Source organism: Perognathus longimembris, chromosome 9 (assembly GCF_023159225.1).
Source record: "Perognathus longimembris pacificus isolate PPM17 chromosome 9, ASM2315922v1, whole genome shotgun sequence".
Lineage (NCBI taxonomy): Eukaryota > Metazoa > Chordata > Mammalia > Rodentia > Heteromyidae > Perognathus > Perognathus longimembris.
In genome coordinates, this window is record NC_063169.1 from 73214448 (window position 1) to 73346015 (window position 131568).

At 45.0% G+C, this 131568-nt stretch overlaps 2 protein-coding genes, 1 long non-coding RNA gene and 1 pseudogene across 16 annotated transcripts; 1 reads left to right on the forward strand and 3 right to left on the reverse strand.

Moving 5' to 3' along the window:
• Positions 1 to 25907: 25907 nt before the first annotated feature.
• Dll1 (delta like canonical Notch ligand 1) lies at positions 25908 to 34191 on the reverse strand. The gene is given in 12 exon segments (XM_048354469.1): positions 25908 to 26575; positions 26672 to 26789; positions 26901 to 27696; positions 28881 to 29097; positions 29211 to 29380; positions 29526 to 29656; positions 30296 to 30356; positions 32091 to 32348; positions 32571 to 32631; positions 33310 to 33408; positions 33410 to 33604; positions 33786 to 34191. Coding segments are annotated over 12 exon segments (2166 nt in total). The 5' UTR covers positions 33840 to 34191; the 3' UTR covers positions 25908 to 26569.
• A 17976-nt stretch (positions 34192 to 52167) lies between these two features.
• Positions 52168 to 109251, forward strand: Fam120b (family with sequence similarity 120B). Of its 14 annotated transcripts, none has more exons than XM_048354472.1 (10): positions 52168 to 52255; positions 61218 to 62572; positions 67605 to 67785; positions 70500 to 70601; positions 80718 to 80890; positions 85099 to 85191; positions 88386 to 88592; positions 89639 to 89747; positions 93572 to 93658; positions 100610 to 101155. In XM_048354472.1, exons 2-10 carry the CDS (start codon positions 61238 to 61240, stop codon positions 100648 to 100650), a joined length of 2328 nt encoding a protein of 775 aa, XP_048210429.1. In that variant the 5' UTR covers positions 52168 to 52255; positions 61218 to 61237; the 3' UTR covers positions 100651 to 101155. The 14 variants fall into 14 exon arrangements, with proteins under 14 accessions (XP_048210429.1, XP_048210428.1, XP_048210439.1 ...); XM_048354471.1 differs by lacking the exon at positions 52168 to 52255 and adding an exon at positions 52262 to 52458; XM_048354482.1 differs by lacking the exon at positions 52168 to 52255 and adding an exon at positions 108844 to 109251 and having other exon boundaries at positions 60882 to 62572; positions 88386 to 88491; positions 100610 to 100661.
• On the reverse strand, positions 77948 to 78801 carry LOC125357506 (annotated as a pseudogene).
• On the reverse strand, positions 86927 to 104584 carry LOC125357507. The gene is made up of 3 exons (XR_007212174.1): positions 104572 to 104584; positions 88711 to 88716; positions 86927 to 87468 (listed from the first exon to the last, which is right to left on the reverse strand). It is a non-coding gene; the product is annotated as an uncharacterized LOC125357507 (long non-coding RNA).
• Positions 109252 to 131568: the final 22317 nt, after the last annotated feature.

Genomic DNA, 131568 nt, shown 5'->3' on the forward strand with positions numbered 1-131568 from the left:
CAAAGGTGGCCGGTCCAGAGCCTGCCGGAGGCCTGGGCTCTCAGCCTCTGGAGGAGGGTGATTAATGCCTACACCTAACCCTGACCTCATCAAACCCCACTGCCACCATCTGCTGTTTTAATTCCTCTGCAATATTTGTATTTGCTGCTTTCCTCCGACAAAGGATGGGGGTGGGGAGAAAATGCTCCCTGCTCAGTAGCATGCACGCTGGTTGGCTGGACGGGCCAGGCCAGAAGGCATCTGTTGCTCGTGGCTCACAGCATCTGCTACTATTTCTCACTTTCCCCAGCATGCTGTGAGATACGGTTTCTCCCAAAGGTGGCCTTTTCCTGAGCACTGTCAATCCTGTCATTGTCTGCCTGGCTGTTCCCACGGTGCCGGCCTCGCTGCCATGCTGCTGGGCTTTGCTGGCTGGCTGTCTGTAATCCAAGATATTGTGCCATTGAGTTGTGCCATTCGCCCTTCCCAGTGTACCAGAACATTCAATTAAGTGCACAGGAGAGGCAGGCATGGCCGCCCCAGCAGGGAGGATGCTGAGCTCAGGAAGCTGGGAGGTTTAAGATAGTCCAGTGGTGGGACACAAACAGAATGGATTTCCAGCAAGGGAGGCAGAAGCAGGCTTGAAGAGCTTCTTTCTCCTCTCTGGCTTTTCTTGTGTGTTATCTTAAAACTTTATAAAAGGATGTGCTGTTATTTTCCAGATTCTTGACCTGGCTATTAAGCACGGTAATAAGATTTTGTATGAGTGCTATTACTCATGTGTCTGATTTTCAAGCATCTGCTAATGGGGTGCGAGCTGGAGGTTGGCAGACACTTGCTAATGGGGTGCAGGGTGGATGCTGGTGCACGGCATCCCAGGCCCTCACCTTCCTGTCAGCCTGAGCAGGTCCAGAATTTCTGTGCTGTCTCTCAGGAGTGATAGCTTTTCTTCCTCCCAGAGTTGCTTCTGCCTGCAACATCATTCTTAGCTGCACCACTGATAAAGGAAGAGAAAGCAGCAGGCCCTTTCACCTAGGACATTCTGAGGGTTCAGGCAAAGCATGGGAAATGCTGTGTAGGAACAGCAGGAGCAAATGAACTCTGACAAATGTCCAGGTGTGAGGACCACCTCAGGGCTGCAGGCACCCTGATGGGACTTAGCACCCTGCTAGGACTCTCAGCTGCAGGCACCCTCCTGGGACTTGGCACCCTGCTGGGACTTGCACATCCCTTTGCTCTAGGGTGGGTCTGAGCCTCTCAGTGCCCAGAGATCCCCTGAGCTCCTCATGCTCATCACTGTACCACAAGAAAGGTTGCTGCCAGCCAAACATTGGCCTGCTTGTGTATGACAGCATTATCTTAGATTCCAAGACTCCAAGGCTCTCTGATCGCTTTGCCTACGATGGTGGGACTACATAGTATCTCAAAAAAGAAAAAAGTGATGAGAAAAAACAAACAAACAGATTTTCTTAAAAAGATTTTCATGTACATAAATAAGAATACCCCCAAGTAGCAATTTTGTGATATTTTAAATTTGCAAACAACTGGCAGTTTGTTAGCCAGAGTACTTATTAAGCACCTATTACACACCTGGCACCTTCCCTCCCACACCTCCAACAACCCCTGAGAGAAATATGACATTCTAGCACTTGCCAGGACAGTCACTACCCCCGCAACAGGCAGAACCCACACCTGGCCTAAGCTGGGGACTCAACATGTGCTGGAAAAGTACACACATGCACGACTTGGGGAGGACACTGTGCCTAGGCCTCATCCACAGGGGAGTGGAGAGTGTGGGCTTGTCCCCGACAAAGCACGGGATGTCTCACACCTCCATGGGAAGGGTACAAATGGAAGAGTTTGAAGCTGCCTTCGCAGGCCCAGCTTCACAGACAGGAACCCTTTCCCAAGGCCTCTCCAGCGCCTCCCTCTGGCTACGCTATCCCAGCAGGTCCATTCTCCAGCAGTGGTTTCTGTGAACATTTTTGAGACGTCCTCTGAACATGCACCCAAACAGATGCCAGCCAAGACCTCAAGGCACAAGGGCTTAGCAGGAGCAAGAGAGGCCATTTAGAGAACACAAAGCTTTTCCCTTTGCCACAAGCCCCATGGCAGAGCAGGGAGGAGTCTGCAGTGGTCTTTGTCCTGACCCTGCCACCTGGCCACCAAAGTCCCTCACAGCAGGGCAGGTGACCACAGCAGGTGACTTTGGTTTGGGGGGGTCCAGCCACCCCTGGGCTGGGGAAAGAGTATGTCTAGAAGATGCTCTGGGGCCTCAGAGATGGATTTCCTTCTCCAAGCGGCAATGAGAGGCCCAAGTGCAGGTGAACACACTTGGCCTCCGGTGGGGGGGGGGCGGGGGGGGGCAGCACATGCGCTGCTCCATGCACAGGCTCTGCGTCCACCTTCACTCGACAGATCATTGGGCATCCCTTGGCTTCATCTTGCCATGTCTTGAGGTATGGCCTATCACAGTCCTCTTCTTCCAGAGGCTCAGAGGAGGCAACTCCACAGCAGCCCCTCTATCTTGAGAGCACGTAGCATGGCAAACTCCATGTGGCCGCCCCAAGCCCAAAATAGCATCATGGGCTTGTGGCACCAGCAGGAGCAGCTGAAGGCACTGAGGCTGTCTGGTCCTGCACCTCAGGAGGACCCTAGCTCAGCAAGGCACTCTCCTGCAACCACAGCCATCCGCACGCACCGCACTGGAGATCAAGCAGCATCGTGAACCAGTCGGCTAACTTTCCCTTAGAGTTGTTAAAAATGTACCCTTTACATGTTTTTATTTATGTAACTTTTCAAATGTTTCTACTAGGTACATTTCTTTACTTGTTGGAAGAGTTGCAAGCTCAAGGTCTGAGATAGTTGCGGCTGTGATAACTTGAAGAGTGTAGGCCTCATTCCAAACATACACATTAGCCACTCACCTTTTTGGCCACACTTAAATGTACTTCAGTACTACTGTATTTGTAGAACTGTCCCACTTCTTCCTCGCTGCATTCTGCAGGGTAAGGGGGAAACAGCATCACAAAACTGCTGTTTGAGTAGAGAGCTGAGGCACAGGATGGATATTTCTGAAGACCTGATAACAAGTCACATAACAGTTTGGAAGAAAAACATGTTCAGTTCTGTGAGATCCTGCTTCTTCCACTTCCATGTGTGCTGTGTTTTCGTTAGAAAGCTTCCCCGTGCCTCTCCCAACAACGGGGGCCTCTGCTCCAGCACTCCGTGACAAGAGAGGACAAGTCCTACCAAATAGGGCTGTCATGCTCAGTCAACTGAGAAGCTTAAAAAGTCCCAGGTAAAAACGAAAAGGAAAAGAGAAAGTCACGCTCACTGACCAGTTCATCCTCCCACATGTAGACCTTCAGCAAAAGGCACATAGTGGTCCCTGAGAGCCACCCAAATCATTCTGAACCTCACGTGGGGACAGATGGACTGCCTCTACCTCACCATGCCCTACTGGGAGTGCTAAGGTGCCAGAAGTTCATAGTGCCCATTCAACAGTGACCGCCTTTTTGTTTCAAATGAGAAGGAACTGCAGCTGAGACCCCACCACAGAAGCTGAAGACCTGGTTCTTTGTGCAGCCTCTCCTTACCCACCATACCCAGGGCCTGTACCATGATTCCACAGCCCCACAGCAGACACTGCTAGCTTGGAAATGGGTGCCAGCGGAACAGGTAAAGATGATGTAAGTAAAGAGAACAGGAAGGATGTTCGCCACCTCTCTAAGCAGTCTCCCTGTCCAGCTGGTAGAACCAAGGCCACCTGTAAGGCTAGATTGTCTCTTCTTTACCAGGTAATGTACAAGTTCCCAAATCCCTACCCAGGGGATTCCAGGCTGACAGCCACACCCCACCCTACAAGCAGGATGTGCTCCCCCAAAGCCAGAACAAGTGCCCAACACCTGGACATCTATTCTCCAAAGTGCTGTTCCCCACATCCAAGGAATCCTGGGTTCTGGTCCTGCTAGTAAATACACAAAACATCTTGCTGGCTTCCAGTATACCCTCTTGAAAGGCCTTGACATCCAGGGTGGTTCCAGACTAAGAGTCCTGGAAACACCAGGGGTACTAGGGAATTTTATAGTGCCTACCTGAGGCCCTTATGGAACATCAGTCTCTCAGCCCACCCCTTTTATGCTCTTCCTGACACTGGTGCCATCAGCCCAAAGCCAACTGGCTCTGGCAGATCTCACAGCAATGGTACTGGGAATTAACTATCTCCAGAGATGACTGTGTGCCATGCCCCAACAGGACCAATAATGCTCAGCAGACCTGAGACCCAAAAGCACTGCACAAATCATCTCCCTTGTATATTTATTAAAATGATCTCTGAGTCCAGTGCATCTAGTTTTCCATTTGCAGACAGCTGACTTCAGAGGGCACAGTGGGCAGTACTCTCGAACAAGCTGCTACTCACTGGAAGCCCATGGGACCTGACCTGGGGCTCTCAGGATACAGAAATCATCTCCAAGTCAGATCCACAGACACAGAGGTGAGGACATTTTTACTGTGAGCAGGCATGGAACAAAGCTCCTCACCCCTTCTTCACTAGGCACAGGTTGGGCAGTTTGCACCTTTGTTCCCTTTGATCAAGAAGATATTTCAGACCCAATCAAAAAAAAAAAAGAGTGAGGTAGACTGACACTCGGCCTTCTGTCTGCAAAGCTGCTCTGTGTATACAAGGCTGCTCTGGGGTCCACAGGTGTCCTGAAACCATGTGAAGATGGTCTTGACACATCCACAGCAGCTCTGGCCTCTTAACTGAAGGCTGTAGAATATATAGCACATTTTCTCTTCACAAGAATATTATGTTTGACTACTGGCAAGAACATATCCTAAAATTTAAAATCTAGTCTCCTTCTTTAATGTATTTATACTCCATCTTTCAAGTATCTGCAGCAACACGTTCCTATCGTACATAAGCTAAGAAAATTTAGTTGGATTTTAAATTCTATGATTGTTATTATAAGAAAATAGAAATAAAATAACACTCCACCCTGGGGGGAAAAAAAGAACATACAGCACAATTTTTATGGAAATGATCTCCTGAGTAACATTGCCTTACCTAAAGCCCGGATTTACAGCCCATATCCAATTGTATGAGCAAAAAGAAGTTCTAGTTGCAAGAAAGCACAGAAAGTTTGGTGGCTCTGGGGGGGGGGGGGGGTCACACCAGGGGGTTGATTCACAGGAAGTCCAGAATAAAGCTCTAAAGATGCTCAGCCAAAGAGCAAGTTTCAAGACTGGACAGCCTCCTTCCCAGAGTTCAGCTGAGGGACACCACTGAATCTTCCTGCCTGCCCCTGTTTTCCAGCATCTCTGTAATTTTCAGGATGTCTGAGGACTGCTCAGAATCTCCATACTGAATTTTAGGTCAAACGTGAAGCCCTATTTCAAGTTTGAAATAAATTGGTTTTCAGTACCACACTACTTTCCTTGAGGATTCTCCAGGTGTTTCTGTATCCAGGCTTGGTGCAGAAACTCAGCGTGGTGAGATCTTGCTGAAGCTCACTATCTAGAGGACTCCTGGGTCCTCTCCAGCCAGGATAGAGATGCAGACATTTACCTGCATTGCAACCTCAACTATACAGTCTGTGCAAGTGAGGTAGAGGTGAGGCTCTGTTTCAGTGAGACAAGCTAAGTCAGGGGGGCGGGGCGGGGGGTAAGACGGGCTCAGGCTCTGTGTGGTGAGACAGGCTCAGCCTCTGTGTTTGAGACAGGCTCAGGCTCTGTGGGTGAGACAGGCTCAGGCTCTGTGGGTGAGACAGGCTCAGGCTCTGTGTTTGAGACAGGCTCAGGCTCTGTGGGTGAGACAGGCTCAGGCTCTGTGTGGGTGAGACAGGCTCAGGCTCTGTGGGTGAGACAGGCTCAGGCTCTGTGGGTGAGACAGGCTCAGGCGCTGTGGGTGAGACAGGCTCAGCCTCTGTGTTTGAGACAGGCTCAGGCTCTGTGGGTGAGACAGGCTCAGGCTCTGTGGGTGAGACAGGCTCAGGCTCTGTGTTTGAGACAGGCTCAGGCTCTGTGGGTGAGACAGGCTCAGGCTCTGTGTGGGTGAGACAGGCTCAGGCTCTGTGTTTGAGACAGGCTCAGGCTCTGTGTTTGAGACAGGCTCAGGCTCTGTGGGTGAGACAGGCTCAGGCTCTGTGTTTGAGACAGGCTCAGGCTCTGTGGGTGAGACAGGCTCAGGCTCTGTGGGTGAGACAGGCTCAGGCTCTGTGTGGTGAGACAGGCTCAGGCTCTGTGGGTGAGACAGGCTCAGGCTCTGTGTGGGTGAGACAGGCTCAGGCTCTGTGGGTGAGACAGGCTCAGGCTCTGTGTGGGTGAGACAGGCTCAGGCTCTGTGTGGGTGAGACAGGCTCAGGCTCTGTGTCAGTGAGACAGGCTCAGGCTCTGTGGGTGAGACAGGCTCAGGCTCTGTGGGTGAGACAGGCTCAGGCTCTGTGTTTGAGACAGGCTCAGGCGCTGTGGGTGAGACAGGCTCAGGCTCTGTGTTTGAGACAGGCTCAGGCTCTGTGTGGTGAGACAGGCTCAGGCTCTGTGTCAGTGAGACAGGCTCAGGCTCTGTGGGTGAGACAGGCTCAGGCTCTGTGGGTGAGACAGGCTCAGGCGCTGTGGGTGAGACAGGCTCAGGCTCTGTGTTTGAGACAGGCTCAGGCTCTGTGTTTGAGACAGGCTCAGGCTCTGTGGGTGAGACAGGCTCAGGCTCTGTGTCAGTGAGGCAGGCTCAGGCTCTGTGTGGGTGAGACAGGCTCAGGCTCTGTGGGTGAGACAGGCTCAGGCTCTGTGGGTGAGACAGGCTCAGGCTCTGTGGGTGAGACAGGCTCAGGCTCTGTGTCAGTGAGACAGGCTCAGGCTCTGTGTGGTGAGACAGGCTCAGGCGCTGTGGGTGAGACAGGCTCAGGCTCTGTGGGTGAGACAGGCTCAGGCTCTGTGTCAGTGAGACAGGCTCAGGCTCTGTGGGTGAGACAGGCTCAGGCTCTGTGGGTGAGACAGGCTCAGGCTCTGTGGGTGAGACAGGCTCAGGCTCTGTGGGTGAGACAGGCTCAGGCTCTGTGTTTGAGACAGGCTCAGGCTCTGTGGGTGAGACAGGCTCAGGCTCTGTGGGTGAGACAGGCTCAGGCTCTGTGTCAGTGAGACAGGCTCAGGCTCTGTGTCAGTGAGACAGGCTCAGGCTCTGTGTCAGTGAGACAGGCTCAGGCTCTGTGTGGTGAGACAGGCTCAGGCTCTGTGTCAGTGAGGCAGGCTCAGGCTCTGTGTGGGTGAGACAGGCTCAGGCTCTGTGGGTGAGACAGGCTCAGGCTCTGTGTGGGTGAGACAGGCTCAGGCTCTGTGTGGTGAGACAGGCTCAGGTGCTGTGGGTGAGACAGGCTCAGGCTCTGTGGGTGAGACAGGCTCAGGCTCTGTGTCAGTGAGACAGGCTCAGGCTCTGTGGGTGAGACAGGCTCAGGCTCTGTGTGGGTGAGACGGGCTCAGGCTCTGTGTCAGTGAGACAGGCTCAGGCTCTGTGGGTGAGACAGGCTCAGGCTCTGTGGGTGAGACAGGCTCAGGCGCTGTGGGTGAGACAGGCTCAGGCTCTGTGTGGGTGAGGCAGGCTCAGGCTCTGTGTGGGTGAGACAGGCTCAGGATCTGTGTTTGAGATAGGCTCAGGCTCTGTGTCGGTGAGACAGGCTGAGGCTCTGTGGGTGAGGCAGGCTCAGGCTCTGTGTCAGTGAGACAGGCTCAGGCTCTGTGGGTGAGGCAGGCTCAGGCTCTGTGTGGGTGAGACAGGCTCAGGCTCTGTGTGGTGAGACAGGCTCAGGCTCTGTGTCAGTGAGGCAGGCTCAGGCGCTGTGGGTGAGACAGGCTCAGGCTCTGTGTTTGAGACAGGCTCAGGCTCTGTGTCAGTGAGACAGGCTCAGGCTCTGTGGGTGAGGCAGGCTCAGGCTCTGTGTGGGTGAGACAGGCTCAGGCTCTGTGTGGTGAGACAGGCTCAGGTGCTGTGGGTGAGGCAGGCTCAGGCTCTGTGGGTGAGGCAGGCTCAGGCTCTGTGGGTGAGGCAGGCTCAGGCGCTGTGGGTGAGACAGGCTCAGGCTCTGTGTCAGTGAGACAGGCTCAGGCTCTGTGTTTGAGACAGGCTCAGGCTCTGTGTTTGAGACAGGCTCAGGCTCTGTGGGTGAGACAGGCTCAGGCTCTGTGTTTGAGACAGGCTCAGGCTCTGTGTCAGTGAGACAGGCTCAGGCTCTGTGGGTGAGACAGGCTCAGGCTCTGTGGGTGAGACAGGCTCAGGCTCTGTGTTTGAGACAGGCTCAGGCTCTGTGTTTGAGACAGGCTGAGGCTCTGTGGGTGAGGCATGCTCAGGCTCTGTGTCAGTGAGACAGGCTCAGGCTCTGTGGGTGAGACAGGCTCAGGCTCTGTGTCAGTGAGACAGGCTCAGGCTCTGTGGGTGAGACAGGCTCAGGCTCTGTGTGGGTGAGACAGGCTCAGGCTCTGTGGGTGAGACAGGCTCAGGCTCTTTGTAGTAAGACAGGCTCATGCCTTGTGTGGGTGATATAGGTTCATTCTATGTGTCTGTGAGACAGGCTCAGGCTTTGTGGGGTGAGACAGCTTAGGCTTTGTGCAGGCAAGATGGAAGGACAGGCCAGGTCATCACTTTGACACAAAACAAGGATTTAAATTGAACCAGCATATTCTTTGTCAAACAATTCCATATTCTTAGCTTAAATCTCTAAGAGAACCAAAGTATCATGTCTACTACATCTAAAATAGTGGGTAAGTTAAAACACAGCCATGAACCTTGTGGAGACCCAGTGCCCTTGATCCCCAAGCATGAGCTTTACTGGCAAGGGATAGCAAGCCAACATCCCTGTAATTATCCTTGCAAAGCAGTGGGAATCAGCCTGTCATTTGTCTTGGGGCAGGAAGGGTACCACTGAGAACCAGGTGGACCCACATTTAGCTGAGCTGCCAGGATAATAACTCATGGCAAGAAAGTGTGGGCTGGCAGCATGTGTGCTGAGGCTGTAGAAGCAGGGACCTGAGGAGGGTGGCATGCATGTCTTATTAAGTCAGCTGGGTTTGCACATGATAAAAGAGGTAGCTATTGTAACTCCAATACAGAAAATACCTAAAAGAAAACATACCTATATAAGTTCAGTATTTGTCATCTTTCAAACTGGCTAACTGCAGACCCAGTAAGTGTCAGGTGCATGCACTAAAGTCAGGAAAGATGAAATGTTTAGTGGGCCATAAAGAACACAGTACGAGACAGACAGGTAAGGCTGGGTAGGCAGTGAGTTAGCACAGATCCTCTGCTGGATCATAGTATCAAGGCTTCCTCATGGTGGCCTCCTAAAGGATGATGGTGTCTAGGAACACAGTTCCTAGCACCAGTCCTCACCCCGTGCCGCGAGTCTCTCCATGCAGCAAGGCAATGGCATGGCCAAAGGGGTGAAAGCCCTAGGATGCAGATGCACTAAGAAGGCAGTAGACTGCACAGAGATGCCATGCTACATCAAAGGCTAGGTCACACTGGGTGTGACAGACTCACCAGCACCTGAGCTTCCTCAGAATAGCAGTTGTGCTTACTGAAGCCCATTCTTTTGAAATTCATTCATTTCTTTAAAATTGTCTCCTTTGTCTTGGTTCTGTTATGCTTGAAAGAGCAACTGCATTTCCTTGAAAATATATTGCCACTTTCTAGTTTTTCACTGGTTTATCACATCCTTATTCCATGAGTCGTCAAGGTCTGACTCTCCTCCCTCATGTGCAAGAAGCACAGCTGCTGCTCAGGCCTTGACAGGGCTGGAGCCACACGTCAACCTGAGGGGTTGATGAAGCTGCAGGATTCAGAAAGTGTCTGAGGACTGTAACTGCAGAGGAATGTTCTTCAAAAGCAGAGCGTGAAGAAAGTTTCTTCAATGTTGGCAGATGAAGAGCCATTAGGCACTATCTGTATCTTCTTTCTTAATCCCCAAGACCCTAAGTGAGACTAGCATCTCTTCTAGATTTGGACCATACTGAAGCTTTTTTCCCAAGAGACCTCATCTCCCACCAGGAGAACCAGGTCTGCAAAGTCACAAGACAAGCCATTGCGAATTGCACTACGACAGAGCATACTTACATGTGAGATTATACATTCCATTGAAAAAAGGAAGAAAATTGCACTGTGCCACTCCATAGATATCAATCAATCCATCAGCATTAATTAAATATCTACTATACTGAAGATTAGACAGCATTATACTGAAGAGTGGAGGATAAAAATGTAGAGAATTTTTGTAAAAGTCTCCCCAAGGGAGGCACGCTAAGACACACAACTCAGACCAACAGGTATCCACTCCCTTCTGTGCACAGAGACAACAAAGTTTCTTATCCATTCACTGATCGGCTTGTCACCTAAAACCCCACTGATAGTAAGACTGAAGTGTTCTGGTGGGTCTTGAACCAGGTGCTGTGGAAAAATTTTGAGCCCCAAGGAACATTTCTCGAGATTTTTCCCAGAATGGCTGCATCAGAACTACTCTAACAGATCCTGGGTGAAACAGAGATAAAACACTGGGCACAGAAAAGTAGGGAAATAAATGCAATTCTGGTTGGTGAGCACCCAGCAGCTTCAAGATGAGACAGGCTGTGGAAGTATGCAGACCCAGAGCCTAGATGGTGGGGAGAGGGGCGGAAGGAGGGACAAGCACAATGCTGGCTGTGCAGACCCAGAGCCTGGACATGGAGGGACAAGTGCAGAGCTGGCTGAGGAGAGGAGACAGGCCTAGTAAGACACAAAGCCTAGAGCCCGTCTAGGCAGAGAGCGAGAGCTGCTGGACCCAGTACTGGCCCAGGGAGCTGGAGCTGAGATACATAGACCACCTAATCTAGAAAGAAGGTCTACCAGGAGCAAGAGAAGACACTGGCTAGAGGAGGAGTCCTGCATACTTTTAGCTTTCTAGATTAGTGTCTGTCTCTTGTTTTCAATTCTGTATTTGTCTCCATCTCTCGGTCAGTATGCCCTTGTGTCCCTATAGCTTCATGTCTGTCTTCCAGCTGCCCCAGGCTTGGGTACCACATGGTGTGGTTTTGTCAGGTGCAGATCCCAGTGCTTATTCTGTGAAGAGATCTATGTCTTCTCTTTCTGTAGAACCTACCCTGTGGAGGTAAAGCCTCCCTTGGACTACTCCATATACTCAAGCAAGAGGAAGATTTTACTCATCCACATCCACTCATCCACACAGAAGATGAGCACAGAATCTCACCTGATGTTGCATTGTTTTGTTTGTGCTGGGGAGAAAGCCATAGACATGAGTAGGTTACTGCCTGGGAGCTGGTCACTTCTCACCAGCTAAGCCTCTGAAGAAGGTCTGGTCCAACCACACTCCAAGGGAAAACAAACCTCAGATAAAATGCCTCTTTGTGCTGGATTTAACCATTCCCAAAGGTACAACCTGACCAAGCATCTTAAAGGACCCCTACTTTCATTCTTTCTGGAAAGTTAGGAAAGGACCTCTAATCCAGGGCCAGCTCTGACAGCTGGAAAGATCAGAGCCAGGCTTTGGCAGGCCCTTCCCAGTGCTTCCCAGCCTGACTGTGAAAGACCACCTAGGTCTCACTGAAATACAGGTTTGCCAGGACTGAAGCCTAGCCAGTAGGGCCACTGCTGCAGGTTGCCTTGTATTTCTCAGCATGTGTTCCTCTCAAATTTAGATGATGGTAATCAGGTCACCTGAGTGTCTTGGAGGAAACTGTGGTGTCTCTTACAGATGGTGAGCATGTGGGAATGCTGTGACATCTGATATATACCCTATTCTAAAATTGCTGGTCAATTCACCAAAATTCTGGTGCTCAGGTGAGAAGAGAAAGAAGACAAGGAGTCACTCTTCATTCTTAATTCCTGTATCTTTTTCCCCCATTATTTCTGCCTTTTCTTAACTTCTCTTCACGTAAAAGCATGTTCATGATACGATTGAACCCAACCAGGCACTTGCTGGCGACACAGTTTTTTCTTTATATGACCATCAGATGATGTGACAATGCTAGCTGTATAGCCTCTATGTAGGAGCAAATTCCTCCACTACAGTTGAGATCCTATCTATGAAGCCAGGGCAGAAGGCATAGTCAAAGCCTCCCCAGGGATCTAGTTGGCACAAATCACATGGGACAAAAAATGAAACTTCATGTCAAGAAATGACCAAATAAGAACAGAATTGCTTCTTTTTGGTTCATAATAACTGCACAGAGACCAACGTGGTGATTGGCCAAAGCACACAGAACACTTGATTCCACTCTCACCCAGCTTCTGAGAAGCTGGAAGGGTCTATGGAAGCCAGCACATTCTGCACTGTGTCACAGATTTGTGACAGGGGAGCTGCTGGCCATACCACAGCTCCCTCATGAGTCCGTTAGAGGCTGGCCCATACATACAATACATACATACAATACAACAGCTCCTCCCACGTATGTAACATACAACTCCTGCCCTGACCCAAGCAGACACAAACACAACACGCACATCACAGTGCTGGGAGCCATAGGAGCCCATCCTGTGAAAAGTTCAGAAAACTTCAAAAAACTGTGTCCATCCACATTGTCTTGGATGTAAACACTCAAAGATCTCAAGCAGAATAGGAGTGATTTCTGCCTAACACCACTAAACTCTCTTATAAACCTGTTTACATCTAGGTTGTTCTGAGCTGTGAAAATTTGACTCCATAGATAGCACTTTTTTTCTGGGCAGAACAAATGTGATTGCTGAGAATTCATGAAGAGGGTCTTTAACCACCTTATAGCTACATATCCCATTGAATCTCACTACGCCCTGTTTTCAAGTTAGGAAACAACCTGAGGAGAGAATGATAGAGGCTGGCCAGAACACATCCCAGCCTAACACAGCGTCACTGACAGGGCCTCATCTCAACTATCCTCTGTTACCTTGGCCATTAGGAGTCTGGTTACATGTGTGTTCAGGTCTAAGAGTTAAGAGGCATCCCACCATTTACTGCTGTGGACGGGGCCCTGGGTGACTGTTGCAGAACCAAATGGGCTTGGTGCTGCCTAGGCATCTTGCCCTGCTCTCTAAAACTTGCCACCACCAAGGACAGTGGTGTGTGATTTCCCTTCTTATCCTTAGTGTTGGACTTGGCTAACCCCTAGAGGAAGGGGGAAAGTAATTTCTTCTGTCCTGAGTCCTGTAACCATTACTGCTTTGATAAGCAGGTAATCTGCTTATAAACATGTTTGCTATGTTTTGCTGATGGCTGTTGCTAAATACCTCCTTACTATAGAAAAAGTACAAAGAGGGGCTGGGGATATGGCCTAGTGGCAAGAGTGCCTACCTCATATACATGAGGCCCTGGGTTCGATTCCCCAGCACCACATATACAGAAAATGGCCAGAAGTGGCGCTGTGGCTCAAGTGGCAGAGTGCTAACCTTGAGCAAAAAGAAGCCAGGGACAGTGCTCAGGCCCTGAGTCCAAGCCCTAGGACTGGCCAAAAAAGAAAAAAAGAAAAAGTAAAAAGAAGAAAATAGGGTCCAACAACTTATTTAAGCCATGCAAAGCCCAAACCTAGCCCAGCATTGTAGAACAACCACCAGCCTAGGACTCTCAGGGATGCATGCATGCGTCTCCAGGGCCAGGGGCCAGAAAAGAGCATGAGGTTATGAGACAGATGTGGACCTAGACCTCTCCAACCACACTGCCAGGAATACACCCTCACCTCCATGAGGCCCTGATCCCTTTCCCTGCTGGTCTGCAACAATGAAGGACCCTGTGGTCATGAATTGCCCCAAGGGAAAAATACCGTATGTATAAGATGCCTCCATGCTTGTCACCAGCACACAGTGACTTACAGTGCCCAGCTGTGATTCCTTCCTTGTACAACTTTGGAAATAGAGAGGTTTCCTAGGAATTTTCATGAGTTTCCAAAGTTCAGTGTTATGTGATTTTGTAAAACTGAATGAATTCCTGACATGCAAAGCTCTTCCTCCCCATGTTAGGCACAGATAGAAGGACAAAACTGAACTTGTCTCTCACTGCCCACAACCTCCCCAAGATATGGAACCAAGGCCCAAGTGGACCTAGCACAGGCTGGCTCAGTACAGGGCTCAGCTTCTAGCTGAAAAACAGAAACTGTTCCTAGGAGTCTGGGAACCCTCTTCACCTCCACCACAGGGATGAGCAAATCAGGACCTTGGGATAAGTAGAATAATAAATTTCTGGTCCTATTTGAGTCCTAGCCAGTCAATATTCAACAGTAGCCTCCTTTGGAAGCTAAATTTACACACATAACAAAGTAGATATAAACAGAGTTATGAAGAAAATAACTAAAAAGGGCCCCTAATGCTCTTGGCACATTCTGATAATGAGGGTTAATAATTGGTGTAGAAGCACTGAAAAATGATTTTTAATGTAACAGTATTGAACAAATTGATAAGAAAACCATTAATATACTTTTCGATAATCTGGAATTAAAAAAATTTAAATCTTAACAAGGATTGTCCAAACTCACTCCCAGAAAACATTATAATTAAAGTAATTCCTTTTTCTATTATGTTACAAATGCTCAAGGTAAATTGTAGTAAAATAGATATCCTTATACACTGATGGTACTGAATTGGTTCAAACTGGAGGGAAAAGATTTGATAATGTGTGTTAAGAAGCAAAGTTATGTTTATGAAATAAGACCTAGTAATTAATGTATGGTAGAGTAATTAAAACCCAGTAATTAACACATAGGAGCCCTGGGATATTGTTAGTCATAATGTCCTTCATAGTGATGAGAATTTTCAAAGGTACATTAGGTGAGCAAGAGTGTTCAGCGGTCTTTAGAAATGATGTTTTAAAGACCATGTGGCAAAACAAATTGTATATAAATAATGTTGTGTATAAAAAAAAGAATTGAGGGGCTGGGGATATGGCCTAGTGGCAAGAGTGCTTGCCTCGCATACAGGAGGTCCTGGGTTCGATTCCCCAGCACCACATATACAGAAAATGGCCAGAAGTGGCGCTGTGGCTCAAGTGGCAGGGTGCTAGCCTTGAGCAGAAGGAAGCATAGGGACAGTGCTCAGGCCCTGAGTCCAAAGCCCAGGGCTGGCCCAAAAAAAAAAAATTGAAAAAGTGCACAATATTGCAACTTTGTAAAAAGCATACACAGGAAAAAGAAACGCAAGACACACAATAGATGACAGTAGTTAAGAATGTTAAGATTGGGGGGGCGGGTAAAATGTGGGACTAGAGGCCCTCTCCGTTAATTTCTGAACAAGAAGAGTCAGAGTGACTAAGGGAGACTACTCTGTAGAGGAAAAACATCTGCAGTCACAAAAGAGATGACAGAACTACTGAAAACCACAAAAAAAAAAAAAACAGAAAATCAACAGAGAAGCAAAACATAATCCGCAGCTCCAATCCCAGCTCCCCAAGATGGAAAGTGGAAAAAGCAAAACCCTAACAATAAAGGTAAGCAAGGTGCTTTTGGCAAAAAAAAACTAGAAGGCCTAGCCATAGAATGAACCACACTTTCAACAAGCCTTAAAATCAGCATAGCAATTTGGTGTGGTAGTGACTACACATTCATGGTAGCCTATCTTCAGAGAAAAGGTCATTTTGTGGCTCCCTATATCTTGGGGAGCCATGGGAAACCATATCTAGAGGAAAGTTCTGTTGTTTGAGACCAAGATACAATGACAACTTGAAAATAATCAATAATTGTGGCTCATGGAGTCCTTCTATATCTTGCCACTGTGTTCAGGTGAAAGATAGCCCCAGATGTGGCCGGGGAAAGGGACAGAGTAGGACATGGGCCCCTCTGAGAAGCTTAAGCAGTAGAGAGCTTGGGCTGTGAAGGATGTGGTGAAGGGGCCCCACCCTCCCTGGTGAAGAGTGAATTCCACTGCTTGGAGACCATTGGAAAACCAGATCATCGCCAGGTGCTGGTGGCTCACACCTGTTATCCTAGCTACTCAGGAGGCTGAGATCTGAGGATCGTGGTTCAAAACCAGCCAGGGCAGGAAAGCCCATAAGACTCTTGTCTCCAAATAACCACCAGAAAACCGGAAGTGGAGCTGTGGCTCAAGTGGTAGAGTGCTAGCCTTAATCTCAAGAGCTTAAGGACAGCGCCAGGTCCAGAGTGCAAGCCCCATGACCAACTAAAGAGAAAAACAAAACAAAACAGATTACCAGTCACATGGCTGGCAGAGTGCTCAGGCTCTGGGCATTACTGCTAGGCAGAAGTATGGGCTCTCAGCATAGGTCCAGAGAGCCACAAGATTTCCCCAGCCTCTTTCCAGCAACAGGGTGGGTGACTAGGGGGTGGAGTCCAAAAGAACTGAGACTTGTCTCCAGGGGATGCCTCCCAACTACACGTGTTTACTACCAGGTGGGACTCTGATGATCACGTGATTTCCCCAGGCACTGCCCTTCCACCAGATAGTTAACTGTCAGGCAGAGTCTGAAATCACGGAGCCTGGCAGCTGGAGTGACTAAGTCCCACAGTTCTCCCCACCAGTTGAGAACTGCAACTTCTACTTTCTGATGCACTCAGGAGACTCTACTGGGTCTGGATGTTTGCTGACTGGCCCTCAAGGCACAGGTAGGAGCTTTCACAGTCCATAAACTACAAAACTCATTGTAAAACAAAAAATTGTTCCTCAGAAACTACCATATGATCCTGTATAGCACTCATGGGTGTAGATCAGAAGAATGTAAGTCAGTATACAGTACAGGAATCTGCAAACTCATGTTTTTAACAGTGCTGTTCTGAATTGCTAAACTACATAATCAATATAGGTGCATAGGCATCTGATGGAATGGACACAGCCTCAGTTTCCCCACCTGTGGAATCTACCCAAGATCCTCCATCTTTGTGTGGCAGAGCTTCTCAGTTTGAACAAGTGCACACTGCTATGTGTTCCACAGAAAATAGTCCCAGATGGGTCACCCACAGCCCACCAATGTCTCCAAGAAAGGCCTCCATAAGTGAAGCAAGAGACACAGGTACCTCTGAATGGTCTCAGCCACCCAGAAGGGGCTCTGGAAAGGATCTATCACCTCAACTTTCTTCTTAAAACTGGAAATGATACATCACTTCCACTTCACTAGCAACCTCCACCACAAAAAAAAAATGAAAAAGATGACAATACAAAAGAAAATATTCATAATATTGGGTCAGTTGACATTATTTATTCTTTTAAAATTTAAAACCTAGCTAGGCACCAGTGACTCATGACTATCATCCTAACTACTCAGGAGACTGAGACCTAAAAATTGAGGTTTGAAGCCAGCCTAGGTAGGAAAGTCTGTGAAATTCTTATCTCCAACTGACCAACAAAAATCTGGAAATAGAACAGTGGCCTAAGCTGCAGAGTACTAGCCTTGAGCAAAGAAGCTCAAGAGTAATGCCCAGGCCCTAAATTCAAGCACCAGGACTAGGACATACACACACACACACACACACACACACACACACACACACACACACACACACACAACACACACACTGTATATGGTGAGGAAGGAAGGTAGGGTGGGTCGTGGGGTGATACCAAAAAGGGGCTTACATCTCTTGGGCTCAGCATGTATGTCTATTGTACATGTTGTGGGGAGACACAGAATTCAGTGTTAGGGTGTGAGTGGTTTACTGTCATTTGATCTACGCTAAGGAATGCCAGCATGCCAGCCACACTGTGACTCGGGCTTCCATAACTCTGGATAATGCACTAGCTTCCCATTTGATTTGTCAAAGAGGTCAAAGGTGGGGGCTAGAGGCTGAAGGGGCTAAAGATTAGTGCCAGTAAATATGAGATGTTTTCTTGGAAAATACCTCTGCCACAAAATGCCATGCCAACTAGATATCATTAGCTTTTTTTTTTTTTAATGTGTTCCATAACAGCTGGCAAGAGTAACCGCTTAAGTAAGTCCCCACAAGCACACACTTTTCATTTATCTCCAGATAAAGAGGTTTAAACAGTTTGTCACTTAGGGGTGGAGAAAGCTGTGGACTTTTCTAGACAGAAGGTATGCAGTTCTCATCCCTGCTTCTCAACTGTGTCTTGAAAAGCAGAAAGACTGGGCTTTAACTCTGGGTCCAGTCATAACTCTACATCTGTTAGTTTCAGACAGTTCCCTGGACTCAGTGAGCTCAGCAGCCTGAGAATGGCTGCCTGTCTATGTAGCCTGTATTTGTTGCTGTAACACCAGTCCTCTACAAATTTGCAATTTCCTGGCTCCTGCCATTCCTGTCACTTTCTTTTATTGATGTGCATAGGCTGTCCTGAACACGCACCTGGTTGAGGAGCCCCCTCTGCCTCTTGCTGTCATAGGAATACTGTTTTCCACTTTGTTCACCTCCCTGGCTGCTCTGAACATCAAGGGCTGAGAAAATGCTCACTGAGGAAAAATCTGTACTAAAGTGCTTTTGAACCCTCATTTGACCTTACTAGGTTAAATAGTGGCCCTCCAACTTTGTGTCCACCCAGCCCTCACCAGGCAACTTTGTTGAGAAGAGCATCTTTGCAGATAGGTAAGGACAGAGGTGACATCATATTGGACCACACTGGGCCCTCAATACAGACTTGTGTCTCTGTAAGAAAAGACACATGGGAGTTCTACTACAGAGCCACAATAACAAAGAAAAGCCTGGAATTGGCACAAAAATATACCCAAAGATCAATGTATTAGATTAGAAGACTCAGAAGTAAAACTACATATTTATGGTCAGCTGATTTTTGACAAAGGAGCCATAGACATACAGTGCAAAAAACATAGCCTCTTCAACTATTGGTACTGGGAGAACTGGGAAGCCACATGCAAAAAACTAAAAGTGGATCCCAGCCTGTCACCATGCACTAACCAACTCAAAATGGATTAAGGACCTCAATGTCAGACAGGAAACTCTGAATCTACTGCAGGACAGAGTAGGAGAGATACTAGAACTTACAGGTACAGGCAGGAACTTCCTGAACAGAGTCCTAGGGGCACAACAGATAGGAAAGATACTCAACAAATGGCATATGGTCTCCCTGATACGCGGGTGTTAGATTTAAAATGCAATGAGATATAACAAAGTAAACAGGACTCAAGATACCAATATACAGTGAGACCAAAAGAGGACAGCCTTGGGAGAAAAGCACCAAATAGCAAGACCCAAGCACTTCTTAGAACCCCAAAGATAAGGAAACAAAAGACCACTTCTGAAATTTTTAGATGACTCTATATCCCTTACCTCATAGATGGGGTATACATGAGCACATCTGAGGGAATCTGAGAGGAGGACACCGGATGAGTAGAAAGCAGGTGGGGAAAAAGTACAGCAAAAGGGCCCATCAGCTACATCAGAGTGATGAAAGTAAACTAAGCAACTCATGGGCGGTGATGGGAAGGAGAGAGAAAGAGGGGACTGATGTTACTAATCAAAAGGAAAGAAAGGGACATATCACTCGAACTGGAAGAAATGGTTAGACTGTTAAAGTTCATAGAGTTCATAAGCTGTGTAGAGTAGAATGATGATTTTCATCATTGTGAAGGTTAAAATGTGGACTGTGAAATATATGTAGTAACTTAAACTCAATAAAAATTTTTAACAAAGGAAGAGATGCATGGGAAGTATCTACAACTTGTATGGAGAATGTATATGAAGATGGAGGCAGAGATGGGGCCATCTACCAGCTGAGGGGGGAAAACAAATATTTGAGCACCTGCAGAAGCTGGGGGAGGCTGAGAAGAAACCTGCTGGAGGAACTAGCCCTGTGACCTGATCTCAGACTTCTGGTCCCTAAAACTGAAAGAATGAATGTTTCCTGACATTCATAGATTATCCCATTTGAGTGCTTTGTTGTGCTCAGAGAAAACCAACACAGAACCCAAGGAAAGAGTCCTGGTGGGTTCTAAAGTGAAGTGGCCATAATGCCTCCCTGATGGTCACTGGCCTGTAGTATGCAGATCCTTTGAATACCATGCTGCCTCAGGCTGACATAAAAGGCCACCAGGGAACCCAGCAGTCCTGGGTGAGTGCTACACCCCACCCTTAGCACCCAGCCTGGAGGGCAGAAAGGCTTGGCTCTGGGGGGGCTACTAGAGCACTGGGCACAGGGTAGAAAAGACAAGCCATTAATGTCATTCTCCTTACTGGCCTCACAGCCCTTTGCTTGGATCAGCTGCAGGGTTTCCCACTTCACTTGGGGTTGATAGAGAGTAGAAGAATCAAAGGGCAAGACTGCCATTCTACCCACCCAAAAGCCCCAAGTCATAGTTTATGGGAAGCATGAGAGAGGGAGAAAGCCAAAGTGACCCTGCATCTCAGAATCACCTGAGTATAAGAACGACCTCAACCGCATCGGGATCAGCAGGCTCTAGGTTCTTGAGCATGACATCAGTTTTCAGTCCTGCAAAAGACTACTGCCAGGATTTATCCTTACATCACCGAGCAAGCTCCCTCTAACATGCTGAACACACAGCACCTACCAGGACAGCCAGGGTCAAAATGAATTCCTCACTAGAACAGGTGTTGTGTAGCCTGTACCTAAGCATCACTGTAAATGGCAGGCAGAGGTATTTGTGATTACCAAACTAGAGAAACAGCTTTACCAGTTTCAGTCAGTGTCTAGTAGGTACAAAGCATGAATGAAAATCAAGACTAGAAACTGGTGTTGGCAATGTAGTCTGAGTAGTGTGGGGCCATAGGACCAGACCCCAATGTGCAAGCATGAAGCTTGCACACCTGTGCAGTGGGCCATCAAAGCGCCACTGTGACCAAGTGTAGGTTCCACCTAAGGTCACTCAACAAATATTTGTGGAGTAAGCGAGTGAGCATGACCATGCCCAGGAACTTAAGTGTGCCCTGGCTTGCTCTCAGAAAAGCCCTCCAGCAGTGCTGGAGGTGTCTGTGACCACAGAGCAAGCAGCCAGCATCTGCCCAGTTCAGACTGGTGTGGCTTCTGCCCTGCTTCACCTCTTGCCCTATGACATTGGCATAATCTGCACCCTCTGAGCCAATTGTGGCTTAGGTTTGCAACTATTTATCTCAAAACTATTTCAGTGGAGACCTGAACACTGCTTCAAAGCAGCTGCAGAGTTTAGTGACTGAGGTTTTCCCTCTGACCCTAGCCAAGCTGCTGTACCAGGGAAGGCAGGAAACAGCCCTGCACATTCCAGAGCAAAGCACTCTGAAAGCCCTTGGTTTCTCCACAGAAAATAATTTGAAAGAAGAAGAGCCACAAATCATCAGCAGCTGCTCCTGGCACCTGTTATTTATTCCCATTGCGACGTTCTCTGGCATTTTGGAAAGACCTGCACATTTTCCTGGAGAGGAGCCCTGGGTTCTGAACACACAGTTGACTGCACCCAATTGTAAGTTGAAACAAAAGGGCCCAGGAGGTGGGTTTACAGCCAAGCCATGCCCTGTTGATGCCAACCTACCTCTCCTTACACCCTCCCCGCCTTCACTGTGCCCACTCTGCAAAGACCCAAGGTCCTGGAGGAAGGCTTGCTCAGGCTGCTTATCCTCCACTTTCACATGTATCTGGAACAGGTGTCTTTAAGTCCCAAAGAATGAGCAGACCTCTGGCCTCAAGAAGGCTGCAGGATCTCCTTCCACCCATGCACACTCCCTCCTGAGTTGTTGCTCTTTACCTGAGCTCTGAATCCAATACAATAACATGGAGCCCAGGGCTCGCTGGCCTAAAGTCTGGGGATCGATCGTAAGGCACAGTGATCAGATTCCTCATGGAGGTCCCAGGGATAATTGCCTATGTCTGTCAAGCTCTGGTGAGCCACAATCAGTGGCTCATGGCTTCTCTCCCCCCCCCACCCCCATCTTTAGCGTCTCCCCAGCTCCTGTATCTGCTTGTTGGTCTCCTCCGTCTAACTGGCCCTCATGCCTACACCCTTTGCTCAGAAGCCCTCATGACAACATTACGCTACCCACTGACCCTAGATCCCTCACACCCAGGACCCTGATTTAATCATGCCCAAAACATCCCATTGGTACATGAAGTGACTGGCACTGTCCCAGGTTCTAGGGTTGAGACATGAGCATCTTGGAGCCTGTTGTTTTGTCTAGTGATAACCATCTAATGATCTAATGATATTCAGATTGGATTGTTTTCTCTCATCCTGTACCACAGATACCTGTACCCAACTGCTAAACCCAGTTGCAGTCTTTTAGAACTCTGGAGAGAGGGTCAGGTGACCAAGAAGGGAGTCCCTCTCATCTGCCTTTCCACCAATAAGCCACTTAGCAAGTATTAACTAGCGCCTCCTATGTGAAACCATGCTGGAGACATGAGAAGACAACAGAGCTTAGAGGTGGCCCAGGTCACAACTGAGGAAGCACCCAGTGAGGAACTAGCACATGAAATACGGACACCAAACCTTTGCCTCCCACCGGCCCACCTTAGCTTGGATCTTAGAAGACTTATCCTCTGAAAGATACATGTGTGAAGACAGGAAACCTCATACTGGGTGCTGGTGGTTCATGCCTGTCATCCTAGTTACTTAGGTGGCTAAGATCTGAGGATTGCAATTCTAAGCCAGCCATGCAGGAAAGTCAGTGAGGCTCTTATCTCCAATTAACCAGCAAAAAGCTGGAAATGGAGCTGTGAATCAAGTGGTAAGAGTGCTAGCCTTGACTACAACAAAAGCTCAGGGACACAGACCAGGCCCTGAGTTCAAGCCCAGGACTTGCACAAAACAAAACAAAACAAAACTGGAAGCCTCCCTAGACACCACCTTGCACAGGTCACTCACTAGAGGGCCACTGACCAGCACGTTAGTTACATCATAGACACATGTATGCACCTGTGCAGAGGACAGTCTGGCACACTGCTTCTGCTTTTAGAAAGTTCAAAACACACAGAAGAGGAAAGAACAATGGACTTAATCTTCAAGCACCATTATTCATCTCAGACACCTCGTTAGGGCCCTGCCTGCTTCATCAGCCACCCTTACTTCAAAGCACACCAAACTGGGGGGCTGGGGGTAGGGCTTGAAGTAAAATCTTTAAATCCTGTTGTTCTGTCTACAAATTCTTAAGCACTTTTCTCTAAAAATCAAGGACTCTTCGCTTTGTTTAACTCAATGCTAATTATGTATCACACTACAATACTAGGCAAGTATACTTTGAAATCATTTAAGGGGGGAAAAAATGAAAGGATGACATTGATCAAGATTCAGTGTATTCCTATACTACTTTATTGACTGACAACTCCTTTGTAACTGCTTGAAGATAAATATAAAATTATAAAAAAAAGAAATTATTTAAGTGTCCAAGCAATATTGAAATTTGAAACAGAAGCAGACATGGCCATCTGTGATAGGTCTCAGTCACCTTTAATCTGCTGGACACAGCTCCTGTGGTTCTGAGTGTAGACCCTTGGTGCCCTTGAGGGTGTTCTTAGGCCTTATCACCTCTCCTGGTCTCAGCTGGTAATGAGGTTAACTTCTGTATTCAGGAGAGTTTGGCTTGGTGGGGGGAGGGGGGACATAAAAGTACTTTGTTGATGATGGCTTGGTACTGAATGCATCTTCATCAGTTCACCAGGAAGAACACACTGTGGAGTCCTGTTTCAGGATGCAAAGCTCCTCAGAGGAGTCTGTGTAGGCTATCCAGTCACACCTTGGTGTGGCTTTCAGCCTCCCATACACTAAGTACAATTACTGCATTCTCCACCAAAAGGAATCAGTATATGATAAGAGGGACACACTTACCAGGGAGCAGTCTATGACCAAGGCAGCACTCAAGAGGACAAAGCCCTGCCAATCAGCACCACTAAGAAGAGGGACAAGCCCAGTTCTGCTGACTCGACGTGACATTAACAGCAGCTACTGCATCAGCAAAAACCTCAAAGCCTACATGGCTGTGAATGAACCAAGACATTAGTGTTCATTCTCATCGTAAAGCTCCTGATAAATGTGGAGGGTGGTGAGATGAATTTTAGAATTTTGGACAAGGGCTTCTAAGAGATTCTCTGCACTGTTCTTGCATTGTTCCTGGAAGTACAAAATTACTTTCAAATGACAATAAAAGGAAAAGGGGCCTCAAATGCATACAAGTCCCTTGTCTCTCCCACTGCCTGTGGTCTAAGGTCCAGAGACATTGGGTGTGGGATTTGAGAGCAAAAGAAGCCTCCATTCCAGCCACTAGTCTTGGGCTAATGCAGGTGTCTAGCCAGACTCCATCACTCCTTAGAACAGGGGAATGTTGAGGCCCACTCTGAACATTACTACTGTGAAGTGAATCTGCTGTTTTTATGTTGTTTCAATTGCATTTGTTTTTCCTTCCTTCATTGCTCCTTCTGATGTACTTAGAAGAGAAGCAGCGCTGGCTTTGGCTGGAATAACAAGAGGCTCATGGTGTCTACTTGCCATTTGGTGTGGTGAGTCACCATTGGCCCACACAAACCAGCCAGTATACCTGAATTTACTACTACAAGTGTTATAACCCTGAAATTTGAGAGTCCACCTGCAATTTGGGTTAGGATACACAGCCCAAACTTTTAAGTCACCAGCTTTCTCCTTGAACAGGTCTCTCACTTGCTCTAGATGAAAGATGAATTAGTCTCTGATTTTACAAAAAGGCTGGGAAGATGGAAGTAAGGTTATGTTTCAGTGGTTTGAAGTCTTTGATGGAACAGGTTTCGTAAGAACCTTGCATGTTATATATCCTGAACACAGAGAACCATCTCATTCATTGCGCAATCTGACACTTCATGGAAGTGTCATGGAGCAGTCAGTATGTTATTACTAGTCCCTAGACACAGAGAGCCCCCAAAGCTGGAGCACATGGCTATGCCCCTCCATAAGCCAGGGAGAGGTTGAGGATGGAGGGGCCCCTGGATCCTGTTTCTCTAGGAAAGTGAAATCAAGTCCCTAGAAATCCTTGCCATTAAGTAGTATTCCAAAATAAGACTGTGTCATCAGGTAAAGGCAGGCCTGGGTTGTGTTGGAAACAAAGATTTATGCTTCTCAATGGTGTTTAGTCTCTCTCTTGATTCAAACATGCTAGGCCTTGATGCATGCATACAAATATCACAGGTGTTGTTCAGACTGGCTTGCCTTCTTCCTTTGCTAACCAATCCAAGGAGTCTCTGTCCCACTGCTTGTCCCCTTAGGCCCCAGAAATAAGCCCTGTTTTCCCAATGTGTCCTTGCCATTGAAAGAGTTCCCATCTGCACCAATCCCTTGGAACCAGCAACTTCCAAAGCAGTCTGAAATCCACAGATCTTGTTGGCAATAAGAAACTAAGCTTCTGACAAGTGATGATGAATGAACTATGTATGGTTTCACCGCAGTGCTTGGATCTCAGTGTTGATGCCAGTGTTTACCAGTGACAAACCTGAATCCATTAACTCTACCCTCTCCTTCAGTCATCATCCATAATGTAGGAATGATAAGCCTATCACCACTACTGGTGAGGTAACTCACGGAACGTGGTTAATGGGACCTGGTACACAATAGGAACTCAATCCTTAAGAATGAATTTGCCAAGATTATCTGCCTCATCACAATTATGCTTGAATGAAAAAGCAACCAACTTTTTGAATTAGCTAGAAATAAATTCACAAATGAATAAATAAGTAATCTTGTAAGAGAAAAAGCCTTTGTCTCATAAATATAGAAATGTCTGTGTACAGTTAACACCAAACCAGGCTTTGTCCCAGTATTAATCAATCAGTCAATCAATCATCAATAAGGCTCAGAGAAAGTAGCTATCTCTGAACTTTCTTAGTACCATTTAAATGTGACACTGGGAAGCATGGCTGGCTATTTCAGAGAAAGGCTTCACAAAGGTGCCAATAGGACAGAGGCAGGAAGTTCACATAAGACAGAGGACAGCACCCAGAGAAAGCACACAAGAACTTTCAAAGGACATCAAGCCCAAGTCTGTTCCCAGGGTCTTTTGAAATGAGTGTGGCGCAGAGTGTGGTGAGAGGCAATCTGAGGGGCCACGTCTGCCAGTTGTCATTCAAAATATTTATTTTGGAAAAATATTTTAAAAAGGAATTTCTTCATTAGCAAAACAGTAAAAAAACTCAAATAACATTTGCACAATATTTCATAAATACATTTATATACAAAAAATATAGTCACATAGACCCGAAGTGCCTTTGTACATATTTACCAAAATTTAAATTATAAAAAATGAACATCACAAAATACTCGAGCTTTACAGATATCGTGAAAAATATTTTTACAAGTCCAAAAAATAACACACATTTTTTTCCATCTAGAAAAAACACATTTCGGTATCAAAAAGGACAATAAAGGCAGTTTGTGTTTCTAGTTCAAGAAAAGACTGGCTCATAAAAATCCAAGATAGACACATTGGCAGTGCATGCTTCCTATGCATATTAAGTCCATCCATTTAAATATATACTCTTAAAAAGCAACTGTTCATAGTGCAACGGAACATCCAGCAGGCAGTGCAACGGTGCCCAGAGCCCAGGGGCAGGGCAGTGTCGGCACCTCTGCTAACTCCAGGAGGAGAACCAGCTCGGCCTGAACCTGTTTCTCAGCAGCAGTCCCTTGGGTCTCCCTTTCCTCTTTCAGCAGCATTCGTTGGGGCTATATCCTTGGAATTTTATTTATTTTAAGAGAAATGGGAACTTGGCTATATCACTTCCATTTTACACCTGGAGGGGCCAAGGAGATAGAACAGGATATTAGCTGCAGACTGCAATGGGCCTTCCCTGTCACCCGCATCCCTGCTGAGCACTACACAAACTGACCTCAGTTGCTATGACGCACTCATCCTTCTCTTCAGATATAACATACACCGACTGGTACTTGGTGTCCTTTGACGTGGAGTAGACAGACTCAGGCCTTTTTCTTTCAAGTGCTTCCCCACTGAAAGAGAAACAACAGAACAACGATCAACAGGGGGCCTATAGTCAAACAAGGACCTGACAAGAGCATAGAGTAGCCTTCCCACCCTCCTGCCCGGCCTGCAGCACGCACCCCCTGTTTGTTGGGGTGCACTTCTCCCCTGCAGAGCCCTGCAGCTGGCACTTCGTGTCCCGCTTGCTGTGTGCATCCCTGATGGCTGCTTCATCACCCTTGATGTCCTGCACAAGGTTATAGTCCACCGCTGAGTATCGGGCCTTGAAGCCACCCTTGTCGGCTCCCTGGTCCCCCTGGAGGTCCGCCTTCTTGTTGGTGTTCTTGATCTGTGTGGCCCCGATGACACTGATGGAGACGTCCTTCTCACGCTGGCAGTTGGCCAGGTTATTCATGGTTTCTGTCTCCCCCCGGCAGGGGTCCGCCGGGGGTCGGTGTTTTGGCAGCCTTAGCCGGATGCAGACCACGGTGGCAGCGCAGCCCAGCAGCAGCACCAGGACGAGCACAGCCCCTGCACACACAGCCACCCAGGGGAGTGGCCCGCCCTGGCCTTCCACATACTTCTCGGTGAGGTCCACCACCACAGGGCCTGGTGGCGGCTCAGGGAGCAGGAACTGGCAGTTGGGGCCCCCGTATCCCTGGGCACACTCGCACACATAGCGCTGGCCCCGCTCGTGGCAGGTGGCCCCATTGTGGCAGGGAGCGTGCTCACACCTGCTGACAGGGGTGCTGCAGTTTCTGCCTGTGTAGCCGGGTGGGCAAGTACAGAAGAAGTCGTTCACACCATCCCTGCAGGTGCCCCCATTTGCACATGGGGAGGAGGCGCAGTCGTCTACGTTGTCCTCACAGTGTCTCCCAGAGTAGCCAGCCTGGCAGCGACACAGATAGGCACTGCCAAGGTCCACACAGGTGGCACCTGAAACACAGGTCAGGAGCAGTCACACATATGGGTGCAAGTATGCTGGTGTTCCCCAGACAGACATCCTGTTGCTGTGCCAATCAGTCTGTTATACACAAAGCACAAAGACAGCCTGGGGCCCACAAGAAGCATGGTGGAGAGCTACACTGCCTAGGGTCTCAAATATGAGTCAGTGAAGAAGAATCCATGTCTACCCCCACATATTAGAAGCTAATACCTTTGACCTCTGTGTGTGTGTGTGTGTGTGTGTGTGTGTGTGTGTCTGTCTGTCTGTCTGTCTATGCGCGTGCTGACGTGAGATCTGAACTCAGGACCTGACACTCTTCTTGGCTTTTTGGCTCAAGGCTGATACCACTTGGGTTTGAACTGGGATCCTCAGAAATCAGTCTCCTGAGTAGCTAGAATTACATTCATGAGCACCAGCACCCAACCTGACCAGTGTGTTATGACAGGCACCATGAAAAGCACTTTGCCTGATTACCATATTCATGCTCATAACCACCAAATTAGGTTTCAGGCAGGGAGACTGAGGCTTAAAAAAGTGTTTTGCCTGCAGCTACATTATTAGTGAGATCAGACTGAAAATAGGGATGGAAGACAGGAAAGGAGGGAGGAATAAAAAGAAGAGGAAATTAAGAAAAGACAGGAATTAGGGAGAAAAGAATGAAGGGAGGAAGGAAGCTAGGAAGGCAGACAGAAAGTTGGGAAGGTAGGAAGGCAAGAAGGCAGGCAGGCAGGAAGGAAGGAAGAAGGAACGGGGGTAGGGGGAGTCTGACTTGGAAATCCCACCCACCACATGCCAGCAAGTAGCACACAGTTCACACACTGACATCCCATGATACTTTGTTGTAAGACAGAACAGAGCAGGACCACTCTCCATAAAGCACTGACTACACTCACATCTCAGAAAGGCCTGCAGAGCCACAGACAGTCCCAGACCCTGACCAGAGCTGACCTGGGCACGTGTGTCCATTTGGCCAGGGACATCCCTACAGAATGGGCCTGAGAACAAATGTTCCTGCCTGCTCACATCCCTCCAGACTCAATAATAAAGCCTTCACTGAGAACTGTGGCTGCATGGATGGTGGGATCCAGGAACCCCATAGAGAGGAGAGGATGTATGTCTTTAGCTGGGCTCTCACTATGGACCACAAGCAACCAGACACACCCTCGCCCCTCACCATTTGAGCAGGGAGAAGAGCTGCAGAGATCCATCTTCTTCTCGCAGTTGAAGCCAGAGAAACCCACAGGGCAGCGGCAAGCATAGCCTCCATCTGGGTTGTCGGAGCATCGCCCTCCATTGAAGCAGGGGCCATCTGCACAGGTCATAGCACTCAGCTCACAGATCTTGCCATAGAAGCCAGGTGGACAGGTACAGGAATAGCTGTCCTCAAGATCCTAAACAAAGAGAGGGCAGACAGCTTTCCAAAGATGTTCCGAGAAACTTACACACTCTATTTAAAACCAGGGTCCCTGGCTTCAGATAAGATAGGTCTGTGTGACTAACTCACCGTGCAGCTCCCTCCATTCCTACAGGGGCTGGGGGCGCACTCATCGACTTCCAGCTCACAGTTAGCACCTGTGTACCCAGGCCTACAGGAGCACGTGTAGCTCCCCTGGCCTGTGTTAGTGCAGGTGGCTCCATTCCTGCAGGGTTTGTGGTGTGTGCAGTAGTTTAGGTCTGCTCGGGGTGGAGACAGGAAAGAGAAAGATGGGGAACTCAAGGTCAATATGCAGGAAATATCTATTTTTCCAGTGTCCAAAGAGCCAGGCAAGTCCAGCACTGCTTTGGAGGAGACCAGACAACCCAAGGAAGAGGCACTTACCCTGGTTGCAGAAAAGCCCCCCCCAGCCTTCCTGGCAGTTACACTGCCAGGGCTGCTGGCAGGTGCCGTGGAGACAGCCTGGGTATCTGATGCACTCATCACAATATCGGCCCTGCCAGCCAACTCTGCACCTTGGAAAAAGCAGAATACAACCACATGGATGCTGACAACGCCTAGATTCATCATGACAAATTCTCACATACCAGAAACTATCTCCAGCAGCTTCCACAAGCCGCTGGTTCTCATGCTAAGCAGAGCCCACTACCCTGAATGCTTACTTAACCCACTGATCTGGAGCCACTCCAGGTGTTCCTCAGGGAATAAGGGTTACTCAGACATGTACAAGGTAGAAGGACCCCTGAGGTAAACTCTCACTTTCTGTCCCAACTTTTAAAGTTGTGGTTTGTATATGTCATAATCATGGGGAACTTAAATGAATGACAAACCCATGCCTTCATACATTTCTAAAGCGTTAAATAGAGTAACAACCCCACTTAACAAATCTTAACATTTTTAAGTGATCACTTAAGAGATGCTTTACAAATGCTATAGGTATAAAGGGGCAAAAAGAAAAGGTGAGTACGGTAGGGTAGGTATCACATGCTTGTAATCCCAGCATGTGGGAGGCTGAGGAACAAGGATAGTAAGTTCAAGGCCAGCTTAGGCTACATACTGGGTTCAGGACAGACAGAGCTACATAGCAAAATCCTCTCTCAAAAATAAAAATTAAGCAACACTAACAACAACAACAAAAAACTTTGCAAACTTACTTGCATTCCCCTGGCTTGTCACAAAATCCATGCTGGTCATCACACCCTGGCAGGCAGATTGCTACAACCAGATAAAGCACAGGTTAAGCTCCATCCTTAGGGCCTCCCCCAGTATCACCTAATGGGGCTGGGGCAAAACTAGTTGATTTTACTCTGTGGGTCCTAGTTGAGCAGATCCCAGGCTACAGAGTGCTGGCCTATCCTGACTGGTAGCTTTGGACTTTAATCAGCCCTAGGATGAGCATTCTTCTTAACACAGTGGCTCCAGGACAAAAGGGCTCTCCGAAGTCCCTACCCCCACCCCATCTCCTTTTCTTCTAAGAGAGGGTCAGAAGTCTTCCCCCCTCCCCCACTTCCCAATTCTATGCACAAAGCTCCACCTCTTAATATCCCAGAAAGTGTGTGTGCAGATAAGAGTGGACAGCTGGTGTGCAGGGTGCAGGGCAGGACAGCTGCTCCATTGTCTCTTCCCTCCCGCAGCTGCCCCAGCGCAACAATGCCACCCCGCCCGTGCCCTCCCCCCTCCCACAGCCCTAGTACAGGCGTGTGGTGTGTGTGTGTGTGTGTGTGTGTGTGTGTGTGTGTGTGCAGGCTGGTGTGCCTGAGTGCATAGGGCACACACATGCATGTGTGCACACTCCTGCCAATGAGAGCAGACGGAGTCCCTCTGGCCTATCCCCAGAGATCTAATCTATGGCACGAGCTGGTGGGGGTGGGGAAGACTCCAGTGTTTGAATAAGAAAAAAAGTTTAGGTTTCTGGCTACCCCAGAACCATAAAAGAGAAGAAAGATAAGGTAGAAGACAGCTTAACAAGAGGGAGTGGGGGTAGTCACAGCTAAAGTATTGAACTAGCCTACTTCCCCAGTTATGAAATTCATTAATTAGCAGCAACTCCAGTTCCTAAGAAAATAAAACCAACTTCAGGCCAAGGCAAGGAGCTCCAGAGTCCTGGAGGACGTGGGAAGCAACAGTGACACCCAGGCACAAACCACAGGTAAGAAAGTGTGTCCCTTCTCTCTTAAGCCCCTGCCAGAGGCCCTGAGCCTCACAGTCACAGTTTATAACCCCCATGAACCAGAGACAGAGCAGCCCCTACCACCACCCTATGGCCCTGATCCCTCTGCACTTTATGGACATTATGGACTTCAGTAACTACCTTTCTTTACAGGCAGAGTGCAGTGAGCATTCTGACAAGACAGAGCATGTGTGTCCCTCACCCATGCAGCCTTTCAGGACAATCTCAACATTTCTCCAGCTGTCCACAACCATAGGAATGAAGACTTCCCTTCGGGACAGCATAAATACTATGCCTCACACAGAATCTTGGAAAATGGCTTTCTCTGTGGGCAAAGAAATCTCAACTCCAGGGAGAAAAGGGAGCCTTTCCAACGAGACATTGTCACAGCAAGAACTTTGTTGGAAGCATGTCCCCCTACATACTCCCCCCCCCCTCAGTTCCTCCCTTCCTTCCTCCCCTCCCTCTCCAGTGCACACACCCTGAGGGGAGCACAGCCCTACTTCCTGACCCCTGGCCTGGTCTCTGAACTCCTCCCTGATGAAGAAAGGCAGTTTCCTATAATGGATAAACAGTCTTGGATGTTAAAAGCCTGATCTGACCTTGACCGTGCTACTGGTAGACTATAAGTCCTCAGCAAGGCACTTCTGTTCTCTCTGTCTGTTTCCCTACCAGAACACCTCTACTGTTGTCTCTGTGCTAAATCCAGTGATCCTGTGGACTCAAGAATGGCTTCCCCATAAATAATTTCCCAGGAGGTGGCATCTCCAAGGACTCACGTTCTGTGCAGTACTGGCCTTTCCAGCCGGGGTTGCACACCTTCTCCCCTCTCTCCCCACAGGTGAAGTGGCCAAAGGCGTCATCTCTGGGGCGGCAAAACACAGAGCAGCCTTCTCCATAGTAGTGTTCATCACATACAAAGCGGTAGGAGTACTTGAGGTCTGTCCGGCCACTGCTGTGTAAGTCCTGAGACCACTCCTCACCAACTGTCAGATGCCTCTGTGTGGCTAGGCGGCTGATGAGTCTTTCTGGATTTTCTGGGAGAGAAGATTCTCTGGTTGGTTTTGACCTAAGCCCCACAGACTAGCAACTTAGTGGGGGACTGGAAGATGGCAGGATATTGTTGACATGGGAAAGAGACCAGGATGAAAGATATCCAGTTTGGGGGGGGAGGGGCTGGGGAGTAAAACACATATCAAGTAGGTAGGAGAAGCAGCTTTTACAGCTTGCACAATTTGAGGTTGGTACTTTGTTTTTACCTGTTGCAAGGTCGTCAGGAGAATCTGTATGGAGGGCTTCAATGATCAGAGAGAAGGTACCCTGAAAGAAAGAAAGGAACAAAAGTTAAAAAAAAAAAAAAGTCAAAAGCAGGTCAGGAGCAGAGGCCTGGAGGCCCAGATCTTTGAGTAGAAAGGAAGGGAAGGGTGTCACCCACTCTCACTTTCCTTGCGGAAATGGAAGAACTTAAAGAGTGGTTTCCTGATGTGTTTCCTCAGCCTGTTGGTACAGGATATTTTGTGTGCGTGCGTGTGTGTATGTGTGTGTGTGTGAGAGAGAGAGACAGAGAGAGAGAGAGATGGAGCCAAGCTGGGTGGGATGGGTGGGTGGAAGAGGCAGCTGTCATTAGTCTTCCGGATGGGACCTCCAGGGTGGGGACTGCGGCTGCACCAGTAGCAATACAACCAGCACCTAGCCTGGGAAGCAGGGGAGCAAGCATTCTCCCTGGTAGTGGGGCAGATTCCACTGCTGGGATAGGTGCAGAGGCATGTTCAAAATGCTCTGGGTTCAAAAGGAGGGCTCGTTCCACGACTGCAGGCCTCCCCTCCGCCCCCAATGCCAGCAGGGCAATTCTGAGAGGGGGGTCCAGGCCTCCAGAATGAAGTGCCTCAGCCTTTCCGTGCGGGGAGGGGGGGGCGTCTTCCGCCTCTAGGAGGACCAGGACCTCTTCCGCCCAACCCACCCTCCAGGCCCGGCCGGCGTGTCCAGGTGCTCACTCACTGGCCAGGTGAAGCCGAAGGGGAATCGGATGGGGTTGCTGAAGGCGGAGTCCGAGCCCGCGCCGTCGGGCAGGCTGAAGGAGTCGACGCCCAGCACCGGGGGTGACGGCGCTGCCGTAGGTGCAGGGCGGCTCCGGGGACACGCTGGCCTGGTAGTGCTTGAGGCACACGCGGAAGAAGGTCCTGCAGGCGCAGGGCGGGCCGGCGCCCCCGCGGCAGCAGTTGCGGTTCCCCAGCAAGCCCTTCTTGTTGACGAATTCCTGCAGCTTCAGCTCGAACACGCCGGTGCTCCAGACCTGCGCGGGGACCGGGCGTGAGACGCTCGGGCCCGCACGGGCCGCGCCGGGCGTCCGGCCGGTACCCACCCGCGGCGGCGGGGCCGGGGGTCGGGGCCCCGGGTCCGCCCCGGGCCGGTGGCGGCGGCGCGGCCGGCCGGCGCCCTCCCTCCACCGCGCCGCAGCCCCGCCGGGCTCCTACCTGGCACAGCAGGGCCGAGACGACGGCGAGCGCCAGAGCGCTCCGACGGCCCATGGCGCCGGGGTGCGCGCTCGCCCGCCTCGAGCCCGGTTCTCCCCCGCGGCCAGGGGCTGCGGGAGGGCCGGCGCCCCGGGAGCGCGGGCGGGAGGACGTCCGCTTCGCCCAGGTAGTGCAGTCGGGAGCGCAGCCCGGGCTCCGGCTTCGGGGGCTCGGGGAGGCTGCGGCTCCTTAGATCCGCCCCTCGATGGCTGCTGCGCGAGGCTTTCTGATCCGGCAGAGAAAGGACGCCGCGGGCCGGGGCCGCCTTCGGCTTTCTCCGGCCGGTCCTCCAGTAGGTGAGGGTCGCTGCTTCCCGGTTTGGCCTTCACCCTCTCCGCGGGGAGGGGAAGGGAGGAGGAGGAGGAGGGAGGAGAGGAGAGGAGAGGGAGAGGGAAGAGAAGAGAGGACGGAGCGAGAGGAGAGGGGAGATGGAGAGAAGGGAGGGAGGGAGGGAGGGAAGGAAGGAAGGAAGGAAGGAAGGAAGGAAGGAAGGAAGGAAGGAAGGAAGGAAGGAAGGAAGGAAGGAAGGAAGGAAGGAAAGAAGGAAGGGAGGGAGGGAGGGAGGCAGGCCCGCAGACGAGGGGGGAGGGAAGGAGGAGGGGAGGGAGGGAAAGCAGAGGAGAGAAAGGAGAGCTAGAGGAAGCGTCCGAGGGTCAGCTGAATTCCCGGAGAGCGGCGGCGGCGGCGGCGGCTTCCCCCGAAGCCGATTAGAAAGCGGCGCTCTGGAAATCCCGCGGCGAGGCGATAATCCGGGCCCCTCGGGGCGTGCGGAGCGGACGTCCGCGGCTTTGACTGTGGGCGTGCGGCGCGCCCCAGTTCGCAGCCGGTGTCACTCGGTGGCCGCGGCGCTCCGCAGGCGCTCTTGGATCCGTGTCGCCAGCGCGTCCCCCCAGCCAATCCCGCCGATGCTCCCCGAAGGCCGGGGGTGGGAGGCTCCGTGCGGCGCGGTGCCCGTCCTCGCCGGCGACTCGGGGGCAGGGCCGGGTCTCCGCGGGTGCGCGCCGAAGATCTGGCTCCGGCCGGCGCCTGCCGCCCTTATATCCCGCCGGCCGCCCGCATGGCTAATGAGATGCAAATGAACAGCCCCCCAATCTGGCGAGAGCTGTCACAAAGGAACCACTTTTCCAAACCCTCCTCTCAATGGATCGCCAAATGGTCAGTGAGCTGTAAAATGTGCAACCCTCTCCCCGCCCCCACCGCGCCCGCCCCCGCCCCGGCGCCCGCTCCCCGCCCTCGCCGCTCCGGGCGCGCTCATTTACATTCCTGAAAAATGTCCCCGGCTCCCCGCTCCTCGGGCTGAGAGCTCCCGGGGCTGGGAGCCGGGGCGGCCGCGGGCCCCAGCCGCGCTCGGGACCGCGGCCTCCGCCCGCCGGCCCCGCCGGCCCCGCCGGCCCCGCCGGCCTCGCCCGCGCACGGGCCGCGGCCTCCCGCCGCTCCAGGCCCGGAGCCGCCCGGCCTCGCGCCCGCCGCGTCCAGGGAGCCGGGGGGCGAGGCCACAGCCCGCGTCCCCAGCGGCCGCCCCTCCTCCCCGGAGGGCGCCTCCTAGGGAGGCCGGGCGGGGCGGGGCCTGGGGGTCCTGGGGCCGAGCGTGGTGGGCCGAGGGTGCGGAGCGCTGCCGCAGTTTCTGGAAGTTTGGAGACGGGGCGCGACACACCTCCGAGCAGAGGACGGCGCCCGCGCCTGCGGGAGTGCCGACCGCGAGCGAGCCCGGCCACAGCGCCCCAGGACCCCGGCGTCCTCGCGCCCGGGGTGCCCCCGCGTTTCCCGGGCCTTCGGGGCTTGGGCGCCGGTCGAGCCCGAGCAGCAAGTCCCATGAACCCGGAGAGCCAAAGGCGTCCACCTGCTCTGTCCAGTGCACACAGGCACCCTCCCCCGAGTGATTTTCGGCTGCTATCACGGTCCCCGGCCTCCAGCCCCTCAGTCCTGAGTATTTCTTCCTAGGCCTCCCTCTGCTTGGTAAAAAGTGAGTTTGGTGTGTGTCGTTCGCGTGGCTGTCATTAAGGCAGTCTGTTATTGTGCGAGGCTGAATCAGTGGCTCTTTGTGCGCTCAGCTGTATGGTAATGCAGACAGCACCTGCTCCCTGCACAATGCAGAGAGAAAGAACTCCCCTCCGCGCGCGCCGCGGCCTCTCCGACAATGTCCGGCACATGTTCCAAAGACCCCTTCAGCCCCCTCCCTCCCCAGCCCGCAACCTTTACAGAATAGTCACCTTATTAGGTTTTTACACATCCACCAGACACTAGAACTTTTGTTTTCTGGTTTTGTTTTTTTTTTTTTTAAGGGAAATGAGTTTATTGGGAGAGCTGAGAACACACGTATCACACTGAATTATCTAAACTGCTCTTCTGCTTACAGGCGCCAGGGAGAAGGAAGCCACGGGCTTAGACTCCTACTTGGCATATAGCTTTGTTCTGGTCAGGCACTGTGCTATCTCCCAATCCTATCTGCTCCTGCTTAACCCCCACTTCCAACACCGAGGCACTTTGTTAGGACTCAAGTCGTCAGGGCTGGAGCAAGTGTCCCTTTGACTGTAGTGAAGGCCTAAGTGCTCCTGGGTATGCCCTCATGTGGGTGTTACAGCTCCTATGGGTAAGAATGTAACACTGTCCTGGCAGAGTACCACTGTGATACCAGGCAATTTATTTATCTTGGTGTAAGTTATGCACAGAAAGGGGGAAAAAATCTTCAAACATTCAGGAAAACAGTTGGGACAGGAACCTAAGCAATCGCATTGGGCCTCTGGCCATCTGGCAACTGGAATCACAACTCCATGGTTTCTTTTCAGGTGACCCAGCCCATCTTCCAAATAACTCTAAACTTTTGGAATCAATAGGGGTTTGTATTTCCAGTTTTTAATTGATACCTCAGGGACAACCAAAGAGTTAACCAAAAGCCACATGCAATGTTCAAGACTGAGGTGAGAAAGGCAGGCATAGGCCCACTAAGAATTCCTATTGTTTGGTACAGAATAAATGGAGGCTTCAAGAGATACTGACACTCCCATGGCAGTGGTGGAGTCCCAGTCCCTTTCCAAGTCTGTGGGAACCTGCTATTATATCATCACAAGGCTTGGATAGCTTGAATCGTAATTTAATCTTGCCACCTAGTGTCAGCATCCCTTTTTCACTAGGTAGATGTTTTTCTGGAGGCTACTTTCTGAGAACTCTGTTCCTTGTGGCTCAGAAGCTGGGGTGGGGTTGGGTGGGGAGCACTGTAGATGAGAGTGTTCCCAGAGCAGGAGGGAGGAGATGCAGAGAGAGGAAAGGAATTTGGGGTAAGAATATATATACTCCTCGGTCTGTGTACAGATTTCAGGGAGAAATGAAATATCAGGAACCTTTTAATTAGAAAATGGAAATGGGAAACAGGCTCATTTGAATGCCTGTTTAGAAAACTGGAAATAAAAAGTTCCACGCGCAAAGGCTTAAATCTTGGGGGGGCCTTGCCCCCAAATCTTTAATGCCCCCCCTTAGTACCAAGTATTTGTTAAATTGACATGGCACAGATTTCTCGATTACAGCAGCAAAGCGGAACTGAAAGGCATCGTAAAATCCATCAGAATCCTGCCCAAAGCGTTCATTCTTTTCCAACTTAATTTATGCCACGAGATTCTGTATTGGGGAAATCAAGCAGAAAGCCCCTTTCTTCTCCCTCCTCCTCCTGCTCTTCTTTTCCCTTTTTTCTTTTTTCCTACTCCTCCTCTTCCTCCTCCTTCCTCTCCTCTCTCTCCTTTCTCTGTCCTCTACCCCCAAGTTGGTTCCTCTTTCCCCTCTCTTTCAAAAGCTGAGCTAACGGGGAGACTGTTTAACTTCAGTGTTTCTATAGGAGCCTGTTGTAGTTTAACTCCTGCGCACCAGTAGCTGAGATGAACAAAGGAGAGACTCGAGGTCCAACTATTCATCCTTTCTTTGCACTTTAATTTTCATTGATTGGGAAGACAAGGGGAACCCTTAGGGATTCGAGCTGGAGGGGGATGACACGCCTTTAGACGCCGTCAGCCCCCTAGCCAGCCATCTGCTCCGAACCAAATGGCGTTTTTTCACTCCCTAACTGCATGTCTCTATACTCCCACAGCTAAACACTGGGAACCCCCCAAATGCAGGAGAGAGCTTAAGCCACACAGTATGTTAAATAGACTTGCCCAAGTGTTGGCCCTGGTAAACAGATTCCCCCTCCTAACACACCATAAATCTTTACCTTGCCCATTAGAAGAAAGCAGGAAACTTTCTTTTAAATACTTTTTGATGTCTCAGCAAATTTACTGTACAAAGTAAGGCTCATTAGAGCTGAGAAGGCACCCATTACATCAGATACTGCAGTGGATGGAGGAATTTGTTGCCTGGTGGCTGTGTGTATATTTTCCAAACATGTACAACCCAAGGTTTGAGTAATTCCAGTGGCTAGGGTAGCTCCGGTTGTATGATAAGAATGATGGCTACAACAAACATATCTGTAGTTCTATTTTGCTAGAAGTCTTATTATTTCCCCCATTATATTAGGCCACGTGAGAGCAAAAGCCCCGTCATCATCTTATCAAATTACATCTGCTTATCCTTGGCAATACTGTGGACTATTACTGGTCACCCAATCCTTTTCCAACCCCCTTCACCCAAAGACTGGATTCACAGGTTACAAGTGTGAAGGTAGCTGTGGGTGGGTTAGTGGGACCTGGGCAGACTGCAATAACAGCATCCAAAACAGGCACCATCAGCCTCTAGGCAGCATAGGTTCTGTTTTCTGTGTAAACACGTCTGGAGACTTGAGTGGAGTTGGTGTTTTCTCAGACCAACTGAATACTGTATACCCAACAGAGGAATTCTTAAGAATAATCAGCGTTCAGAACAACAAAATTAAAGAGGAAATAAACCTTCTGGGAAGCAAATCTAGTGTTGAGCAAACATGCCAGCCTGCTTGAAAAAGGAGGTGGTGGTGGTGGTGGTGGTGGTGGTGGTGGTGGTTGGGGTGATGGTGGTGGTGGTTGGGGTGATGGTGATGGTGATGGTGGTGGTGGTGGAGGGGGGGGGAGGGCAGTGGTGGTGGCTGGCAGCTAAGACCACAGCGACAGGAAGGCAGTTTGTTAATTAGTATTACTATCACATCTCTCCCAACACGCTTTTACCCATTCTCCACAGCTGGCTTTGGAATCAGAAGCAGGGGAATCCGGCCTGCTGCAATAGGAAACAGCAGGCACCTGTAACCCACCTGTCTGGCGCTCCCCAACTCCTATTACGGAGGCTATCTTTGGACACATGCCCTTCCTGGCAGGTGCATCTGGACCTTCACATTCTAACCCTGGGCCACCCTTCATTATAGCTAAAAAGGACGCTGTTCGCCAAGTTCATCCAGAAACTTCGTTCCTGCTGGTCCGCCCACGCCAGGTGAAGCTGGCCGCGGGGGCGCTCCTGCTCCTGGACACGGCGCTTCCCAAGGGCCGTGGACCCGCTGATTCCCAGGCAGTCAGTCTGTCTGCCCCGCGTTTCCCGCGGACCGCTGAGCATCCCTCGGACCTCGGACTTCCTTCTGCGGCGGGGTCACGGCGGGCCACAAACTTGTTTGAACCGGAGAGGCGGGGAGTGGAGGGGAGAGCGCTCCCACCCACTCGGGTGTGGTTTCCGTGTTCCGTAGGTGGAGTTGGGGGCGCGCTGGGTGCGTGGATGGCGGGAGGAGGGCGCAGGTCCGCAGAAGGTTGCAAAGGCATGTGCTGATTTGCATGAGAAAGGGCGGGTCGCGTGGCTCAGCTGGCGGCCGGGGCGCAGACGCGGGCCCCCTCCCCTCCCGCCCGCGCGCCGCCCCTCGGAACCGCGGCGGTCCCCGGGCTCCGCCGGGCTCATCTCCATGACAAAGCGCGTGTTTACCTGGGCCGCGCACCGGCGGGCGCGCCTTTGTCCCGGGATCAGATTACCGAGGCAGCTGCGGGGACCGGCGCTCCGCGGCGCGAGCGCTCCGCGGAGGGGCCGGTGGGTCCGGGGAGGCGTCTGCTTTCCCCGACCGCGGCTTCCGGGGACTTCGTGGGGGGGCGGGGGCGGGGGTGGATGCGGACGCTGGAGCGGCGCCTGCGGGTTCGGCTCCCGGGAGGTGAAGTCGGGTGGGACGAGAGGGAGCCGGGGCCTCCGGAAGCCTCCAGCAAAAGCCGTGGCAGTTCCACGCTGTGCACCGCACAGCCCCGCACCGGGCGTCTGAGCAACGGGGCAGATCGCCGAACCGCTGCGGTCCGGGCGGGGTCCGGACCAGGTGCCCTTCGTGCTCCCGCAGGCTCCAGGAAGGCCCCTGGAGGGCTGAGTTGCCCGGGCTGCTGGGCTTCTCTCCTCCGGCCAGCCGGGCCTGGGCGCGTGGCCTGGGGAGTGGAGGCCTCACGCCTGGAAATTGCACGCCAATGACTGAAGGAGGAGTAGGGGGGAAAAGGAAAGGAGCTCCTCCGCGGCCAGTGATGCACCCACCCCTTCTGGGAAGGTCACGGACACTTTCCACTCCCTCGTTCCTAAGGCATCCACCTTGGACCCTGTTCTCAGGGACGGGGATAGTGGGTGGGGAGCTCAGGCTCACACTCCGAAGCAATAACCTCAAAAACTTCGTGCACACCCTCGGACCTCCCTGGGCAGGACCGGCTGCATAGTGCGGCTAATGGTTTCTTACCAGCCTCCCCACAACCGTCTCAACTGGACTGGGTATCACCCAAGGCCACTCTGTAAAGTCTCTGGACCAAGCGACTATGGAAGCTTTCAGCATACTGTCCTACCCTGGCCTCCTCACTTCCCCTTTCTGTGAGCATCTGCCTGGGAGAACAGATGTGGGCACCTGCGGCGACAGGCCACATATGCTCCATCCTATTCACAGGCATTCAGACGTGGCACAATGAGCAGCCTTTGTGTGCCGAGAGTCACTAAATATATTAATCTGTACTCCCCAGAGCACCGGGCTGTTTAATTTTTCACTAGCAATAACATCTGATCTAATCCTTAAATCAGCTCCCAAAAGCCTCTCTCCGCCTACTCCCTTGCCTGAAAAACGTGTGAAGTTATTCAACTTTCCACCTGTTGCCTGCTGAATTGGACAGGGTCACTGCAACATCTAATGTTGTTTCCAGCAGGGGGTGGGTGAGAGTGAGGGGAGTCAGCTTGGGGAGCTCTTGGTCATGGCCAGTGCCTGTTTATCAAAAGGAAAATAAATACCAAATGTGGAGTGCAGCTCCCCAAATGTTGTGCAAACAAAGAACAATAATTATTAAATAGCTTCCAAAGCAACCCACACACTCACCCTCTCTGGCTTCTTTGAAAATATACATAGAGATCCTATTTATCTTTGTTTATTAAACTCTAGTGGTTATTATAAATACTGGTCAATAGGCCATGAAGCCAAAAGGTAACATAAATCTCAGATGTAAGACTTGGATTTTTTTAAAGCAATTTTGTTGCAGGACTCTTTTATCTTAGCATCTCTTATTCTGTTTTGATTTGTTTTCGGCCACAATGAGTCCTGTAGCACCATTGTAAATTTCACAATGCACTTGGACATCAGGCTGTGAATGAAGACAGAGGCAGTTTAAACAAGCCAAACTCTTTTTCTCCTTTCCATCCAGTCCATTGTCATATGAATGGGCCCTCTGCATTCGGCTGCTAGGAGACAAGCTTTGCAAAGCTCTACTCCAGTAAACTGGCTGTAGAGAAAGGGACCCCCGATGAACAGTCCTAGTGTTAGAGAGGAAAAAAAGGAGGTGATGCTAGGCACTTTATCTCAAAATGGAAAATATACTGCATTCCTTGTGTTTCTAGTTTGCTTCCTTCTTGTCTTTTTAGTTCTTCCTCCAGTTTGCCACCTCCTTCAGTAATCACAGAATGAGGACAGCCTGGGTCACCAGCTACATCCTTTTCAAAGTATAATATTTCTCTTAAGAAAATGGACATGGGGAGAGAGTAGTATGAGCATTGCTCACTAGCACCAATGACTTGTGGCTGCCGTATGCTTTCTGAATGCACCCATGGATCACTGTTACCAGCAGGAACATAATGGTGCACCTAGATTTTGGAATAAGCACAAACTACCACCTGCTTCAGTGGTAGTTGGAGCTATCCCTGTTCTTGTAAGTTGAAGTGATACAAGTCACTTTTTCTCTTGTGAAGATTCCAGGCAATATGTGTGTTACTAATGACCAACCACCTGCAGATTGTCACTCATTTTTCAGGATCCAGTTCCTTGGCCAGTGAGGAACCAGCTGCCATCCAGGCCACGGGTTAGATCAGACATGGCAGGAAGTAGAAAACTCTTCATTCCCTCACTGATCACCAGGCTTTGCAGGGTACAATGCAAAATTGGATCAGTCCTCTCTCACCATATGAATTATAAAAGAGTTGCAAAAGGCTTTCCTGAAGTTTCATTTCCTAAAGGGTATGAACAACATTAATAATCTTCCTTAATGGGCTGGGGATATAGCCTAGTGGCAAGAGTGCCTGCCTCAGATACACGAGGCCCTAGGTTCGATTCCCCAGCACCACATATACAGAAAACGGCCAGAAGCTGCGCTGTGGCTCAAGTGGCAGAGTGCTAGCCTTGAGCGGGAAGAAGCCAGGGACAGTGCTCAGGCCCTGAGTCCAAGGCCCAGGACTGGCCAAAAAAAAAAAAAAAATAATAATAATCTTCCTTAAAAGCATAACAGAATTCACCACTGAGGCTATCAGTGCCTAGCATTTTCTTTGGGGGGAAGTTCATACTTATAGATTAAGATTTCTTTGATAAATACAGGGTAACTTATTTCTATTTTTAATTTGGTCAGGCCTGACAAATTGCCTGGTTCAAGGAATTTCTTATTCATTCGAAGTTGCTCAATGGTTTGTTTTATCTCTTTACTGTGGGTGACAGCTATAGTGAGCTGGTCTTCCATTGTTGGTAGGTGTCATCTTTGTCACCTCTCATGATCAGTGCAGCCACAGGTTTATCTGTTTTATGAATTTCCTCAAAGAGCCTTTTGTTTCATTGACTTTTCTCTGCATGTTTAGGCAGAAATTAGGCAGCCATTAATCTCACCTCACTTGCTTTCCTCCTTTCAAGGATTTCCATCCTTTACATCCTATTGTCTATTGTTCAAAAACAATTATTACATATTTTTAAATCAACTTTTTTATTATTTAAAGAGGGAGACCAAATTCTGTAGGAATTATCCCTCATGAGTAGATGCTGAAACAAGATACTTTCGGCCGCAACAAAAAAATTCTGGTTCTCTACTTAACTGCTAGGAGCAGCATCACCTCATCTGAGCAGGAGGCTGGTGTTTGAATGTGGGTGATTTGGTGGCTCAATACATCACTCAAGCCCATAGACTTCTGCCTGCTCTGCTGCTGCTCTTGGTAACTGGTAAGCTCTACCCTAGTCAGGACAGAGCTCACCATGGGCTCTCTGCAACAAGTCCAGAGAATCACATACAATCAGTGGCCATCAGAAGAAACATTTTTTTCTGGATGACACCTGTTGTCAGCTGTGAAAATTCTAGTAATCTGTAATATGCACTGCTTCTTTTCATGGTTGTAGTTTTTCTTTTCTCATTTTCTGATAAACTGTTACTCAAAATCTTAAACCCATGTAGTTGTTGGAAAAGAAATTCAGTTCTGCATCTAAATAAAACACTAACTGTGCAAATAAATCTTGCAGCATACTAAAAGAATGTTACCAAGCAAAGGTTTTCCCAGCCCCACCCCAATTTCTGTTTCATTTCTCTTCTTTCTCTTCAGCTGTTTGCCCTCCCTCAGTTTCCAACGTTGACCTACAGGTTTCTCGCTCTTTCTTTTTTCACTTTTCTCTTTTGTGTAAATCTATTCTCTGTTCTTGGGTTCTCTCCTAGATACACTGGTTATGCAGAATAAGGCATGGGAAAGAAGTCTACCTGTGATATGAAGCAGAAGACAAGGAAGTCCTGAAGAGTGGCTGTTTGTTTGTTGTTTTTTTCTGCTGTTACACTGATTTCTATGACCAACTTTTCTTCTAGTTTCCCAAGAAAGAGACCTTGAAGTAGTGTTTCAGTAAACTGAAGTAATAATTTTCAAAACGCTGTAAGAGTGTATGCCTGAGGTTTGAACTTGGCTTTCGCAGTGTCCCTTAGCTTCTTTGCTCAAGGCTAGTGATCTACCACTTGAGCCAGAGCTCTACTTCAGGCTTTGGTGCAGGGGGTGGGGGGTGGGGGTGATAGTTTACTGGAGATAAGAGTCTCATTGACTTACCTGAGATTCTGAGATAAGAGTCTCAGATCTCAGCTATGATTACAGGTATGAGTAACTGGCAAAGATTACAGTTTTGAGTAAAACTGTGCCACTTGTACTATTTATCCTCTTTAAATATTTAATATTTCCATCTAAGTAATATATTATTAAAACTTTTAAATCATTTCTTCATACTTTTTCTGTTTTAAAATTCTGTGAGAAAGTATCTTGTGGGATCATTTTAAGTTTGTGCTGGGTGGGTACCTGGTAGCCCTTTCAACTGAGAATAAGTCTTCTAGATCTGGTTAGTTTTCTTTATTCTCTTTTCCTGTAACCCCTATTTTTCAGATGTCAGACTACTTGGTTTAATCTAATTCTTGTGGGCTTTTATTGTTGTTTTTGTGTTTTGTTTATTTCTTTTAGGTGCCTATATTGGGGCTTGAACTCAGTGTATAAGTTTGTCCCTTAGCTTTTTTGCTCAAGACTAGCACTCTACCACTTGAACCATGCCTCACTCCCAGTATTTTGATGGTTAACTGGAGGTCAGTCTCAGGGACTATCTTTCTCATGCTGACTTTGAACAGCAATCCTTAGATCCCAGCCCCCTGAGAAGCTAGGATCACAGGCATGAGCACCGACACCTGGCTTTGTTTACCCTTTGTCCTCCATTTTTGTGTCACCCCCCCCCAAGACAGATAAACATGACAAAAAGAAAGTACAAACAACAAAGAGAAATATCTCTTGTTTCCATTTCTGGGAGTTCATTTCGACAAATATCATTTCATAAGAACACAGTTTTATTTGTGTTTTATCACCATCTCTCTCCTAAGTTTGAGCCTTGTGTCTGGAACTCCTTCCTCTTCTAATCTTGCCTTAGCTCCTTCTTGCCCTGCCAATGTCTCCTTTCCATCTTTTGCCCTGCTCTAATCCTTAAGCAACTATTATAAAAGTCCATCAAGACAGGGAAGGGCAGTCCTGGGCTGGAATCTGAGATCAGCTGCCAGTGTGGTTGGGATCTGGTGAGGATTCTTTCTAGGTTGTAGGCTGTCTTCTTGTATCACAAATGGAGGAAAGAAGGCTCTATGTCTGTCTTATGAGGACACTGATCTTATTTCCCTGTGTTCCATCCTCATGACTCAGCCACCTCCCAGAAGCTTCAGATGTCCAAATAGCATCATGGTAAAAATAGATTTCAATGTTTGAATTTTGTGGGGAAACAAACATTAAAACCTTTCCGTTGTTTCCTAGTACTTAGAGTGTTAGTCTGTGTCTCCAGCCACGATGTGTACTCCTTATGATTATAGGCCATTTCACAGATTTTTTGGTGATACCTCACCACCCACAAGTAGCTCTAGCTAGTTGGACACTTAGAAAAAAATCAATAGGAAATGAAAGTCTTATGTGGTAAATGGAAAGATTCCTTCTCAAATCCTTTTATGCATTCATGGTATCACTTCAACTTGGTAATATATGTTGAGGGCAATGAAGAAAATCACAGAAAACTTTCTGGAGGAAATCATTTACCTACTTGCTTCCCTGATCAGAATCTGTCCATCAATAGCTTCCCCCTTGGAAGTTCCTGGAAGCTGCCGGGCTCGGGTGCCTCCCCTGGCACGGGGGTGGGGGTGGGTGGGTCAGGCTCTACTCTAATCGCTCCCTTTCTCACCCTCTTCCCTGGTCACCCGACCCGCAGGTAAGGCCGGAGTGGAGTGGGGGGCTCAGGAAAGACCTTAGGTGCACGTGGCCGTATGAGATCGCTTTTCCTCCCTCCTTACCCTTGAAGAAAGCCAGGCATACGCGGATCTCAGAGACGCTTCAAGAGCAAATCTGATTTAATAAGGGAGTGGCTAACAGTTGATATAGTAGGGGGTGACGAGAAAAGGGGTGATCGACCAAGAGCTGGCGATAGGCTGGCGAGCTTGTCATAGGACCCCCTCATGAGCTAATGTCACTTGCTTAGCACCACCCCAGGGGCAAAGCCCGTGAGAATGGGGAGCACATGGGCCGGAGAGAAAGTTGGGGGGCTGGTCGCAAAGCCAGTACTTCTGGTTCTGGACCCAGAGAATTGTGGCCTGCTTCCACATTCCCCCAGGGCTGGGAGAAGGGCGGCATCTCGGGAGTGCTCTCCTCTGCCCTTCCCCCTCAAGGCCAAAGCTGAACCCCAACAGAAGCTATCAGAACAATTCCAGTGGTTCACTAGGAACCACAGAAGCCCTACTGGAATGCATTGTGTGTGTGTGCATAGGTCTTAGATGCCTCTTATGCAACTTGATACATTAATAATTGAATTTTGTCAGTAATTTACTTTTAAAAGTTACAAGCTAGAAAGAATCAAAGTTTGGCACCAACCAATAAAATTCAAATTTAAGCATCTACAAGAGGGAAAACAACAGCAGAGGAAACAAAATAGGCACCCAACATGGCTGCCCTGCAGCCACAGGTTCCACAGATGGAGAGCTATCCCAATTTTTTTCCTTCTTCTTTTCTTCGTCCTCCTTTCTCCTCTGCCTACCCTCTGGCAATTCAACCTAGACAGAAGACAGCAACAACATACCTGTGATCCAGAAGCTAAATCTCAGAACTGAATAAGATAGCCACAGGAGCAGTGCACAGGGAGCACCATTTTCAATGACAAAGTGACTCTACAAGGTCACTACAAAAGTCCTTCAGGGGCCTCTAACTCCTGGAACAGTCTCAGTGGGGGATGCTATCAGCAGATTTCTAACTCCAGGAATGGTCTCCCAGGAACCTCTAACACATGGTAATGGCAAGTCCCTAATGCAGGAAAGTGGACAAAGGGGAGCCTCTCACTCCAGCAAATAGGAACTGACTCTCTGGGTCTCCAGCACCAGCAAGCAGATACACTAGGGGACTCTCAAAGCCACCCCTCATTCATTCCCTCATGCAGGACACTGCCAGAGCTTTATAGGTTGCGGGTGGGGGGGGGGAATCTGCACTCAGCCAAGCTTGAACTTGTACCCCTGAGAGGGATGCCACCAGTTAACCACAACACCAGTGGTCTGCTCAGCCATGCCCATTTCCAAGAGGAAAGCACCTGGGGGAGGGGAGGGGAAGGCTGCACCCAGCTGGACCCAAAAGCCAGCATGTTTACTCCTATACGAGAATTCCATGCCCACAATGTCAAGGGTTGTTTCTAGAGAGCCCCAAAAGCCTGCCAGGGTATCCCTACCCATACCTCTTCAGAAGACACCAACAGCACAGCACATACAAGAAAACCAGGAAACCACAGCCCATTTCCACTGAACCTAACACCTAATCTTAAACACTACAAACCCTGAAACCAGATGCACAAATCACAGCAAAAGATTACAAAATTCATGAGCAATCAAGACAACATGCCAGTCTCAAGACCAACAACTCAGAGGAAGATTCTAGTGAGAGCAAAAAGAAGAGAGGGAGAACAAAAAGAACCATTAGAACAAGGATGGGAATTGCCCACCAAGATAAAAGGGAAGATCTACAAACAAACAGAAGAATACAGTGAGGAAGGGATGAAGAAAATGCAAGACATCCAAGATGACATCAACAAGAAACTTTACAACACCGCAATGAAGGAAATGAAAGATGAAATTAACAAAGAGATAGAAAACTGCTTATCAACAAAGAGCTAGGCAACATGAACTATCTCCCTATTACAAAGCGCAGTTGAAAGCATAGGCAATAGAATAAGTGAAGTAGAAAACAAGGTATCAGGAGTTGTGGATAAAACAGAAGTTTCAGAACAACAACAAAAAATCAAAGCATGGAAAAAAAACCACTCAGAACATACCAAAGGGACATTCAAGAATTGGTAGAATCGACCAAAAGATGAAACTTACATATAACCAGGATAGATGAGAGGGAAGAATTCAAAACTAAAGGCATTGAAAACCTATTTAACAAAACAATAACAGAAAATTTCTCCAACCTCTCTCTTGAGGTTGGAGAAATCCACCTGGCAGAGACATACAGAACTCTTAGCAGACAGGATCCACAAATATATACTTCTAGACACATTATAGTGAATACTTTGGACTTAGAAAAAAAACAAAAACAAGGAGTCAATTTAAATGCAGCAAAATCAAACAGAGAACTTTATTACAACAGAAAGAAGATTAGAATTACTGCAGATTTCTTCACACAAACTCTGAATGCAAGGAGGGCTCAAAGTAGTATAATTCAATCTCTGAACAACAATAATTGCCAACACAAACTGGTATACCCAGTGAAGCTAATATTCCCAATTGACAGTGAAACTAAAAACCTTTCATGGCAAACAAACAACAACAACAACAACAAAAGAAATTCATGAACACTAAACCAACACTACAAAGGATACTAAAGGGAAGCATACAATATAAAGAAAACAAAGTCAAGGAAACATAATACTAAACAAAAATCACTAGACTAGTTTAATCAACACAAAAAGAGGAAAGAAGCAGGCTATAGGAAAGCAACAAAATGGCAGGAAACATGACATATTTCTCTATTGTAAAGTGAAATATCGGTGGGCTCAATTCCCCAACCAAAAGACATAGGGTAGCAGACTGGATCAAAAAACAAGACATCTCACAACGAAAGATAAACACAATTTCTGGGTAAAGGAATGGGAAATGACCATTCATGCAAATGCATCTGCAAGAAGACAGAAGTAGCCAGATGGTTATCTGATAAAAAGCAGACCTCTCATTAAAATCAGTAAGAAGAGGCCAAGAAAGACAGTACATATGAATAAAGGGAATGATCCACAAAGAGGAAATTATAATGGTTAATATTTATGCACCAAACTATGGGGTACCTAAGTACCTTAAGCAAACACTCTTAGACTTACAGAACACGATAGACTCTGACACAATAATAGTGGGAGATTTTAATACTAGCAGATCTTTCCCAGCACTACATTGGACAAGGGCCTAATATTCAAAATATACAAGGAACTCAAGAAAGTAATCCCTCCCCAAACCAATCACTAATTTGGCAAAGAAGCTAAGGAGAGACTTCTCAGAGGAAGTAAGAATGTCAAAGAAACATACAAGGAAATGTTCAATATCCCTGGCCATAAAGGGAATTCAAATCAAAACAATTTTGAGATTCCATCACACCTTTGTTAGATTAGCCAACATTGTGAATTAAAACAACAAATGCTGGTGGGGATGTGAGGAAAAAGGAAACCTATTGCACTGTTGGTAAGAACATACATGAATACATCCACTCTTGACTATGGTCTGGAAGTTCCTCAAAAAACTGAACAGATCTTCCCTATGGCATCTACCCAGAATACCACAAGTCAGGATACCATAAAGACACCTGCACATCCATGCTCACTGCTGCATTATTCACAATAGCCAAGTTATGGAAACAGCTCAGATGCTCCACAATAGATGAGTGAATCAAAAAATCATGGTACTTATACACAATGGAATTTTACATAGCCATTAGAAAGACTAATATTGTGTCATTTGCGGGGAAATGGATGGACCTAAAACAAATCATGTTAAGTGAGATAAGCCAAGCTCAGAGAGATCAGCTAAGCATGTTTTTTCTTATGTGTGGAAGTTAGATCTAAAATTCCCTGGGACATGATAAATTATACAGGCTTTAGGCATTCATATACAGTGAGACCAAAGGATATTCTTTTTTTTTTTTTTTTTTGGCCAGTCCTGGGCCTTGGACTCAGAGCCTGAGCACTGTCCCTGGCTTCTTTTTGCTCAAGGCTAGCACTCTGCCACTTGAGCCACAGCGCCGCTTCTGGCCGTTTTCTGTATATGTGGTGCTGGGGAATCAAACCTAGGGCCTTGGGTATCCGAGGCAGGCACTCTTGCCACTAGGCTATATCCCCAGCCCCTCAAAGGATATTCTTATTGGGGAACACAAAAGCTCAATGCCTCTCTGCCTCTGATCATATAAAATAGCATTTATCAAAATGAACCCTAGGGAATAGAAACAAAAGGGTTTCTTCTGTTTGTTTTGCTTGTTAGTTTATCTTTCTTTGGAGGGGGTGTATGGGGTGGCACAGGAATTTAGGGACAAAGGATAAACAAATGTAGCTGTAGTACTCAGTAGATACCATGTTGGAAATACGTTTTACAACAGAGGGATTGAGGGGACGAGAAGGAAAAACTGGGAGAAAGCAATGGAAGGGGGTCCAAAAAGAAATGCATTCATTACTTGGCTTATGAAATGGTAACCCTCTGTAGATTACCTTTATAAAAACAATTTTTTAAAAAGAATACATTAGTCTCAAGGTTCCTCCTGGTTAGAAAATGCTTCCCTGGTTGTAGAGAGGTGGGTAGAATGGTAACCAGTGAACTGTGTGTAATCCAGAGCTAGGGAGCAGAGGAGCATATGCAGTGGTCTTGCCCACAGGATTGGGACCTAAGGGCATTCTGAGTGTCTCTCGCTCCTATTGAGACCAATATAAAGGATTTAACCTTAACCCAAATAATCTAAAGGTTATTTGGGTAGAGGTTAGCCACTATTAGAACAACTTCACTGAAAAAAGTAGTTAACTGCAAATTAATTCTTTGTTGTAAGCACCTCTTAATATATTTCAAGTGATGGAAGCAACTTGTATGATTGACAGCTGTTATACTCTTTCCCTGTATCAGGCTACAGGAGTAGTTATCCAGGAGCAAAATTGAGGAACTATCCTAGGATGGGCAGAGATAAATGCTGCATCAGGAGCCTCTGCCCTGTATTCATAGTTCCCAAGTCTACTGAGACTGTGAATAATATTGCTGTGTGAAGGACTGTTGGGTGGTGGCAATTTCTGCCTTGACATGTTCCTAGAGACCTGGAAACTGTTAGTCGCAGGGGAGAAATGCTAATCCAGTCACCAACACCCAGAGGAGACATCAAAACAGCTGTAGATGCCCCAAGAGGGTCTGTTTCAGTCAGGGAAACCACCAAAACTACCCTGCTGCTTGTCCAAATGAAGTATTGCTGTACTGCTTTGGGAGGCCCTGCTTCCATGATAACTTCAGATGACCTTTAGCTGATTTCACTCTTAGCCAGTGCAGACCTATGGTAGAAGTCCCAGAGACCATGCTGTAGCATATACTCAGTCTCCCTGGCATGGTTTTATTGCAAGTAGAAAGGGCTGAATTGTTTGCACAAAGACAAGGTGACAGCAAAGATGTGACTTACAGGATTGGTATCCCCAGATATATCCATCAATACCTAGAGAGCAGTCAGGAGCCAAGACTGCAGAAACTTAATCACAATGAAGGACTGCAGAAATTCTGGGAAGGGGAGAGACTGAAGACAGTAGAGCCTTCCACAGAGGCTGTGCTCAAAGGCTGGAAACGTCCCAGAAAGCCACAAGAAGTTACTAGTCTCAGCTGCTGGGGAGCATCCTAGAGCTGTAACACTAGAACCTGAAGGCCCTTGGACCCTAAACAGTAGCTGTTCACCATTAGATTCACCAGCTGCAGAATGTTGGCCCCCTGGCACTTAAAGACCTACACTTAAGAGCAACCTCATGTTCAGAGGTTGACACAAATGCTGCTGTACTTGGTCTATTTGTATTTTCCATCCCAACTCTCGGCCCCTTGGTAACAACACCAGAGAGCCAGGGCTGGCCCCCACCATAGTCAGTCTGACCTAGTGAGCCCAAACCCTCTATGCAATGCGGCACAGGGCCTCCCGGAGTGCCAGTGGCTACTCCAGCCTCCAAAGTTGCACCAGTGAGCAGAAACCTGGGGCTCTGCACACCGATAGTGTGGAGGACAAGGACTGAACCCTAGGCACTCAGGCCGAGTTGGGCCGCAATCCCTGTACCGTGTCCACCGAAAGTTCAAGCTGGGGAGAGGGGAGGCTCCTCTGCTTTCCTTGAACGTAGGAGGCCTCCGGACCGGCACCAAGGCCTTCCAGTCCCCTTGGCCTGTCGCCTGTGCCACCGAGGCCTAGACTGGGGCAGGAATAACGCTTGGGCTGAGCCTCCACCAGACCCAATGGGGGTGGTGCCTGTGTGACACCGCCAGGCTAGGTGATTAGACCACAGCCTACGGTCCAAAGCCGCCACATGGTTGCTGGGGCAACGGGCTCGAGCCGGCGTGTAGTTCACCTAGTCGTAGCTCTTCCGTGTCCCTGCACTGGCGCCTGCGCATCTCCAGCCCTGCCCTAGGCGCCTGCGCACAGCGCGTCCTGCTGCAGGCTGCTCACGCAGGTCCGTGCGTCGGCTTGCAGGCCCCACCCCTCCCGCCTCCGCGGGCCAGCGAGCGGAAGCGTCTCGAGTGGGGGCGGAAGTGGGAGCGTGGGAACGAGGCTGAGGGCGGGGTGGGCCCAGTCCGCAGCTGGCCCGGCGCCTCCGTGGTCGTAAGGGGTCCTGGAACCTGCTGTCGGAGGCCCGGCCTTGGCCTGCGTGGCCCCCCGCTCACGTCCGCCGCCCGCCGCGGGGGAGCCGAGGCCCGGCCCACGCCGGCCTTTCCCTACCGGGCGCTCCCCTGAGGTGAGCCAGCTGGGAGCTCCGTGAGGTCAGCGCCCTGGGCACACGGCTCCCTCCCGTCCTCCCTTCTTTCCCTTTTCCTTCCTCCTTTCCTGCTTGCTTTCCTCTCGGAGTCCCCCCTCCTTTTCTTCCTCTCCTTCCTTCCTGTTTCGTTCTTTCTCGTCGGTCACCACCGGGGGCCGCGTCGTTCCGGGGCCCGCCGGGCGCCCAGCCTCTGCCCGGCGGCCGCCGCGCCGGTGCGGGCCGGAGCGCGTCCCCGGAGGAGGGGCGCGGCGCCGCGGCCGCCGGAGGTGGGTGCCGCGCGACCTCCGCCTTCCCGGACGGGATCCGGGTGCTCGGGAGGGGCCGCGGCGGCCGCCCCTGCGGACTGACAGGACTGGGTCCCTCGTGGGCAGGCCGCAGGAGCTGGCGGCGGGCGGACCTGGGGCGCCGGCGGTGGCCCCGGGGGCAGGGCCTAACTGGCTCCCCGGTGACGGGTCTGGGGGCCCGGGCCGTCGCCCGCGGGCGGCGTTCTTTGTTTTTGACCGTTTCTCTACCTAGGCTTTCTGCCCTGCCACGTTCGCATTCTTCATGCATTTACTGTATTCCCCCCCCCTCGTCCCATTTCTCCGGCGGCAGTCCACCATTAGTGGGTTTCCCTGACCTTACCATCCCTTTAGTCTGGGAGCCCCAGGGTTCGCATTGCTCTTCAGTTGTGTCCTTGGAAAGCACCGCAACTCAGACTTGGATCTTCCAATTTTAAAATTTCTACCCATTCTTCCAACCATGTTGATTTCTCTGACACCTTTGCCCACCCGTGAAACTACAATGGGTACCATCTGAGGTTATTTGGCCTTATCATTCTGACGTTCTATCCCATCCCTGAACCGGAAACTGGTTATGTATTTATTATGTATTATATGGGGTGTATTTACCACTGAGCTGTTAAGTTCAGGTTTCCAATGTCCCCCACTTGTTTGGGCTCTTTCCAAGGCACCGGGTACTCTGTGATCTTTTGTTTATAATTTGTTTCCTTTTTAAAAAGAAAGGAACCCCCCCCCCCTTCTAGTTGAGATTTTAACTCTTGTCCTTCTGACCTTCCTCTCCCCACTTCCTACTCACTCCTACCGAATTGCATTTTATCCTTATAAAATACTTTTAAAGACTTTCTTAATAGCAGTTTTAAGCCCACCCAGTTCGAGAGATAAATTACCTTATTTTTATAAATACTTCAGTGATGTCCCAAGATTAAATGAGTTATCTTCACATAGTAAATTAGTGCCCAAAAGACCAGTACCAGAGCATCATGTACCTTATGAACAAATACAACTCATTAAGAAGAATCTAAGTTATCTTTTCTCTTTGGGATGTGGTGTTGGAGATTGAACCTGGGACTTCCTAGGTGAGTACTCTAGCACTTGAGCCAACCCTCTTCATTTTTTATTTTGCTTTTGAAGCAGTCTTGTCCTTACTTTTTTTTTTTTTTTTTTTTTTTTTGGCCAGTCCTGGGCCTTGGACTCAGGGCCTGAGCACTGTCCCTGGCTTCTTCCCGCTCAAGGCTAGCACTCTGCCACTTGAGCCACAGCGCCACTTCTGGCCGTTTTCTGTATATGTGGTGCTGGGGAATCGAACCTAGGGCCTCGTGTATCCGAGGCAGGCACTCTTGCCACTAGGCTATATCCCCAGCCACTTGTCCTTACTTTTGCCTGAGCTGGTCTCTACTTCTTGAGTAGCTGTGATTATGGATGTGCCTGGCTGTTAGCCCTATTATTATTATATTTTAACATAAAATGAACCAAAATTATATCCTTCAGCATATTTGTTTGCACACATCCATGTATGTAAGCTAAGTTCTGAAAAGTGGGCAATATTAATGTCGTGTTAGAATATTAGATTCCTGTAAATTATTAGTCATTTACCCCAAGACCATAGACCAACTAGGACAAGAGGAAAGCATCTTTCTGAATAGTTTTTGAGATTTGCTTTTGTCCCATTCGCACTAAGGTACCCATTTAGGGGAAGATATTTTCTAAAATATATTCCTTCTTTGTGTTCTTTTTTTTTTTTTTTTTTTTAATTTTTTTTTGGCCAGTCCTGGGCCTTGGACTCAGGGCCTGAGCACTGTCCCTGGCTTCTTCCCGCTCAAGGCTAGCACTCTGCCACGTGAGCCACAGCGCCTCTTCTGGCTGTTTTTTCTGTATATGTGGTGCTGGGGAATCGAACCTAGGGCCTCGTGTATCCGAGGCAGGCACTCTTGCCACTAGGCTATATCCCCAGCCCCTTCTTTGTGTTCTTAAGTTGAATGTACTGAATGTTCCTTCATGACTGCAAGTGAACATTTTAAAACTGGTTATGTTGAGCTGTAAACAGTAATATTCTCATTGATGTGTGTGTAGTTGGTTCTCCCATTACTCCTTTGGAGTTTTTAATGTCTTTCTAATTTTAATTTATTAGCTCTGTGTCATACTTGCTCTTCTCATACTCTTCTCAGTTCCAGCTTAGGAGCTAATTTGGTAGGACTTAGTTGAAAAAAATAATACATCCATAGACAATCAGAAGAGCTTGAAGAAGTTTCCTGTGAGTAGGTAGCTTTAATTTGTGGGCCTTTTGATTTATATTCTGAATTCCAGATACATGAGGCATTATAAATGTGTGAGGGGTAATGTACACATCTTTCTCTTTTCTGTGTTCAATGACTTTTCCATACCTCAGTCTCTAGGAGATTTTGTAGAGTTTACAGTGAGGTTGGGAATGGCCAAGGGCACAGAGTTCTAGATTACAGGTCTCTTAGTTCTTACAGGTCTCTTAGGTCTTACAGGTCTCAAGTTCTGATCATCTGGTTAGGCTCCTTGTGAGTAGAAGTCATATTGGGGAGAAAGGGTAGCCCCACTGGTTAGCACCCTGAAGTACTACAAGGTCAAGTGAGGGGTAAGGAAACTGTACTTTTGTGACTTTTAGGTAGGCAACTTTATCTTGCATACCTGTTAGTTTTTTTCCTGAATGCGTTTGCTTGCCTTTGTTGCTTTAAAGTGCTTTTGAATGAAGAGGCTGAATACTACTGACAGTATGTCTAATTTGGGCCAGTAGGATGAGAGGGCATATTTACCATGGGACTTATATTTTTAGTAAATTACATATAAAGTGTCTACTTGGTTTTGTTTTGACATACATATATGTCACCAAGAAGAAACTTCTGTAAAGGATCTTGAGTCTTGACATTTTCTTTCAAGATTCAACATCCAGTCAGGTCTCATCTTGTTTGTTGTTATATCCATGGTCCTAGCACGGACCTTGAGCATAGAAAATTCTCCGTGAGCATTTGCCAAGTGAATGCTAGGAATTTGGTTGGGCTTGTGGGGTGCTGCTCTCCCAGTTCAGAAGCCATTCTTGTGTTGCTGTCCTTGAATCCATCATCTCTGGGTAGAGAGCAAACTAACAAGCCTTGACACTGGTCAGTATCAATAATAGGGCTTGACCAAAGTACGCTCCTCTGTTAGTTTCTACCAGCATTTGTCAGTTGAAAAATTAAATTAGCTGCTGGATTTTTTCTGTTTCCCTGTCTCCATTCTTATAAACTGCAGGTTCCTAATTTTTCTTTATATATATTTCTTTGGGTTCACTGATTCTTTCAAATACACATTGTGCCCCTCATATGCAAGATATTGTCTAGAGGCCCACTTTACTGATAGTGATTCCCAGAGCACCTCAGGTTTTGTGTTAGCTGTGTGACTCCTGTCTAATAAGCTGTAATTTCTGTTTGCTTTCTAAATAACAATGATCTAGATACGAACATTTTTCTGTCTAATTTGTAGAACTAATTTCATATATACATTTTTTGTCTATGTGCTGGTCCTGGGGCTTGAACTTGGTTTGAACACTGTCTCCTGAACATTTTTGCTCAAGGCTAGCATTCTACCATAAGAGTCTCATAGACTTTCTTGCCTGGGCTACCTTCAAACTATGATCCTCACATCTCAGCCTCCTGAGTAGCTAGGATTATAGGCATCAGCCACCAGTGCCTGGCTGTTTTTTGTTGTTGTTGTTGTTGTTGTTTTTTAAGTCATCATATAATAACAAACTTTAGAGAGTGAAAAGCCTCTATACATGTTTGGGCATTTTTCCTGTACTACCCTCAGGGCACTGAGTGGATATTGTGAATATTTAACAGCCAAATACCCTAAAACACTGGAAACTATCTTCCAGTGTTACAGATTCTCAAGTCCTTTCCTTCCCAAGTTGTTCTTGTAAATGCCAGAGAAAAGCACATTATCAAACTACACTTGCTCAATTGAAATTGTCTATAATTGCTAGTACTGAAGACTGCAAAAAGCTAGTGTTTACTCTGTTAAGAAGTAGGCTTGGGGCTGGGGATATGGCCTAGTGGGGTATACATGAGGCCCTGGGTTCGATTCCCCAGCACCACATATACAGAAAACGGTCAGAAGGGGCACTGTGGCTCAAATGGCAGAGTGCTAGCCTTGAGCAAAAAGGAAGCCAGGGACAGTGCTCAGGCCCTGAGTCCAAGGCCCAGGACTGGCCAAAAAAAAAAAAGAGGCTTTCCAATGTAGGGTGAGAAGCAGAAGCATAGGAATAAGATTAGAACAAAGAACTGAGACTGACTTCCTGCAAAAAACAGGGAATATTTTGAGAAATTTGTTGCTATTTTCAGTTTTTGTAGAAAATGGTTGAAACCAAAACACATTGACAAGGGAAGGCAGCCAGCTCAAAAGCAGCAAGAGCTGTTTTGAAGGTGTGGGCATATCAGTCTGGAAGGGGAATGCCAGGTTTGTTCTCCTCCTCTCCCAGCTCTGTCTCCCTGTGTGCTGGTTTCTGTGTCTTGAGCAGAAGATCAGCCTGAGCCCACAGGTATGAAGGAAAGTTATAAATTACACCTCATTAAGTAAGGACATAGTTGGACCCTAGTACCCAGCACAGAGCTGGAGAGAAGTAAGATTTTTACACAACACAGAAACGGAATCATACTCCAGAGTCTCTGAGGCCTCAACAAACCATGCAAAACCACGCTTTTTCTCCTCCCCATCCTCCTGGCCACTGTCCTTGAGCTTCTTTTGCTCAAGGCTAGCACTTTACCACTAGAGCCACAGGACCACTTCTGGCTTTTTGTTTATGTGGTACTGAGGAATCGAGCCCAGGGTTTCATGCATGCTAGGCAAGCACTCTACCACTAGGCTGTTGTGCCAAGTCGTGAAACCACCACCAAGAAGACCACCGAGACTCAGACATTCCGAAATGCAAAAGCAAGGCAAGGCTTTATTCAAGCGAGCTGCAACTCGGGCCTCGTCCTACCCACCGACACAGCGGAGGTTAGGAGGGAGCCCCGAGCTGTGATTATACAGGGCTTATAAAGGCAAAGAACAAAGTTACAACAATCAAGTGTTCAAGCAGGCAAGATCAGGATACAGGTACAAATCTGATTGGCTCAGGGTTCGATTCTAGGGGTGGTCAGAGTTAAGCATTCCCAGCGGTTAGAGTTCTAGACCGACTGGGCCCTAATGGGCTTGTCCTGGGTCTGCTCACAGGGCCTGCTTATCTCAGGTTCGCGTAGTAAAGTGGGGTTCGTGTGGTAAAATGGGGTTCACGTGGTAAAATGGGGCCTGACTTCAAAGTCTGGCACTTCAAGGCCACATTCCCAGCCCACAAAAGCCTTCTAAATCTAGAGCTAGTTATAGGCCAATAAATAATTGTCTAGAATTTGTGAAATCTGTGTATTGTTTTCTGTCCATTCTGACCAGCTTTTGTGATTTTGTTTGTTTGTTTGTTTTTTTGGCCAGTCCTGGGGCTTGGACTCAGGGCCTGAGCACTGTCCCTGGCTTCTTTTTGCTCAAGGCTAGCACTCTGCCACTTGAGCCACAGCGCCACTTCTGGCCATTTTCTGTATATGTGGTGCTGGGGAATCGAACCCAGGGCCTCATGTATATGAGACAGGCACTCTTGCCACTAGGCCATATCCCCAGCCCGCTTTTGTGATTTTGAATTCCCTTTCCAAAGTCTGTCCCCTGCCTAAAGCATTAAGCAGTCCCTAGTGCTGAAAAAAAATATGACTTTACTGAATATAGGATCCATGCCCGGGAGTCCAAAAAGAATCCCTGATAGCTTAGTCACATTCTGAAGCTCAACTTGTACTTCAATTACTCATGCTTAAGTTACTCAAATGCCATGGTTACATTTTCATAATGGATTCCTGTATCAGCAATAGTACAGTAGTGATTTGGGACATTTGTATTCATTATATTCAATAATGTAATGAGCAAGAGTTCTTTAGATTTTATTGTGGAATGTGTAGTATTTATGTTTACTTACCTTTTGTATGTCTTCATTATCAATGTCTTCATTATTAAACAGGTAACTTCAGAGTCTACTACCATTATGTGTTGTGTACCCGGGCAAGAAGTAAATTCTTAGAAGATAGCCCTATGAGGGTGCCTTTTCTCAAGCTAGAGTTAATTTACAGTTTACTTATTTGTAGAGTGGAACATAAGGATTTTGCCTGAGTATAGTTAAGAGTTGTTTGGCAGGTTAAGAAGTGTCCATCTCTGCCTGGTAGCTAGTGATACGCTGTAAATTGAGAATGCTGATAGGTGTTGTTCTTTCATCCTGGGTCTCAAAGGGGCATTTGTTTTGTGGTTTCTATTTACATATTAAATATTTCTCTAGTATTGTATTCTGCTTACATTTTTCTAATATTTTGAGTTCTAACAACTGTTGAGTTTGTCTTCAAATTTTAGAATATCATTCCACTCAGTCACTATCTCAAAGATTCCATGTAGCACAGTGGTGTTTGTTTGTTTGTTTGTTTTTCAGTCATGGGGCTTGAACTCTGGGCCTGGGCGCTGTCTCTGATCTCTTCAACTCAAGGATAGTGCTCTGCCACTTGAGCCATGGTGCCACTTCTGGTTTTCTGGTGGTTAATTGGAGATAAGAGTCTCAGGGATTTTCCTGCCCAGCCTGGCTTTGAACCATGATCCTCAGATCTCAGCATCTTGAGATCCACAGGCACCTGGCCACAGTGAATTTTAATGTAGTTCTTTTCAACACCTTTCCTTTTTTCTTTGTGTTGATACTCTTGATTGGCATTTTTACTCAAAGCTGGCACTCTACCACTTGAGTCTTGTCTTCAGTTCCAGCTTTTGCTTGTTACCTGGTCATAAGAGTCTTGGATTTGTCTTCCCTGTGCTGGCTTTAAACTACAATCCTCAGATCTTAGACTCCTAAGTATTTAAACCAATGCCCAATCCAACACCTTTCATGAGGTACACTTGACACAATATTTACAATGCACAGTTTGATACATTTAACCTATACATTATATACTCATGACCTGTCAGTACCACCCAAAGTATTACACATATATATCATCCCCTAAGTGTCCCTTCAGAAATCTCTCTCAATGTTGCCTTTATAGCAGATACTGTTGGTCATACAGTAAAAGTATGTTGAGAATTATCCATGTTGCATACTTCAATTTACTTTTTTTTTTTTTTTTTTTTTTTGCCAGTGCTGGGGTTTGACACTCAGGGCCTAAGTACTGTCCCTGGCTTCTTTTTGTTCAAGGTTAGCACTCTACTACTTTATCCACAGCACCCTTTCTGGCTTCTTCTATATATGTGGTGTTGAGGAATTGAACCCAGGGCTTCATGTATATGAGGTAGCACTCTTCCACCAGGCCATATAACTCCATTTAAGTTTCTAGGTCGGAGATAATTACTTGTTTAAAACTTAACCTTTATGAATTTGGTTGAGAAATTCCTTTTTTAAAATTGATTTATTTATTGTCAAAGTGATGTACAGAGAGGGGTTACAGTTTCATGCATAAGGCAGTGTGTACATTTCTTATCAAACTTGTTACCTCCTCCCTCGTTTTTCTCTCCCCTCTAATTCCCCCTCCCCGAGTTGTACAGTTGGTTTAAAGCATATAGTTTTGTAGGTATTGCTGTTGGATTGGGTCACCTTTTACCCTTTGTCTCTCCATTTTGATGTTCCCCTTCCCTACTTCTGATAAACGTATATACAATACCCAGGGTACCAAAATCAGTTACAGTGACATCAGGGGTAAAACTATGAGGAAGAAAGACAAGAAAATGGCATAATTTTACATGGTACATTGAACTTAGCAACAACGATAGCCACTTATTTCCATAACTTGGAGCTCATTTCACTTAGCATCATCTTATGTGTTCATATGTACATAGCTATTGAGCTATTTTATCTTCTGCTAGGACTATCCTAGACACGTACTAATTATTCCTAATGAGGGAAACCATAGAGTCTATGTTTCATTGGGTCTGGCTCACTTCACTTAGTATGATTTTTTTCCAAGTCTTTCCATTCCTTATGAATGGGGCAATGTCATTCTTTCTGATAGAAGCATAGAATTCCATTGTGTATATGTACCATATTTTCTTGATCCATTCATCTACTGAGGGCCATTTGGGTTAGTTCCATATTTTAGCCACGACAAATTATGCTGCAATGAACATAGTTGTGCTGGTGGCTTTAGTGTGGTGCCAATACTAGTTTTACTGAAAAAAATCTTGTAAGATTGCTGTGCTGATATTGACCTTGTGAACATTCAGCTCCACTAAGTAAATTGTGCTTAAAGTACCTCATGTGTTTCAATTAAAAACTCTAGGTTTCTAGCCAGATGTCATGTTAGTTCAGTGATATAAAGTTTTTTATATTAAATATTGTATTTACTTTGAGAAATGCCATATGTCTAGTGATAATGCCATAGTCACTAATTACAGATTTATTTTTCTTTGCAGATCCTTTCCAGTGTTCAGTTATGGGTGTGAGAGGTTTGCAGGGATTTGTTGGAAGTACCTGCCCACATATATGTACAGTAGTAAATTTCAGAGAGCTGGCAGAGCACCATCGAAGCACATACCCAGAATGTACTCCTACCATTGTGGTGGATGCCATGTGTTGTCTCCGATATTGGTATACTCCGGAATCTTGGATCTGTGGTGGCCAATGGAGAGAATACTTTTCTACTTTGCGTAATTTTGTTCAAACCTTTACAGATGTTGGTATTAAGTTGGTATTCTTCTTTGATGGTATGGTAGAGAAGGATAAGAGAGAAGAGTGGGTGAAGAGGAGACTTAAGAACAACAGAGAGATATCCAGAATTTTCCAGCATATCAAGTCACACAAGGAGCAGCCAGGCAGAAACATGTTTTTTATTCCTTCTGGGCTTGCTATATTTACACGGTTTGCTTTGAAGACCCTAGGTCAGGAAACTTTGTGTTCTTTACAGGAGGCAGATTATGAGGTGGCTTCCTATGGTCACCAGCACAACTGTCTTGGGATTCTTGGGGAAGACACTGATTACTTGATTTATGACACTTGTCCATACTTTTCAATTAGTGAGCTCTGCTTAGAGAGTCTTAACACGGTCATGCTTTGCCGAGAGAAGCTCTGTGAAAGTTTGGGCCTCCAGGTAGCAGACCTTCCTTTGCTGGCATGCTTACTTGGCAATGATGTTGTTCCAGAGAGCATGTTTGAGACTTTTCGGTACAAGTGCTTGTCTTTCTACACTTCTGTGAAAGAGAACTTTGACAAAAAAGGCAGTGTTATCTTAGCTGTGTCAGACCACATATCTAAGGTTCTTTACTTGTATCAAGGTGAGAAAAAATTGGAAGAGATGTTACCATTGGGATCAAACAAAGCTCTCTTTTACAAAGGAGTGGCATCATATCTTTTGCCAGGACAGAAATCGCCATGGCTTTTCCAAAGACCCAAAGGTGTAATAATGGAAAAGCAAGTAATACTCATAAATTCAGAATCCGAATCCAAGCAAGAGGTTCCCATATGTGCAGAGCCTGATTCCAAGCAAGAGGTTCCTGTATGTGCAGATCCTGATTCCAGGCACGAAGTTCCCATGTGTACAGATCCCGATTCCAAGCAAAAAGACCTCATGTATACAGATCCTGATTCCAAGCAGGAAGTTCCCATGTGTATATCTGAAATCAAGCACAAATTACCTGTGGGAACAGATTCTGAATCGGATCCAGAAGCACCTATGTGTATATACCCTGAAATTAAAGAAGAAGACCTTATGAATACAGAGGCTGAAATAAAGCAAGAAGTAACCATGGTTTCAAACCATGAAATTTTAAAGGTAGGTGAATGTCTTCCCCCAGTCTAAGATAATCATGATGAAAGTATTCCCACTGGTGAATTTGTTAATCTTCACTGACTGCACCTGCTAAAGGATTGCAGGGAGACACATAATACCTCTGAGTCTAGAAACAATCATACTATGCATATTGTAACCTACATTTGATGTCACATGAATATAATGGGAAAATAACTGTTGGAATTGTAAGCTGAATTGTGTTGTGGTAAGGAACAAGAAGAAAGCCCAAAAGAGGTAGAACCAGAAACCTTCAGGGGGCCATCATTTGCTTTGAATAAGCAGACATGTAGGGATGTATGAGCCCTAAAGATAAAGTATTTGGACCTTTGTCACTGACGAGCACAAGCCTTTCATTCAGGCTGAAGCCTAGGGTTTGGGGAAGGAGAAAGAATTGAAAAGGTAATGTAGTCACAGCTGTATTGGGAAAGTTATTAAATACCACAGTCAGAATTTGAGCTAATTCTGAATGTACTATGGAACATTTGAAGACTTGGGAAGAACCACAATTAACCTGATTGTGTGTGTTCTGTGCTAGGCATAATGCTTATCTTTTTCCATTTCAACCCTGTGAAAAGGATATGATCCTGGGATTTGTTTTTCTCCTCTAGTGCTGGAGATCAGAACCCAAGGCTTCATACATACTAAGCATTTGCCCTTCCCCAGAGCTGCACCTACAGGCCCATTATCCAGGTTTAGCAGATAAGGTAATGAATGTCTAGAGGGATCACAAGTTCAGAACCAAATATAATGTTAACCACTAACCTTCTTTTTTTTTTTGGCCAGTCCTGGGGCTTGGACTCTGGGCCTGAGCACTGTCCCTGGCTTCTTTTTGCTCAAGGCTAGCACTCTGCCACTTGAGCCACAGTGCCACTTCTGGCCATTTTCTGCATATGTGGTGCTGGGGAATCGAACCCAGGGCCTCATGTATACGAGGCAGGCACTCTTGCCACTAGGCCATATCCCCAGCCCAACCACTAACCTTTGTATACAGCATTTTTATCACCATCTCTCATTTAGTCACCGAATTCCTAGATGTTACAGACCCAGGAATTCTCTATTACTTTTCATAGCCAACCTTAGTATATCTTCTTGCTTTTACCTAGTAAAGGAGTTGTGAAGTTGTGTGGCATCCATTTATCCCACTCTAGTTACAGTTGTGTTTTGCTTGGCTTCCTGTCTTAATCTCCAAGAACTCTTCCTAAGTAGACTTGCCCATTGAGTCCATGCCATGCTGCATGTAGAAAAAAAAAAACCTTTTGTTTCCATTTTGTAATTCTTAAGACAAAGAAACAATCATCTTAATGTGGTCATGGCACACTGGTGCCTGATTCCTACTTATGTCTCCATCTCAAGTGTCACTGGTACTCCTTGAAGCTCTCTGGTCTTCACAGCCTTGTATATAGTCTTTTACTTCCTGGAAATCCCTCTTATCTCCTTTTATGTTAAAACTGTATTGGGAGTACAGTGGTTCCATGTTGATGTGATAGTTCTTTTTTTGAGACAAGCTCTCATTGTTTATATTTATCCCAAGATGGCCTTTAATGCTTTTTGCAACCTAGCTAGTCTCATTATCCTTCTGCCTCAGCCTACTGAGTGCTGAAATTACAGGTATGTCCCACCAGGTCCAGCATCCATATTTGTGTGACTAACGTCTTTCCCCCTAGTCTGGCAATGCTGAGAGAAGGCCTTTATGTTTTCTCAATGCTATAGCCCACATGCTTAGCATATTGTCTCATCATGGCTGTTATTTAAATGTACTTTTCTGTACTATCTTTAGCTTTACTTCTTAGTGGCTTCTTCCCTTCCTGCTGTATAGCTGTATCAATCTCTCCTCTCTTTAAAAAGTCATTAATCTCTTTTTTTGTTATATCTATTAGTTCGTAGATAAAGTAACTGATAAGTTTCAGTATTTGCAGTAACATAAAGACAAAAAATATTTATTTCTACCTGGAAACATCTGTAATTGCTTCGTGGAGAAAAAAAGAACTGTACCAGAAGCAGGTTATCCAAAGAAAGTATTGGCAGCCATGAGAGCATGGAAGCACAGCCTTTGAAAAGTTGGTCCTGGTGAAGAATGAGATAGACTTATCAGGAGGTATGGAGAATGGACAGAGTGAGACCAATCTGACTTTATATTTTTTCCAGTTTTATTATGCAGATTGGACATATGAATGTTAGTTCCAGTACATGTCATGCAGCAATGAGTCTCCTTAGATTCATTATCTCTGATACTACTTCCCTCAGTCATCATGCAGGTCTGTGGTAAAAATGCTTGTCTCCCTTCCCACATGAGAACAGAGATATCCAAGGCCTAAGACATCTGGATATCATATACCCAGCAATGGCAAAGCCAAGTTTGTTCCAAGCATCAAGTGTGACTCAGAACTTGCGGAAGCAAGTGGTTACAAGTTCAGGAGTCCAGAAGTAGATGGGTTCTAGTGGAAACTGCGCCTCACAAATGGTGTCAGAGGTGACACTGACACAAAATTCATGTCTGGATTATTTAACTTAATTTTATCTTTGAAAGCAATTTAGAAATTCCTTATGTTGCTCTTGCATTTTTTTCTAAAAGCAATTTGCAGTGGAGTCTTGTAACCCTGTCTCATAGGCTTCTAGAATCTCAATGTGTATGATTTACCCATACATATTCATCTTAGGAACTTTCAGCAGAAAGGCCTAATGTGAAACACTAGCAGGGACAGCCACACTGCATGTCCATGGTTCCTCCTTTTCACAGTTCAGGAAGTCAGTTGCTTTAAAGAATAATTTATGTGGTTTCATAATGCTACATGAATTAATTTTGCTTTAAAGCTTTTCTTTGTCCTTTTTATGGTCTAAGCACTGTTTCTGAGCTTTTTTTACTTAAGGCTAGTGCTCTACCAATTAAGCCACAACTCCACTTCCAGCTTTTTGTTGGTTAACTGAAAATAAGAATCTCATGGACTTTCCCATCTAGACTGGCTTTGGACCACAGTCCTCAGACCTCAGCCTCTCCTGAGTAGCTAGGATTACAAGCATGAACCATCAGTACTCAGCAGTTTTTAGATTAAGTGGATATATTAAGATTTGTGCAGTATAATACATAATATTATATTAAAGGGTAGAGACTAAAAGCATTTAGATGATACTGCTCTAATTGATAAGTTAAATATTGTAATTATAGAGAACTAAATATCTTGTATGTCTCTAGAAAAGAATGTAATATTTCAAATTCTACACAGTTGCCAAAATTCTAGCTTTTTGCTAAAGTACAATTTATTATAATTTTCTAGGACAGTTTATAAAAATACCAACTCTTTTGAAATAAAGGATCAGAAGAGGGAATAGGAAAGTTATCTGAAACAATTTTGCACTAAAAGCACTATGAAATACATAACTTGAGCATCATCAGTGGAATTTATTGAAAGAGCCAGAGGCTTCAGTTACTTCTGACCACTTCCAACAGCTAAGGGTACAAAGCCTGGACTTTGTGACTCTGTGATACAGCTTAGCTCTTTAATGAATGAAAGACAAAACCTTACAGATCTTGAAGCTGCTATCAGCTTTGCCTTTGTTTAAAGAAATTGTATCAGTGAAGTGGATGCTTTGTCAGTATCTCAGTGGTAAACATATGCATTTGAATAGTCTTGAAATAATTCACTTACAGTCAATCCTTGGAGTAAGTGCATTGTGGACATCAACTCATCTAACCCTCGCAATGGTCCTCTAAGGTTGGCTCTTTTACTTAGCTCCTATGTGAAGAAAGTTAGGGGCAGGTCAATGATAGTCCACATAACTAGAACTACTTGAGTGTCTGTGAGACTGAACCAGAGCTTCAGCTATCTCAAGTTATCTTAATATCAGATTTTAAATATCTTTGAAACAGATGGTTTGGATTTAAATTCTGAATAATAATGTAAATACAATCTAGACTTTATTCCCATAGTAATAATATTTACAGGAAAATGAAACCTATCTAAAGGTTATTACAGACCCTCTGTTCTTTACTGCTTTTTTTAAACAAGGAAGTGGAATTAGCTTAAATCATAGATTTTATTTCTTGTCATATAAATGAATAGGAGAAATGCTCCTCACACGTAGTTTTTGCTCAATAAAAGAAATAGAGAGGACAGATATAGTGGTATGTGCTGCTATAGAAACTGAGGATTCCTTGAGCCCAAAAGTTAATAGGCAATACTGAACCTTTACCCTACCCTAGTGATTCTGTTTCACAAAATAAATAAAATAACTGAAAAACAAGTGAATGCAGTCCAGCTTCTATCAGCTCATAGTTTGGTAGGAGAGGTGAGCCCCATGAGCGAGGAATGGCTAGTTCCTCTTGGGGAAGGAGGAATGGATTTGTGGAGAAGGACACACTTGAAGTCAACCCAAGAGGAATGTGGAGTAGGAGTTGGGGAGCAGTGGCAGAAAAGATGTTCCAGGTGGGATTTTTGACCTGGAGCATAAGGGAAATTGGTAGAGGACTTTTCTTGGGAAATGAAGATGTTTCATGAGACTAGAGAGTGGCATTTTCTATAATAGCAAAGTGGTAGACCAGGAGACAGGATACTGTTGAGGCCTCATAGTGGGGACAGAAATGTTAGGGTGAACTTTGTGGTAGCCACTCAAATATCCTGAGAAGGAAAGCAAGAAGAATCTTTTTTTCAAGAAGACAACGTGGTGGTATGAAGGATGGATTGGAAAGGAATATCAGCTAAGAATCTTTTGTAGTGAGTGACCCTGGACAAAAGTGATCACAGAGTAACTGCGAGGTCTCAGACAAGCAAAATAATGAAATTCTGCAGAAGTAAATATGGTGACTGGTAGATGATTACAGGGGGAGGGAGAAATATAAGATATTTTGAACCTGGTAGCCCAAAGGAAAGAAAACATAAATTTTACTTGAAAATATGAGTTTAAATGGCATTTCTGAGTACCTTAGCAAAACTGTCCTATTATGAGCATTGTTAACTGTTTCTACTTGAAGGTCATTTTGTTTTCAAGGAGAAACTCATTTCATTTGAATTTTGAACAGATTGCTAGGATGCATCATGTACATGCGGAAAGCTACCTGGTATACAATATCATGAGTAGTGGAGAGATTGAGTGCAGCAACACCCTGGAGGATGAGCTGGACCAAGCTCTGCCTAGCCAGGCCTTCATCTACCGTCCCGTCCGGCAACGGGTATACTCACTCTTACTGGGAGACTCTAAAGGTAAGAGCGGATTGGTCTTTTGTAGCAATGGTTCTGTAGAGAGATGAGATCTGAGAAAATGCCTGATGAACTAGAGTTCATTCTTTCAGACAGGCAGACAATTAAACAGATTTTGCTTTTCTTTGAAATGTGATTGAGAATGGCATTCACATTTGTAAAATATTAAAGATTAATGACAGACATCTATAATCAGAAAGCATTTGGTCAGTCAGTGATGAAAAATGCATTGTTTCTATGAAATGTCGTGTGTGTGTGTATTTTTGCCAGTCCTGGGGCTTGGACTTGGGGCTTGAGCACTGTCCCTGGCTTCTTTTTGCTCAAGGCTAGCACTTGGGCCACAGCACCACTTCTGGCTTTCTCCATATATGTGGTGCTGAGGAACTGAGCCCAAGGTTTCATTTATGTGAGGCAAGTACTCTACCACTAGGCCATATACCCAGCCCCATGAAATGTCATATTTTATGCCATGAAGGGATTTGTACTTTCATATATTGTATTTAAAAGTACAGTCTTTCTGTACCGTTTTTGTAATTAATTTTCATTTTTTCCCATTGCTTATTTTCATAGTGTACTTTGCAAAAAGAATACCATCAATGTCTAGAGGTTGATTTTTTTTTTTTTTTTTTTTTTTTTTGGCCAGTCCCGGGCCGTCAACTCAGGGCCTGAGCACTGTCCCTGGCTTCTTTTTTTTGCTCAAGGCTAGCACTCTGCCACTTGAGCCACAGCGCCACTTCTGGCCATTTTCTGTATATGTGGTGCTGAGGAATCGAACCCAGGGCCTCATGTATATGAAGCAAGCACTCTTGCCACTAGGCCATATTCCCAGCCCCCTAGAGGTTGATATTGTTTTCTCTTTGCCCCCTTAAAAGTTTTTCACTGAAATTTAGCTAATTGCACAGAAAGTTCCAGTAGCAAAAGCAATCTTTACTCTGTTGTTTTGTGGTAGTACTAGGGTCTGAATTTGTAGCTTTGTCACTTGCTAGGTAAATACTCTACTGTTTGAGCCACACTTCCAGTGTTGTTTGCTGTGGTTACTTTTTGCCCAGGCTAGCCTAGACCTCGAGCTTCCTATTTATACTTCTTTTCCTTTTTTCCTTTTTGTTCAGGTACTAGGGCTTGAACTCAGAACCAGGGCACTATCACTGAGCTTCTTTGGCTCAAAGCGGGCACTCTACCACTTGAGCCACAGTGCCACTTGCAGCCTTTTCTGAGTAGTTTATTAGAGAGAAGAGTCTCACAGCCTTTCCTATCTGGGCTGGCTTTGAACCACAGTCCTCAGATCTCAGCCTCCTGAGTAGTTAAGATTATAAATGTGAACCACCAGTACTTGGCTATTTTATACTTTCTGTGATAGATTTTTCTGTTGAGCTGAGACCTTGTGTGGTAAAACCACACAGGTCATAGGGGGAGATACAAGATAATGTTTTTACTATTGGGTCCAGCAAGTACTAACTAGCAACAGGCCTAGAGTTCTGGGGTGAAGATTTTGTGGGTCTCTACCTAGGAAGGATTAGTCTTCAAGAATGCCAGCATTTAGGAATGGATATGAAGAGAGCAGATTCACAAAGGGAAATAAGACTAGTTAGGGAGGACCCCACAAGGGATTTGGACATTTGACAGCTTGGGGGTGGGCAAGGTAGTGATTGTAAGACTATGAGAATCAGTAGCAGCCCTTGAGTCTCATAGTTAAGAGGTTATCAATGGTGCTAACAGTGTTATTTCAGTGGAGCAATGAAGCCAGACTACAGGACTAAAAAACTAAAAGAAGTAAACAAGAAAAGCAACTGCTCACTTTACTGTCCAAAAGCAGGAGAGAAACAGTAACTAAAGAAAAATGTGAGATCTGGGGGCTCGATCATGGGAACGCAAACAAGAGGCTCAGGACACAGTGAAAAGGGCAACTTAATAGAAAAGGTCCCAGAAGATCAGATGTGCCCAGTAAAGTAAAGCCAAATGAGCCTGCAGGCAACAGACTAGTCCCATCATCATGAACAGGGAAGTGACTTAAAGACAGGTTGAGCAAGGTTGTTAAAGTTTTTCTGTTCACATTGCTTCAGTAAGGGAAAAGAATTGAAGTCAAACTGACTTGTGTGTTTGTGTGATACTGGGTTTAAGTAGGGCCTCAAGCTTGCTAGACATATTTCACTATTTGAGCAGTATTTCTCCCATCCCCTTTCCAGACCTTTTTGCCTGTTATTTTTGGGATAAAGTCTTGTGTTTATGCTGGGAACAGACTGGACCATGATCCTCCTATTTGTGATTCCTATGTAAGTGGAATGACAGGCATATGCCACCATGTCTACTTGTTGGTGGACATGGAGTTTTAGAGCCATTAAATTTATCCAACATACAGACATACTTTTGTTCTAGATTATTTTTCAGTAGTCTCATTTATTAGTGTTGATAGTACCTTCAAATAACTCAAGACCAGAAAGGACTCTCATTCCAGCAGTTTTTCAGAATATTTTTTGTAATAGTAACACAGAAGGACACCACACCTGGACCTGTTGGCTAACTTCAAGGTTCTGGCTCTTGGTGGCATGAGTGAGTCACCTTCAAGCTTAAGATAGGCAGCAGCTGTTGGTGACTGTAGTCATGCTAGTCCCTTGGATAAGAGGATGAACTTGTGAGGCAAGTTATGACCTTATGAGCCTTATAGGCACTTGCGGACCTTATGAGTCTCTTGTACCTACTGACCTGTTGTCTTCCTTCAGATGGATCTAGCACTGACCCAGTTGTCAAAGAGTGGTTTGTCTACCCTGGGAATCCGCTGAAGCACCCAGACCTTGTCAGGCCTCTGCCAATGACTATTCCAGGTATGGACAGTCCTGATTTATTAATATATTTGCTATGCAAATAGCTTTTCAGAGCTACATGTTTGCTGATTTTTATTTCAATCCTGGCCATTGACGCCCTGCTTCAAACACATAGGTCAGTCAGTAAACACCACAGAATTTAGCAGTATTGAGATCTGAGTATTTACTTAAACTAACTCTTCAGAAATGTATTTAGATTATGAGAAGTGGGGGTAAAGGAGATAATGAGGACTATTGCATCTAGAAAAACAAATTTTTATAATCTGTATCTTGGAACTTAATGAGAAGGAAGAAAAAAATTGCACAAGTAAATCCAAACAACAGTCTTCCTACAAGTTTTCAGTATATAAACAAGGCCAAGAGTTTCAGGCAGTTGGAGTATGTCCTATATGTGGACAGCTCCAAAAGGAAAGGGTCAGGAGTGTCTAGCATTCACAGTGTGTCCTGTGGGTGGACAGCTATAGGGGAGGAGAGTAGGAAGGGTTTAGTACTTAGGTTGCTATATGGGAGGGGAGTCAGGTGTATCAAGCACTCAGGATGTGCATGTGAAACAACTCCTGGGAGGAGTTAACGGTATTCAGTTCTTGGAGTTTTTCCCAGCACTGGGAGGAATCGTGTGTGTGGACAGCTACAGGGAGGGTCAGTAATGTCTGTAGGTGAGGATGCTTGGGGGTGTATACTTGTGATTCCTGTAGGGGTAGATAGAAACTTTCATGAATTTTAGTTTTGGTGCCTCTTTTCTTTTTTATCAGAGACTATCAATCATTTTTGTCAGTTTTGATACTTATTTTCATATGGTTTAAATTCTATCATATTACTACTAATTGCCCTCCATGGAGTCTGTAATTTAGCAAGTATATATCTGAACAATGCAGATGGCTTCTTAATAAGTGGAATTGATTTAGTATGTTGGAATGTGTTTGTAATCCTAGAACATGGGAGAATAAGGCATTACAGTCATGAGTTCAAGGATAGCCTGGGCTACATAGTAAGTCCCTGTCTCAAACAAAGAAAGTCAGGATTGTACTGGAAGATAATTGGACAATTTTTATTGTAGGAGACATTTCATAATTGTATTCGTTTGTGATGGATTCAACACGAAAAATATAAAATAAGTATAAAAACAAGTTAATGTGTTAGTAGGAGGGGTGGCAGAGTGGTAGAGCACTTGCATAACATGTATAAGACCGTGGGCTCAATCCTTAGGACTGTATGGGATAGATAGAGATAGATACTACATTCACATTTGTTTTTAGGAAAGTGATTTTTTTTTAAGGATAATTGATTTTTTTTTAGTCTTGGGGCTTGAACTTGGGTCCTAGGTGCTGTTCTTGAGCCACTTTTGCTCAAAGCTAGCGCTCTACCACTTGAGCAATAGCTCTACTTCCAACTTCTATTGGTAGTTTATTAGAGATAAGAGTCTCACGGACTTTCTTGCCTGGACTGGCTTCGAATTACAATCCTTAGATTTTAGCCTTAGCTAAAATTTTAGCTAAGATTACAGGAGTGAGCCACCAGTACCTAGCAGTAATATTTTTTTCACACTTTCAAATCAACCAGCCAGGCATGGTGGTGCGCACCCGTAATCCCACTTAGGAGGTCAAGGTGGAAAGATCTGCGGTTGGAAGCCAGCCCAGGCAAAGTTTGCAGGAAGAATTTTTTTTTCCAGTCCTAGGCCTTGAACTCAGGGCTTGAGCACTGCCCCTGGCTTTTTTTTTTTCCCTCAAGGATAGCACTCTGCCACTTGAGCTATAGCACCACTTCTAGCCATTTTCTATATATGTGGTGCTGAGGAATTGAACCCAGGGCTTCCTGTATACAAGGCAAGCACTCTTGCCACTAGGCCATATTCCCAGCCCTAGCAGTACTATTTTAAAACCACTTCATTATTAAGGCCCAGAGAGACAAAGGTTGCATGCTTTCTCTCATTTGTGGAAGCTACAATTAATTTTTTTATGAATGTATATTCTTATTTATTAACAGTCACCCACAATTCAAATAACTCCAGTGGATAACACAAAATGAGTCCTTCTGTACCTTGGCCCTCCCTGTGAGCTACAATTAATTTTTAAACATATAAGTAATTGGGTGGTATGCAAGTATACAAATGTATTAACTGGAATATAGTAGATACAGGGAGAATTCACATAGTGTAATTCCTTAGAAAGGCAAAGTCCAAGTTCAACAAAATAAACATCAGGAAATGGATGCGTGAAAAGGGTAGAGTGGACTCAAGGGAAGAGAATAGACAAATGAAGAGAAGGAAGAGGTGAGAATGCAGTCAAGAATTCAGTGTATATCCTACCAAATTAAGAAAAGTGAGGGCTGAGGAGATCGAAGGGATGGTTGAGAAACTTGATAGGTGACATTGATTACCACCCATTGTATCATTAAGCCACTTTGTTGAATGGCAACTGCTTTGTCTAACTACAGGTAATTTTTTAAAGTTTCATTGTACGTTATTTCCATCTCATAGTATTTTTCCAAAAGTAATAGGGAAAAGATCATTAATGTTCCCTTCATTGTTTGGATTAGAGAATATTTGTCTATTTGTTGTACTGTGAATTGATCTTAAAGCTACTCTGTATCAGTCAGTAAACACTAGAATTTATCATGGTTGTTTTGTTTTTTAAACTCAAGACTTTTCACTTGCTAGATGGAAGCTCTACCACTTGAGCCACACTTACAGCCAGGTATTTTTTTTTTCCTCTCTGGAATAGTGTTGGGGTTTTTAGCCTCCCGGGAGCCCGGAAAACACGCCCTACCCGGACGGGCCAGGAAGAGGAAAAGAGGCTCTGACAGACTGCCATCCAGCCCCCCTCTCGACGGAGGACATACAGACAGCCTGGGAGCCAGTCAGAGCTAAGACTCGTTTAATGGCAGCAATGAGCTGTTCTTTTAAACGGGTCACAGGGCGGTGGAAGGGGAGGGGTACGTGTACCTACCTAGGGGCTTTGAATTGGATGCCTGACCTGTCCGTCAAGGTGGAGCCCCAAGAGACCTCCCTAAGGGGCGGCCTACGTCTACGAGGACCGCCTCTGGGTTCACCACCAGCAGCCATCTTGGCTCACACTAGGTCCGAGGCTGGGAAAATAGGCGGGGCCAGCTAGAGCAGCCTCATAATGATGCAAGGCGTATGGGCCTGCGTGCCCCACAGAATAGGGTCTCTAACTTTCTTGCCTAGGCTAGATTTGAACCATGATCCTTCTGCTCTCAACTTCTTAGCTAGATTACAGGCATGAGGTACTATGTTTTAATACACTAGAAATTATATAAGAATCAGAGAGATTCCTAGGGCTCTTGAAAACATTCTTGGTGACACCTGGAGATACAAAACTGATGCAAGCACTCCTGTAGACCACTGCCAGCTTCCTTGAACTTTGTGGTCAGTGACTTCAATGATGATTACTTATTTTTATGTATTTATTTGGCAGTACTAGAACTTGAACTCAAAGCTATATACTTGGTATACAGATTCCCTACCGCTTTTGCCATGTCTCCACTTCTTTTTGCGTTACTTATTTTTCAATTAGGATCTTACTTTTGTCTGGGGCTTGCCTCCTACCTATGCCTCTCAAATAGCTGGGATTACACATATGTGCTAGATGAAAGACTAGATTTTAAAATATCCAGAGGGAAAATTGCTGAGTGATTTTTAATATCATGGGGAAACATTACCGAATAATGTTAGACTAAGGATAGCAGAGCATCCACTTGCCTGTCAGGGGCTTTCTCACAAAGTGCAGGATACAAATAATGGAATCTTGATGACTGACTATGCCTGAAGTCAAGAATGCTTTCAGGATGCTTTGTTGCAGCCTTGTTGCCTCTTGGCTTCATGGGAGAAGACAATAGTGCTATATTAATGAGTTGAGTGTTACCTGGTTTTTCTTGTTCTTCAGAGGTAGTTTCTATTGTTGGCCTCATAAGTGCTGTACTTGTCAGTGATTCTCTTCTTTTTGTGTGTGTGTATGTGTGTGTGCATGTACACTCCAGTCCTGAGGCTTAAACCCAGGGCCTACCAAAGCTAGGGATCTACTGTTTGAGCCACAGCTCTACTTAGGGCTTTTCACTAGTTAATTGAAGATGAGAGTCTCACAGACTTTCCTGCCTGGGCTGGCCTTGAACAGTGACCCTCAAATCTCAGCCTCCTGAGTAGTTAGGATTACAGGTTTGGAGCAACAGGCACCTGAGTCTATTTCTTCTAAAGACCTTTTTTCTCTAATAGCTTATGTGGTTAAATGTTTACTTTATTAAATTTTAGAAATAAGAAAGAAGTCATAGATACTTTTCAACAAAGTAGGAGGAAGGGGAAGTTGGATACAGTAAGTAGTTCATACTAGTCAGTTGAGCATTGAAAAAACAATCGTGAATTTTTGGCCAGCCAGAGAGAGCTACATAGAAACCAATGTCAAAAAAGAAGGAAGCTTGGGGGTGGCGGGGGTGGGTAGAGACCAGGTCTGCGAAACAAAAAACTTCTTGTCAAATGGTATTTCCACAGGTTTGGGTCAGTGACCTTACATTATGTATCTAAAACCAAACAACTACTAAATATAAAAAGGTCTAGAATAGACCTATCAGTGGATCACAATAGCTCAACAGCTATGTACATATGATCATATAAGACAAGGATAAGCAAACTCTATTGTTGACGTTATATTTAAAGTTCTAGGTGAATTTCCTTTGGCGTATGCCATGTGGCTACTGTATATGATTTTGGTACACTGGGTATTGTATATATGCCTACCTGATCTAGGGAAGGGAAAGAAAAACGAGGGTGTAAGATATCACAAGGTATGTACTCACTGCCCTATTATGTAACTGTACTCCTTTTGCACAACACCTTGTCAACAAAATTTAATTAATAAAAATTTTTAAAAAGAAGGAAGGAAATATAGCGAAGGGGGGGGGGGGAGAGAAGGTAAGAAACTAAAGTTGGCCAGCCCTGGAAGAAAAAGGAGTTGAATTCCTGATTGCTTTGGTCTTAAGTGTTTGTTTCATTCAAATTTACACATCAAAAACCTAATCATTGGAAGATGATTAGGAAGTTGGGCCTTTGGAAAATGGTTAGGTAGAGAGTAAGGGAAGTTGCTTTTCTCATTTCCTTGTGTCAGGACACAGAGAATGTGCCATCTGTGAACTAGAAAACTGGCTCTCAGTAAACACCAACCATGCTGGTGCCTTGACCTGGGGCTTCTGGATACTAGAACCTGAGAGGTAGGGCTCTCCTGCCAGTCTGGTATTTTTGTTACAGTAAGTAACCCAATGAACAAAGATTCTAGTCTGCTATATTTGGGGAGCTTATTCGTCTTTGTTCCACTTTGCACTATATTGTCAAAGAAGCACAAGAAAGGATGCCTTGGAATTTAGCTTGCTTCTTTGACTCAAGTTATGTGTATGTTTAATATTCCTTAGGCTTCCTTGGTCTCTACTTTTCTTCCCACCTCACTAATGTTCTGCATTCTGAGGGTGAATTTGTAATAGCCATGTCTGTCTCCAGAACTGGATGTGTTCATTAGGCAAAGTATAGGTAATCTCAGTGTCATTTTTGTGTCACTATAAACTTGTATTTTAGAAACCTAGGAAAGCGGATTGTATAATTCTTTTTTTTGTTTGTTTTTGTTTTTTGGCCAGTCCTGGGCCTTGGACTCAGGGCCTGAGCACTGTCCCTGGCTTCCTTTTTGCTCAAGGCTAGCACTCTGCCACTTGAGCTGTCAGCACCACTTCTAGCCATTTTCTGTATATGTGGTGCTCGGGAATTGAACCCAGGGCCTCATGTATACGAGGCAAGCTCTCTCACCACTAGGCCATATCCCCAGCCCCCCGGATTGTATAATTCTAATTGGTAATTTGTCTATTTCTGTCAAGAGTTGTTCAGCTCTCAGAAGTACTAAGCTTGCTTAGTATTTTTTGCTCAAGAACATTTGATATAGTAGATGCTTATATAACATTATCCGAAGACTCTTACAAAGTGAACAAGATGAAGTGATATCTTTCGTGGAAAAAAAAGAGCTATATTTGACTCAGTTCTGTCCCTTGCTTTCTTGCTTAAGCTTTTCTTATGTGTACTGTTGAAGACGCCATCATGATACTTGCTATGCGCAGTGTGGAAAGTCTTGATGTATCTCAGAGGTTGCTGTGAGTCCACTTGCACACACATGTGGAAGTACTGCGATTACAGCCAGCTCTCTTGGCCCTCTCTTCTGAGATTACCATGGACTAGGATAAATAGTTTAGGATGTTAGAAACGATTATAGTGGAAATTAGTTATTTCCCTTAGATGAGACATTGACAAACCTTTTCTTTAAAGGGTCAGATAGTAAATATGTTAGGCTTTGCAGCCTTGTGGTTTCTTGTTACTTAACCTGGGTCATCAAAATATAGAAGGATCTATAGGTGGTGTGTACACAGCTGAGCATTATGACATCCCAGTAAAACTTTGTGAATATTGACGTGAGTAGCAAGATCTGGTGGAAAACTCCTGAATTAAACATTAGGACTATAAGTCTAAGAATTGCCCATACCTATATCTTGCAATGCTAACTCTGTGTTAAGTACCAAGTTCTTAGCATTTCCTTTCTGCTAATGGAAAAATGTGTTTTCTTTCAAGTAAATAATTAAAAAGAATTAGGGGGGCTGGGAATATGGCCTAGTGGCAAGAGTGCTTGCCTCCTACACATGAAGCTCTCAGTTCGATTCCCCAGCACCACATATATGGAAAACGGCCAGAGGGGGTGCTGTGGCTCAGGTGGCAGAGTGCTAGCCTTGAGCAAGAAGAGGCCAGGGACAGTGCTCAGGCCCTGAGTCCAAGGCCCAGGACTGGCCAAAAAAAAAAGAATTAGGAGTGCTTTGGCCTTTTTAGAAATGCAATGACTTAGTGAGTTGTTTTGTTTCTAGTAGTGGGAAATCTACCACCAAGAATAGTATACTAATAATGATGTGAGAAGCAAAGGAAAAAAAAGAATTTCCTTTTGAGTCATTGGACTCTAGTGCCATTTGCTCAGTGGGTTTGTCTCCTTGGTGAACATATGGTATATTTCACCCCAGCTACCTTGGGCTTTTGTAGCATGCTCTGCAGGCTGTAGTCCCAATAGAAAACCCACTGCTAGGAACAAGGGGAATCACCATAGATCTCACACTGGCTCCTTCCTGTTTGTCCAGAGTTGCCTGCATCCTTTCTTTTTTTCTTTTTTTTTTTTTTTTTTTTACTGGTTCTATTCTCTCCTTTTATTTGGAACATGGGCAGCATTACAGTTTCAGATCATTAAACACACTTGGTGATAAAATATTGACAATGAGCTGGACCTGAATTCTGGTTGTGGTTTTCCAGAGGGTAGGAAGAGAGGACAGGTTCAAGATCATCTCCAAAGGAGAACCACATTTCTCAGTGAGCTACCAAAGGTTTTGGCTTCAACTCATTAAGGGCAAGGAGTACCGGTCTTGGCCAACTATCCATGATCTTCACCAAAGCAAGTCACAACCTCCAATTTTTCAAAGTAGTTGTAGATAGAAGAGGGCAATTAACTGACTGACTTAATTCATCTGAAAGACTACTGACATGTCCTCCTTTCATGAGGTGGCAAAAATATTCAGAGTGACTGTTGAAGCACAGATCCTTTCATGTGCTCCCAGTTGTTATACAGTGCATAGAGGCTGGTGAGTGTAAGTCCTGCCAGTCCGCCTTGTGCTACTCCTCGAAGGCCACCTGTACATTTGTACAACATGCCCATCAAGGTTCCAACTGCTACTGTGTTCAGGTCATCTTCTGCTACTCATGATTTCTCAATAATAATACCAAATGCACCATAGAGCAAAGCCAGAGAACCTAAAGTATTAGCCCAAAGTGCTCCTTGCCTAGTTACCATATTCAAAATCTGTGTATTTCTTGGTTTGGACCAGGCCATGTTTTGGGTTTCCTTCAATCCTAGCCGAAGACCATTCACTGCTCCGAATGCAGCCCCTGTCATGCAACATCCTCCAATAGTAAAGAAGGCTAGTTCAAATCTGCTCCCGGTTTCATTGGCTCCAGTAGGTAAAATAAACTCATCTGTGTCCTGCACCAGATATCGTGGATCCACATTTAAATAAGGAGATAGAGGACTCATACCAGTTAACGGCATGCTGCCAAGTCCGCGTGCGAGTAGCTGATCCCCCTGGCTCCGGTGGTTTTGTTGCCACTTCCACACCCACCCCCCTCCATGCGGTGTCCTGCCATCCGCTTCAAGCAGCTGCCTCAAGACGCGGGAGAACCCGTGTTACCACCGCCTCCCCCACACTTGTCGTTGCCTGGCATCCTTTCTGTGTCTCTCTTCTCACTCAGATTAGATTCACCGTGACTTGTCTGGATTTAAGTTAATGAGCAAGGCTCTCTGTCTCTCTCTCTCTCTGTCTCTCCTTTCTCTCTCTCTCTCTCCTTGGACTTGAACTCAGGGCCTGGGTGCTGAGCTTTTTTTTTTCCTTAAGGCTAGCACTCTAACCACTTGAGCCAAAGCTCCACTTACAGTTTTTTTGTTTGTTTGTTTTTTGGTGTTTAATTGGAGATAAGAGTCTCACTGATTTTCTTACCCATGCTGGCTTCAAACTGTGATCTCCAGATCTAAACCTCCGGAGTAGCTAGGATTATAGGTATGAGCCACTGGCACTTGGCAAGTGTTTCTCTTTTGATATTAAAAACATACATATGTATATATGGGTATATGTACACATATTCACATATATTAAAGAAATGAAACACTAAAAATCACATTTAAGAATCTTTTTTTAAAAATTGTTATTGGAGGGGCTGGGAATATGGCCTAGTGGCAAGAGTGCTTGCCTTGTATACATGAAGCCCTGGTTCAATTCCCCAGCACCACATATATAGAAAATGGCCAGAAGGGGCGATGTGGCTCAAGTGGCAGAGTGCTAGCCTTGAGCAAAAAGAAGCCAGGGACAGTGCTCAGGCCCTGAGTCCAAGGTCCAGGACTGGCAAAAAAAAAAAAAAAAAAAAAAAAAAAAAAAAATATATATATATATATATATATATATATATATATATATATATATATGAAAGCAGAGAATGTGGCTTAGTGGTAGAGTGCTTGCCCAGCATGCATGAAGTCCTGGGTTTGATTCTTCAGTACCATGTAAACAGAAAAAGTTGAAAGTGGCTCAAGTGGTAGAGTGCTAACCTTGAGCAAAAGAAGCTCAAGGACAGTGGCCAGGCCCTGAGTTCGAGCCCCAGGACTGGTGAAAAAAAAAATTGTTACTGGAGTTTAAACTTAGGCCTTATGCTTTCTCTGCAGACACTGTCACTTGACCATGCCTCCAGCCCTTTTTGCTTTAGTTGTTTTTCAGAAATATATTGCACTTTTTACTCGGGCTATTCTCAGGCTGTAGTCATCCTACCTAACACTCTGCATAGTTGGGATCATAGGTGCACATCACCATACTTGACTTTTTCTTTTAGATGGGGTCTTACTAACTTTTTTGCTGGACTTTGCTTGAGCTGTGATACTCCGATCTCCAACCTCCCTATTAGCTGGCATTACAGGCAAGAGGCACTGCATATAGATTACATTTTAGGAATTTCTGTTTTAGTTTAGTTTAGTTTTAGTTTCTATTTAGCTTTAGGGAAGTGCTTTACAGAGCATGGGATCCAAAGATCACATCCCATCTTGGTATTTTTTGGTTGTTGTTTTTTAAATCAAGACTTCCTGGCATACATACATTTCATCAGAAAGTCTTCCCCTAGGTCCCAGAAAATTCATATTAAAGTCTCTGAGATGATTCTTGTGCACACAAAAGTTTGAAAACAATTGATTTGGAGGAGTTAAAGCCAAAAGCCAACTGAGTAGTTGGCCTTCCCTGTGACATATTGATGTAGCTGCTGTGTCCTTGAGTGAGGCACTAAGTCTGTTCTGAGATCATACTAAGTCTGTTCTGAGCTGGAGTGAAATTTGCTTTTGAGCTTACTCATTAAAAAGAAGAGATTTTCAGTGAGATCTGTTTGCAAGCCCTTTGATTTCTTTTTATCAGGACACTGCTCATGTTTGTGTAGTTCCTTTAAGTTACGAAGCTTGAAGTATACTATAATAATGATAAGTAGACATTTTTAGCTTTTTTATTTTTGACTAGGGGGAACACCTACTTTGGAAGTTTTGTGGCTGAATCTAGAACCAGCAGCACAGGACAAGCGCCTGGACACACTGCTAGCTTGCTTCAACCTCTCTTCCTCAAGAGAAGAACTGCAGACAGTTGAAAGCCCATTGAGAGCTCTGTGCTGCCTCCTGATCTACCTCTTTGTCCAGGTAATGTCCAGTTCTCTGTTATGGCTGCAGCTGCTTTATGCTTCCAGAAGGGCCCTTTGGTTCTGGGGTGCTTTGGATATATCTGCCATCTGGTCCACTAGTTGTCTTTTCCCAGTGTCTGTTTCACAGAACACCATTAGTTCTTTGAGATGTTCTAAAACATTAAGAAAGATATGAGCAGAGATGCAACTGAGAACCTATCTGCTTTATTCAATCTACTGGTGCTGATACATGTAAGAATGTAGATGTTTTGGAAATCTTACAGGGTTTGTTTTGATTAAGCTTTCTCAGGGTGTAGGGCCCTTATCCTTGTTGTCCCCTCATCCTTGTGTGGTTGTTGGGAGTAGTTCCTGCTCCCAGGGGTTCATGAAATACTAAAGAGACTTCATTACAGCTCCAGCTTCTCCCTTGTTAAAGCTGTGTCTCTGGAAAATCAGTTCTGCTTTCCTAGGTCACCTTCACCCAAATGTCTGCTGAACACTCCCTAACCCAAAAATGATATAATAATAGCTACTTCCTTTCCTTGAGCTATTAGTCATATATGAATCTTTAATTTTTATTGTTATTATAAAGGTGATATACAGAGGGGTTACAGTGATATAAGTCAGGTAAAAACATTTCTTTTTGGACAATGTCACCCCTTCTCTCACTCTTACTAGTTTTTCTTCCCATTCCCACCCACAAGTTGTATAGTTCATTTTAACATAGTATCTACTGAGTACCATTGCTGCATGTGTTTACCCTTTGTCCCTCCCATTTTTGTGACCTCCTTTACCCTCCCACAGACACATAAACAAACAAGACAAAGAGAAAGGAAAACAAAAACAGCTGCAAAGGAAAAAAAAAACTTGCTTCCATTTCCTGGAGTTCATTTATATGATCAGATGCACATAGGCATTGCAACTTGGTGTTCCTCTCCTAAGAGTACATAATGTGTATTGTACAAGAATCAAGTGAAATTGAATTTGTGTGTATTGGCTGCAGCCTGTACAGGAGAATTACATTCCCGAGTCTTTCATTTGAATATCATTCAACAGGTGGTGGTTCTTATTATCTTTATTCATACTCTATATAGGGAAATCATAATCCAATTAAAATCTTTATCTTGTTAAAAAGTATCCTACAGCTGTAATAACATTGGTTACCTTAGTTAAAGAAGGTTGAGGATACTTTCCATATAAAGCCTATTGTTTTAGGATGAGTTAATATTTCTGCTTATGTAGCTGTGGAGACTTTCTCATAGATTTTATCTGCCCTGTTAGGCTATCCCTTTCACTCCCCTTCTTTCTTCAAAGTGGGTCTACTCCAGCAAAACCATTCAGTTTTAATTAATCGGGAATAGAATGTGGTTTAGTTATTGTGTGTGTTTGAGAAGTTTAACCCTATTGTGGAATTCCATCTTCATATTGATATTTCTTGATATTTCCTTCTAAGTGTCCTTGTGGCTTTGTCTATTCTGTCACTACTTTCATATTTTACATTTTGTAAAAATGTGGTATGCTTATATAGCTCCCCTTTATTGGCTTCACATGCACTAGCACAAGCTACAGTTATTGCATTACTATTAGGTAGAATACTTCTTTGTGTAAAACTTAACAAATTATAAATTAATATAGGATTGTATAATAGAGAAATGATAAAACATTTACTTTATATTACATATTAAGTATTCGTGTGTAGATCTTGGAAACGGTAGATAACTAGAAAGCAGTTCTCTAGTCTATAAAAATGATTGCTTTGCCTCAATGCTGTATGTATAGGCTTGCACATTCATGGACTGTCCTGGGACTTGTACACTGAATTGCTTTTTTTCACCAGCAGAATGGCTTTGAGCTGTTTGTGGTCATTTGGCATAGCTGTTCTCACATTCATTCTGTAAATAAATGATTTTCACTTTTAAAAATCCACTTCAGGCAGATAAAGCTCAATATCTCAGACAATAGCAAGATAATCATCAGAGGGAGTTTTCCACCTACTTTTCTCTTGTTGACAGTGACCTCTCAAATTGCATCTCTTTGGTGTAAGGCAGTCTGAGAAGGTATAGTAGCCTAAGTCAGGACTTTTGTGTCAGAAATTGGCCAATAGACGAGTTAATGGTATCTGATAGGGTGAAAAGTTTGCTGTGTATTCATTCATTCATAGGAACTGATTCTTATTTCAGAATTAGTCTAGAAAGGTACATTTATAGTTACTTTCATGTAGTTCAGCTTAAATTTGCAATGTGATATAAAATTGCATGTATACCATTCAGTGTAGGAAAATTATAGAAAAACTTTGGTTTGACTTCCAAGTTAACAGTAATAAGATTTAAGAGTACTGAACTGATGAAATCCAGTGGGAGGCATCGTTGAAATCATACATGTTTATGTACTCTATAGATAGAGCAAGTACTTTATAACATATGATACCTATAATAGCCACTATTGAAAAGTCTAAAAAATTGGAGTATTATCAAAAACCTTTGGAAACTTCTAGTGTGCTTTACATTTGTTAGCTATAAAGTGGTGGTACAGTGTGAAATTGTTTACTTCTAAGGAAATTCCAATAATTTGAAGGAGTTACACTGTTCTCCTGGGCTGTTCTAAGATCAACTTTCAAAAGTTACTCGTGGCAAGAAGTAGACTTACAGACCAGTCGAAACAAAGGTAGGAGGTTACCAATTTTCAAAAAATTCACTCAGTAGTTGGCCTTATCATAAATCCTGTGCATTTACAGATCCCCATTCCCACCAAATTATATGAAGGTAACATTCCCTTTGGAATAACTTGGAGCAAGGTAGCAACAGGTCAGTAAGAATGTCTCTGAATCCTAGTATTTGTTTCCACATGGCTAGGTGGTGTGTGCCCAAGTGAGGCATTCTGCATCATCTTTCTGAAAAGGGAATTTTCAAGGTTAGGGCCATGAGGGTCCCAGGCAATGGTCTTTCTGTTTTGTAGTCAGTCATTTTACCAGAAGTAGACATTAGCCTTAGACATTAGGAGAGACGTGTGAAGTTGTTATCAATTGCCATTGTTCTCCTATTTCTACTTCAGAGCCTTTGCTTACCACAGTATATTTCTTCTCTGGAAAGAACTCCAGAAATGGAAGAAGTTCTTTCCAGAGAGCAGTGGATAATGGAATTGCTTGGCATGTTCTGTAATGCTTCTAGCTTGGTGACAAATGTGGTGTCTAAGTGAGGACAGTGGCAGCTTCAGGAGTATGCAAAGCAAGAAGGGACATAAGTCCAGTGTCTCTTCTCTTTGGGCTTCATCTTATAACTTATTTCTTCATTTTTTCTCTGTTTTCTTGTTCCTATTCCATGATTTATTATTATTTTTTTTTTTTGGCCAGTCCTGGGCCTTGGACTCAGGGCCTGAGCACTGTCCCTGGCTTCTTCCCGCTCAAGGCTAGCACTCTGCCACTCGAGCCACAGCGCCGCTTCTGGCCGTTTTCTGTATATGTGGTGCTGGGGAATTGAACCTAGGGCCTCGTGTATCCGAGGCAGGCACTCTTGCCACTAGGCTATATCCCCAGCCCCCTATTCCATGATTTTTAGACCTTTGATTCCACAAGGATAATGTTAACCCTGCTTTTGTTTATACTGAGAGCTGAGGACAAAAGTTCCATCCAGGGTTGTTCAAAGGTGGATGTGCCCTCAGTCCTAATCACCCTCACCCAGACTATTTTGGGTGTTCTTTGTCTCTAGAAATTACTGGATTGTGCACTCTGTACAAGTTGTGCCCAAAGGGATAACTTGTATTGCACTGAGGAGAGCTGTGTGTTTTTGTACATGTACCTATATATTCTTTTTTTTTTTTTTGGGGGGGGGTCGGTTATGGGGCTTGAATTCTGAGCCTGGGCACTGACCCTGAGCTCTTCAGCTCAATGCTAGTGCTCTGCCACTTGAGCCACAGTGCCACTTCTGGTTTTCTGGTGGTTAATTAGAGATAAGAGTCTCAGGGACTTTCCTGCCCAGGCTGGCTTTGAACCGCAATCCTCAGATCTATCTCAGCCTACTGAGTAGCTAGGATTACAGGCATGAACCTTTCTACATGTGTTTTCCTGTGTATGCACTTGCATGTGTTTCTTTGTGTGCATCTGTCCACATGTACATACACTATCTGTGGCTGTGTAGGTACCCATGTTTAATAACAGATCATCTTACAAGAAATGTTGGATTTTTTTTTCCCAGAAGACTAATGCTAGTCTATCTCCTTTTTTTTTTTCAGGTAGACACACTTTGTCTGGAGGATTTGCATGCATTTATTGCTCAGGCCTTGTGCCTCCAAGGAAAATCAACTGCCCAGCTTGCAAATTTACAGGTACATATATAATCAGTGAATTGTCAGAATCCTGGAGATAACTGTACTGGCATAAAGAGTCAGTGTTTCCTACATTCTTTCTCCACTATAATTGGTATTTCACAGGAGCATTGGGAAGACCTCATGGATGTCCCCACAGGGCAGAGATTTGTCTTCATCTCTTAAGTAGCTCTTGGCACTGGATCACATGCTGACAACTGCTGCTTCCCTGCTGGTCCTTAGGAATTCAAGTGCATCTTGATACTGCTCTGATGGTATAACAGTTTGAAGAGAATAGCTTATTGATAAGAACTCTCCATCAGCCTCCCTGATGTCAGAAACACAGCACCTTCTCTGGTGCTACCAGTTTAGCCCTGGCTCATCCCCTCCACCTACTGTGTGTGTAGGATAGCAGGGTGAGCTGCCCTTCCTGTGTCTTCACCTAGTCCCTGTCATTTGTTTTTCTGGTATCAGAGTTTGAATCAGAGCCTTGCATTTCCTTGGCTTGCTTGCACCACTAGCACTCTACCACTTGAGCCATATCACTTGAGTATATCCAAGAGAAGTTAGGCTGGCTGTAGAAAACTGTACCCTTTTCCTGGTTGTCTCTGTATAATTCTGAATGCAAGTCATGTGTTTACTGGTCTGGATGTAGCTATCACTATGAACTTCACCTGCCAGGATATTCCTGAAGGACAGACCTGCTTATATACTTCAGATAGGTCACAGGATCCCTAATATATAATGGCTATGGCCTGTGTGGAAGTACACACATAGATGGATTTGAGTTAGAATTACTTTCTTGTAAGTAAAGTAAATGCAACAATAGATTGAGTTATATATATATGTAACATAAAATCTCTCTTTCAAAGCTCTAAGGGTGTAGGATAGACTCTTATGCCCAGACCATTGAAAACATGCTTGCTAAGGCAAACTGTAGTGACCTCACAAATCTGTGTCTTAGGAGTGTTCCTCTGGCCATCCCCATGTGTCACTCAGTTCCTCACTCTGTCCCTGTGATGGCCCTAGAGCCAAGAGTGCTGGTTCAGGACTCCTTGTGCATCTAGCATCTTCTAACTAGAGAAAACCACATCCTATCTACAGAGCTGTAAAAGGAGGAAAGAGCTACTTCACTCATCCTCATTTCTTTTTTTTTTTTTTTTGGCCAGTCCTGGGCCTTGGACTCAGGGCCTGAGCACTGTCCCTGGCTTCTTCCCGCTCAAGGCTACCACTCTGCCACTTAAGCCACAGCGCCACTTCTGGCCGTTTTCTGTATATGTGGTGCTGGGGAATCGAACCTAGGGCCTCGTGTATCCGAGGCAGGCACTCTTGCCACTAGGCTATACCCCAGCCCACTCATCCTCATTTCTTTGTAGGTCTCTGATGTTAGCTTAGAGTAAGTCTGTAACTCTGTTAAATGTGAACACTGGCTGTGTTACTCATCATTGAACTAGATGAGTACACATCACACACCTTGGTGGGATAAGAGCTGGTATCTGATTCCAGAGGTTTCTCTTGCACCTGCCCTGGGCCCAGTGTGTGTGGTGACTTCAACTCACCATTGCCCTCTTCTAAGAAAAGCCTATGAAAACTCCTGTACTTTCTTTGCCCTTCCATTCTTTTAATTTTGTTCTAAGTAAATCATGACTGCCAACAGCCCATGAAGCAAGCCTTTCATAGCATATATATATTCCACAATTGTTAGACATTTACTCTGAGGCCTATGGCATATTAAGACTTGGTTTTTACAGTTTCTCTAGTCCTATCCTGTACCAGAGGACCCTAACTCCATTGCATTTCCACAGGGCCAGCTCAGTTTTTCCCATGTTTTATTCCTGAAATATCTTAAATCCTATTTTCCAAAACAAATGCTTTTATTTATTAATTCCATTTATTGAACTGGAGAAGCCAAAGGTCATGACTTTTAGCAACAGTGAGTACTCAGTGCTAGCTAGTGGAGACTTGGATCTGGCCAGTGCTTCAACATACTACCCAGCATCTAGGGTGCTCCCTGATTTCCTTGTGCCCTCAGACTTTACTGTCTCTCTTTGTAATAGAACTTCATTTAAATTTAATCATTTAATCTATTTGATGAGTAATTTATGAATTGGATTTTGTTACCCAGCTTTTCTCAAACTGTCCTCACACAGTTGGGCACAGCAGTTCCTTGACAGATATCAAGGAGAGGCACCATCTATTCTCTGAAACTTGCATTATACTTAGAAAAGTGAAGCACAGAGCAGAGGTGCCTGAGGAGCATGTAAACACATTCTGGGACTTAAGCATTTTGCATATATGCTTCAAGGACAGTAAGAATCTTGAATATCAAGGTGGATTTGACAAGGGAAAGAAATAATTCATGTTGCTGTGGCATTCTTGATTTGTAAAATTAGTACCCATCAACCTTTTGAGTTATATATGCTATTTTATTTTGAAATCATACTTATTTAAAATAAGGTTTTTAACTGGGTGCTTCACACCTATAATTGTAGCTACTCTGGAGGCTGAAAGCCAGCCCCCCCCCAGGAAAGTCCATGAGACTTGTATTTCCAACCAGCAAAAAGCCAAAAGTAGAGATATGACTCAAGTGGTAAGGCACCAGTCTTGAGCCAAAAAATAGGGACAGCTCCTAGGTCCTAAGTTCAAGCCTCAGTGTCACACATACACACACATAAATGAGGTTTTTAATAATACACAATTGCATTAACTGATTGTGGTTTTCAGAAACATAGCTTATTCCTATCTAAAGTGATGCCCCAGATGTTCTCCCTCTCCCGTTGCTTTAAAGCAAGTTTTCTAGAGTAGCAAGCCCAGCAATAAATAATGTCCATCTTCCTCACAGGCCACAGTTCTGCTTCAGGACAGTGGACATTTCTCTCTGGAGCTGAGACATATAGGACTACTGAGTGACAAGTCTGTATGAGAAACAGGCCAGAGCAAACATCTGCAGCTCATATGGGTGGGTAGCGAACAAGATGGGCTCACAGATGGCATTCCCTTCATACTCTTTGAGTGGAGCTCATTTGCAAGGCCTCTTGAAATCAATAGAACTTATGAGATCTGGTATGCTGTCCAGTGCTAAATAAGCAAGCGTCTTTTCTGAGGAGTAAGCATTGCAGTGTTGAGATTCCCTCAGGCATTTCCTGTACACAGTTGATTTCTGTTGAAGCTCTGTTTGTTTTGATTTCTGTGTGTTTTGATTTCTCTCTTTGCAGCTAGATTACATCAGTCCCAGAGCTGTACAGCTTGGATCCCTCTTTATCCGTGGCCTCACCACCCTGGTGCTGGTCAACAGTGCATGTGGCTTTCCCTGGACAATGAGTGAGTTCTTGCCTTGGAACGTGTTTGATGGCAAGCTTTTTCATCTGAAGTACTTACAGTCTGAAAAGGGATATTCTGTGGAGGTTCTTTTGGAACAAAATGTGAGTTGGGTTTTTTTGTTGTTTTTGTTTTATATGCATTAAACAACAATAAATTTGAAACCAGCAGCTAGTCATTAGGAAGATGATAGGTCCCCTATTCTAATGGCTTAAGAAAAACAAACTACTCCCTAGAAATATCCTCATTACCCTAAGCTTCAGAACTTCATATAACTAGCATGATGACTGAACTTAAATTTCCACAACTTCTTTCCTATTGGGGTTCAGTTGTTCCAAATACCAGAAACCTGCACTTGGTAGCATCAGTACCCAGTACCAGTTCAGAGCCTTGTAGCATGTGCACTCCCTCAAAGGGGCCTTCTGGACACCAGTAAAATACTTACAAATACTTCTGAAGGCTCTCTATGTCCAAGGGGACATTGGCTGCAACTCCAGTTTCTTGGTACGATTACTACATGATTCCTGGAAGATTTCCAAATAAGGCCTCACGCCAAGCTCATTTGGAATGTTTTACTACCCACAGTGTTTGTTACAAAGGCAATGTAATCACGAGAGCATACTGGTTTGTTAGATGCAATGCTACATGCTTTCACACCAAAGGGAAAACATTTGATGATGTGTTGCCATTACCATTTCTCACCAAAATTCAAGGACTGTAAGTGTTCAGACCTTAGAGGTAGCCTGTCATGAACAGGCAACAAAAGCCCCTGTGTGCTTTAGGAGAAGAACTTATAAACAAGAGGAAACCTGTTCTTCAGCAGCAGTAGAAGGAGTACAGCCACGGCGTCACAGCCATCAGTCACTTCTTCTCTGTGTACCTCAAGGTATTTCAGGCCAGCACCTTAACTTTGATGCTGTATTTCTGAGGTTCTCATAAGAGGGAACCATCTTCTAGGATGCTGTGGTCACATTGAAGGACTACATCTATCCTCCTAGGTGCAGCGTAGGTAGCCACACTAGTTGGGTGTCATTAGGGAATGGTCCCCCTGTGGATTGTGTCCCTTGCCCCATGTTGGACCTGGCTCTGCATGGTCCAGCCCCTTCAAAGAACACTCAGCTGACTCTCATTGCATCTGATGTATCTACAGAGATCTTGGCTCACCAGATTCCAAAACCTGAAAGCAGTGATCTGCAAAGTTTGTGGAAAGGAGAACCGACGCATTGTGGGCAAATCACACTGGACCTCTCACCACACAGGTGGGCAAGGATTTAGGCAGTCCACTTGTCACATACTGTCCTAGGACCCATCTTGTGTCAAGAGTAGACCCATGGGGCTGGGGATATGGCCTAGTGGCAAGAGCGCTTGCCTCATATACATGAGGCCCTGGGTTCGATTCCCCAGCACCACATATACAGAAAATGGCCAGAAGTGGCGCTGTGGCTCAAGCGGCAGAGTGCTAGCCTTGAGCAAAAAGAAGCCAGGGACAGTGCTCAGGTCCTGAGTCCAAGCCCCAGGACTGGCCAAAAAAAAAAAAGAAAAAAGAAAAGAAGAGTAGACCCAGTTGCTTCCTGTAGTCTTATTAAAAGAAATAGTTCTTAATGGGAGGCAGAGATAGGAGGATTTCAGTTCAAGCCCAGCCTAGGCAAAGAGCTGAGTCTGGAGCTTGTGGTTCATACCTGTAATACCAGTTCCTTGAGAGTCTGAGATTGTTTGGATTACAGTTCAAAGCCATCTTAGGTTCATAACTTTGCAATACACATTCTCAATGAACTGGACACAGTGGCCTGGGCCTGTTACTCTAGTTGTTGAGGGGCCTAACATGGGTCAGTTGCACCCAAGCATATATCTTGAGTAGGAAGTGAGACCCTTCCTCAAAAATTACCAGCAGAAAATAGAGCTAGAGATGTGGTTAGAGTGCCTGCCTCGCAAACACAAGAACCAAAGTTCAAATCCCAATACTGGGAGTGGGGGAAGCTGGGCCTGATGGCAGATGCGTCTATGGACCTACCCTGGAAGCAGAGGCAAGAGGATTGCATGCAGTCCAAAACAGACAGGCAAAAAGTAAAAGACCCTATCCAAAAAGTAAAGCAAAAAGGACCAAGGATAGGAGATCACTCGCCTAAGTACCTGTGCTACAAAATAAATAGATGAACAACAGCCAGAGCTTTCCACCACAGGCCAACTGTACACTTACTGTGTTACCTGTTCAGAGTTCTTCAGCTATTTCCATTTTCCATTATTCAGTGTGCATTGTTCACTTACAATAGAGAATCCTAAACAGTACACACAATTATAGATTGAAATGTAATTCAACTATAGATAAATATTACCATCTTGTTTCCTCAAATGCTTTCATCACTCCCCTATTCACCAGCAGTGATTAGGGTCTGTTAGGTAGTATCTTGACAGCACTTGTAAAGTAGTACATTTTATAAAACAAATTTGAAGCCAGGCACTGGTGGTTCATGCCTGTAATCTTAGCTACTCAGGAGACAGATCTGAGGATCATGGTTCAAAGCTAGCCTGGCTAAATTTAGTCCATGAGACTCTGATTTCCAGTTAATCACCAGAAAAGCAGAAGTAGCACAGTGGCTCCAAGTGGTAGCACACTGGCCTTGAGCTAAAGAGCTCAGGGACACCTGAGTTCAAGTCCCACAACTGAAAAAAAAGATAGAAATGAAAAAGTATCTCATTTGATAGCTTCATCTTGTACATCTGGATTTCTGTTGTTGTTAATGAGTCTTTTCTTTATGGTCCCAGGGCTTGAGCTCAGAGCATCACACTTGTAAGCTGGCAGTCTAGTACTTGAGCCCCTTCAACTATTTTTGCTCAGGTTGTTTTTGAGATAGGGTGTTGCTTTTTGCTCACACCAGCTGGACCTCCTCTTTATGTTTCCCATAATAACTGAGTTTTACACCACCATTGCCCTGGATGTTTTCATTTGTATGAGGTCTTGTGAATTCTTTTGCCCAGGCTTGCTTCAGTCATGTTCTACCTGATCTCTGCTACCAATGCCAAGTTGTTAATGAGGATTTAAAATTCATTTTTTATTTCCTCCTTTGATTGATACCTATTCCCTTTTTGCATTAATTATTTCTGAGATTATTTGTGCTCTGGCCAGGTTAAACCATAGTCCTTCCATGTATGTATGAACCACCATGCCTAGCTGTTGGTTGAGATGGGGTCTCACTGAGCTTTTGCTTGTGTTGATAATGAACAACAGTATTTCTTGATTTCCACTTCCCAAGTAACTAGGATTGGGGGTATGAGCCACGGTGCCAGCCTGTAGCACCTCATTATTACTTTTTTTAATGGAACAAGAGAACTCACTTCAAACTTCTGCCCATCAGGCTATCTTCAGAAGCTTTGTCAGCCTTGCAGATTTCATCTTAGAGGCTGTGTGTGGCATGATCAGCAATCTACCTCTGGGTGCCCAGTCCTATCACACTTTGTCCGTGGACAATAATGGGATGGATTACCAAAAGGAAGGCATCTCTTCTGCAGTGTCCAAGTCTTGTCTGCCACCAACTCCAGATAGAATTTGAGACCTGAAAGCAAAAATTTTGCAAAATTGCAATGAAACTCTACCACATTCTTTCTTTTTTCCTGTTTCCTGTTGTTAGAAGCCTGAGACTCAGAGCGTACTCCCGACTTAAGTTTCCTAATTGAAATTGCTAGAGAATAGGACAAGTGGCAAGGGACTTGCCCATGGCTGCATGAGGCAGCTTTGACATGACCATTATCACAGGAGCTTGCCGGCCTAGACTCCTTTCTGGTCATGTTGTCTAATGCAGTTGGCTTCCCTGTAAGTTTGCATCTAGAGCCAGTAGCTGTGTAGTCACAGCTACTCAGAGTGTAAGGCCAGCTGTAACTCTGTGCATGTAAAAACCTCCATCATTGGACATGCTTCATATCATTGCTGGAAATGGGTGCTTACTATAGGTGCTAGACAAGTGAGGGGGCTGCTGGTTCTTTGAGGATTTGTTTGGGAGGAATTTAATTTTTTGAGTTCCACATATATTTTAGATATGAGGCCTTTGTCTTGTATGGCAGTAATGATCTTCTCCCAATCTGTGGGCTTTCTGTTTAACTTGCAAGCTATGTCCTTTGCCGTGCAGAAGCTCTGCAGTTTGATATAATCCCATTTGTCCAACCTTTCTTTGATTTGTTGTGTTTCTGGGCTTTTACTAAGAAAGTTTTGTCCTGTGTCTTTCGACCCTCTTTATGGGGTACTGTCAAATATTTTTTTAGTACATACTTAGGCCTTCTTGTGGAGATAGATGGCACACGTTATCAGTCATGGGTTTAGAAATTTGTGGAAACTTTAAAGTATAACAAGTATGTGTTGGTTGGGCACTGGTGGCTCAAGCCTATAATCCTAGCTACTTAGGAGGCTAAAATCTGAGATCATGGTTCAAAGCCAGCTGATGCAGGAAAAGCCATTAGACTCTTATTTCTAAGTAACCACCAGAAAACAAAGTGGAGTTGTGGCTCAAAGTGATAGAGCGATAGCCTTGAACAAAATGAGCTTGGGGACATCACCAGGCCTTGAGTTCAAGGCCCCCAACCAGCACCACAAAAAATGTATTAATGAGTTTGTGAGCAATAGAGAAATGCTCACTAAGTCATAGAATGTACTACAGAGGTAAACATCCACTTGGATGAATGGGATGAAGGGACCAGAAGTGTGCTCGTCTCTCCTCTGTTAGTAGAAGCAGCTTCTGGACCCATTGCCCCTAGAAGCAGGTCTGAGTGGACTCTTGAGATCCCATTTAGAAGACACATGATGACCAGTTCTTCTCTGGGCTCCTGTTTCTCCATACCTACCCTGGACAAATGCCAGAACCTCTCATTTGGCTTTTAGTGCAGATTGGCTGCTTTTGCACTCGCTCTCTCGCTTGCTTTCTCTTTCTCTCTCTTTTTCTCTCTCTCTCTCTCTGCTCTCTCCCACCCCTCTCCTGAGCTCTAGCTCTCACTCTACATGTCTAAGAGTTCTTCCTGGCCCTCATGAACAGAACTGCTGTTAAGCTTGGAATAAGACGTGTACTATCATGCTAATACTTGAACCATGTTCCCACAGGGAGATGGGGGAGACAGGGCTCCAGTTCCCACAGAACAAGCCCCACATACAGCCATTCCAGACAAGGACAGCCATGGAGAGACCAAGGTTTGTGCAAGAGGCCACCATGCTGGCTTCCAACTTCCCTTTTTTTTCTGAAAATTCATTTTCTTTGTTGCAGAAAAGGTTATATATTTATGATTGAGGACGCATAAATGCCTGGTATTACCCAATTCCTTAGTGAAATAGAAGCAAATGATTTCCATACTTGCTAGTGGTCTGTCTTTCCTTGCCATTTTTTAAAAATAAATCCAGCTGTTCAGAATTCAAGCTTTGTAATTTATTCAGTGAAAGGCTCTTATAAAAGGTGCATTTAGATAGTTCATCTTATGATGAAAAAAAAGCACAAATAGGAGTATTTTAGTATCTTGACTTCTTATACATGTAATACAGATGTTGTTTTTTATTGGCTGTATTGTGCTGAATTTGGTACAAAGTAATTTGCACTTAAATACAGAGCATTTAAAATCAAATTCCTTATAGTTTTGAGGCCAAACTAGATAGATTTTATGTTACCTAGATTTATCCATTCATACAAACACCTTTTAAATGTGTGGTAGTTTTTACTTTTGCAGTCTCTAAATATTTTTTTGCCAGTCCTGGGTCTTGGGACTGAGGGCCTGGGCACTGCCCCTGAGCTGCTTTTTACTCAAGGCTAGCACTCTGCCTCTTGAGCCACAATGCCACTTCTGGCTTTTTCTGTTTGTGTGGTGCTGAGGAATCAAACCTGGGGCTTCATGCATGCTAGGCAAGTACTCTACCACTAAGCCACCTTCCCAGCCCCTGCAGTCTCTAAAATTCTGATAGAGCTGTTACTCAGATTATTATCCAACACAGCAACTCTTCAACAGTTGGCATGTTTAGGCCTTTCCTCTCTGAGAATAGCTGCAGCGGGCCATCACTGTGACTGCTGAGGAGAGATGTGTCAGAATATCCTCTTGACCCCTTGAGTCTGCAGGTTTAGCAGATGTCAGAGCCCAGCATATAGTTCAGTACACACCAGAATTTCTGATGTTTGTCTTAAATGCCCTCTTTAGTTCCATCAGTATAGATTTACATTGGCTTTGGATTTCCTTGAGCTAGCTGAACCTGTAGATATCCCAGCTGGACATTTTACAACAGGCCTTTTTCTGAGTCTTTCTAAGAAAGCACATGGGAGTATGGAGGCTCCTACCTCCATTACCAGCTAACTGGCCTGCTCCTGCAATGTAATTTGCTTGGTACCCCAGCATGTTGAAATTGCTTTTAACTCAGGAGATGTTATCATTCATTGGACTAAACTCCAGAAGAGGGAGACCAGAAGGACAGTTGAAGAAGGCATATAGCATGATAAGGCTTTGGGATGCCTGAGGTGTCCTGAGTGTACTGAGGTTCAGCACAGCTCTTACCCATGGCCTGCTAGGTAGAGCAGTCATGTGCTGCTTAGCAAAATGTGTTGCTCTTGCTTCTCTCTTTTATAATTTTTATTGTGTTGTAAAGATTATGTTCATAGGGGTTACAGTTACATAAGTCAGGTAAAGAGTACATGTATTCTTAGACAATGTCACCCAATTCCCTACTCTCTCCCAGTTTTTCCCTCCCATTTCAACCCACAAGTTATATTGTTCATTTTCAACATAGTATCCATTGAGTACCATTGCTGCATTTGTTCACTCCTTGTCCCTCTATTGCTGTGCCTAGCCTTACACTCCAAGACACATACAAACACAGAACAAAAAGAAAAGAAAACAGAAGCAGCAAGCAAGAAAGAAAAGAGTATCCTCCTTTGGTCTAACTCTGTGTGACTGCCTAGAGACCTGTATAATTTATTGTATCCAAGGTAATTTAGACCTAGCTTCCACATGAGAGAAAACGTACATCTTGTCTCTCTCTGAGCTCACCTACTTCACTTAACATGATTTGTTTCTATCCATTTCCCTGCAACTGACATAATATTATTCTTTCTCATGGTTGTATAAAATTCTGTTGTGTATAGATACCACAGTTTTTGTATCCACTCATCTATTGTAAAGCATCTAGGCTGCTTTCCACAAGTTGGCTATTGTGAATAGTGCAGCAGTGAACTTGGATATGTGAGTGTCTTTATGGTATTGCTTCTCTGTCTTAAAGGATGACAGGCCTCTACGTGAATTAGAGTGAGTGATACCAAGAGAAACAAGGGGTCCAGACAAGCACCCCTCCTGACCCCTGATTAAAGGATCTCAGAAGGTCTCTGTGGCCGGTGGTGGAGGTAGAAGCAGCTGGAGATGCGTAAAGGAGGCTCTAAAGCAGAAGCAATGGCCAACAGGAGGCCCATACTTGGGAGCTGAATTCACAGAGATGCCAGAATGATGGCAGGAGAGGGGCAAGAGTTCATGGTGACCAGGAGCCCCCAGAAGTGCTAGAAGCTTTTAGGTCTTTCATGTAAATCTTACCATGATACAGAACCTGGCTTGCTGCAATACAGACAAGTGCTTGGCTTGGAACAGTCACTTGGGGTAGGATGGGATTGCAGCCTAGCCATCTGCACATCCCACTGTGGACAATAATGAAAGTTAGGACTGTGACCTGATGCTTTTGGCTTCTAGATAAGGAACTAGTTACAAGTGGGGAAGAGCTGTCAGCTCCTCCTTGAGGTGACTGGTATACACAGGACTTGGAGGAATCTCTAATGCAGAAGCCATTCTTATTCCTCCTACTGAACAGGAAGGTCAGTTCTCTCATAGTCTTTCTTTACCCTTTTACTGTGTGAATCAGTATTGCCTTCTTTTCCCCTCTATCCAGAATTTGAGCCCAGGTTACAACTGTCAGTATAGTGGAGAAGAGGCAGAGGGAATGAACACACATCCCTTGCTGGAGGATAGAATTGATCTAGTACTCATTCAGCCAGAGGAGAGAGCTGACCTGTGCTGAAGTGATTGAGTCTGTGCAAAAAGATATTATCTCAGTTTGTTCTCATATCTCTCATCCTCTTGGTCAGTACCAACAGGCTCTGAAGCTCTGTAGCTGTATGATTTTTTTTTTTTTGGTCCATCCTTTGCATAGTGGATGAGCAAATAGTGAACCACAGCACCTAATGGTGAGTAAGAAAGATGAGCCAATGCTACTCAAGTTGTTGCCCTCAAGCCAGGCCTGCTCATATCAGGAACTGCAGTTTGCAAGATGCTGAGAGCTGTAGCTGCCTGGCCTTTTCCATCTTGTCTAGGTGCTACCACTGTGCAGCTTTTTACAAGCATTCCTGGGTCTAGCACCTACCTGAAGCTCATAGCTGTACCCAAAATGCTTTGTATAGTATGCTAATTTTGATGCATTTCTAAATATTTATGTGGACTTGTTTTAAAAGGAATTCAATCTATTGCATGAACTGTGGTTACTTGTTTTGGGTTTTTGTTTATTATTTTACAGCATGGGAAAATGTCACAATTACTGGCACAATTCTCTTCCTTAGTGCTATGGCAGAGATTACAGGGACCTGTTTAAATTAGGTGAGGAGAGCCCTCCCCCTTGGATTAATAGGAAACAAAGAATTGGTTTCTTTGAATTCTGTTAGCAGAAAACATTGACAGTAGCCAGAAATTTTTCCTCACTGAGATGAAAATGAAGATATGACTCTCCCAGGGACAGAAAGAAGGTAGATACCCTCTGCCCAGGTCCCTGCCAGAGAGGAACCTGTTCCTCAACACTCCTTGAGGTAGTCTGCACACCTGTTGTAGTCTCTAGCTGAGTCCCCATTGGTCCTGACAGCAGCCCAGTGCTGTTAGGATTATGTGTCAGATGGATACAGAATTGGGCAGTGGAACTCTGGACTGGTAAGAGGATGGTGATGGCCTCTGCTGCACCTGGGTCTATCCCTGGGAGGGAGTTAGCCATGCAGTGGGCCACTCAGAAGAATGAGACAGGAGACTGAGAATACAGGTTATGAAGAACTAGAAGCCTTGGCCCCAGTCAGGTTTTAAGAAGGAGAGTGCTGGGGCTGGGGATATAGCCTAGTGGCAAGAGTGCCTGCCTCGGATACACGAGGCCCTAGGTTCGATTCCCCAGCACCACATATACAGAAAAAAATGGCCAGAAGCGGCGCTGTGGCTCAAGTGGCAGAGTGCTAGCCTTGAGCGGGAAGAAGCCAGGGACAGTGCTCAGGCCCTGAGTCCAAGGCCCAGGACTGGCCAAAAAAAAAAAAAAAAAAAAGAAGGAGAGTGCTGGGTTCCAAAAAGTACAATTTTTTGGAAGTGACCCTCTCCAAAGTGTCAGGCTCCAAGAGTGCTTTTCCTACCCCTTTCTGCTTATAACAGAATTGTAGACATAGGGCTGGGAATATGGCCTAGTGGCAAGAGCACTTGCCTCCTACACATGAAGCTCTGGGTTCGATTCCCCGGTACCACATATATGGAAAACGGCCAGAAGGGGCGCTGTGGCTCAGGTGGCAGAGTGCTAGCCTTGAGCGGGAAGAAGCCAGGGAAGGTGCTCAGGCCCTGAGTCCAAGGCCCAGGACTGGCCAACCCAAAAAAAAAAAAATGTAGACATAATGAAGTCTGAGTGCCTTTGGCTCCCATCTGTAATCCTAAATACTCAGGAGGCTGAGATCTGAGGATCACAGTTCAGCAACAGCAACAAACATAATAAAGGTCTTCACTCTGCTTGAAATCTTTCCTCCTCTAGGACTTTCTTCAGCTGTGAGTCCCTAGCACTCTGCACAATCCCAGGTTGCAACCCTTTGTTTTGGGCTGCAGTCCAGTTGCTAAACATCACTGCCCCCTTACAAGGACTCAGACACTCACTGACAAAAGTCTGGGTGACTGTGGGTTTTCTGACTGGTAATCCTACATTGCTTTACTTTCACATGCATATTCCTTTCTTTTTAATGCATATTCCTTTGAGTGTTGGATAATACTTGAGCTGGTCTAGGGGGCCATGGTAGAGACTGATGTCTTGGCCCTTATTAGACTCCACAGATGACACTGAGCTTTCTGTTGTATGCCCAAGTGTCCTACTCTGAATTCAATGAATGCATACTTCCATAGTATTTTATTTTAATTTACATATATATATTGAAAGTAGTACACATTTTATTTCAATTTATATATGTAAATAAAAATAACTAGAAACAACATACTGTTCTTCCTTACCCAGAAAGGAATAAATGATGAGGTTGTGAGCAGCACATCATAAACATGCAGGCACCGGGATATACAGAGACCTAGACATTGAGAAGACTTTCACTCTCACGCTTCTGATCCATTTCACAGAGCTTCCACTGAGTGGGACATTTCCTTCAGGCTAGGAAGTAAGCATATGATGTAAGCCCTAAAAGTAGTCTGCCATGCAGAACTTCAGGATGCACTGTACTTTCTAAGTGGCTGCCTATAAGGCCAAAGAAGCATACTTGCCTCTTCTGTGCCAGTCACTTGAAAACAGGAACAGCTCTTTTGGCCACGATAGCTAGAACCTAAATACCATTTAGAAGCTGTACCTGAATGAGATCTAGGTCTTTATTGGAGACCCCTGCTTTGTTGGGGTGGATCATAAGCTCAGAATTGTCCTGAATAATGTGAGTTTGGGACTCCAGGGTCCTGACATTAAAGGCCAACCTTAGCTGGCAAGTGCTAGGTTGGATCTAGGTTGAACCATTAGAAATTGGCTCTTTTCATGCTATTGTGTCATAAGGACTGGATTTCTCTCCTTGCCTTCCATGGTGCACAGGCGTGCTGCTGTGCTACAAGTCTCTCTGAAGGTGAGTGTTCTGTGTAAAGGGTCTGTTGCACATGCTTGGTCTTTAGATGTTGTGAGAGTCAGGAGCAGTGAAGTGTTCCCAGGTCACACAGTTAACTTTTATCAGTGAAGTGCCGTGATCGAATTCTGGACTACCACATTTTTTTTTTTTGCTGGATTTTACCTGTTCTTTATATTTCTTGGAGAATAAAGCAGTCTCAGTAGAAAGCTACCTCTATTTTAGAAGCAGAAGCAACCAGGAAAATTCTTCATATTAGAAGAAAAGTCAGTGCCTCATAATGCATGTGTCCGGTTAATGTCATAAGTGTTAAGTTTCCTTCCAGAATCTAAACCTGGCTTGGCAGATGTGGGGTTGGTGGGGAGTCAGGGACCCAGGGCCAGAGGCAGGAGTAGCTGCACTTCTGAGGTGATCAACATCAAAGCTTGGGGCCCAGCTAACCTGTGAACAAATGGGAACCAGAGAAGGCTTTAACCTCTCCTTTGCTGCCCTCAGCACAGCTGGTGAGCTGTTAAATTCCACAGTCATTCCCCTGTGATTCTTCACTTTAGTTCCTTCTCATGGTAATTCTAGGGAAACTTGTCCTCTACCAGACTACAAGGGTGGGAAGGAAGAGATAACAAAGGTGGTGAAAATCATGCTACTCAAGAAGCCTTTTTTTTTTTTTTAACTGTCAGCCTTCACACTTTGGGGTCATCAAGCAGGGCATGTTAAGGTCATGCTTCCATATATGCCTGAGGGAAACCAAAAAACTAAAGGTTTAAAGTAGAAAATTGTCATTTTTAAGACAGGTGTGGAAAAACAATGACCTTTTCACTAGGGGTTGTTTTGCTCTAGGTCTCTTAACATCCCTATCTGTCAGAAAGGCAAGAAGTGGCCAGCCACAGTGTGGGGGAGAAAGGGGGGCCCCAGGCCTAGCCTTGGAAAAACCACAGGAGGCGCCATAGAAAGCTCCCCTCCCGAGCCATCTGCATATGAATTTCCATCTCCAAAGTCATTAGCAGAAATAAATGTCTAGATAATATGCATATGGTTGGAACTGGTGTTAAGATGAATGCTTTCTGACAGTTTTCTTCCACTAAAATCACTACTTCCTAATTAATTGCTTCCACTTTAATGGAATAATTATAGAACAAAATTTTAATGACAGGTGGCCACAACTGAAAAAGAAAGAAGTTCTGTTCTCCAAATACAAGTCAGCATACTATTCATGCATATTTAGGAATGTGCAGCTTTTTTGTTTGAGTATTTGGAGAGATGTCATTCTCATTTTGGGTTTTGTGTGTTTCTTACAGGAAGCAAACCTTACGAGCATGACCATTGGAGAAGGTACTAGGCCTCATCCAGGTAAGCTCCTCCCTCGCCTGCATCTTTGGAAGAATTGGTGAAAGCTCTGCCTTCATAGCTGAATCTTCTACACTGAGTTCTGGGAGTTTGCAGAGTTTACTTGGTGCTTTCTTTGCTGGGATAGCCACCTTTAGTGCAAGACATCGTTGCTTCCTCTAGAAAGAATACAGAGAGAAGAAGAAGGCGGTCAGCTTTGAGATTTCCTCTGACCATGTCCTCCTGCAGAGCAGTCCTCAAGAGAGATGCTTTCCCAGCCTCATCCACAGAGACAGAGCAACTGGGACCAGACACACTTGAAAAAGAAGGAAAAATGCTCTTTTCGTTATTTAAAAAAAAAAAAGCATTTGATGAGTTATTTTCACAGACTATGCTTGATTCCATGCCCCAAAGCAGTGGTTGCTATAGGATCATGTATGCTATCTCTGTCTTTGCTTCCAGTACATAATACATTGTTGATGTTTTTCTTTAAAAAAATAAATTGGAATTTAACTGTACCTTGCCTTTTAAAAAATTAGTACTGAATTATAAGGATATTTTCCTAATTAGCCTTTGAAAACCTGGTGTCTAATAACCTTATAATATTTCTCAAATTGTTTTCTCTATAGAAATGATAACCAAAAGTTAAGTTTCACAGTTGGAAGCATGGCTGGGGCAATAGAGCACCAGCCAGTGAGTGAAAGCATCATACCCAGTTTGAGTCCCAGTCTCAGACAAAAACAAACAGGAAAAAAAAGCATAACTTTCTAACTATTTCTTCTCTGGGTCCTTAGAAGTTTTTGAACCGAAAAAGAAATAGCTACTGGTTCTTACCTTCCTGGTGAGAGAGATGGTTCTGCCTAGAGGCAGAAAAACCCTTTTCATTTTATCATTCCAGGCTCTAGTTAAAGCAGTTTTCATGTCTTAGGTTCTCTGTACAATCAGAAAGGAAGCTATAGGGAGCATGTTAAGAGAAAACAGGAATTGAGGGGCTGGGGATATAGCCTAGTGGCAAGAGTGCCTGCCTCGGATACACGAGGCCCTAGGTTCGATTCCCCAGCACCACATATACAGAAAAACGGCCAGAAGCGGCGCTGTGGCTCAAGTGGCAGAGTGCTAGCCTTGAGCGGGAAGAAGCCAGGGACAGGCCCTGAGTCCAAGGCCCAGGACTGGCCAAAAAAAAAAAAGAGAAAACAGGAATTGAGCTGGTAAGAAACCTAATTTAGGATGCTACTAATGAATGGCACAGTTGTTGTTCTTTATGAGCAATGAAGAACTTTCATGTTTAATGGAAAAGAATAGTCCTGTTTATGGGAGAATGTTCATATAATCCAAGAATTGGAGCTTTAATCCTCAGATCTATAGTGAGCCGTATCTATGGGTACTGATCCTAGAAAGCATACTAGGTTAGATTTACAAGGTCTTCCTTAAACCTTGAACTCAACACTTTTCTCCATCAAGGGACACAAGTGTTGATCCTACAGACCTTTGGGACAGAGATCTGCTCAAAACTGGAACACACCCAGCTCACACAGTAATCTGCTTCCGTAGACACTCCTGCAGTAGGATAGGATACAGGGAGGTTTCCTGAATCTCCAGAGGTCAGATGGTTCTGGTTTCAGGTCACAGTAAGTATTGAATTCATGATGCCTGTAAATTAAATGGCCCAGTCAAGGACAGAAACAGAATGATGTCTAATAGGCCATGTCTACTAAGTATGAATTGGGCTCAGGGACCAGCAAACATTGCAGAAATTATCCTGGGGAGCAACTGTGTGTTTTCTTCTGGCTTTATCTTAGCCCTGGTGCTGAGCCATATACCCTACCCTCTACCCACCCTAGTCTTAGCCAGGCCCTCCGAGTGACCACTGGAAGGCCTGGGTCTTTCATGAGCTGGCCGGTTGGTGGCTGGTGGTAATCTAGGGTACTGGGCTTAGCAAAGCACAGTATTGGAGAGCTCTATGACAATTGCTGTATGTCTAAGACACCTTGAGGACATGCTATGGTGGAAAGCAATATTTGAAACCTCTCTCTTTACCATTTGGAGGGTCAACTGAAATTCAAAGACTGTCTGAGCTCCCAAAGACAAGGTGTCACACTAGCCTGTGACCAGCCAGAGGGAGTCCTCACATTGAACTCCTTGCCTTTCCTCCTAGGACCTGGGCTCTGCCCACTAGCACCCATGAAAATGTTTGCTAGAGCCATTTAATTCTCTCTTGATCCCACTATCATCAAAGTTTCTGCTATAAAAAGCCCCAGAAACCAGAGGCCTGACAGACAGCTAAGGCAGCTGCTGCTAAGGAGGGGTCCTGGCGGTTCCTGGTGGCTGCTAATGTGGCCCTCTGGTTAAGTAGGACTGAAACTGCACTGGAGTGTTAGTAATCACGTGGCAGCCCCCATCGTGCTGTTGAGCTGCTAATGTTGCCCTCTGGTTAAGTAGGACTGAAACTGTACTGGAGTGTTAGTAATCACGTGGCAGCCCCCATCATGCTGTTGAGCCGAGGCTAATCTCAGTATACTCCCAACAATGTATCCCCCAATGAGAAGGGAGAGAAGGAAATGTCAGGTTATGTCCTGGGCCCACCTCCCACCCACCCTCCATCTGCGCCTGTGTCAGAGCTCACAGGAACATATGCCGCCTGTTGCTCACTGACCATCTGTTCACAGTGCTGTGAAGTGTGCCTGTTGCTATGGAGACAGGGCCCTTGATTGGCGGCTGCACCACAAACATTTGCTGCTCAGGTTCCTTCCACTTTTATCTGTGCTCTGGAATGGAGCTGGGGATGCATGGGGGAGGGCCTGTTAGGGAAGGGGGGACTTGGAGGGAGGAGTAGTCTGGGAGGCAGGTTGAGAGGCTTGTCTGAGAACTAGCTAGGACCTCCCCTCCACCCACTGCCTCTATCCCTTTTCAGAGCCAACACAGCTGGGATTGGAGCTGATGGATCTGAGGAGGCGGAGGCTGCCTCTGCCCACTAGCCTGCTGGGCCTGGCTCCAGAATGGGCCTTTCCAAGCCCAAAGGCTGAGGCTTGAACTCTCAGCATTAGTTTCCAGTACAGGCCCCACCCCATGGTTAGACATCTGTCCGCCCCCAGTGCTGCTGGAACTGGTGTGAGTGGAACAAGCAGGCTGTTATTAACCTAGTCCTGGGAAACAGTCCTCTGTTGGGGGAAGGGGAAGGCTAGGGTGCTGTACAGCCTTGGAGGAGTTTTGATCTTTGGCCTGGGCACAGAAGCTTGGCAGCCAGTTCCTATCCTAGCAGACTGCCTCCTTACCACTGGTGCCAACTCAAGCATGGATAGAGACTTCTGCACCAGAACAAGGTCAGACTGAGCTCTTTTTCCTCTTTGCAGACTTAGGAAATAAGTGACACATAGTCCCTATTCTGTTGCATCACAGTCTGTTAGCAACGCAGGCAGGCCTTCCTTGCTTGTGCTCATGCTCAGTAGTAGCTCTGCTTCCAGGACTGGGATGAGCAAATGTGCACAGTCTGAAAGTGAACACATGTAGCAAAATGTGCAGGACACAAGTGTGGCAGAGGTGATGTGACCATAGGCCCACTTTGGTGTTTGACACTCCCTATCCCCAGGAGGAAAAGCCCCAGGTGGACCTGTTGTAATAGCTACAGCCAACAGGCTGGGACCAGGCCCCAGAGTGAGATACTTAGGGCTTTCTAAAACCTTCTTGGCACAGAGTACTGCCAGAAGTGAAGTGAAGTGACAGGGCCTATCTGGCTTCCACATGCTCATAGGGAACCAGCATCCTTGAAAGGTTTAGTTTGGGACAAAGAAACTGCATCTTAGAATGAAGCCATCTCATTGCAACCCAAATTCATCATACTTTCAAAGACCTCCAAAAATGCCTTGCCCAAAATAAAGACTTGGGCCTTAGGCTTAGTCTCTTTGCTGGTAGATGGTCACAGAACCCAAGATCCGACTAAATCTCCTAGAAAAGCCCCTGTGACATTACAAAGTGTCCACCCCTTAGGGACCCGGGTCTTACCCACCATGTCATCTCGTTTGCTCGAGCTCAACAAGGGCTTTCACAGGAATGGATGCTGGCCCTTGCCCTCTCTCGTCCCTTTCCTGGGTCTTCAGAGGCTAGACAATCCCTTTTGACCTCAGCACACCCTGCACATCCTCAGGACCCTCCTCAGGACTGTGCTTCTGTCTGGTTCCTGGCCAAGACTGTAACCCTTTTTCTATATGCTGCGAAGCTCCTTAAAAACAGGACCTTTCCTGTGTACTTTCCTGTGTCATTCATCATTTGAGCATAAATAACATTATTTAAATATAATTAAAATATGGCCTTTAAACAACTTCCAAATTAATTAACAGACATGTATTGGACACCAATTGGATAGAAGTAGCAAATCAACTTGGAATTTTTACCAGAATCCCTATTCTTAATTACAACTAAAATTAAAGTTTATTTCATGTTTCTTTTATACTTTAATTTCAACAGATCCTCAATTCCAATTTTACTTGGACAAAGAGTGGGTATTTCCATTGTTCCCAACATAAAAATAGAAGGAACAATTCAAATTTCCATATAAAGGCAGCACAGCAATACAACCACAGTGAAAAACAAAAACTACCACCAATCTAATATCTTAATAGAAATGTAAAAACCCTAAATGAGATTTTTAGCAAGCAGCATCCCTCAACATATTGAGTTTAGAACCCTAAGGGTAAAATGGGACTAACTTAATGCTACTATTAAAAGAACTACCACTTAATAGAGAAAATAAAAACAAATGATGGGTAAATGCCATCATATACATGGATATCATCTGGTCTACCCTTCCTCTTTCATAACTCACCTTCAAATGTTATTCTTTGAGCGCCAGGCACATGCTTCATACTGAGGAGCCGTGTGAATGTGTATAGAGCTTCTCATCATGTCTCTGCCTTTCTGATTTAGACTCCCAGGGATGAAAGACTGGGCTGGTTATGTACAGGAGCAAGCATAGGACCATGAAACTTACAGAACCTTCTGCAGCTTATTGAGCTATGTGCATGACCTCAGCCTTGAATCATGGCAGTCTTACTCCCTTCTGATCATGGAACACTCTTGGGTGGTCTCAGGGAAATAGAGATGAGGGAACTTGGAGAAAAGAAGTGCTTGGAGGACCTCCCGTTCTTGCTTCCAGGCGCTTTGCCAATTGAAGCCTTTGGGTATATTGGACATCATTCCCTAAGGCCATGCCCAAATGTTGTGTATACAGGTCCTCAGCTCTGCCAGAAAGTAATGGTGCCAGGTTCTAGGTGGTGGAGGAGGGTTTTTAAGTAGATAACTATTTTTTTTATTTAGTCATATTATTTTTAATATATTTTCATTCTCTTTAAGTACTTTTACAAATGAGTTGCCATTTAACAAAGCAGTTCATGAAAACAATGTATCTCAACCAATGCCTCCCCTTTCAATGTTCTCCTCCATTCCTTTCGATTTGGAGGAGGGTTTTGAGCCTCAAGGACCTGGTATGAGCCAAAGACTGGTAGAACTTGGCAGGTGGATTGACCTGTTGTTCACGTGGCCTCAGAGTCTTATGAGACTAGCCTCCTGGAGCCCACCAGCTTTGTGCACATGGGCAGCTGGCTGTGAGTTTCAGGTCTTTCTGTGCCTTTTGCCCCTCTAGAACAGCTGTGCAGAAGTTATACTTCTTTCTGTCAAGAGTGCTTCTCATGGTTTTTAGACTCAGGAGGTTGTAACCTGGAGAGAAGCAGTGCCCAGGAGATGGGATCAATATGGTGAAGAGCAGCCATCTGAAGCATATGCTGCTTCTACAGTCTGATAGAGAAGCAAGGGAGAGTGTTGGCTGTATTTCAAGACTGCATGTTGGGGCCCTTGGACCCCTTGGGGGCACTGAGAGGTTGCTGCCCACGCTGGGAGAAGCATGACTTGGTCAATTATGAGCCTGTGGAACACCAGCAGCTGGGACTGGTGCAGGGTAGAAGACCTGTGGTCCTTTCTGGTATCACCTGCAGTCAGTCAGCACAAGTCACTACTGTGAAATACGCCTGAGTCTCTGAGGCTTAGTTAAAGGGAGGGAGTTAAAGACACCTGCCTTCTTCATACAATATTGGAGTAAGTACAAAGACCCCAGGGGTCATCTTGGGCCTGGCAGCCTGGCAGTTCTTGAAGCTTTCTTTATGGGACAGGGTTTGTCCCTTTGAAGAGTTGGGCTAGAGGTTTGGAGGATGCTATGGTGACCCTGGCCTGCTATTCCACTGTGAGAGTCAGGAGCACATCTGGCAGCAAGCACTGAGGCAGATGCTTAACAAGCACCCAAAATGCTTAAGAGGTTGATGCAGAATCCTTCACAAAGGAGGCCCTTGCCCATCATCCCTAGTGTCTAGGCCATGTGGAGCCCTATAACCAGAAAGGAAGTGCAAAGCCACATGACTACTTGAATTTATTTATACTTTCACTTAGATGGGGTACCTCACTGGTTCCATCTCCTTAAGACCCAGTGCTCTCTCTAGTCTGATCTTGTCTCTCTCCTTACAGGGTCACTATCCTAGCTCCTGCTGTGATTCCAAAGCCCGTCAGCTCAGCCCCAGATTCACACTTCTGGTGGGGAGATTGTGGGGTCCCTATACAGTTTTCACTGAGTCCCAGCCTTGCCAGCTCTCAACAAGACATACAAGTTTACTAGTAGTATCTCCAAGTCTGTAACTCATGTGATTTAACCTTAGAATCGTGATTAACTCCTTGCATCACCCCTGGGAACCACATGCTCCCCAGCATGCACTCCATAAAAGGGTTCCCAGTATGACGAACTTCCATCTACCTGGGAAACCCCACTTGAAAGGAGGACCTCCTGTAGTTCACAACCCACAGGTTGATTCCAGGCAGGGTTCTGTTCAGAGGCTCAGAATTGAAACCTGAGATTCAGAACCACATTGGTAGGTACATGGAAACCTCCATTTCAGCAGAACAGTGGATGAGGCCCTGACCTGTGGGCACTTCCTGGGCACTTCCTGCTGTTGCCTAGCATCTTCTCTCTCTCCAAAGCTGGACATAAGTTTCTTGCATATTCTCACAAACTTGATGAGCTACTCCTGTCTGAAAAGAAACCAAGGTTTAACAAAGGAAATACCACATGTTTTTCTGGAAAATCTGTAGCATGCAGAGTCCTGTTGCAGAACACCAGGGTTTGTGTGATGGCTGAAGTTTTCATCCTGAGTACACTGATTGGTGGGATGGAGAGCAGGGCTTTGATTAACTACAAGTGCGGATGGCTCTCACTGTCTAGAGCTGGTGGCCTGAAGGCAGCAGATGCATCTGAGCAACCAAACCAGGCCAGGCTCAGAGGCTGCTTCCTGCTGGCCCAAGCCACAGCTGCCTCTGAGGCCAGCATTCATTATGATGCAGCCAATACTGGAAAGCCAGTGTCCATTTGCTCAGCCCAGTTTTAGTTTTTCCCCCAGAGATCAATATTCCAGCTTGACTGTGATTATGATTTTTAAAAATATTTCTGGACTAAATGAAACTGCTGCTGCTCAGTAGTTGTCTTTGGCATACACACTTAGAAAATGCACTATGTGAAGGCAAATGGTCCAGCATACAGCTGGGGACAAGGATGACAGACGGCCTTGACTGGATGAGTGTCTTGACTGGATGAGTGTCAGAGCTGCTGCATACTCTGAGAGTATCCCTTTGCCCATTCAAACCTTCCCATCCTCCCCTCCTCTTTGCAAATATCAGAGCTGCCTATCTCTACTAACTTGGACCTGGCAAATCATCTGCCTTGCTGATACCCTTTTTCAAGTTGACATTCCTCTTGACAACTTCAAAAATCTGTGCTCTGCCTGGTGCTGGTAGCTCACACCTGTGATCCTACCTACTTTGCATTGCAGTTTGAAGCTATCCTGGGAAGGAAATTCTATGTAACTCTTATCTCCAACTAAACACCATAAAGCTGGAATTACAGCTGTGGCTTAAGTGGTAGAGCATTAGCGTAGAGCCAAAAAGGATCAGGGAGAGCACCCAGGCCCTGTATTCAAGCCCTAAGACCAGCATGCACACACACACACACACACACACACACACACACACACACACACACACACACAGCCAAACTGCAGGAGTAAAAAGTTTTTACATAAAAAGCACATATCAGAGCATGCAGAGTTCTGGCCCTGTGGAAGAGGGTTGGTGGGTTTCCTTTGAAAGGTAAGTATCAAGGACCTGTTTTTACTTCCAGGGGTCAGATTCCTGCTCCTCCTTTTTGTGAACAGAGGATTTAATGATGCCCTCAGCACTTGGCTGAGAAATGGAGCTGCTCCACCTCCTTCCCCTCTCCTCGCAAATGGCCCTGAAGAGGGTTGAAGATCAAAGTACCAGCCCTGCTTGCCACCACTCCAGGAAGGAATTCACACCTGCTTGGGAGTGGGGAGGTCCAGGTGTGGATGACCCGCATTATGGATAAACTACACGGTTTACTTTCAAAAGGTAGCCTGCAGTTCCCATCAAGAAGTAGCAAGATGAAAGGGAGAGCCCATTCCCATCATGGGGAGGTGATTTTCTAAGGCTACCTACCACTAATCCTTTCTGCTGGCTGAGCTCCTGTGTCAGAGAAGCAAACGGCCCTGGGGTGCATCTTACCATGGCAGTCACAGCCTTAGCGGAGAGGTGGACATAGTGGGAAGGATGGCTAAGGGTGACCTGCACATAGAAAGCCTGATTAAAGTAGCTGGATTAGCAAGTATGGGTTTTCCCTGAACTTCCCTTACATTGTTTTTATAGCTTGTATAAGTGCTCCTTCACGTTTGGTACAAATGACTTGTTTGACATAGCAGTTCTTGTACTTGAGTTATTCTTATTGGGTACATTACCTGACACTCTTCAGATGTCATGTTCCTGATTATTTCTGCTAATTTTGGTAAGTATTTTTGCAATAATAATTCTGAGTAGCTGGGTCCTTGTCTTATCCCAGCTTCCATCTCTGAGCTATTTTTCATAGACAAGCAGATTTCAGGTAATTCCAGGCTACATGAGACCTGCAACCCACATCATATAAGAAATACCAAGTAAGAAACAACTGGAGTTTTATCTACATGAAATTATCTCAAGCTGGCTACCCTGTAATCCTAGCTACTCAGCAGGCTGAGCTCTGAGGATCACTGTTCAAAGCCAGCCTAGGGAGGAAAGTCCATGAAACTCTTATTTCCATTTAACCGCCAGAAGTGGCACTGTGGCTCAAGTGGTAGAACGCTAGCCTTGAGCTGAAGAGCTCAGGGACAGCACCCAGGCCCAGAGTTCAAGCCCCACGACTGACGCCAAAAAAAAAAAAATAATAATAATAAAATAAATAAAAACAACCTCAATAGTTACTGGCACATGTTATAAACTGGTGGAAGTTATTGATAGAAAATTCCATTATCTTTCAAAACTATGTCAACACAAAAGCTGTGCACAGTAAAGGAAAATAGGGCTATCACTTTCTGGAAAATATATATCTGTATATATCACAGCTCTCACCCTAACCCAGGCTGATCTTGAATCTGTAATCATCCTGTATCAACCTTCTGAGTAACTAGTATTACAGGCACGTGCCACTGCACCTAGATTTCCAGTGTTTACATTTGGCAGTAACCAAGTTTGAGCATGGTGGCTGGTATTTGTTAGGCAAGTATCCTACCAGTAGAGCTCTGACTGTAGCCCTTATAGAAAGCTTTAGTCTTCCTAAAGCTTGTCTGATGCCTATGCTCTTTCATCTGGGCTCATCAAAGACACTATCTTGGTAGTCTGAGATTCAGAGTAAAAACATAAGCTTACCCACTCATTCATAGTAGAGAGAACAAATGTACACATTACAATAATTCAATATACCCAGACATGTGGGGCACACCGACTGGCCCCGCCTGTCCGCGCCCCGGAGGTGTGTGGCTGTTGTGCCCCGGGAGTGAGGCCCTGAAGAGCCCTGCCTGCCTCAGTCCCTGGGGGCGTGCTTGCTTGCACCACCTCCTGGAAGAGGGATCTCGGTTAGCCCCGCCTGCCTTCCGGGTCCGGAACTGGAGAGGCGGCTCTAGCTGGCCACGCCTCCCAGCCTTAAGACCACGTGCAGCAAGATGGCTGCCGGCAGTAACCTGGGGGCGGTCCTGCTAGTACTTAGGCCGCCCCTTAGGGAGGTCCCATGGCCTTCTGCCCTTGACTGACAGCTTGGACCCCCAATCATCGCCCCTGGCTAGGTATGTTACACCCTCCTCTTCCTGCTGCCATTACCCATACTTAAGTTCGGGTCCTTCCCACTAAAACTGAGAGCAGTCTTGAACCTCTCCCAAGTCGTCTGATTGTCCAACTGCCGGCGAAAGGTTGGGTTGGGCTGGGTGCGGGCGACTCGCGGCTCGTTACCTATTCTGGGTTCACACTCAGCAGGGTGCGCTTCCTTGCCTCTCCCGCTGGTTGGGAGAGCACCCGGGGTTCAGGGACCCCTGCAGGAGCTGTCTAGGTCTCACAGTCAGAGAGGTGAGTTCTCACTTTATAGACAAGAAAGGGAAAGCAGTCAGGTTACAAAGCCGGCCTAATTAGTAGTATATGCCTAGGGCTCAATCTCACAGCACTCTGCAGAAATACACTGAGGATCTGGCCAGTGCATTACTTGTCTTGCCTTACTCTTACCTTACAGAGATGTAAGGCTGCAGGACAGTCCATTGCTCTAGCCTGCTACACAGTTCACACAGACACCAAGAATTTCAATTCATGGCTCTACCTTTCTTAATCCTGCAGAGATTCACTGAGTATTCAAACCAGTTCTAATCTCTAATTAGCCACATTGTAGCAATGCACCAAGTGCTCTGGACCAGTGCATGGCTCCACCCTCCTGCCTCTTGCAGTGGTTCACTGAGGACTCCAGGCTACTCCATGGCTCCATTCTGCTGCACTATATAGAAATAGAGTGAGGGCTCCAGTCTAGCCCATGGCTTCTTCCTGCTGTATTTTGTAGATATGTACTGAGAACTCTAGGCCAGTTCATGGCTCCATTGTGCTGCTTATAACAGAAATAGAAGTCTGGCCAACCCATGGCTCTAATCTACTGAACTCTGATGAGATGCATTGTGAGAAGCAGGCTAGTCCATGATTCCATGCTGCTGCACTGTGCAGCCACATTGAAGACTCAGGGCTAGTGTATGGCTTCCTTCTGCATTATGCAGAGAGGCACTGAGGTCTCCACCCTGAACAGTGTGGTAATGCTCTTTTTATACTATCCCCTCAGCATTAACACACTGCTTTACTCAGCATTTTTCAATAAATATTCATGTAACAAAACATGGATTTGTGTATTTGTGAAAATGACTGCCGTTTCTTTTGTTACCTTGCTGATTCTCTCATCAAAGTGCTTTGTGTGAGAGAGAGCTGGGAAACAGGCTATCTCCCTAGGTACCGAATGAAACTGCTACTTCTTTAATGTACCATACCAAGCATCTGTCGGGCAACAAAGACTTTGAACCTAGTGCCTTGTGAACCAGATTGAAAAAGTTGGTGTATACAGGTTTAAAAATGACCTGTCTCATAGCTGGTTGCCAGAAGTATCCAATTCCCCCTTCCTTCTTCTTAAGCAAAGTGGTTTTGAATAGTATGCTTGTGAATTTTCATGCATCCTCTTCTTTTGTTCCATAGCTGTAAGAAGATATTCAAACTGTAACACAGGAGAGGGCTTCCTTTGTGCTGATCTCCAGAAAGGCTTTCAGGGGACTGAGAAATGTAAGGCGGCTGCTGGTTCAGATGTGCCATCTCACCAAGCTTCCAGTATTGAACAAGACATGGAAAGTGGCTGTCCATTTCTTTCAGATTTCTCTCCTCTCTGTCTCCCTTTCTCTTTCTCTGTCTCTCTGTTTATGACTCTGTTCTCTGTCTCTGTCTCTGTCTCTCTGTCTCTGTCTCTGTCTGTCTGTCTGTCTCTCTCTCTCTCTCTCTCTCTCTCTCTCTCTCTCTCACTGACATTGTTTGGATACACAGAAACTTTAACGTAGAGAAAACTCACAGACTTAGAGAAGAATGTGGGGCCCATCTAGTGGCCCACCTTGGAGTCTGTAGATCACCTATGTGCCCTGAGAACATGCCTATGCTATGTCTGATCCTGGGCCTCATTCCTAACTAGGACCTGCCCAGGACATCCCTCATCAGCAGAGAGGACTCAGACCTGCACCAGGCCTCACCCAGGAACAGTGAGGACTGACTCAGACCTGTACTGGGCTTCACTTGGCAGGTGAGGACTGACTCAGACCTGCACTTGTATAAAAAAGCAGAAGCAAGGTATTTGCTCAAATGACTTTGTTTAATGATATATTTGGTTTTAGCACTTGGGAAAGTAGCATTCATCTGGGGTCTGGACTGCAATTGCTTCGTCTTAAGTTGCAGCTCTGTGTCTCATTGAGAGACAGCTGTTGTTTGTTCCCCAAGTAAAGGGTATATACCTTTTTTTAAAAAAAAAACTAACAAGATGTTATTTTCACAGTACACAACACACATATTCTTTTTTTTTTTTGCCAGTCCTGGGCCTTGGACTCAGGGCCTGAGCACTGTCCCTGGCTTCTTCCCGCTCAAGGCTAGCACTCTGCCGCTTGAGCCACAGCGCCGCTTCTGGCCGTTTTCTGTATATGTGGTGCTGGGGAATCGAACCTAGGGCCTCGTGTATCCGAGGCAGGCACTCTTGCCACTAGTCTATATCCCCAGCCCCACAACACACATATTCTAACTGGCTTCCATGCCAGAGTCTGTGGGAAATACATTTATAAAGGATTGTCTTTGTCCTTGGGGAAGGAAGAGGAGACAGATCTTCTCCAGGCTTGCAGAATGAGGACAAAGTAGCACAGAACACCATGTCAACCTTCAGAGCACAGGCAGAGAGATCAGGATCTGCTAGGAGGAAAATGGTAGAAAGAGGCTAGTTGACCCCAAAGGCCACTGGTTCTGACGGTCTGTAGCCTTCTCAGGTTACCATTGCCTTTATTCACATTCTGAAACTCCCAGGCCCTTCAAGGTGGGGGATTTTTGGGGAAGCTCAGCACTTTGGCACAAGTAGGCACTCACTGTGTAACCTTGAACAACTTTCCTAACCACCCTAGTCCTTAGTGATTGCTTTCCAAAAAGAAGCTGGTAGTGCTTACCTCCAAGGAAGATGACAGATCTCAGCACAGGGCTCAGCATTTGCCAAAGCCCAGCAAGTGGCAGCTGTCGAGATACTAAGGCTCTGGCCCTGATGGAATTTTTCTTCTGCCCACATCTTGCAGGCTGCCTGGCACTGTTCCTATGCCCAGCTGCATCCGGATCATCCCTTCTCTCCCCACCTGTTGGGCCTGCAAATTTGTCTACCCAGCAATGTGTGAGGTCCTTGGAGAATCCTTGAAACATGACAATCCTCTTTAGTTTCCTCCTTTCAAAAATCAAAGTGATAACTTCAACCACATAAATTGCAAGTGTATTATAGACTAGGTGGAAATGAATGTAAATTGCTTGCACACCCTAAGTGACAACATGCATGATAATTGTGATAGTGTAGATACCATGTGGACTAGTGCCATGCTTGCTAATTATACAGACAGGAATTTTGCCCCAAATTCCAATTCATGAAAGTCCCTTGCTCATGGATTTAAATAGATGGCATGGAAATTACATTTATTTGACAACTTGAGAAATAGGAAAGCAGATAGTTGACACTGGTGTTTCACATTTTAATTATTTCACTTTAGTTTCTGTTATTTTCTCAGATGGTCATGTCTAAGTAGACTATGAGCTTTAATAACAATAGTGATCAGGAATATCTTGGACATCAGAGGAACCTTTCTGTCTGTCTTCCCTAACCAGCCAGCCCTGCCCAAAGTGGGCTTCCCCACCAGGAGCCAGTGTGAAGCAGATTCCATCCCGTTCTCCGTCTTTCTTCCTCCGTCCCAAACCACCAGGAACTTTAAAAAAAAAATCTAGCTTGTGGTCAGTGGCTAATTGCCTATGACAACAGAAAAAGGAAAGAATTCCTTTGGCGTAAGTCCTGTCCAGAAATGTTCACGAATGGGCAGCAGCACAGATGGGCTTTCCAGAAGATTCCAGCTAAGACAGAAAAAGGAGATAGGGTCCTCAGGCTACTCTCCAGCTACCTACCCTTCTGCCAGAGAGTTTGGCGCCATCAGTCACAATTCCAATCAAGTACTGAAAATAGTTCTTGTGTGCCCCAGGAAGAGATTTTGAAGTAAGTGAAAGCCTAGAACCTGGACCAATGGGGCAGGATCTGTCCTCAGATGTGCATGTGACTTGATGACCCATGTATTCAACTCCTGGAGAACAGGGAAGAGAGGCACTTGCCAGTCAACTCACTACACCTGGTTTCTCCCTCATGACTATCTTTCAGTAACCATTCATGTTCTGCCTTCTCTTTGTACTGGAGATGGTATTGGTGTTGTTTTCAAGTTGGTTGCCCCTGCATCCCCTCTTCATTCCTACAAACATCTCTGTTTAGTCCAATCAAGAATCAGGACATAGCCTCTGAGCCCAGGATGTCAGATCTCATCTGTGCAGGGGTGAGTATGATTATTTTTCTTTGAAGCTTAATGAAATTCACCAAAAGATTGTACAAGGGAGGTTCTATGAGGAGGAACCTTTCCATCTAAGTGGAAGTCAGGTAGATATTATAGCTAAAGGAGAATTTGTGATAGATTTTTTTTTAGAAAGAAGTACTGTATAGCAGACTTATTCAGAACATTCGTAATGAATATTAAATGGTATGTCAAAAATTGAGTTTGGGGAACTAGAGTCATGGGTCAAGTAGTAAAGCACCAACTATGAGCAAACAAGCCAAGCAAGGGCAAAAAGCCCTGAGTTCAAGTCCCAGTGTAGGCACCAAACATAAAATAAATAAAAATGAGTAGGAACAAGATCAAACTAGATCTAATCCAGAACAACCTGGATGTTCATAATACAAAGAGGAGAAAGATCAAGAATAAAATATAAAGTAAGAGATTTCTGCTACCCTCCTGGAGATTTCCACAGATCTCTTTGCCCTTTGCCCCTCAGGAGGAACCCTTGAGGCTGGTACCACAGCTCAGAAACTTCTCCAGTGACACATTATCCCTTCCCTGTGCTGACTAAGTAGTCTCTTTATGGTGGAATTCCTGAGACCAGAGAACAATTTTATCATTTTCCAGAAAACCCTAGTTGCCCTCTCCTCCCCAGCTCCATGTAATAGCAGGTACTGCTGCAAAGAGTTACTCAGAGCCCTTCCACAACAAACATGCAGGGTGCTTTCAGCCACATGTGGGAGTTAATTTATCTACACAAGCTATAAGCCACACGCAGGAGTTAATCCAGCCCTGTGACGGTGTACAAGTGTGCATGTATGCACATATCTGTGTGTTCAGTCAGTGTCTGATGTGTGTACCATGGTTATGCTGATTTTGAAACTGGAGTAACTGGATGAAGGGTCTCTGGGAAGTGTCTATACTATCTTTGCAAACTTTTCTGTAAGCCCAAAATTACAAATGAAAATCAGGGGTAAGGTCTATTTTAGTGGTAAAGATTTAAACCTAATAGGCATAAGTTTTGGGTTCCACCCTCAGCAGCACAAAAAGAAAAACCAAAATATAAACTGCCCATAGTGTGGACCAAGCCTTCTGCACAGCCCTGCCCCAGATGGCTGTGCTGTGTGTGGTGTGTGGTGTGTGGTGTCTGGACATTGATCCTCAGGTATCGTGGTCAGACTGTTCATACATGACAGCTACGGACCACCCCAGTGTGTTCCCTAGCTTCCTACTCATTTCCTTGTCTACCACATGTCCAAGTAGGTCTTCATACCATGTGTTGACCATCTCATGAGAGGGGAACTCTGAGAATCTTATCCCAGGTCAGCTTCCTAGCTATCTTAGGTGCCAACACCAGTCAACAGGAAACTTCCATCCCTTTGAATTCTGAGCCATCTCAGCCTGTCTTCATCAGTCAGTTACTAGAGGCCAGGCACAGACAATGGTTGCATTCAACCTGAAAGCAGACATACTTGAAAACAAAGCCCTGCCATATGTCTGCAAGCAAGATGCAGGCAGGACAGTGGCTTTGCAGGCAGGGTGCAGCTGGCAGCCTCTCTCTGGGGGACTCCCTGAAGAGCATCACGTAGGGCTATAGATGTGAACAGAAAATGCTATCCCCCTCCTCCCCATTCGGCATGTTGACTCTGTGAACCAGTATAGGTCAACAAAGGTAAGAAAGGACAGTCATGCCCTCGGGGCTCCAAGTGAGCTGACTGCCCAGGGTCTAGGACAGTTGCCTGCCAGGAAGGCTGAATACAAGAGACCATGCTGGCACAGCCAAGTACACTCTTCCTCCATTTAGTCTTCATGTCACACAGAAGAGCCTGGCTGTTTGGAGATTAGTCCTTTTCCATAGTCTCACTAGATGCAAAGTGAAGAGAGAGTCTGATTCTGAATGATTGCAAATCTCTTAGCATTTTATAGAAACCTGAAAACTGCAATGAATGGCCCATGGGTAAGAATCCTGGATGTTGTTCATCTAGCCTACCTGTGCCTCATTGTTCACACAAGTTAGCAGGGATAATGGCAATTTATCATATTAGTTGGATTGGGTGGATTAACATCTAAAATTTAAAACAGTACCTGAACATAATAAGGGATCATTTTAAACATTAGCTATTATTATTTCACTTAGAGTTGTTGCAAATGAGGATGATAGTCTATTTTTTCTAGTTTATCTCTTATCTTCTAAAATTTGTGGTCTCTTAAGCTGTTGTCTATTTTCCTACTTCAAGATCTTTATTCATTGCATCTATAAGATACTTTCGATGAAAGTTAATTGAAAAACAACAACAATAACTAGAACTGACTTAAACCATAAAAACAATTCAGGCAAGGCTTGCTCCAGCCACTAAAATAAACTTTCCCTATTTCTTTGTGATGTGTGGTATTTGCCTTCTGTATGCTCTAGAATAATTAAATCTAGTTTGCATCCAAGACCATACTTGGACTAATGGTGCCTGTCAGGAAGAAGGTATACACTGACAGGCTTAAGCCCTGGGTACCATCCCTGGAGCTCGAAGTGAAGGTTCCAGACAGCCATGGGACTGGGAAGCAGTAGCTAATGGAAATCTGCTCTGCTCAGCTCTCCTAACTCTGTGTTGTTCCTATGGCCCACTGACCACCCTCCCCTAGGGACCCTTCCATCAATCTCCCCATGGGAAGCACAGGCAGCCCCAAAGGCCAGCGGGTGACCTTCCAAGAGCAAGTGAGCTGGCATGCCAGGACCCAGGCTGCTTCCTACACTGGCAGCTCCATCCTGCTATCATCCACCCTGGCCAGATTGTTGGCCATCAGCTCAGCTTGGCAGAGATGAGGCCGCCTTCTTCTGCTGCTCAGCCTTCGCCACCACAAGTCTGGCCTTCTCTGCTTCCTGCTGAGCCACCGGTTGGGCTTCCACTGCTACTGTGAACTTTCCCAAAGGTCCAAGGTGCCAGGGACCCATCATCCAGAGTGTGCCCAAAGGTCCTTGCTCACCCACCAGAGACCAGCTCTCTCTGTGTGACCAGTGAACTTTCATGTCATTAGCTAAAATGGAACTTATGGCAGGGCCCAGACAGGGAAATGGAATCATCTTAATAATTGATCAGTTTTGTCACCTATTGACTGGTGGGGGCGGGTATCATTGCCATATTCCCAACTCCAGGAAAGACTGTTGTGCCCTGTGCATAATAGACCTGGAAAACATCAGAATCACTCATACAGGCACTGGGCAGAGACCACACAGTACAAGGTTTGTTCACAGAGTGTGCTGCTTTCTGTGAGCAAGTGCTGACTGCAACTGCATCCTCTGCCTGCACAAACCCAGTTCCTTCCTTCTCGCTTTGGCTTTAAGAACTGAGTACAGTGGAGAGTTAATTAGCTGGCCTCACACATTCCTTTAGGGTCAACAATTTCACATATAACCAGTCCTGTGGAAATCCTGCCCCAGTTCAGAGGGCATGTAGAACTTTGGCATTGCAACAACATGGATCTGCCTAAATTTTCCAGCTACACTTTGTTCTTTTTCTTCTCCTTTGTCCTGACTGATGGTTCAGGGCTTTACAGGCAGCAACCCACTCTGGAGTCCAATGTCGAAGGAAGGGAAAAAGGAAAGAAAGAAGGAAGGAAGAGAGAGAGGGAAGGAGGGAGGGAGGCAGGCAGGCAGGCAAGCAGGCAGGAAGGCAAAGCAGCTTGGATGTCACCTGCTGAGCCTGAAGAAGAACCCTAAGGAAAGTAATCTCTCTGTCCTTTGTTCCTACCAGCCTGCTCTTAGTGTGCTTGGCAGATGTTCAGCCTGGCCCAGCTTCAGGAGAGTTCCTAGCAGCATGGCTTGGTAGCATTGTGTCATTGTTCTCGTGCTGTGAGGCCTCAGCCATTCTTACTTCACAGCCCTGTGTCTCCTGGCACCTCTATGGAGGCAGGAGATAGTGAGGATAGAGTGAAGAGTCAGGAACCCTTACACAAGACACTCTTCCCCAAGGGTCCTAGCTAGGGGACCTACTCTCATATAGAAGGTGAAGTCATTCTTCTTAGACCAGGTTTCCTCTTTTGAGATTTGTATTGCTCATTCTGATGTGCTGAGATGTTCACAGTAATAAAAATTAGCCATAATAGCTGAGGTTTAAATGGAACATTAAGTCTGGAAATCAAGATTATGAAGGGGTCAAGGGATCCTGGGCCCAGCAAAGGCACCCAGGAAGGGAGGAATCCTGAATTCCTTCGGGGGGAGTGGGGGTGGGGAGGGGGCTTAAGAAGCTGGCAGTTGGAGCTCCAGTGGCCCAATGGGTTAGCGTGCAGTACTTATAAGAAGGTGGAAGTCATGCAGTCCAGAAAACGCAGCTTGAAGTGCTGTGGTTTGAGTGTTTTTCTCTAAGACTCATGTTGCAATTTAATTGCCTTATGATAGTGTTCAGAGATGGGGGCTATGCCAGAAGTTTCCATCATTGCAAGGGGAAATTAACACTGTAAAGGATAGATCAGACCTCTTTCTCTGCTTCTCCATGAGATGAAAACAAATGTAGCACCTTGATCTTGGACTTCTCAGCCTGCAGAACTGTGAGAAAATAGGTTTTCGTCCCTTCTTTGAGTCTCTGCTATAAGAACATGGAAAAGACTTTGAATTCCAGTCCCTGAGTATAGAACACAGTTTAGATGGTGATCAAGAGACAAAGGTAGAAAGTTGAGGCAGCCACTGTCATTTCCAGCTATTGCATACTTGACCTTGCATTGATATTAATATACTAACATTGTGCCAGTGGCATTGATCTGGCCACAAAGAAGAACAGCTCCAGTAGCCACAGTGCCCATTTTGTAAAGTCTAATCTGAGTCCAAGCAAAACCTTATCCCAATATTCTGTATCTAAAACTAAAAGTTAACCACTGTAAACAATTCAACCTAAAACAATAAGGGGAAAGAGGAGAGGAAATAATAAGGAATATATATATATATATATTCTGAAGCCTTTATTCTGCCTATGCTTTTGGAAGACTTTTTGGTAAGCATGGAACTCTAGGTTGGTAATGTTTTGCCTGTACTTTAAGAGCATCCATCCACTGCACTCTTCCTGTGGTTCCCTGTCAGGAATTGGCTGTTATTGCCTTCATTCTCTGGTGCATTTCTTGATGGTTTATGGAATATAGTCATGGTCATAAGCAATCTGTGATGCACCATGGTGGGTTCATGGTTCTTTGGTTGATCTGTGCTGAAATGCTTGAGTCTTAAAAACATACTTTTATTGTTATTATAAAGGTGATATATAGAGGGGTTACTGTTTCATAAGTCAGGTAATGAGGACATTTCTTTTTGGACAATGTCAATCCTTCCTTCACTTTCTCCCAGGTTTTCCCTCCCATCTCCACCCACAAGTTGTATAGTTCATTTTCAACATAGTGTCTATTAAGTACCATTGCTGCATTTGTTTACTCTTTGTCCCTCTATTTCTGTGTTCCCTAGCTCCCCACAAAGACAGATAAATGAACAAACAAGACAAAAAGAAAACTCTGGAGTTCATTTATATGATTAGAGGCACAGATACAAATCAGTATAAATACATAATTTATTTATTACTAACTGAAGTCTTTGGTTCATATAAGATCTGTTCTTTGTGTTGTTGATTTCTACATGTTTTGATGAATGTCCTTTATCCGCCCAGAGTAGCTGACTGTCTTAGAAACCCCTATGCTTCTTAGAACTCTTCCCTCAACCTTGTCTTTTCACTGTTTACAAAGTTTGCCTTTTCCAGAGTGTTGTATTCTTGGGATCATATGGAAAGTAGCCATCTTGCACTGGCTTCCCTCACTTAACAATATGGCTTTTCCTAGCCTGATAACTCATTTCTTCTTATCACTGAATAATAATCCATTGTCTGGATTTGCCAAAGGACATCTGGTTGCTTTCAGTTTTTGGTAATTACCAATAGAGTGCTAAACATTTATATGGACAAGTTTTCAATTAACTTGGGTAATGTAAGGACACAATTAGCAATTCACACAATGAGACAGCACTTAGCTTTGTAAAATAAATTGTAAAAAATTGCTAGTTTGCCTTCCAAAATGGCTGCATCATTTGTATCTCCATCAGAATGAATAAGTTCCTGTTGCTCCACAACCTTACCAGTATTTGACATCACTTAAATTTTGTTAGCCATTCTACTAGGTGTACAGTGCTATTCCACCATTGTTTTTAACTTACAGGCCCTCACACAAGAAGTAAAGGATATTTGCCATCTGTGTATCTCTTTTGATGAGGTTCTTATTTCAATCTTTGGCCCATTTCTTTCTTTGTATTTTTTTGTTCGTGTGTGTGTGTGTGTGTGTGTGTCTTTTCTTTTTTGATACTAGGAATCCCAGGACATTGCACTTGCTAGGCAAGTGATTTGCTACTGAGCTACATCCCAGCCCTGCCCATTTCTTTTTTGAAAAAAAAAATTGTCATTATAAAAGTGATGTACAGAGGGAATACAGTTACATAATAGGTAAAGAGTACATTTCTTTTTGTACAGTATCACCCTTTCCTCCCTCCCATCCCCACCCAAAATTTGTATAGGTCCTTTTCTTTTCTTTTTTTTTTTTTTTTCCTTTTGGCCAGTCCTGGGGCTTGGACTCAGGGCCTGAGCACTGTCCCTGGCTTCTTTTTGCTCAAGGCTAGCACTCTGCCACTTGAGCCACAGCGCCACTTCTGGGCTCTTTCTAGATATGTGGTCCTGGAGAATAGAACCCAGAGCTTCATGTATACGAGGCGAGCTCTCTTGCCACTAGGCCATATTCCCAGCCCCTGTAGAGGTCCTTTTCTTTCTTTCCTTTTTTTTTTTTTTTGCCAGTCCTGACACTTGAACTCAGGGCCTGGGCTCTGTCCCTGGCTTCTTTTTGCTCAAGGCTAGCACTCCGCCACTTGAGCCAGAGCGCCACTTCTGTCTTTTTCTGTTTATGTGGTGCTGAGGAATCAAACCCATGGCTTCGTGCATACTAGGCAAGCACTCTACCAGTAAGCCACATTCCCAGCCCATATAGTTCATTTTCAACATAATGTCTAGTGAGTGCCACTGCTGCATTTGTTCACCCTCTGTCCCTCCATTTCTGTGCCCCCCCAACCCTCCCAAAGACAGATAAATGAAAAATAGCACAGAAGAAAAGAAAACAAAAACAACAACACATCTCTTATTTCCATTTCTTGGAGTTCATCTCAATGTATATTATTTTATGATCAGAGACACAGAGGCATTGGGCTTTTTTGTTCCTCCCTAAGAGTATCCTCTTTTGGTCTTACTGTGTATGAAATGTCTAAAATCCTGTATAATTTATCATGTCTCATTGTATTTTAGATGTAGCTTCTACATGAGAGAAAAAAATGGCTGTCTCTCTGAGGTTGGCTTACCTCACTTAACATGATTTATTCTAAGTCCATCCATTTCCCTGCAAATGACATAAAATATTATTCTTTCTAAAGGCTGTGTGAAATTCCATTGTATATAGGTAGTACATTTTTGGGATCCACTCATCTATTGTGAGGCATCTGGGCTGTTTCCATAACTTGGCTATTGTGAATAGTGCAGCAATTAACATGGATATGCAATTGTCCTTACAGTATCCTGGCTTGTGGTATTCTGGGTAGATGCCTAGGAGTAGTATGGCTGGGTCATAGGGAAGATCCATGTTTAGGCTTTTGAGGAACCTCCAGACTATTTTCCAGAGTGGTTATACTAGTTTACATTCCCACCAACATTGCAACAGGGTTCTTTTTCCCCCCACATCCTTGCCAATATTTGTTCCAATTCACAATGTTGGCCAGTCTACCGGGTGAGACAGTATCTCAGAGTTGTTTTGATTTGCATTTCCTTAATGCCAGGGATATTGAGCATTTCCTGATGTGTTTCTTTGTCATTCTTGTATCTTCTGTGGAGAAGGCTCTCTTTAGCTCCTTTGCCCATTTAGTGATTGGTTTATTAGCTTTGGGAGGGGCTACTTTCTTGAGCTTCTTGTATATTTTGAATATTAAGCCTTTGTCTAATGTATTGCTGATAAAAAATCTTCTCCCGGTTGGCTGTCTTTCTAGTTTAATAACTATGTCCTTTGCTGTGCAGAAACTTTTTATTTTGATTTTATCCCATTTGTCAAGTATGTCTCCTATGTGCTATGCCCCTGGGACTCTTTTCAAAAAGTTTCTGCCTATGTCTATAAGTTCTAATGTTTCTCCTACTCTCTCTTGTAGTACTTTCAATGTTCCAGGTCTAATGTTGAAGTCTTTGATTCACTTTGAGTTGATATTAGTGCATGGTAACAAACAGGAATCCACTTTTAATTTTCTGCATATGTATGCCCAGTTTTCAACAACACTCATTATTGAAGATGCTATGTTTTTTACACTCTATATTTTTGACTCCGCTATCAAATATAAGAAAGTGTAAGTATATATTTCTGGGTCTTCTGCTCTGTTACATTGATCTTCAGTATTTTTTTCTTAACAATACCAAGCTGTTTTTGTTACTATAGGCCTTGGGATTGTAATACCACAAGTATTGCTTTTCCTTTTTTTTTTTTTTTTTTTTTGGTCTAGAATTGCTTTGGTTATTCAAAGTCTTTTGTTGTCCCATATGAAGTTTTAGATTGTTTTCTCTATCTCAGTAAAGGATATCACTGATAATTTTGATGGGGATTGTATTACATTTGTAGATAATTTTTGGCACTATGGCCTTTTTCGCACTACTAATTCTACCTTTTTATGAACATGGAAGGTTTTCCAATTTCCTGATGTTGTCTTTGACTTCTTCAAGTTTTTATGTTTTTTCTATAAAAATATTTTGCTTCCTTGGTTAGATGTATTCCCAGATTTTTTTAGGCTACTGCAAATAAAGTTGTTTTCCTGATTTCCTTCTCTGTACATTGTTGGTATACAGAAAGGCTACTGATTGTTTGTGGGTTAATTTTGTACCCTGCTACTTTGCCAAAGTTATTGATCAGCTCTAGGAGTGTGGGGAGGGCATATTTCGAGTCCTTTAGATAAAAGATGGTATCATCTGCAAATAAGGATAGTTTGACTTCTTTCGTTATGTGAATCCTTTTTATGTCTTTTTCTTGCCTTATTGTTATGTCTAGGAATTCCAGAACTATATTGAAGAAGACTGGAGAAAGTAGACACCCTTGCCTTGTTACTGATTTTAGAGAATGGTTTTAGTTTTCCACTGCTCATGATGTTAGTTCTTGGTCTGTCATATATAGCCTTTATTATTTTGAGTTATGTTCATTATATTCCTAGCTTCTATCTGTATCTACACCACACACACACACACACACTCACACACACACACACACACTTCCATTTTATCAATGTCTATTATTGCTTTCTGTCTATTACTTCTCTCTGTCTCTCTCTCTCTCTCTCTGTGTCTCTCTCTCCCCCTCCCTCCCTCCCCCTTTCCCTCTCTCCCTTCCTCCCTGCACTCATGCCCTACTAAATTTTCCTCTCAATACTGTCTTTTCTGTATGCAAAGGTTCTGGTAGGATGTGTCTTCATTTCATTAGATGCCAGTAACTTCTTTATTTCTCCTTCTATATCTTCAGTGACTCACATGTCATTCAGCAATGTGTTGTTCAATCAATATGTTTAAGTACTTTCTATAATATCTTTTGTTGTTAAGCTCTAGTTTAATTCTGGTATTGTCTGACAGAATGCAGGGAGATAGACCAATTATCTTGTATTTGCTAAAGTTTACTTTGCTTAGCACATCATCCTCTTTGGAGAAAGTTTCGTGAGCTGCTGAGATGGATATGTATTGCACAACTACTGGATGAAATATTATGTAGACACCTATTAAATTCCTGTGGTCTATAGTGTTATTTAATTCTGGTATTTCTTTGTAGATTTTTTTTAATGGAATGACCTATGTATTGGTGAGAGCAGGAATTGAAGTCCCTCATAGAGCAAGTGGTAATGATAAGTTCATCAGACTAATGGAACATATCATTGTTCTGGGGTCTATCAGTGTTCATAAGTAGTCCAGAAGTGTTTTTCTAATGAATCTGGGAACTAAGTTTTTGGTTGTTTTGTTTTGTTTTGGCCAGTCCTGGGCCTTGAGCTCAGGGCCTGAGCACTGTCCCTGGCTTCTTTTTTCTCAAGGCTAGCACTCTGCCACTTGAGCCACAGCGCCACTTCTGGCCATTTTCTCTATATGTGGTGCTGAGGAATCAAAACTCGGGCTTCATGTATATGAGACAAACAACTAAGTTTTAAAGGAGAGGTTAAGAAGAAGGTAAAGTCAGTAGGCAGGAAAAATCTAGTTAATGTTTTGTTTAGGTAGAAAAGGAGTGGCATAGTGAAGAAATTTGAGTAGATATAGCCAGATATACAAATAAAAATGATATAACATGAACAATCAAGAAAGGCAAAAGAATAAAATAAAAATGAGAGTCAAAGAAACTATGATGATTTTTTTAAAACCCTGTTGTTTGGGAAACCTAGTTACCAGGAATATAAAACTAGGGATGGGCAAGCAGGAGTAGAGAAAATATATGTAAAAGATCAATTCTAGTTGTGGATAGAAGGAAGGTATAAATTGAGAAGGGCAAGGAAAAGGAGATGACAATGTGACTTGAAAAGGAATACTAAAAGGCAGACATTATGATTCAGGCATGGTGATTTCAGTAAAAGGGATAAGAGGTAAAGGAGAATTCAAAATTAAATGGGAGCAGGTAGCATACCTATGGTAGAAAGCAAAAGATAAAAGGTATTATGGCATTCATGTAATTTGCAGAAATGGAAAAAAAAGGATATAATTAAATAAATAAAAACAATCGAAATCTTACTTCCAAAAGCATAGTAAAGATTAGAGCACAATTGTGTGTTGAATATACTGTAAGAAATGCACTTATAGGCAATAAACATCACAAAAACACTGTGGTGAGTACTTAACACAGACCTAATGCACAGGTGATGAACATGGCCTCTTGATGTGACTAAGAGATAGGGTAAACAAGATAAACCTAGGTTTACCAGAATTGTGTACTAGACTGTGTTCTCATTACATGTTCTTTTATAAGCAGACAAGCTTCACTTTAAGTAAAAAAATAAAAAGTATACTAGAGTAGATACACAGGCCAGTAGCATAGTTATTTCGTATCATTGCTAAATATTCTGTACTCAGCCTACTGGCCAACACTGATTTATAAGATGGCAGTGCAGTAGGTGTGCTTACACTAGGATCTCCACAAACACATAAGGAATAATGGCTACAGTACTGGGGCACTGGGCGTTTTCCCTGATACAATGGTGGTATATATAGTCCAATGCTGACTGAAAAGCTGTGATACACAGCATGACTATATGTGTAAGAGTACATTCATGTTCAGAGCATGACTATATATGTAAGTACACACAGACACAGAGGAATAGAAGCATGTATGTAAATATAAGTATGTGTACCCCAAAGCATAGCGGATTACAATTACCAGTTCTTCATTGTTCTCCTACACTCTGTCCCAGGCACTGTGGTGGCATTGCTATCATTTGCCTTAACATGTCTCAAAGGCACCGGTGTTAGAGGTAGTAGAACTCACAGAAAATATGGCCTAGTAAGAAGTACTTATGTCACTGGGGGAAACTCTTGGAAGAGATTTTGGGATCCTAACTTCTTCCTGTCTCTCTTTGCATCCTAGGTCATGTGGTAAATGTTTGATTTCCCACATACTTCTGTCATGAAGTTTTTCCCTTGCCAAAGGCTCAAAGTCATAGGGCCATATGATCTTAGACTGGAACCTCTAAACCTCTAAAATGTACATTTTCTACTCATAAGCTATTTCCCTCAAGTGTTCCAAGGTAGTTGCTGAAGACCAAAGTGAAGTCAACAATAAGTTTACATTGTGTTAATTCCTAGGAACAAAATTATCAGGCTATCCTTGAAATAACGAAAGTTCTGTTTACTCTGAGAGAAATGTGAAGTCAGTCTAATGTTGTGAGGAACAGTGCCAGCAGAGTGACTAGCCTAGGACAGTCCATCTGGGAGATGAGTGAAGCTGCATTCTTACCTTCACATGATAATTATTTTTGAACAACAGATATTATTATAATCATATGGACAAGTATACAATCATCAATATTTTAAATAACAAAAGCCAAGTCTTCCCAAGTTTGTTTGAAATTTTCCTCATGGTGAGGTGCTGGTGGCTCACATCTGTAATCCTAGATTCTCAGGAGACTGAAATCTAAGGATCAAGTTCCAAAGCCAGCTGAGGCAGAAAAGTCCATAAGACTCTAATCTCCAATTAATTACAGAAAAAGTTGGAAGTGGAATAGTGCTCAAGTTGTAGCGCACTAGACTGGAGCAAAAGAAGCTCAGGGACAGTGCCCCGGCCCTGAGTTCAAGCCTTGGGACCTGCAAAAACAAATAATGAATAAATAAATAAATAAATAAATACCACATGACTGTTTATGAGACACATGTGCAGGTGTTAGGAGAAGGCAGACCAGAAGGGACACAGGCACAGAGGCCGCAGGTGGCTGGACCACCTGAACTCTACCACATATACTCTGTTCTAAGTCATCATGGGAGGTTTGATTTTTGATTCAAGACCCACAGAATACAATTGAAAGATTTTCATGGTTAAGATGGTGTTCTGGTTGAGAGGCAATACTGGTGGGAGAACATCCAGGTAAATTTGAGCAGAGGGTATTGGAATGGGGATAATGATGTTTACTATGAACATTGGAGATAAGATGCTGTGTATGGGTCTGAGATATCTGTGGTAGGAAGGATTGACAAGCCAGTACTGGATCTGCTGTAAAGAATGAACGATAACAGGGCATGTCCATGACTTAAACCTTGGATGATTTGATGTGGAAGAGACTATAGGCAGAATAGTCTGTGCTAAAGCTACATTCTAACAATTTTGTTTGCCAATAAAATAAAAGAGGTAGGGACGGAGATGAAAGGAGGGAAGGAGGCAGGAACAGAGGGAGGGGAGAAAGAGAGGAAGAAGAGAAGGAGGAGACGAAAAAGAAGAAAGGAAGGAAGGAAGGTAGGAAGGAGGAGAAGGAGGAGGAAGGAAAGGAAGAAGTGGGAAGGGGAAGGGACAGGAGAGGGATAGAGGAGGGAGAGAAAGAGAGGGACAGGGACAGGGACAGGGAGAGGAGCCAAATATGGTGCTGTACATTTGTAGTAATCCTTACAGCAGAGGCTAGAAGACCATGAGTGTATTCTTCATGTGTACACAAGGAACATTTTAAAACAAAATGTTAGCAAATAAACTTTAAAAGTACACACCAAAAAATATGCTATGACCAAGAGGTTTATTCCAGAATACAAAGTTGGCTCAACATTTAAACATTAATAGATGCATTCCATCATAAACAAAAGAGGAAAGTCATGTGATGATATCAACTAATGAAAGTGAGAGTTTTACCTAAGTGCTCCTTCAAGCCAAAGCTGATACCCAACCTCAGCCTTTCACACAGAGTGAAGCTCTGGCAAGCTTTAGAGAGGAAACAGTGGATTTGAAGGCAAGGACTTAGAATCCCAAAGACCCTGGGCTGGACCTTTTTGGTGATGGGCTTTAGACAGAGAAAGCTGACACTTCTGGCCAATAAAAAATGGAGACTACCCCAAAAAATAGTAATAATGTGACAGCTGTTGAAATTCATGATGCAGACACTGTTTTCCTGCAATCATTTTGCCTTCTGAAAACAGTGTCTATTTTTCTAAACATTTCACTTAAATGCATATAGTGCATATTAGCAAAAATATTATCAACTGCATTAGTATTGAATAAGTATTCAATATGTATTTCTTTCAGTCCATTCTTTCTGTGTATTTGTTTATAAATGAGTTGAACTAAGAAAAATCAATCACATCAAACATTTCTCACCCAATATTTTTCATTTATTCAACATGAAATATCTTTCTAGGCATTTGAAATATTTTAGTGAACAAAGCTGAGAAGTTCCAGGCCTTCTTTAATACTTACATTTTAGTACAGTGGGATAATAAATAGAATACTCAAATACAAATAAATAGAATACTAAAATAGCCTCCTCTCATTCTCACACTTTCTCTGGTGTGCTAGAGATTGACAAAGGCTCCTAAGGATCTTGGAGACATTTTTTCACATGTAATTGTTTTTTGAGCTTATTGGAATCTTTCCTGTCCCTCTCATGTGGAGTTTAGAAGTTTTTGGAGGGTGCCCTTATTTTGTCTCCTGTTAGGGTCTTTACTGATAACTGCTTCCTCTCTCTCTGTCTCTCTCTCTCTCTCTCTCTCTCTCTCTCTCTCTCTCTCTCTCTCTCTCTCTCTGTGTGTCTCTGTGTGTGTGTCTGTGTGTCTCTCTCCCTCCCTCCCTCTCTCTCTAACATGAACAATGATTTCTGCTGAAGATATACTCTCAGAAAAGAGCTTTCTGCTCCAGGTTTCTGCTGCTTGATATTCATTTCTCTTTCAAAGCATATTTGTCTTTGTACTATCCACTAATAACAAACTGGACTCATTCTCCTGAGTGATTCCCTAAAGAAGTGTAGTCTATAATGTAGCCAAGTAGAAAATGTAGATGAATGTGATTTTCCTTTTCCAGATGATTCTTGAAAGCGAGAACCATCTCAGAAGCACAACACTCGGCTCTGCTGAGGTCTGGCTCAGGTGGGCAGCATGCGGCACTGCAGTGTGTAAGCAGAGGGTGAGGAAGCATCATAGATGTGTTGACTTCCCCATGGCACATGTACCACCTTCCACCCATCCACAACAAAGTTCAACTAGAAATGTAGAGATAGCATCAATTTTAGGAAAATGAGAGAACAGTATTTACATCTCAGAATCATAGTTTTAATTCAGGTACTCTTCAATGCATCCTGAACATAAATTGCAAGCCAGTCTACACAGGCTTTCTCCAGACTGCACAATTGACTCCTGAAAGCTATTTTAAGGTGGTAACTGGAAGACCCTCTCTCTCCCAGAAACCATTTCCTTGGCCTTATGCTTAAAGACAAGCTGCCGTCCTGTGCAGCCACACTGACTCAGAGTAGCATTTTGAAAGTCTTCTCCTTTTAAGGCTATTGGGTATCTGACTGTAGGCAGGGAGCTGACTAGGCAGATGGATTTCAAGAGTCACCACTATGAATAGTTTTATTCTGAAGTTTCTAAAAGGGAACCTGCACCACCTGAGCCTCCCAGAGATTCCTGAGTCACTCTAACCACTGCCTTTAGTATCAGGCAGAGCCATCTGTATAGCTGGAACACGAAAAGCCCTTTGTGAGCCTCAGCTGTGGGTTAAATGTGGCTCACAGCTGTTGCTGAGGCTTACTTCCAGAAATAGTCTCCACATAGCAATAAAAAAGATCATGGCAGAGGTGGTCATGAGACTAATCGCAATGCATTATTATTACTATTATCTTTCAGAATAAAATACGTGAATTAGGTGCTAACTAGCAAGGAGCACTGAAGCTGGAATTGAAATCATGAAAACAAGGGAATATCCTCAGTGAATACTTAGGGCATCTAGAGAGTTTGTTACTTGAGAATGCACGTGATATCTATACTAACACAGTGGGTAACACAACAGAACAGAAAAAATACATTTCTTGAAGAAATTGATAGGGACTGAAACAGACAGGCTAACGACTGGCAAGCCTGTGGATTGATGTAGTGTTATGAGCTCCTTGTGCTGAAGCTTCCATGCACAGGCTGGCCACCTCCCTCTAGGTGAGTGGGCAGATCCTACAAGAGGAGAGTCCAAGCCCTGCCCAAATCAAGTCTATGGTTTTGTAATCTAAAGGTTTGTGGCTTTGTTTATCTCACATTGACAAAAATACTTGAGAGTTATCACAGAAAGATCTATATCCAGTACCTACACTATCTCTGTAATCTTATCTGAGTATATTGGAAACCGTGTATACTGGTATTGGAACTAGGAAATTGAAAGGGAATACCAAAATTGAGAGATACAGGGTAAAAAAAAGACAAACAACTACAAAAGCAATACTTGCAAAACTGTTTGGTATAAGTGAACTGAACACCTCAGTGGGGGAAAGGAAAAGGGGGATGAGGGAGGGGGGTATGAGGGACAAGGTAACAAACAGTACAAGAAATGTATCCAATGCCTAACGTATGAAACTGTAACCTCTCTGTACATCAGTTTTATAATAAAAATTTGGAAAAAAAAATCTATATCCAGTGCATTGTAGAACTTGCTCACCTAAGCAGCAAGACTTACATGAGTTGAAATTACTCTGCTGATGAAAAATAGAATGACTGGACTCAGTCCTCTAAACCTATCCACTTGTAGGAATATAACTGGTGACAGCCCAAACATGGGGACTCTGCAAGAAAAACTCACCCCAGTTTCATGGGTGAGTAAATTCTGGGGTGAGGAAGAGAAGGTGGGAAGAGGAGGGAGAAGAGGGGAGTCCAGGGGAGAGGAGAGAAGATGAGAGGAGTAAAGACATTATTTCACTTTTGGGG

Excerpts from the sequence above, each read along its gene's own strand:
- Fam120b (XM_048354472.1), top strand. The coding sequence starts at position 61,238 with ATGGGTGTGAGAGGTTTGCAGGGATTTGTTGGAAGTACCTGCCCACAT. Across the intron at positions 80,891-85,098 it reads TGATCTACCTCTTTGTCCAG|GTAGACACACTTTGTCTGGA; the intron begins GTAATGTCCAGT and ends TTTTTTTTTCAG. Across the intron at positions 93,659-100,609 it reads ACAGCCATGGAGAGACCAAG|GAAGCAAACCTTACGAGCAT; the intron begins GTTTGTGCAAGA and ends TGTTTCTTACAG.